At 50.3% G+C, this 101873-nt stretch overlaps 8 protein-coding genes across 12 annotated transcripts; 4 read left to right on the top strand and 4 right to left on the bottom strand.

Moving 5' to 3' along the window:
- Window positions 1–7402: 7402 nt before the first annotated feature.
- On the top strand, window positions 7403–19885 carry IMPDH2 (inosine monophosphate dehydrogenase 2; the record flags this gene model as incomplete). 4 transcript variants are annotated; one of them, XM_082004487.1, is made up of 15 exons in its annotated part: window positions 7403–7500; window positions 7594–7642; window positions 7733–7834; window positions 8206–8280; window positions 8735–8941; window positions 11632–11719; window positions 12337–12536; window positions 13608–13698; window positions 14412–14507; window positions 15888–15959; window positions 18213–18356; window positions 18573–18717; window positions 18803–18946; window positions 19316–19399; window positions 19726–19885. In XM_082004487.1, the coding sequence occupies 15 exons, from the start codon at window positions 7403–7405 to the stop codon at window positions 19745–19747; spliced, it is 1617 nt and encodes a 538-aa protein (XP_081860613.1). In that variant the 3' UTR covers window positions 19748–19885. The 4 variants fall into 4 exon arrangements, with proteins under 4 accessions (XP_081860613.1, XP_081860615.1, XP_081860614.1 ...); XM_082004489.1 differs by lacking the exon at window positions 8206–8280; XM_082004488.1 differs by lacking the exon at window positions 15888–15959.
- A 1911-nt stretch (window positions 19886–21796) lies between these two features.
- Window positions 21797–23229, bottom strand: NDUFAF3 (NADH:ubiquinone oxidoreductase complex assembly factor 3; the record flags this gene model as incomplete). Its single annotated transcript, XM_082004432.1, has 5 exons — window positions 21797–21892; window positions 22077–22177; window positions 22535–22601; window positions 22704–22896; window positions 23174–23229. 5 exons carry the CDS (start codon window positions 23227–23229, stop codon window positions 21797–21799), a joined length of 513 nt encoding a protein of 170 aa, XP_081860558.1.
- A 4067-nt stretch (window positions 23230–27296) lies between these two features.
- Window positions 27297–31817, top strand: DALRD3 (DALR anticodon binding domain containing 3; the record flags this gene model as incomplete). The annotated part of the gene is made up of 13 exons (XM_082004383.1): window positions 27297–27678; window positions 27752–28038; window positions 28108–28388; window positions 28638–28696; window positions 28790–28912; window positions 29221–29291; window positions 29924–29982; window positions 30286–30368; window positions 30685–30808; window positions 30919–30977; window positions 31088–31201; window positions 31408–31476; window positions 31698–31817. The coding sequence occupies exons 1-13, from the start codon at window positions 27421–27423 to the stop codon at window positions 31815–31817; spliced, it is 1707 nt and encodes a 568-aa protein (XP_081860509.1). The 5' UTR covers window positions 27297–27420.
- A 1117-nt stretch (window positions 31818–32934) lies between these two features.
- On the bottom strand, window positions 32935–37154 carry WDR6 (WD repeat domain 6; the record flags this gene model as incomplete). The annotated part of the gene is made up of 6 exons (XM_082004855.1): window positions 32935–33425; window positions 33543–33661; window positions 33854–33970; window positions 34146–34241; window positions 34589–37019; window positions 37088–37154. 6 exons carry the CDS (start codon window positions 37152–37154, stop codon window positions 32935–32937), a joined length of 3321 nt encoding a protein of 1106 aa, XP_081860981.1.
- A 209-nt stretch (window positions 37155–37363) lies between these two features.
- On the bottom strand, window positions 37364–56492 carry P4HTM (prolyl 4-hydroxylase, transmembrane; the record flags this gene model as incomplete). The annotated part of the gene is made up of 10 exons (XM_082004582.1): window positions 37364–37575; window positions 38834–38957; window positions 39520–39610; window positions 40035–40220; window positions 41834–41996; window positions 44082–44178; window positions 45195–45385; window positions 55202–55283; window positions 55355–55991; window positions 56479–56492. The coding sequence occupies 10 exons, from the start codon at window positions 56490–56492 to the stop codon at window positions 37364–37366; spliced, it is 1797 nt and encodes a 598-aa protein (XP_081860708.1).
- LOC309408870 (secreted frizzled-related protein 2-like) lies at window positions 47554–51033 on the top strand (the record flags this gene model as incomplete). The annotated part of the gene is made up of 4 exons (XM_082004853.1): window positions 47554–47879; window positions 48658–48830; window positions 49741–49830; window positions 50699–51033. 4 exons carry the CDS (start codon window positions 47554–47556, stop codon window positions 51031–51033), a joined length of 924 nt encoding a protein of 307 aa, XP_081860979.1.
- Window positions 56493–59544: 3052 nt separating the features above from the next.
- Window positions 59545–86578, bottom strand: ARIH2 (ariadne RBR E3 ubiquitin protein ligase 2; the record flags this gene model as incomplete). Of its 2 annotated transcripts, none has more annotated exons than XM_082004542.1 (14): window positions 59545–59616; window positions 60073–60156; window positions 61100–61168; window positions 61520–61663; window positions 62733–62928; window positions 64411–64436; window positions 64536–64586; window positions 66085–66202; window positions 67254–67363; window positions 68270–68391; window positions 69114–69261; window positions 71606–71669; window positions 73373–73440; window positions 86330–86578. In XM_082004542.1, 14 exons carry the CDS (start codon window positions 86576–86578, stop codon window positions 59545–59547), a joined length of 1521 nt encoding a protein of 506 aa, XP_081860668.1. The 2 variants fall into 2 exon arrangements, with proteins under 2 accessions (XP_081860668.1, XP_081860669.1); XM_082004543.1 differs by having other exon boundaries at window positions 62733–62884; window positions 64415–64436.
- Window positions 86579–91165: 4587 nt separating this feature from the next.
- On the top strand, window positions 91166–101643 carry SLC25A20 (solute carrier family 25 member 20; the record flags this gene model as incomplete). Its single annotated transcript, XM_082004823.1, has 9 exons — window positions 91166–91270; window positions 92030–92122; window positions 94084–94211; window positions 96367–96457; window positions 97433–97550; window positions 98718–98790; window positions 99370–99479; window positions 100929–101053; window positions 101581–101643. The coding sequence occupies 9 exons, from the start codon at window positions 91166–91168 to the stop codon at window positions 101641–101643; spliced, it is 906 nt and encodes a 301-aa protein (XP_081860949.1).
- Between the last annotated feature and the right edge of the window lie 230 nt (window positions 101644–101873).

Raw genomic sequence — 101873 nt, 5'->3', positions numbered from 1 at the left:
GCTGCTGGTTGACTCTGGTTTTTTTTATGATGTAGAAAACATGAACTACAGGATTGGCCTGGATGGCTGGGGCCTCCGTCTCCTTGGAGCACGTGCAGCCTAGAGGGCACAGAATGATGGATGGACCTGCTCAGCCAGTGGAGGAGAGGCAGGCATCTTCTTTTCTTGTGCTTGGACGTTAATTTGCTGTTATCTTGGAAGGAAGAGGAGAGAGTGAACTGCAATTGTGATTTATACAAAAAAAAAAAACCCCAAACCAACGATTTCTATTCAGACCTTTAAGTGACATTTTTAGATGTTAAAAGTACAAACTTTACCACACTCTTCTTTTTTTGGCCTAACATTGAGGCCTTAAACCTTGAGGCTCCTGTGCCTGATGGAATTCTTGTAACATACACTTGTGTATCATATAAAGATACCACCCTGTTTCTCTTATGTATTCTTACTCTAGTTGTTTATTAAGAATGACGAGCACGTCTTTTCAACATGCCATTGAACAATGTGTCTTTATTTGGGGAAGAGTGAGCTGTGAGGGTGGGGGGGATCATTATACAAGGATCAGCATGCAAACTGGTTGTTTTCATCCCTGTTTGTGCTTTCCAGCTTGATTCAGCTGGACTTCTTTCACCCCTACAAATTAGGAAGGTGGAAGGGGATTAACTCCTGTTGAAGGACCTGAATGTCTGCTTGCTGATGGAAGCTCAGTATCAGGCTAGGAATGTGGGATCTGTAAGACCAGATCAGGCTGTCAGTCTGTCCTAATGTTCTGTGGCCAGCCTGTGAGGCTTCACCCCTAGGCAAATCCCCCTCCCCACCTTTACGAAGGCGTCTCACCAACAGCATGATGGAGGGGTGTTGGAGGGAAAAGGCCTTCCAGGAGCAGCACATGGCTTACTCCTGCCTTTTCACAGATTTTAACACATCTGTGTAGCTTCTGGCATCTTTCATGATCATAAACCCCAGCCCTGTAGCCTTGCCTTGCTGCATCTTAAATGGTTGCTGTATTTTATATCATTAACAAGTAGTCTGCTCTTTTGAAGTCAGTGGGTAGCCAACCGTGCTTGAAATGGGAGATCACTCTAGCCAGGCTTGTTATCTGTGCCACCAGCTTCTTGGATGCGGAGAGATGACTCTTCTTCTTGAACTTGTCTTCCCTGCTTCTCCATCTTGTGTCCCTTCCCTGTTCCAAAATATATATATATTTAAATATATATATTCCAGTAAAAGAACTTAAACTTGTGTACAGGCAAGCAATTTTTCTGAAGCTTCTGTTGACCAGCACCTGTCTGTATTGAGAAGGAAGGTCTACTCTCTCGGTTGTGCACTATAAATCTGCACATAGGATGAGAGTAGCCATAATGTTCCCTGCCTTTGTGCTCTTGATCAGTGTTGAGGTGTGCGGGCTTAGAGAGACTTCAAGCTTCTGATGCTTCATATTGATGTTGGTGTTCATGAGAAAGCAGATGTGCTTGAGTCAGTTGTCAGTATGAGGAGTTTGTTCCCTGTATACGACCCTGTGCTTGAATAAGTGTAGAGACATAAGTAGCAACATGCTGTTGTTTACCAATACCTGTACTCTAAAGTAAACTCTTAGCTCAGTGCCTGCCCTCAGAGTTATGCCGGGGTAAATAGCTTGGCATTGGTGCCCAGATCCCAGTTGGGTAAGTTGGGAAGATGGTGCTTGGGTGGTGTGTAGTGCTGGCAATACATACCCTCAGCTCAATTCAGCTGTTGGGAGCCAGCAGTTGCCTCCTGGTTAGGGTGGCTGTCGGGGTCACTAATACTGCTTCAGCTGTCAGAAGCCTGTAATCCCTTCACGATATCTTAGTGACTGGAATGTCCACCTCTGGCCCTAATTTAAGTATTTAAGGACATTGTTAGGGGCAAACTCCCACTGTTTCAAGCAGCTGGGTGTGCTTGTTGCTCAGGATGCCCAACAGGCCTGCACAGAATGGATTTCCCATTCTCTTGGGCAGTTTGTCCTGTCTTCTGAACAGAGTTGCAAAGATGTGAGAGAAACTGCAGACAGCTGTGCTGAAGTCCCAGTGTGTGCCCTGCAATACTGCATGGGAAGCTAGCTCCAGCATGCCTGCACCTCAGCATGAGCCTGCTGCTTTGTCTGTCTCCATGAGAAATACAGTGAGTGTTGAAATCATCTGCCAGATACCCAGTGTACAAGTTGCTTCATTAGGTGCCCTTCAGAGTCGCCTCTTGCCCTAAAAATTGCCAGAAGCTGGAATAACTTGATGGAATATTAGGGCAGTTCCACGTTAGGGGTGAACAGATACTTCAGCTGAGCTTTCTGGGGAAACAGAATTCTGTATTACCTTAAAATTTTAGATTGTGCACTTCCCTTACTACCCTTAACTGTAGGGTGATCTGAAATCTTTATAGGGGAAGAATTCTCCTTGATCTTGAAGTATACCATTTAAGAGCAGGGAACTTGGCACATGGTGGGCTGTGGAGATCTCCTGATGGTTGGTTTTGTCCTGACAGACAACAATGTTTCCATTATTTTCTCATTGTTCAGACGTACATAGGAGAGGGATTTGCTGATGTGGAGGTGGACTGCTGTAATGTTCTGTACTGTCTCATCAGAATGTCCACTGTGTTAACTTCATTCCCTATTTTTAGAGACAATCGATATACTGTGACTTAAGGATTGTTCTTCTGGATCTGGCTTCTAGTCTGGCTCTCTGGAGCTAGTTTAAAAGGTACAGTATTTCTAGAATAGAAATACTATGTTCTTTGATAGTGAAGAACATGATCTGCTCCCTTTTAGGGGCTCGTAGGAAGATGTGCACAGAGCAGCACAGACAAGTGCTGTGGCTTAGGGTTGCTATCCAAGTTCTGGGCAATGTTCCCAGTCAAACATGTAAAATAGCTTTTTAACACTTTCCTATAACCAGCTTGACTGCTGCTTAAAGGGCATTCCCCCTTGGCTCCAAGAGTGCCAAACTGCTAGCTCCTGTATGTGTGTATATATTAAACAAGAACTCTCCATGCCCTATGCCTTGTATGAGACAGGCTGAAAATGCATCAATCTCTAAATAAAGCTGAGAAATCGAGCTAGAGACCCTGCGTTGTTGGTTTCGAACCGTGCTCATCTTGTCTCTGTGGTATGAAAGGAACCATAGAAAGCAGAGCATGATTGGCTTGTAAAGCACCTCCTGTTCTGACATGAGACTTGTGTATTGTCCTATCTCTTGACACTAATAGTATTGCTTTCCTAAGGAAACTTGTAGCCTCTTACACACTTGTCCACAGCACCATTAGATTTTTTTTTTTTCATTTACTTTCAAGAGTTCAAGCATTTCCTCTGAGTGGTCATGGCTGAAGCAGTGGAGAGCAGACTAGGAAGTGGTTCTTCACTCCTGTCTGGAATGCTGAGTAAAGGGAACAGTCTAAGTAACTTTACAGGGTTCTCATCTGTTGGCTGCTTCACCCCTAGAGATCTCCTGGATTTTAGGTGGGAGACAAGGTCTGAAGTAGTTCCTGAACTGTTCTGCCTTGGACCAATGAGAAAAGACTTTATCTGATCCCTAAATAAGAATCCTCTTCTGCACTGCTGCTCCTAGGGCAGAAATTAAGACAGTCTTGTTCTCAGCTGCATCAGAGCTACTGTCTGCCTTGCTGTACGCAGAATGGAGTAGGCCATCTTCAAGCCTCCTACGCTGTCATAAGAACAGATCCAAAAGTGGTAGAAGATAGCCCTCTGAGCGTACGTGGGGTGGAGGACTTGCTGATACTGTAGTTGCTCATCCTCTTGCTGGTCTGAATGCTGCTAGACACTGACTGAGTCTGCATAGTCCAACCAAAGTGCATTCTCATTCAAGTTTAATAGTGACTTACTTGCAATTAGTGTTTAGACTCTTAAATCACTGTTCAATTGGGATATAAACTGTCTTCCACCCTATATGGGGCTTTTCTCACCATCTTGCTGGAGCTGCTTCTCTCAAATACTACAGGGAACTGTACCTTATCCTGGTGTTTCAGCCTGTTCTGTTTCACTGGTGCCAATGCATGGGAAAGCCCTTCTCAGCTCGAGCATCTTCTTACCTTAAAGGAGCATCTCAAATCATCTTCCAGAAGTCTCACTGACATGCTGCCCTAAAATCTCTGATTGCAATTGCTATGTCCCTTACTTGTCAGTCCCCTTTGTTGTGTGGCTGAAGCTCAGCTCTTGGCACTGCAGTCACTTTCCCTGTATAACCTTGTGCATGGCAGCCACATTTGCCTGCTTCTCCGTTCTTGTTTGAGCCCATCAGAAGGGGGAGGCAGATGGAACCCACCTACAGCAGCAATAAACCACGTCTAGAACTTGAGAGGGAACTGCAGGAGAGAATGAGGTGGAGGGGATGTCTCAGAAAGGCAGGGTCCTGTCGCAGCCCAGAGCCTCGCTTGATAGTGAGTGTGCAGCCTATATGCAAAATACGTCTTGTTTGTCCCTCCCGTGTTGACCCTGGTCTAAACAGCACATGTGATTGGCATCCTGCAAAGTGACCTTCAGAACTCTCCAGTAGCTTTGCCCCGTGAGTAACTCACACTACAAATCATTTTAAAGAGATGCACTCAACTATTTTTTTAATTTAATTTTACTCTTATATTCTCTGCTCTTTGTAATCTGCTTGGAAATAAAATGTTTTTCCCTGCAGCCTTTGTTGTAGTCTGTTTGAGAATCATTAAACTTTGTCTGGTGTTTCTATTGGAACAGAAGCCAACGTGCCTGTTTACCGCTGTGCCCATGCTGTAGCGCAACAGCTGAGATCGGTGTGTGCCTCCCAGATAGGCTTAGAAAACCTTTGTTAGCCCTGTCCTTGTTTAAAATAAAGGGTAGAGAGACCTGTTAAACTGATCTTGGTCTGGCATGATGCCTCCCCTTCTGCTGAACCTGTGGCAGGTAACGCTGACTTGAGAGTGCATGTCCTTGGCAGGCGGTGTTTTCCTTTGGAAGGCGGCATTTTCCTTTGGAAGGCTGCATTTCTGAACTCAGCCTCCTCCATGAGTATCTCGGTGCTTTCACTGGTTACTGCTTTCTGTGGTGTGAGCCTAGACACTTTCTTTACTGCAAAGGACAGTGCTTTTCTTCCAGCTCCATAGCCCAAGCAAACTGCCAACAACAGGAAAATCAGTGTCTGGATAGGTGAAATCAGCTCTTTGCTGAGAATCAACCCAGGAATTATGTAGAGAAGTAAAACCAGGGTGAAATGCAATCTTTTATAGCAGACTGTCGGGTAACAAGAATTGAAACCCTGTGAAGTTCAGAGCATGGCATAATGATAAGCACTGTTAACACGCGGCTGTAGGAAGATGGTGTTGGTGTTGCCATTCACAGTAGGAACAGGATCACTACCGCTCTCTTGGCTTGAAGTTTTAAGCGGTGTTGCGGATCCTGGTTGCTGGCTCTTAACTATTACGTGAGGGCCCCTGGAAGCCCCAAATCCCCTTCCTCACAGCACAGTGAACATCCCTGCACTGAGGCATGCGCCTTCCTTTCCTGCTAGAAACAAAACCACAATCTGCTGGGAAACAACCATGACTTCTAGAAGCTGCTGCGTCTGTTCTGTGCAGATTACTGCTGTCGAGACCAAACAAGCCACCTGAGGGTCCTGTTTCTGTCTATGGTATGGTTCACTTGTTTGGGGTTCCCCCCCACCGTGTAAATGTCAACATTAGCATCTAACAAAGCCTAGATGAACAGGTCTCTCTCTAAATGCTGTGTTGTCTTTTGGAGAACCTTACTCAGACCAAAACACGTTCATCCAAGCATCAGGACTGAACCTGACCAGCGAACCTCACAGCATACAAGGGCCGTTTGCTTCCAAGTGTTTCAGGAGACCTGAACAGACATCTCTGTTGGCATTTCCTGTGTCTTATAGCTGGGTAACACAAGTAACACTTAGTTTTCTTAAAGCTACTTGCTGATCTTTGGATAAGGATTTAATCTACTGCAGTAAGATAGCTGGAGGTATAGGAGCACCATTCTTTAGTTTCCTGAACTTGTTAAATACTGGGTTGTCTTGGAGAGTCTGTCATACATGAACAGGATGAGAAGGGGTCTGGTTGTCTCATTTCCCTGGTGCTCTGAGGCCAGATTGGGTGTATCGCAACAAGCAAATCAGCTGTCAGAGGAGGGGATGGTTCTGTAGGCTGTAGTACAGTAACTTTTCTGATACACAGAGGGGTCTGCAGGGAGGGGAACATCTTCATCCAGGAAACAGCCGAACACTGGTTCCTGCAACTCTCCTCCAAGGCAGATCCGTGTTTGTGCCTGTTCCTCTCCCACAGGTGCAGTCCTCCCTGTTCCTGCTTGCCTCTGAAATCCTGCCTCCAGCCACCCTCTATGGCACAGGAAGGAAGGTGCTACACCCAGACCTCCCGTGTGCGGGATGGTGCAGCCATCCTCTTCACAGCATTTGTGTGTATGGCCTGGCCTAGTGGCTTTGGGAAGAGGGGGCTCACGTGAGGCTCACACCCAGCTGGGATCTCCTCAGATCCTCCCCTGCGAGACTACTGTGCGATTCCCTCTCTTGCCTGTGCCTTGCATTCCCCTCCTGTGGCTAGGCCATTACCTTGCTCCTGCCTCTTGACTTCTGCCCTTCTTGCAGATCGCTTCTGACTTCGAGAGTGCTTTGGGTTCTGCTGGTGTTCGAGCTCTGCATCTACACAGATCTGGCAAGCACATTTCGTCTGTCTTCTGAAGCTGCTGGAGTATTTAGTGTTGGACTCAACACCCAACCTGCTGGGCCCCACGGGCAGTGTCTTTCTGTGCAATTCATCCATGGCTAGTCTTTTTTAGGTTATTTTCTAAGCATGTGTCACACCATGTGCTTGTGTAAGCAAAGCTGGGGAGTGTCATACAGGAGTGCATTGGGCCGTACCTGGGGTTCAGCTCACTCTGTAGTGCTTCCTTCCTATACATTGAACTAGCTGCTTGGCTTGAACAAGAAAAGGCCCGTTGTGGCTAGTGACGTCCGTGCTGACCCTATTTCACCATGTTGGACATTTACGGTTCTGGTGTTGCAAAGTGCCTTCTGTGACTGGGCCGCAGGCAGGGGCTGCTGCGGGTGGCTGAGCCCGGCCTCGGTGTGTCCCCCTGCCCTGCCCCGTCTCCTCTGGCGTGGGCGACAGCAGCCAGCGGGGCAGCGCCGGGCTGGGCTCCGGGTCGCCCCGCAACCCTCTGCCTAGGCAGGCCCGACCCGGGCAGGGAGACCCGCGCGGCCGGGGGCGCCCAGTGCCCTCCCGGGCGGCAGGGGGCGCGGTCAGCAGCCGGCCCCTTCCGGCGGCCGCTCTGGACCAGAGCTCTCGCTGGGCGGGTACCGCCTGACCCCTCGCGGCCACCGTCGGGGCGCGCGTGCGCTCGGGGGCGCGCGGGGCGACGGGCACGCGGCGGGCCGGCGCCATGGCGGACTACCTCATCAGCGGCGGCACCGGCTACGTGCCCGACGACGGGCTGACGGCGCAGCAACTCTTCAGCTGCGGTGATGGGCTCACCTACAAGTGAGTGGGGCCGGGACTGGGGCCGGGGCCGGGGCCGCCGAGCGGGGCCGGTGCGGGGCGGTCGCTGACCTGTCTCTCCCCGTTACCTCCCAGTGACTTCCTCATCCTCCCGGGGTACATCGACTTCACGGCGGACCAGGTGGTGAGTGGCCAGGGCGGGGGAGCGGGCCGGGGGCCGGGCCGGGGCTGGGGCCGCCGCTCACCCCCCGCCCGCCGCCTGCCTCCCCGCCAGGACCTGACCTCGGCGCTGACCAAGAGAATCACCCTGAAAACCCCGCTGGTCTCCTCCCCCATGGACACGGTCACCGAGGCCGGTATGGCCATCGCTATGGCGGTGAGTGCGGCCCCGCGGGGCGCGCATGACCTGCCGTCGCCCCGGGCGGGTCCCTGCTGCCGCCGTTAACAGGGATGGCGGGGTGCTGGGCGGGGCGGGAAATGCTGTGTGAGGCACACGCGTGTCTGCTCTGGGGTCCCCTAAACACTACAGAGAGCCTCCCACAGCCTCCTCGGGTGAAGCCGTGCCCCATGCCTCTCCCTCGCAACCCCTAAGCCTGCGGGCAGGCACCCTGCTTGTCGCCTGCCTTGCTGCACTGGCTCCCCGAGGGCAGCCTGAGTGGTCTGTCTGTCCGTGCCCAGCTGCTGGATCCCTCCGGTGAAGGGCTGGGCAGGTTTTGCAGTGACTTACAGCTGCCTTTGTGTTACCAGCTGACGGGTGGAATCGGGTTCATCCACCACAACTGCACCCCGGAGTTCCAGGCCAATGAAGTGCGGAAGGTGAAGGTGAGTGGCTGGAATGTCAGTGCTGAACTGCACTCACAGGGTGCTTTGTGGAGGTGGGCAGTGGGGTCTGGCCCTGCTGAAGGGCTGTGAGAGAAGACTGTTAAAGTGTGCCAGATCTTGGTGTTTCAGAACAGTAGCGCTGCTGTGGTTGCCTGCACAAACCTCTTGTGCGGTAGGTGCTGTCCCATGCACAGTCTGGAATTTGAGAGCTGCCAGGTGCCCTGGTATGGGAATATTTCCCATAATTTCAGGAAGGAGGTTAGCCTGGGAACTTTTGGGAATCTAATGTTACTTGGGTGAGCCTTAGTGCTGGGTTGGGAGTCATCCTGTTGGTGAGCATGTGGCCAGGTTGCAGACCTTTGTTAGAAGCTGCAGTAACCACCAGGCACGTGCCCCGCTTCTGCTCGGTCTGGCAGTGCCGCTTAGCCTGGCTGCTGAATCTGCTTCTTTTCAGAAATACGAGCAAGGATTCATCACAGACCCTGTGGTGCTGAGCCCCAATGACCGAGTGCGAGATGTATTTGAAGCAAAAGCTCGTCACGGATTCTGTGGAATTCCCATCACGGACAATGGGAAGATGGGGGGAAAGCTGGTTGGCATCATTTCATCTCGAGATATTGATTTCCTGAAAGAGTCGGAGCATGACTTGCCGCTCGGCGAGGTGAGAAGGGCTTGTGAGCAGCTGATGGATGTGAGCATTGCATTAGGAAGCAGTGTGGCTTGTGATGAGGAGAAGGGTGAGCGCGTGGCTGAGGATGCTGTGCCAGCAGGAGGTAGCAGCTTCATGTTAGCTCTGCGGATCCATCTTCAACTGTATTTCTAGGGGAGAGCATCTTGTTCATTTACACTCTCTGTGCAACTCCTGCAGTGCAGATAGAAGAGAGTAGCTGTGCCATTAGCATTCGCATGACGACTCCTGTGAGGTTATCTTTCTTTTTTGTCGAAGCCATCCTCTCTACAGCTGGTGCTCTCACCTGGTTTGGTCACTAATTCCTGGTGTTCCTGGCTGCTGGCACTGGCCAGGGCTGTAGCAGCTGTGGTGTGCCCAGCAAGCCCTCTGAGTTGTGGTCTTCCTTTTCTGGACTGCCCTTCCCTGTGTGTCTCATCTAGGCCACTTGCTCTTTCAAATAACCCCCTGAACTTGGAGGCTGCCAGTTTAGCGTTTATAATGCTACACTGTCAAACTCCCCTCATACAGGAGAACATTCTCTGCGATGCCAATGTCGATTCCTGTTAGTTCTGCCATTCCTGTTACACGAGCTGTGTAACTGTAGATCTGCGGTGCTGTCAAGTTACACTACCAGTGCCTCAGCCAGCCTCTGTTCTTGACTCATGACTATTTTTAGCTCTTGCTGACCAAACCTGGTGTCACATGCTTATTCCTGTTTGGTTTGAAATCGCCTATAAATACCTGTAACAAGAATCTTAAACCAGGAGTAGGTTATAAAAGTGCACATGGCCTTTTGAAGTGATGCTGGCCCATTCAGAGGAGCCAGATAAGAATCTCCTTTCATCCTTTACGTGGATCTTTCAGCGCTGCAAAGTTGGAAGCTGGCTGCATTTGGTGCTTGCCTCTGTCACTACGCAAGGCTAGGGAAATAAATGGTCTCCTAGATCTCTCCCCACTAGCCGTCCAGCAGTCATCTTGCTGAACCATTCATTGCCATCCAGCTAAACACACAGGTTTCCTGTAGCTCAGGAAGCTCACAGATCCCAGAGACTTAGGGAGTGTGTTGGGATGTGCCTGTGATTCCTCAGGCTTTTCCTGACATGTGCGTTCTGTCACAGACAGGATTTTGGGTCGATGGAGGTGGGGTGAACCTCTTTCCTGATGGAAAATGTCTGTTTTTATGGTATAACTAAAACATTCCTTTTTTTCTTTGTTGTGTGCAACTAATTTACCTTCCTTGAGGGTTAGAGTGTTCCCTTTTAGCTTTGCCTGGCCTTCTCGAGTAACCTTTTATGAAAACGTCCCATGTGAAGTTTGTGATCACAGAATGCTGTGGGTGGGAAGAGACCTCGAGCTCTCTTGTCAAGCCCTCCGCTTGAGGCGCTTTCAGCTGGAGCAGGTTGCGTGGGGCTGTGTCTGCGTCACCAAGGATGGAGAGATTTTGCTGCCTCTGGACTGTTATTCCAGTGTTTGACCATTGACATTGGTGAAGCTTTTTTCTGTATATGATGTCAGATGTTCCTGTGTTCCAGCTTGTGTCCATTGCCCCTTGCCTTTCCACTGTGTTTTGGTGCTTGTTTGGCCAGAGTGAGCGTGTTTCACACTCTATAGAATAGTACTAGTGATTCTGTGATTCTGTGAATCATTAAGGTTAGAAAAGATCTTTAAGATCACCAAGTCCAACCATCAACCCAACACCACCATGTACACGAAACCATATCCTGAAGCGCCACGTCTACACATTTTTTGAACACTTCCAGTGATGGTGACTCCACCACCTCCCTGGGCAGCCTGTTTCAATGCTTGACCACCCTCTCAGTAAAGAATTTTTCCTAATATCGAGTCTAAACCTCCCTTAGCACAACTTGAGGCCGTTTCCTCTTGTTCTATTGTTAGTTACTTGGGAGAAGAGACCAACACCCACCTCACCACAATCCCCTTTCAGGTAGTTGTAGAGAGCGATGAGGTCTCCCCTCAGCCTCCTCTTCTCCAGACTGAACAACCCCAGTTCCTTCAGCTGCTCCTTATAAGACTTGTGCTCCAGCCCCCTCACCAGCTTTGTTGCCCTTCTCTGGACATGCTCCAGCACCTCAATGCCCTTGTAGTGAGGGGCTCAGAGGGGTTTGTTTGGATTGAAGCGACTCGTTTGCCCCCTTGACCTTGCCAGCAGCAACGGTGGGTTATTCTGAGCAGAGCCCTTCCAGAGCCTGTGAGCTGGGGATTGCTGCCTGGAAAGGAACTTGGGGGTGGCGTTTCTGCCAGAACAGCATGCGACTCTGGAGGTGTCTCCAGCCCTTATTTGCCTGCGCCCTATTAACAGAGAGGGCTGTTTGGGTGATGTCCCAAACAAGGGTCATCTGAGTCATCCCTTGCTTCTAGATGCTCTCCCTCAGCTTGCTGAGGCCCTCTGCCATCTCCTGTTTTCACTGCAGTGATGAGTTTGGGGGCTGATGGCCACTGCTTGCATGAGGACAGCACATTGGAGGCTGTTCCTGTGTGTTTCTGGAGGTGTGTTGCTGTGCTGTGGGCTCCTTTGTCTGTAGCACACTCCCACACAGCTGCTGTGGAGCATTTCACGTGGGCAGAGCGGTTCACTATTTTCAGATCAGTGCGAGGGAGTTCTTGTGATTTTTTTTTTTTCTCTCTCTCTCTCTCTCTCTGTCTCCCCCCTCCCCGACTAGATTATGACAAAGCGGGAGGATCTTGTTGTGGCCCCGGCTGGTGTAATGCTGAAAGAAGCGAATGAGATTCTGCAAAGGAGTAAAAAAGGTACCTGTGAATGTCTGCGACGTGAGGGAGAGCCATGGAAGCGCTGGGCTGGGAGCAGTAGTGGGTGAATGTGGGCACGTGTCCGTGTGTGGGTGGAACATGGGAGGGCTGCGTTCCAGCACAAGGAAAGGACAGTGAAGAGAGAGTGCCCACAGCCCTCTGCCAGGGTACAGAGTTCACATGTGTTCATCTCAAATCTGTTTGAAGTTGAGGGATTCTTGGCAGCCCAGCAGCTGAAGAGCGCCTGGCTGTCCAGTCACACGTCTTCAGTGTTCTGTCCTGGCCTTCACATTTTGGCACTCAGTTCAGCTGTGTTAGGGTTTGGTAGTTTGACTTTTAGCACAGTGTCACGGGTCTAATTATTAAAAAAGATACACTTTTTCTATGGTGAATGTGAAAATACAGAATCCTCCTCTAGTCCTGCAAAGTCCTTGCTCTGTTTCACGAGCCAGGGCTACTGGCGTCCATGGCCAAGCAAGATTTGATAACACACTTCTCTGAGTCTCCACCTTGTACCAGTTGCTGCCTGCCCAATGCTCCTGGTCTGCCGCATGGCTCCAGACTAACGTCCCTTTCCTGCAGAAATCTGCAGTGATGTTCCTTCTGTTTGTTTCAAGGCAAGCTGCCAATTGTTAATGAAGATGACGAGCTGGTGGCTATAATTGCACGCACCGATCTCAAGAAGAACCGGGACTACCCTCTGGCTTCTAAGGATTCCAAGAAGCAGCTGCTCTGTGGTGCTGCTATTGGGACCCACGAAGATGACAAGTATCGGCTGGACCTCCTGGTGCAGGCTGGCGTGGATGCAGTAGTGCTGGTGAGCCACCCGCAGGCGTCACATTGGCCTGGGGGGTTTGGGCGGGCTGAGGATGCAGATTGAGTGAATCTCTCTGACAGTGGGGCAGCAGCATGGCACTTACTGTCATTGTTACAGACCCCTTTGTGTTAGAATATGGCAGTTTGTTGACCTCTCAGTTTTGTTCAGGTTGGAGTCCTCGAGGGATTCCTCTTGCTTGGGAGCTTATTTGACCTCGAGGGAGTAGGTGGGGTGCATTGAAGCCCTGAAGGCTGAGAAGAGAAACATTGTCGGTTAATACAGAATCTTCTACAAATGCTTCTTGCAGCCTGCTGCCATCATCTCTGATGTTCCCAACTAGTTTTGAATATTTGGCTATTTACAGTTTCCCTTCAGCTCTGTGGTGTTTGTTACTGTGTTACTCTCTTAACTGCCTGTTGTTCAGGAGTGGTCAGCTCAGAGCTGCTCTGCTAGTCTCCCTTTCTGGCCCGTAAGCTTTTGGGCACAGCCGTCACTGCCTGTATTTGCACATTGTTTTCTCATCGATTGTTAGCTTGTGAGTCCACCATGCTCTGAGGGCATGGCTGTTGCAGCTGGAAATGTTTAACAGAAAGAGTTGGCCGGATCATGGAGATTGGCAGGGCCTGAGTGCTCGGTGGTCGACATCTGGTATTTCAGCTGCCCTGCTGTGCAGCAGGGAGAGATGCATGCCCCCGCCAGCCCTTCTGGGTTTCACAAGGAACATTTACCATTTCACCTGTAGTTTGAGACAGGACTGATGGTGTCCTGGTGGTAGAGCCAGACGTTTCTTACCTGCAGCCAGATGTGCTGCTTGTTGCCTACTGCAGAAGCCACAGGATTTAAACGTGAAGGATATTACTGAAGTCTTTATCATAAACTGCCTTCCACAGGGAAGGTATGTTGTTGTCTTGGCAGCAGCTTCTCCTCTGGTTCTGTGCTCGATTTGGGGAGTTCTTTTGCCTGCGTAGCGGAGACCTCAGTACACAGAGTGAAGATCTGAGGCTCTTCAGGAGCTCCATTTGTAATCTTTTGCAGAAATTCTGGTTGAAATTGGTTTTATTTCTGTTGCAGGATTCCTCTCAGGGGAACTCCATCTTCCAGATCAATATGATAAAATATATTAAGGAGAAATATCCCAACCTACAAGTTATTGGAGGAAATGGTAGGCATGTGTTGAAGACTGTCCTTGTCTTTAAATTACCTTTGTTTCTTAGACATAGAGGGAGCTGCTGGGACGTCAGTGAGACGGTCATCTTGGTAAATGTCTGTGAACTTAAGATGGTGGAACAGAGCAAGACCACTCTGCAGACACAGGGCAGTACCCTGCTGCTGCCAGAGCTGCAAATATTTTGAAACCTTTGTTCTGCAGCACAGTCTTCTGTAGCCTATTACACATTAGCTTCTCTTGCGCACCAGTTTAAAATTTTGGGTAATAATAATGAATATTGCTTAATGTGGAAGTCTATTGGAAATTTTTCCTGCCTCTTGACAGCAGAGTTCAGCAGTCCTTGTCTTTACCTGGCTGGTTTGTTACTGGTGCTGCTGTTAGCCTGTGCTCTGCCCTCCCTACCTGGTGTGGCCCAAAGGGTCCTTGGCACCATGCAGTGACCTCTGCTACCTCAGCCTTTGGGTGTAAGCATGTTGCAGAGTAGCCTAAAGGGCCACTGTCACCTCGCCCACTGGAGGCAGCTGGGACAGAAACTCGCTGCTGCTTTTGCAGACAGGCTCAGTAGCAGTGGACAGCCAGGCCTGGCTCTGACAGGGGCTGGTGCCCTGGGTAGGGGGTGTTTGCAGCCACAGGGGAAGCACCAGGGCAGAGCACTGTCGCCTGCAAATCTGTTTGTCTCTCTTCAAACCAGTTTCTGCTCCCCACAGTTGTGACTGCTGCTCAGGCCAAGAACCTCATTGACGCAGGGGTTGATGCCCTGAGAGTCGGGATGGGCAGTGGCTCCATCTGCATCACGCAGGAAGGTGAGAGAGATCAGCTATCTCCTAACTAGGCTGAAGACATCTGTTTAATAGAGATTCCATGCTGAAAAGCAGCATAGCTGTGATGGACTTCTCCTGTTGTAAGGGCAGTGTCCCAACAACAAGCCATCTCTCACCCCCTTCATCCAGGATGTTCTCATCACCTGGATCAAACCTTTGGGGTGGCAGCAGCAGCAAAGGCATTTCCCAGTATTGACTGAGACTGAGTAGACCAGGTGTGGCATGCGCGGCTTTGCCCGAGAGGAGCCACTGGCTTGGTGTGGGATGGGGCTGGTGGGCAGCTCTGCAGGGAGAGGGGCTTACTGGGTCCCCAGTGCTGGCGGGTGAAGTGCACCAGGCTGTCTGTGCTCCCCTTCCCTCTGGCAGCAGTGTGCGTGATGCTTGAGTATTGGTCTGCTGGGTTCAATGCCTTTCTGCAATTTCCAGGCCAAAATGGGATTTCTGGCCATTTTCTCTGCAGTTAGCTGGAGCTTGTGTGGGGCAGAGGTCATGTCACCCTTAGCTAAAAGGTGGAATGGGGTGTCCCCAGGGCCTGGAGAAAGGCTGCCTTGAGGACAGGCTCAGTCCTCGTGTTTTGAAGCTGGCAAGTGAGATGCAGAGAGGTGGTGCACTGCAGCCCACGAACACAGCCGGTTTCTGCTTTGGTCCTTGCCACGGGAGGCAGCAAGGTGGTAGCTGATGGCTGAAGGTGCTGCCTTAGCTCTGCCGATTCCAGCGTGGAGCCTTTGAGCAGCCCTGGACATAGGCTGCGTTCCTGCTTTGCCTGCCATGGGAATGCTGGCTGCGGGGGGTTTCCTAGTCAGGGCAATCTGTCTTGGGTGACCTTTCTAGGGAGGCTGTGGTGTCCTTAGGCTGATGCTTCCATAAGCCAGTGCAGAACCAGGATGTGCCTGTCTTACTCTGGCTCTGAGGCAGAGGACCCACTGAGGCATGCTCCATTCTGCAGTGTGGTGAACATCTCCAGAGGGTGCTTCTCCCAGTTGCCGCGGGAGGTGGGTTGGGTGCTGGTTTTGGGGAAGGAACAGAGCAGAGGCAGATTGTGGCGCTTCACAGGAGATGTGTTTGCAAAACTTTTAACTGCAGCTCTGCAGGTTTTTGGCCCTTTCAAGGCAAGAACTCTGTTTCTTTGGGTTGGGAGGGGTCTTCTCTCTGGATGGCTGCTGGTGTAGGACAGCATGCGCTGTGCACAGCTGGGCCTGGCTGGCTTGGATCTGGCCTCTGGCTTGGATCTGGCTAGGAAGGTTTTGCAAGGTCAGCTCTATCCCACACCGTATGCTCTGCCTAGTAGCAGGTCACTGCTGGGGTCCTTTGTTCTGCTGCTGTTCTTCTGTCTCTAAAATGTGTGTGTTTGTTTTTGTTTAGCTGCTCCAAAGATCCCTCCAGACCTAAAGTCCCACAGCCCCAAATGCCCTTCTACTGTCACGGGCACCTATAGTAAGTCACTTGCCCTGTTCCCAACCCTAATTACGTGTCTTGAAGCAGGACCCTGATTTGGCTGCACATGGCCCTACTGCTTGTTTGAGAATAATTTAGCTGTAGATGCACTTGGGGTTTTGTGGCTTTGGATACTGGTTTTGAATCTGAAATGGAAGCTGAGAAGTCTTTCTGAATTCCTAAAGCAGGGTCTGAATTGTCAAAGCTGAGGGCACTCAGGCTAGTCCACCGTCCACTCCAAAATCCAGTTCAGGAGCCTGTCTGAGCTTTCTGGCTACGTCTTCTGGATCTCTAGCTGGGCAGACCCTGCTGATCCAGTGCTGGGAGGTGATCCCTGAGCAGTCCTTGATCCTGCTCTAAATCTGGCCCCAGTTGTGGGGAAGTTGTGCGCTGGCTAAGCGTCACTTGGAGCTAGCTCCCCTGGGGCTACAGAGGACTTGACTGCGTATGGCCACCGTGGCAGCTGCCGTACCAGAACCATGTCTTTCCCCTCTGACGCCTGATCTTCGTGTGGAGAGAAAGGGCTCTTCCCCTGGCCAGCACAGGGTGCAGCTTTGTCTGCTCTGTACTTCTCTGATGCTGCCAGATCAAGCAGCCACCCGAGGTGAGACTTGGGTTTTGCCCCTTCTCCTAGTTTTGACACATCTCAAAGGGAAAGAGGTTTCTGTTGAAGATCCTGGAAGGTTTTCTCTAGCAGATGATCTTGTAGGGCCACACTTTGCCGATACACTAAAAAAGACAAACCCTCACCCCGACCACTCAGCGTGCGTGTGCTCTGAACCCTGCTTTGGAAGCCTCTGCTCTGAAGGGGCACTGCCCCTGCTGGGCACTGGGACAGTTGGAACGGTACGACTCTCCCAGGGGCCCTGAGCCAAGCTGTTCCTTAAAGGGCTGGTCTCTGTGGTCACTGTTGTGAGGTTTCTGCAGGCTCTGCACTCTCTACACACAATCCCGTAGACACCGGGCTCTAGACCTTCCAAAATCAGGTGCTTCTCTCCATAGAGCTCTTCCTTGCAGTGTTTTGCAGCCATAATGCGGCCTTTAGCAGTGCGGTACCGAGCGAGACCACCTCTTTAAGACTAATGGCGTTCATGTTGTAGCTGGCAGACTCTCCCTGGCTGGGTAAGCCCTACCTTAACGCTGAGTTTTGTTTGATTAAAATCAGTTCTTTCACAATCTCAGCCTGGAGTCTGGCTTCCCTCTCTCAGCAGCTCCTGCTGAGCACTGGAGCGGAGCAACTGCAGACTCCCAGCCTCGGCAAACGTCTGCCAGGGATGTGTGCTGCCAGTGCTGCTGCCAGACAGGCTAAACCACACCTCGACTCCATGCTCCGAAGTACTAATCCTGCATGGCCATAATCTTACCTGGTGTATTGGACTAACTGTGACTGAAGAAAAGGCTTCCAGTTAATTGCGGGAAGTCTTCCTGAGAGAAGCTTATCTCGGCATACTTGCATGCCTGTGGCTGACAAATGTGTTACAAGATGTGCCCTGTGCTGGTTTTCCCCTCGCACAGGGGGAAGCCTCTAACTGCTAGCGACTGGGAAGAGCAGGTAAATCCAAAGCGAATAACTCCCTTCCCATGGGGCAGCTAAACTTGACAGAACCATTGCTACATTGCAGGGCAGGAACATAAATTATTTCTTGTAAGCCATCAAGTCATCCTGCCTGTTTCCTTTTCCACTGCTGCAAGTGTGTTTGTGTGTGTGTGCAGATGCATATGTATAGATACACATATACATAAAAGTATATCTATACATATATATATACACACATACCAGCTCTATCCCAGCCAGCTGCCTTTCCACGCGAGAAGCACATCATACAGCTGCTGGATATATAGAGAAGGGGTCTGGTGCTGCTAGGAGGGGGCGAGTGGTGGGAGATGGCTACGTGCTGGGGATGCTGTGGAGAGAGGCTTTTGGAATCTGCTCCGCTTCCTTCCCAAGCTCCCACACGTCTGTTGTGCACCAGGACAAGCCGTGAGTCTCGGCTGATCCCAGGCATTTGGTCAAAGACCCCAGTCCCAAGGTCACACACAGCTTTTTGGAGTCGAGGGATGTGAGGATGTCCCAGCAGCCATTTCCTGGGCATCCGCTTCCCTTGCAACTCGTCCTAGGGAAGGAGCATCCAGGGATTTGTGTGTTCCTGAGTGCTGGAGCATGTGTGTGCTGGAAGCCTAAAGGGCCTGCTAGGGAGGGAATGTGCTGCTGCATGGGAGCTGACCCTTTCTCTGCTCTCTCCCCACCTGTAGTGCTGGCGTGCGGCCGCCCCCAGGCCACGGCAGTATACAAGGTGTCCGAATACGCCAGGAGATTTGGCGTCCCTGTGATTGCAGATGGAGGGATCCAGACGGTTGGGCACATTGCAAAGGCCCTTGCACTGGGGGCCTCCACGGGTGAGCAGCACATCGGGTGGGCTGGTTGTGTGCGTTGTAGGGAGTCTCCTGGGAAGGGTTTCCATATGGCATCGATTCTGGGCGCAAGGGAGTATACCTGCAGGTGGTTGGGAGCATGGGCGGTCCAGCACAGTGCTGTGCCCGGGGACCCTGAGGGGTTTGCAGCCACAGCCTTCCTGCTGCTGACGTGCTGTTCTTGGTGATCTCCTGTGCTAGTGATGATGGGCTCTCTCCTGGCTGCCACCACAGAGGCCCCAGGCGAGTACTTCTTCTCGGATGGAATTAGGCTGAAGAAATACCGTGGCATGGGCTCACTAGATGCCATGGACAAAAACTTGGGCAGCCAGAACCGGTATTTCAGGTAAGGGATGGTGCTTTGGGGCAGCAGGTCAAGCTTTTGGGGCTTCTCTGCTTCACAAACTTCCTTGATTTGTGCTCCCATGCAGTGAGACAGATAAAATCAAAGTGGCCCAGGGGGTCTCCGGTGCAGTGCAGGACAAGGGCTCTATCCACAAGTTCATTCCGTACCTGATTGCTGGGATCCAGCATTCCTGCCAGGATATTGGTGCCAAGAGCCTGACCCAAGTCCGGTGAGTGCTTCCCCTTGCTTGTGCTCTGGTTCAGTCTCAGTGCTGCCATTTGGGGTCCCTGGGCAGGCTGTAGCCAAGCTGTAGCATGTTCTGTGTGGTCTGACCTCGCTGTAGCCCTCTTCCCTCATGCTAGCCCCAGGGATGCAGGAGCATGGTCTCTTGTGGCATATTCAGCTGGCTGGGCTTGAAATGTTGGGGTTACCTTACTCTGCCTGGCTCCTGGCTCTTAGCAGCACAGCAAAGACCATTCTGGCTGCATCTGGAGAAACCACCGTCCCTTGCCCCACCTGCTCCAGCTGAACATGTGCCAGAGCGCTGTCTTCCCTGGACTCTGTCTGGCACGTGACAGGCATCCTTCTTCCCCCTCAGAGCCATGATGTACTCTGGAGAACTGAAGTTTGAGAAGAGGACGACATCTGCCCAGGTGGAAGGAGGGGTGCATGGCCTCCACTCGTAAGTGCTGCTGGCAGGACCCCTGTTTCTCGGGGGTGGAGATGTGGCAGTTAAGTGTGGCCATCCTGTGCCTCAGCTGGCAAGCCACCACGGTGCTGGCATCACCTGCTGCGTGGCTGGGCTGAGCTGCAGCCTGTCAGCTGGCCCGGGCCAGTGCTCCTCTCGCAGCAGGGCATGAGCAGATGAGCCGCTCGCTGCCAGTGTGCCGGGGCTCTTTTCCTCATTGTGGGCCAGCAGGCCAGGAGCCATTCCTAACTGCGCCTTTGGTCCTTGCTGTGGTCAGGCAGGTCAGTAAAAGGGCTCTTGGCTTGTTGCTCCCCTCACAGGTATGAGAAGCGCCTCTTCTGAAGGAGGTCTGTCTGTGTCCGTCATCGTGCCACTCAGCCCTGTGCTACCCCGCGCGGGAGCTGCTCTTGCTGCAGAAGTGCCATTACGCTGTGGGCTGCCTGGAGCTCCCTCTGTCCCTTGGCTGCTTCATCCCCACCCGAGAGGGCCTACCTACCACCCAGGTGCAGTGATCCTGGCTGGCACCTGGAGCCTTGCACGCATTGGTCGTGTTTTACAATAAAAGAGGAAAAGATGTGCAACTGGTATCAGCCCCGAGCCCCTCTTCCTTGTACTGCCCTTGTTCTCCTCCCCTGGCGCTCTCGTTCGCTTCCTGCACCCACTCTGGAGCAGCTGATGCCCCCAGGAGCGACCCTGGGTGTGAGGGGCAATGGGGAGGGGACAGCCCCTTGACAGGGCTGACTAGGTGTTTAATAAAAACCTTTCTGAGAACAAAAAACAAGTGGTTGCTGGGCAAGAAAGCAAATGGATTTTACAGGGTTGTTAGCTACTGCCGGGTGCTGTCCAACCCAGCAGCAGCCCGGCTGCCCCTGGGCCTGCTTCAGCTGCTGCAATGCTAACCATGTAGGTGTGTGCACAGTCCCACAGAGGCACCCCCACACGCCCCTGGAAATGCTCCATGCTGCAGCTGCTTAGACACAGCAGGCCCTTGTACCTATACCTTCCCATGCTTGGCCCTCACCAATCCCCCTTTCTCCTTCCCTTTGTTTCTACCCCTAAATGTCCCATACTGACCCCACAACCCCCAGATGCTCGTCCCTGCACCTGCACCCCCTGGGGCTGGTGGGTGTGGGTGGTACAGATGACTTGCAGAGGCTTTGTGTACCGTTTGTTTGCCAGGAGGGCTGTGGACAGTGAACTTGGAAGGGCACAAAAGAGCTCGGGGGCTGCCAAAGGAGCCAGGGTTTGCGTTTCTGCACGCCTGACCTGTGCAATTGTCCCCTGCGTGGCTGGGTTACCTGTGCTTGCAACACCAGGTGCCAAAGGTGTTTTACACGTGTACCAGCTGCCCCAGCATGTGCAAATGTCACTCCTGTTTACCATCAGCGTTTTGTGTCTCTAATGTTGTTGACAGAAAAAAATTGCTCTGCAGCATGGCAATGTCAAGTTAGATTTACACATGCTAAAGCCAGAGCCTTGAACTACATCATGGTGTCAGTGTCAAACATTCATTAATGCAGCTGGCTCATTAAGCAAAGCTGGCCCACGGTCTGCCCGAAGGCTGGGGACCGCAGCCACATACCCCTCCTTGGGCCCACAGAGCTGGTAGGGTTTGGAGCATGAGGCTGCCATTAGGTACATGTACTCCCCTACCCCATCCCGGGGGGTGGCATCCACAGCCATGAGCCAGGGCAAGATGAGGGGGACACGACAGCGACCCTCTCCGTATCCCCTGCTTCAGTTGTGAGCCTGTGGGGAGATGAGGTGCAGCACCTATCACTGAGCCAGGGCCAACTGCAGCTGGAGGCTTCACAAGGGACATGGGCACTGTGGGGGGTACATAACTCCGCAGGAGAGCCCGGGCAGGCCAGCGCCAGCTGGGACGCACCAGTTGCTGGTGGTGGCTGTGCCCAGGGAGCTGTGGTGACAGACCCACAGCCCCCCCCAGCCTGGGCAGCTCTGCAAGGGCAGTGAGCACCCGCAGCCCCATGGTGCGTTACAGCCTCGCTCTGCTGTGTGTTAACCAACACGCAATTGCCTTGTGCTTCCAATTTACATATATTTCCCTTCTGCAACCCCAAACATGCTGAGGGGTGATGGCTTCCTGCTGCCAAGGCAGAGCAGCAGCGCTGCAGGTGCAGTGCTGCTGGCAGCGCTCGGGCCTCGTACCATGCCCCGCAGCCAGCACTGGGCAAAGCAGCCGAGAAGCCAGGGACTTCAGGGCAAAGCCAAGCCCACACAGTTCACAACACCCTCCTGTGTGCAGAGCCACCACCCAGCCGCAGCCGGGCTCCGACAGTTCAGTCCAAAGCGTTTCTCTGCCTGGAGAGTGACAGCTGGGGACTCCAGGCGGGAAAGCGGAAGAGCTGCTCAGCCCATGGCAGGCAACACCTACATCCCCACGTAGGTGCCCCGCGGTGGGATGAGCCCAGCAGCTGCCATGCGCTTCTCACTTGTCAGGAAGTTGAAGGTTGCGCACGCATTTGGCTGTGAAACAGAAAAGGGAGGGAGAGAAGCCCCAGGCCTCAGGCAGGAGATGCAGCCCTTCCCCATGGGCCACACAACCCCCTCCCTCCTGCCTGTTCTGGGGCAGGCAGAGCCCCAGGGAGGACTCCCAGTGGCCACCGCCCTCCCCTTCACTGGGGTGCTGCCTGTGCACATCCCTCCTCACCGTGTCCTGCACCTCCACAGCGATCCCGCACTCCCGCATCTGCTTCAGCATGGCAGGGTGGAGCCGCTCCACCCTGTCTCCTGTGCCCAGCACCAGGATCTCTGCAACCAGAACATGACTGCAGGCAAGGGTGGGCCGGGCTGCACTTGGGCTGCCTCGGCCCAGGCCTGCCCTCCCTGCTGGGACCAACAGCTCCCCCAGAGCCGCCCCTATAGGAGCCCAAATGAGGGAGAAGTCTGGCTTGCTGCACCCCTCCTGCCCCGCTGCACCTCTCCTGCTGCTGCTGCAGAGCAGAAGAATGCCAGAGAGCAGCTCCTTCCCCCAGAACGCCAGCAGGGCACTGCGGGGTGGGCTGGGGCAGAGCTGTGCTGGCCCTGAGGGGCAACCGGGCCCCTGCACAGCTCAGGAGCCAGCTTGGGCAGGCTGTGACAGCATAGGACCCCGGCCGCACCACGTACCTATTTGGGGCTCCAGCAGCCAGAACAACGACAGACTCTCATGCGAGATGTCCCTGTAGGAGCCAACCTGTGGGGAACCAAGGGCACTGAGCAGGGGCAGACCCCCGGAGCACTCGCCCACAGCGTGGGTGGGGGCCGAGCAGCCCCTGGCCCACCGCCGGGCACTCACATTCCACTGGAGGATGGTGCGGGGCAGGATGGCACAGGGCCCCACCACCAGGTCCCCGCTGATGGTGAAGCCGCGGCTGCTGTATCCCTCGATGAACATGATGTTGGGGGACTCTGGCTCCAGCACCGTCACCCGCGTCCGCTGGTAGAGCTCATCGTCCGCTGGTGTGAGGCGGTGAGCCCGGGACGGTGCCCTGCAGGGACGGGGAGCGGCTTGGACATATGGGGCCCACGACCGGCCCCGCAGACACCCCATAGCAGTCCCACAGCGAGCCCCATGGACACCCCACTGCTACCCGCCAGCTGCCTCAGAGATTCCCACACGCAGTCCACAGCGATACCCACAGCCGCCCCACGGACGCCCCACAGCCATCCCCCGTCAGCGCCGCGGCCACCGCCCCTGGGGCCCCACGGGGATCCCCCCGCCCAGCCCGAGGGTGACAGCCACGGCCGCCGTGCCGGGGCCCATACCAGCCTGCCGCCCGCCGTGCCGCCGGGCCCAGCCGCCGCAGCGCCACCGCCGCCATGGCTGTCCCGCCGCCGCCGCCGGAAGCACAGAACGTCCCCAGCCCCCTCCCCCACCCCCCGCGCCCCGCGCGCGCCCCCTGGCTGTGGCCGCCGGCGCCGCGGGCAGCCCCGGCCTGCCCGGGCTGGGACAGCGGCACAGGCGGCGGGAGCGAGGCTGGCCCGGGGCCCCCCCGGCTACCACCTCCTGCCGCGGGGCGGGGCGGAGGGACACACACACCCTCCCGCCCGCCCCGCCACCCTCCCCCGGGCCCGCCCCCGGCCTGCTGCACCCGGGGCGGGCTGCGGCCGGCGCCGGAGCGAAACCGAAAGCGGCGGCGGGGCGGAGAGCGGCACGGCGAGTCCGGGGCGCCGCGGGGCTACGCTGCCCCGGTCCCGGCCCTGCCCCGGTGTTGCCGGGGGTCCCGCCCGGGGGACCCCCGATCCCCGCCGCCGGGAGGGCCGCGGACCGGTGCGGGCTGCTGCGCCGGAGGCTGCGGGGCCGGAGGTGAGAGGGGAGCGGGCGGCGCCCGGTCCCGGGTCCCCGCCACCCCGCGGGCGGCCGGGCTGGGCGGCGGGAGGGAGCGGGACCGGGGCTCGGCTGCGCTCCCGTCCCGCAGCCGCGCGGCACCCGCCGGTCCCCGCGCCCGGCCCCGGGGTACAGGGGACGCCCGGGGGTCCCCTCCGCCCTCCTGGCCCCGGGGCTTCCCCGGGCTCAGCACGGCTCTGCCCCGGTCCTGTGCCCGGGTCCCAGCGTGTCCTCGCCGTGGGGCGGCTGCTGCCTCGGTAGCCACTGCCGTGACCTCCCTGCCCCGAACCCGCGGGCTGTCGGGTGCCGGTTCCCCTCCCTGCGTGCCATGCTCGATGGGGCTGCTGGCCGCGGGTGGCAAGGGACCGGGGGCTCGGGGGCGAGCCACATCCCCCACCCCGGGCCACCCACCCGGGGTAGCCGGAGTCTGGGCAGCCCTGACACCGCGGGGGTTACCAGGCAGCTCCCCAGCGTCGCCAGTGGGACTTGTCCAACTACCACGCCATGCTGGGGTGGAGAGGTGTCGGGAATCCCCAGCACCCCATGGATGGGCACCCTCAACGGCAGGGTCCCAGGCTCCCCGTGTCAAACACCGCGTGAGCACCACGTGGAGCTGGTGGGGTTCCCCACACGGTTTCGCTTCCCCCCACAGTGGGTGCCCGAGGGCTGCCTCGCTGGCAGCTGGGCGGCAGAGGGCTGGAGGTGCTGGCAGCAGTGGGGGCCATGTTGTGCTGCCGTCGGGCGCAGGTGCCAGGCGCAGGTGCCGGGGCGGGTGCCCTCCCTCAGGGACAGCTCGGGTTTCGGGGCCCCGCCGGGGGCTGCTGGGCTGGCACCAGATGCTCCAGCCCCACCGGGGCTTTGTTCGGAGCCGTTTCCTTTTGGCTCGGCTGCACTGCCCTCCCCTTGGCACCCAGCCCGCGCCACAACCTCAGCCTCTGACAGCACCCCCAGCCACAACCAGCCTGCCTGTGGCCCCCACGCAGCTCCTCCGCCCCGGTCCCCGGTGGTAAGTCGCCCTCTCCCCTCTTGGCCCATCAGCCGCCCCAGGGTTGGGGTGGTGTGGCGGCAGCCCCTGTGCCCGTCCCTCTGCAGCGCTGGCGCGGGCAACGGAATCCCAAAAGCAGCTGTCCCCGCTGTGCCCAGCTGCCCTGGGGTTTCGTTACCCGTGCTCCCGCCCCTGCCTCATCCCACGCACCCTCCTCCTCACTGCCTGTCGCCGCCCCACACCAGGCCAGGCAAGGCACGGGGCAAGAGCCACTTGCTGCACTCCAACCCCTCCATGGGGCCGGGATAGTGCATGGTGGCCATGCTGGGAGAAGGGTGGTGTGGGGATGGGGGATCAAAGGTGGCCAGCCTCACAGCTCAGCCCCCCAGCCAGGGCTGGGGGCTCTCTGGTGCTCTTATGCCGCCAACAGCTAAAAATAGTAGCTTGCTTCTTGGAGACTAACTGCTGGGGCGAGCGTGCCGAGCGGCGGCCCCAGCTGCTGGCTGCAGTGTGGATGTGGCCACCCATGCCAGAGCAGCACAAGTCACGAGATGCTGCATGAGCTTCTTGCCACTGCTGGCCTGTGCTGGGCTCTCCCTGGCCCCCCAGTGCCAGCAGGGGCATGCGATGGGATCCATCCCCCAGAGAGAGGGAGAGAGCTTTGGAATGACACGATCACTCCCGCTGAGCGGGCAGCCAGAGAGCCATCGGGGATGTCGTGTCTGTCCAAAGCTCTTTCGGCACCGCCGGGAGCCCTGCCCCGGGCCACCATGCTGCTGGGCCTCATGTGGGTGCCTACAGGGACCTCTGGAGCTCTAGGGTTGGGGATGGATCTAGCCTGGACCCCTCTAAGCAGCAAGGGGTCCGAGTGTGCTCACAGCCCATGCTGGTGCGTCCCGCCCCAGCCAGCCAGGCAGGGGTCTCAGGCAGCTCCTGCCCTGCGGACAGTCAGCAGTTGGTCTGGTGTGAGCAGCAATTCTCAGATCACCTCTTGGCTGTGAGTGGTGCAGGGAGCACCCCACCGCAGCAGAGCCCTGCACTGCCTGGAGGGATGCAGCCACCCCCCAGCTGGGGGACATGTCCCAACTCCTGCCCCAGGGCTGCAGGTTCACACTGGCTGCGGGCTGCAGCTCCAGGGCTTCAGAGCTGCCCGCGGAGCCCCAAAACGACTTGCTGCATTCCGGGCAGAGCCCACGCAATGGGCCATGCAGTGCGCACACAAGCCCCGGAGGAACCGGTTTGGGCCCTGCAGGCAGAGCAGCCCCACTGGCCCGCAGGGAGGGCAGGAAGGGCAGGGGAGGAAGAGAGCTCTCCAGCTCCCCGGGGACACGTGCTCCCCACTGCCGTGGGGGGTTTGGCGCTTCCTGGATACCCGCTCCCCACCAAGCAGGCTGGTGGCATGGGCCTGGGGGCATGCTAGGCCCTTGCCCCCATCCCCAGGTTGGAGCTGGCTTTGACTCTGGAGGGGAGTGGCAGCTGCCACTGCCTGCCTGCCTGCCTGCACCGTGCAGGGACCCAGGCAGCAGTGTGGGCCCCCTCTCTGTAAATCTGCTCTTGAGATGCCACTGCTACAGATGAGCTCAGTTCTGCAGATGTAATCAAGACCATGATGGTGCGATCTAATTGTTTCCACCTCCTTCCTCCCGGGGCTGATGAGCGGGACACTTTGGTAATGGGCTGCATACAAGGGCAGATCCTTGCAGCTGTCCTTCTCACTGCGTCCAGCAGAGCAGCCAGATCTGGGCAGCGAGCAGGCTCGGAGAGAGCACGGTGGGGCATGAACCCATGGCCACCCATTGTCCTTTGCTGTGCAGAGCTCAGCTGCGGTGGCACGTTGCACCTTGCAAGTGCTTGCTGGTTTTCCTCAACCAGCCTGTCGCCCCTCCCCACCAAGCCCTGGGGGCCTTGAGGCCGAGCTGCTGAGCCTGAGCTAGCTCTGTGCTTGCAGACAGGGTCTGCGTTATGCCCTCTGGTCCATCCAAAACCACCTGCCTGGGGTTGCCAAGCCCACTCCCAGAGTCCCTTGCTGCCCTACGGCCCCCAGCAGCCTGGGGGTGGTGGCCTGGGCCTTGCAGCTGGGCTGTGCCATGCCAGCGGCTCAGCTGTGCTTATCGCCCGGGCGGCCCCATTTCCTCTGCAGCGGTGGCAGCCGCATGGGTCTGTCCAACTCCGGTGCAGCCTCTGGTGTTCCTGCTTCCACTCAGTCACCAGCGGTTTCGGTTCTGGGTCCCCTAGCACCCAGGGACAGGCAGGAGCAGCCCTGAGGGGGCTGAGGAGTGCTGCCCCCTCCTCTCCGGGCCTAGGGGTGTGGGGGGAGCCCCCGCAGCCTGTGCTTGCTCCTGCTGGTGATCACCCCTGTGGCTTCCTCTCAGGGTGCCACTGCTGGGCCCTGCCATGACCACACCATGTTGGGATGACATCATGCCGGGGCCTGTAAGAAGCTGAGGCCCCCCCAGAGGCCTCTGTGGAGGCTGGCTGTACCTGGGCACACACCGACGCCGGGCGCACACAGTCGCCGGCCCCACCGCGCTCCCCAGGTGCCGTGCACTCCGGCCCGCCACGCCCATCATGGCGGCCCCGGCCTGCCCGCCACGCACATCATGGCGGCTCCGCGCCCACTACCTCCAAGATGGCCACCTGCCCCGTCAACCCCCCAGCGCCCAAGATGGCCGCCCGGGAGCGCTGCGCGCCGCTCCCAACATGGCAGCCCCCTGTGAGCGGGAGGGTGTGAGCAGGTTGGTGACGTCACTTCCGTCCTGCCGCGACGGAAGCGGCGGCCGGGCTCCCATGGAGACGGGCGAGGGTCGGCCGGAGGTGGCGGCGATGCTGCGGGCGTTGAACGGGGCGCTGGGGCGGCCCGCAGCGCTCTGGGTGAAGGAGAGCGGCGCCCGCAACCTGCGGCACCGGGACTTCCTGGCGCCGCGGGCCGCGCTGAACGCTGCCTTCTCCGGGGGACAGGTAGGCTGCGGGCCGGGCCTGCGCCGGGCCACGTGCGGGCAAGGGACTGACTCCTCGCCTTCTCGCCCGGCAGGTGCCCGCTGACGTCATGGCGGGCGTGACGTCATTGGGAGGCCCGGGGGTGCTGGCGGTGCAGAGCTGCCAGGAGACGCCGGCCGGCCTGGCCGTGCAGGTGCAGCGCCCCGAGGCCTTCCGACGCCTGCTGGGGCCCCCGCCCGATCCGGCCCTTGCGGCGGGGCCGCAGGCGGGCTGGGTGGTGCTGCACTGCCCGGCCTTGCGCGGCCCCGCTGCCCTGCGGCCGCGCCACCTCCGCCCCCTCCTCCTGGCCGACCACCTGGCCCAGCTGCTGCGCGCCCAGGGGTGAGTGCCTCGCCCCTGCCCCGCTACCCAGCCCTGTGCTGCTGGTGCCCACCTTTCCCTCTCTTGCAGGGTCGGTGTCCGCCTGGTCCCGGCCCTCGCCGAGGAGGGGAGCCGGAAGGTCCTGCAGCAGCTCCGTGTAGATTGGCCCTCTGGCTCCGGCGGCTCAGCCCTCCCTGACACTGTTTCAGCCTTGAAGCAAGCGCTGGGCCAGTCACCCTGTGCTGCAGCTTGGGAGCAGGGGCCAGGCACAGGCGTGCTGCCTGAGGATGTCATCTGTACAGTGCACTTAAAGAGCTTCGTGGAGCAGCAGGGCTTGGTGGGCTATGACCCCAATATAGATGTCCTTCTTGGTGAGCCTCACATGTACACTGTCTCTAGTGTGACAGCAGGGAGGTGGCCGGCTGCAAACAGGCCGGTTTCCTTTTTCCCAATTATTTTTACATAAGGGGCATTCAGATCCAAACTGCCTTCTCCTTTTATTCCTCTTCAGTCTGGTTTCAGCCAGAAATGCAGACAGCCTGGGGGAGCCCTGATGGGGTGGGATGGCGGAGGGGTGGCAAGCCCTCATGTCCTGCTCTGAATGTCCTTCCTCTTTTCAGTGACAGAGGGGAAGCTGCGGTCCCTGGCTGAGCTGCAGCAAGCCATCCTGCAGTGCACAGTGAGTAACCTTGCCGGCACTGCCTGCCTCTCGCTTTCCCAGTGTTGTTTCTTTCTGTCTGACATGTGAGCTCCCTGCTGTGCTCCGCTGCAGGCTGGAGGCCAGGGGAGCTGCTGCAACATAGTGCATGTGGTGAGCTGCGAGGAGGAATTCCAGCAGCAGCAGCTGGATCTGCTCTGGAGGATTTTGGATCCAGGGGCCCACACAGCTTTGCAGGTGAGGAACCTCCCACCCTCCTCACTGTGGCCCCCAGCATCTTTGCACTCAGCCAGCCTCCTTCAATCCTGCAGCGAATGCTGAGGCCCAGCCTTGCCCCCTTGTGAGGTTTCCTTTTCCCTTTTCCCCTCCACACTCTTGCCCAGGTGGTGGAGCAGCTTCTCTGTCCTTGGGATTTCAGTGCTAAAGAAGCAGGGGCAGGAGAAGGCTGGGGGGACGCAGCTAGAACAGGGCTGTTTTTAGTCCAGTTCTCCTGCAATGTGTTTTGGTGGAGCTTCTTTGACCCCAGCCTCACCTCTCCCTTTCAGAAACATCTTGTCTGTGGGCCAGTGAAGGTGACAAACCCCTCATCACCCATCGGGGCAGACCAGTACTTCCAGTAAGTTGGTGTGCAGCAGGGTGCCTGCTGTACTGCTCACCTGCAAAGGCTCCCTGTGCCCTGCTGGGTCCCATGGGCACCCAGGCAGCCACGCTGCAGCGCTGAGCGAGCTGCTGGCACATGGAGAGTTTTGTAAAGTTCCTGCATTCTGCTCTTCCATGGCCTCAGGGCTGTTTTCAGAGGACTGGAGGTGCGGAACAGAGGTGCCCTCCCCACTACCAGTGGCCTCCTCCAGCAGTGCTGCTTCTGGCCCTCTTAGTGCTGCCAGGGGGCTGCTGGGAGGAGAGGCAGTAGCAGGAGCTGGGCGCTGCAGTGGTGCAGGGTGGTATCTTTCTGCCTTCCCATGTTAGAGCACGGCCTTGGCGCGGGGACAGCCCTTTCGCAGCCAAGAGGCAGAGCCTGTGCCTGGCACTGGGGCTTCCTCGTGGCCCTCTCCAGGCAGCGGCACAAGGGGCTAGCCACAGTGTGGCTGTCCCTGCCCGGCTTCTCGAGGTTGGGTACTGCTTTTGCTTGGCTGGGTCACTGCTGCAGCTGGGATGCCCCAAGAAGCCTGAAGGCTAGTGGAGCCCTGGGACGCTCTCTGGGGCCAGTTCAACCCAGGGGTGGTGGCTGTGAGTGTCTATTCCTCCCAGGCTCCGAAAGCGCCAGATGTATGAAGCCTCTGTGATGAAGTACGGGGAGCTTGCACAAGGTGAGAGTTTGCTTTGTGGCTCTATGTGGATGCTGCTCTATCTCCATCTCTGCTGCTCCCATGAGTCTCCCATCTGTGTCTGCAGCCAGTGGGGCTCTCACCTGCATGGTGCTCCCTCTCCCCTCTGCCATGAAGCCAGGTGCTGACCTTACTTGGGTGAAGGCGTCTAAACCACCATGCAGGGCACCAGCACAGAGCAGCACCTGCAGATGGGGGCCAGTGGGCGTTCCTCCCTGGATGCTGGGGGTAATGTTATCCAGGAATGGAGCGAGCTGTGCCTAATGCCACCTGTGCTCTCCACAGATCAGGCCTGGACTGAGGTGATTGATACACTCACTGTGGCTGCCATCAGGTTTGAGATGCTGAGCACTGCCCACCAGAGTCAGGTAGGACAGTGGTTCGTGCAGAGTGGGGGTACGCGAGCTGTGGGAACATCAGAGCGGCCTGGACTGTGACTGCGCCAGGGGAGGTTTAGATTGGATATTAGGAAAAATTTCTTCACCGGGAGGGTGGTCAAGCATTGGAACAGGCTGCCGAGGGAGGTGGTGGAGTCACCATCTCTGGAAGTGTTCAAAAAACGTGTAGATGTGGCGCTTCAGGACATGGTTTAGGGGGCATGGTGGCGCTGGATTAATGGTTGGACTTGATGATCTTGAAGGTCGTTTCCAACCTTAGTGATTCTGTGATTCTTCCTGCCCTCAGATCACCCTGGACCTGGAGGACAGCAGCATCTCCACAAAGGGAACCAAAAGTGGTGCCTTTGTGATGTACAACTGTGCCCGGTTGGCCACGCTCTTTGACACCTACCAGCGGGCTGTGGAGCGGGGTGAGCATCAGCCCCATGACCCTCCTCGAACAGCCACTCCTGGGCTGTTCCTCACGCCTGCAGCCACAGGGGCTTCTCTGGGCACAAGAAGTCTCCCACCTCCTTTCCAGGCACATACCCTCCTCTGCCACCAGCATCAGAACTGAACTTCTCCTGCCTCCGGGAGGAGGTGAGTGCTGAGAAAGTGAATATGGGGACCTGTGTGCCCTTAGCTCCAGTGATGGATGCTGCTTGCCCAGGAGGGTCCGTCCCTCTCCAACACACGTAACCCTTTCACAGGGTGAGTGGCTCCTGCTCTTCAACTATCTCCTTCCCTTCCCCGAAGTCCTGCAGCAGGCAGCACAGCTTCCCCCATCCCGCAAGGGGATTCGCATCACAGCCAACACAGAGACAGTAAGTGCCACGTGCCAGAGCACTCATGGGTGCTGCTTCACCAGTGCCAGCCCCAGGGCAAAGCTATGTGCCACTGGTGAGTGACGCAGGGGTGGTGCTGAGGGAAGAGACCGCAACACCCCTGGGGCTGCTTCTGCTGTGCTTGGGGTGGAGAAGGGCCCAAGATCAGCCAGACCCCCCTGTCAGCAGAAGCTCTCTGTCTGCAGGTGTGCAAGTTCCTGATCCAGCTCAGCATGGATTTCAGCTCCTACTACAACCGGGTCCACATCCTGGGGGTGAGTCAGATGTCCCAGGCCATTTGCTGGAGGGTTGCAGCCCTGCAGTCCTCCCTGGAGCTGGACTGCAATTGTGGGGCTTTGCAGTGCCAGGGCTGTGATGCAGCCTTGCACCAGGTCCCTCGTGGATGTGTCTGCAGGGTGCAGAGGCAGCAGTGCCTCTAGGGCCAGCCCAGCCAGGGGATGCCACCAGCCCCAAGTTGCTGCCTTTCTCCCTGCAGGAGCCATTCCCTCACCTCTTCGACCAGATGTTTGCACGCCTCCAGCTGCTGGGAGCAGTGAGGGATGTGTTCCACAGTGCCCTGGCAACTCTGCACCTCCCTCCTCTCAGCCAGATCTGAGTCACCACTGAAGAGACGTGCCACAATGTGACAGGGATGAGGACCATGTGCCATGAGGGGAAGGAAGGGGCACATCCTCCCTGGCAGGGTGACAGACTGCCCTACAGTCAGGCAGGGAGCCAGTGGACATGTCAGCCCCATGCATTCTGAGGATTTGGCTATGCACACCCCATAGCTATGCCCAGCATGGGAGATGGGTATATATGCCACATCCACACCAGCAGAAGGGAGGAGGCGTGCAGCACCCTCCAAGCAAGGCTGGGGAGTACCAGGGGAGGCAGCGCCAGGGACCACAGCACCTCAAAACCAGGCACCAACCTTGCTTCCCTCAAAGTTGTTTATTGAAGGTTGCTCCATGCTGGCAGGGAGCTCCTGAGGCTCAAGGCTCCCACACTGGGCCCTGGACCAGGCCCTGATACCGGAGTCCAATACACTTGTTGCTGGACAAATACTGTGTGTGTCTGACCCCAGCAGAGCACCTTGCCCCATGCAGGGCCACATGCAGCTTCTTGCCCTTCCCTGTGCTCTGACCGTGCTGGGACCTGCTGCCGTGCAGAGCAACCTGCTCAGCTTGAGGCAGGACTGAAAGAGTGGGTAGAGATGTGGTTCAGGCTAGCACAGCACACCTTGGGCTGTAGCCCCTCACCCTGCAGGGTGCTGCCTGTGGAGGATCAGTGTCCCCACTCGTTTCAGCACAGTCCCCAGCACTGCAGGGACAGGGCAGGCACACAGGGCCCTGTCCCAGGGAGCATGATGCTGGACCCTGCTACACCAGCACCTGACTGGTCTTGGCCTCAAGCTCCCAGGGCCAGGCACATCACTCGGCCCCCTCCTGCACAGGAGGAACTTGTGCGCAGGGTGGGCCGTGACAACCCCATTCCTTTATTGCCTAGAGAGCCACAGGCTGGTGCAGGATGGGCCACACCTGCCTTCTCCCCCCGAATCCACCAGCCTCAAGCACCCCAGATGATGCTTTGCTGTCCCCAAGGGCCCAAGCACAGCCATCTCAAGAGGCAACACATCAGCACACAGGCTGGGATGGGCTGGGGTCATGGGCAGGGTGCCCACCCCAGGCCCCAGGCAGGCAGGGAGCGGGATGTGTTGCTTGCCTGCCCTGTTACTGGGGAGCCTCTGGTGGCAGGGGCTCAGTGGGGGCCATCCCGCACAGCATCTCCAGGCCTTGCCCGCAGAGTATGCAGTAGTAGCGCAGCTCCCCCCCGGCCTCTGCCACCCCCCAGCAGTCCAACTCTGCCAGGTCAGGCACATGGAAGAAGGTGGTGCTGAGCGCGTCCAGCCTGCCCGGGCCTCGGCGCCACAGCGTCAGGCGCTGGTCTACTGAGGCAGAGAGCAGCAGGTCCAGACGCAGCACCCGGATCCCTGTCACGTGGGCAGCATGGGCGCAGGGCCTGGCCACCTGCTCCAGGACATGCAGGTAGGTCCCTGCTGTGCCCTTATCCCTGTCCAGGGCCACCTCCAGCAGGCAAACGTGGATGGAGCCATCATCGCTGCCACTGGCCACCAGGTACTGTCCCTCTGGTGTCTCGCAGACATGGAGGCTGTTCACACCACAGCTGTGGGCCATGATGATGAGCAGCGGGGGGCCCAGGGCTGGGAAAAACAGGCTTAGTCAGGCGAGTGACCCTTCCCTCAGCCAGAGGGAACAGAGGAGTCACCAGTATGGCCTCCCTTGGGAGGCAGGGCAGAGCTGCCAGCAGCTGCACCCACCCAGGGGCTGCATCTCTCCCTCTGCTCGGTGCAGGGCATCCACTGCGTCTGCAATGGGGCTGGTGATGTCCCAGAAGGCGATGCTGCCGTCGGTGGCCGCACTGCACAGGAGGTGCCTCCTAGAAGGGAGGCATTGGGGAGGCCTCCAGCTGCAGCCCTGCGACAGGCGGCCCTGAGGGTCCCCACCAATACTCGGGGAAGCGGCAGAACAGTTCCCACAGACTGATTTCTCCCCTCCACCTGCTGAACTGCCATCCCTGCGAGGACAAACTCTTCTCCCCAGAGCCCCATTGGCTGCAGCACAGGCTCACCTCTCCCCTCCTGCCCGTGCATGCAGGAATGCCTGCACCTTCAGCACACAGCGTTGGTGGTGAAATGACTCCGCGACTAGTACCAGCTTCCGGGCGGCCTCCAGCAGCCCAAAGACCCTGCATTGGAGGAGAGGGCAGTTGGCCATGTGAGAAGGGGGCTTCTGGTGCCTCTGCTCCCACTTCCCACCGTGTGCCGTCCTGCTCCAGGCTTGGAGACAGCCACGTCCACAGCAGTAGCCTCCCCAGTAAGCCTGCTCTGTTCCCGTCACCAAGCCCCATGATGGCTCCTCACCGGACTGATCCGTCGCTGCATGCGGCCGAGAGAAACTTCCAGGGCGTTGGCAGCTGCTCTGTGGTGGTCCCAGGCACGACCGAGAGGGACATGTACCTGCAGCAAACACATGATGTTCACCAATGCCACAGTGATACCTGTGGCCCCAGGGAGATGGGTGGCCCAGCAGAGCACCCTAAACCCAGTGTTGGACACAGCTCTGAGTACTCAGTAAAGGCAGGAGGGTAAGGCCGAGCCTTTTCTATACCCCAAAAAGTCCCTCAAGACCCAGCCAGTGGGCACAGAACACCAGGGATGTGCCTAAAGCCAAAATGCCTCCCTCTGCCTCGGCTGAGCCCACAGCCATGTGGAGTGGGTATCCCTGTGGAGGCCAGCATGATTGCCAGTGCCCTCTCAGACTGCAATCATTGCTAATCCTGCCTCAGGCAGTCCCCGAGCATCACCTTGTTTCCGGGTCCATCTTGACAAGCCTATGCCTGTTCTTCTTCCGCTCCCAGTGCTCGTCCAGCCGGTGGGAGGCCACATGGATGACCTGGCAGGCCACAGCACTGTCAGAGGTTGTGTCCCTGGCACACAGCAGCCGGTAGCACTCAATCTGCGCCCGGCCGCCTGCAGAGAAGAGCAGGGTGGACAAGCCCTCGTCACCCAAGTCCTCGTCGCTGGGTCCTGTGGGGCTGGCCACTGCCAGTGCCCTCACACTGGAGATGTGGTCGCTGAGCCGGGCAAGGGGCACAGCCGTCCGGGAGCACTCACTAAGCACCAGGACGCATGCCGTGGTGTCCTCGCTGCCGGTGACAAAGACATTAAGGGTCGTGTGGCCAGGCACCTCCACTGCCCCCAGGCGTCGCACGCAGGCTATCTCCCGCCCGTGCAGGGACGCCAGGAGCACCTGCTGCTCACAGCGCTTGGCCTCGTGGTGGTACAGCATCACATCCCCGCACTTGACGAAGGCAAAGGCCTCGGCTGAGGGGCTGCTGCAGTAGCTCCAGGAACGGTGCCCCCCGCCGCAGGGGATGCAGTGGAGGTTGTCGCCAGTCCTGCTGCTCCACACCACAAAATTGTCAGCGTGAAAGCCCAGCACGAGCAAGTCCCCGTCCTGGGTAAAGCGCAGCTCCTCGATCCACTGCAGCCCTTTGCAGGGCCTGTGCTTCTGCAGGACCTCCAGCTGCTGGCCCTCCACGCGGAGCTGGCGGTAGACACCATCCCGGCCGGTGCTGTAAATGTAGTCCCCGTGGCAGGTCACTGACGTAACCCCTGTCTTCCCGTGGAGTCCAAAGAGCATGGACAGTGGGCTCTCAAGGGGAAGAGCCCCTTTGTGCAACAACCAAGAGAGCGGCGACTCACTGCCGGAGTCCTTGGTGACCAGGTTGGTGCCACCATCAGCAATGCTGATGTTTTCTGCAGCCTGCCCTGAGTTGCTGCTGCAGGGGAAGAGGAGGAGGGAGCCCCGGCGGTCCCCGCAGACCAGGAGCCCTCCCTGGGGCAGGAAGGCCGCACAGGTGTGCCAGCGCTGCTTGCAGGGAGGCAGCAGGTAGCGTCCCATGAGCCGCACCGAGGGTGCCTGCCTGGGGCGGTGGGTAACATCCAGCCAGAGCATCTCTCCGTCGGGCCCGGAGGCCAGGAGGGCGGCGGCAGCGGCGGGGGACAGCCCGGGGCGGGGGGCCCAGCCCAGCCCGCGCACGGCCCCCTCGAACAGTCTCAGCTCGCGCACGGCCCCAGGGTGGCCCAGGGCGAAGAGAAAGAGGCGCCCGTCGCCGCTGGCCAGGGCGCAGAGCGTCTCGGCCCCATCGGCCAGGGGGGCGGCTGCTAGCACACCGCGGGGCCCGCCGGCGGCGGGGGGCAGCACCGGCCCCCAGCGCCCTGCCGCCGCCTCGTACGCCGCCAGCTCGCCCGCCTCGCCCAGCGCCAGCACCCGCCGCGGCCCCGCCAGGAGCACGGCCCGCGGCCGCCCCGGGGCCCCCAGCGCCGCCGGGGCCGCGCCCGGAGCCGCCCGCCGGGGCCGCCAGAGCCGGACGCCGCCGTCGTCGCCTCCCGTGGCGAGGCAGCCGCCAGCGGTGCGCAGGGCTAGGGCGCGCAGGGCCCCACGGTGCCCCCGCCGCTCCCGCCGCACGCCGCCGCGGCTGTCCCACTCGAGGCAGGTACCGTCCTCCCCGGCGCTGACCGGGCGCGGCCCCCGCAGCGCCACGGCGGCCACCCGCGCCCCGTGTCCGTAGCACACCAGCAGGCAGGAGCCGTCCCCTTCTCCGTCCCCGTCCCCGCCGCCCAGCTCACCCACGGCCCAGAGCCGCACGCTGCGGTCCTCGGAGGCTGAGGCGAGCAGCCCCCGCGGCGCCGAGTAGCAGAGCGCCAGCACCGCGCCCCGGTGCCCGCGCAGCCGCCGCCGCGGGGTGGCCGCCGCCGCCGCCTGCCAGACCACCACGGCCCCCGCTGCCGTGCCGGCCGCCAGCGCCAGCCGCGCCCAGCCCGTCCCCGCCAGCGCGGCGCAGCGCAGCGCCCCGGCCCCGCCGCAGCTCGCCCGCCGCAGCCAGCACCCACCGCCCCGCCACTCGTAGAGCGCCACGGCCCCGCCGCCCAGTGCCAGCGCCAGCCGCCCGCCCGCCGCCCACCGCGCCTCCCACACCCGCGCCCCTAGTCCCCGCGCCGCCCCGCCGCCGCACGCCGCCAGCCGCGTCCCACCGCCCGGCCCGCCACGCCGCACCGCCAGCACCGCCAGCCAGCGCCCGCCGAACGCCGCCACCCGCACCACCGCCCCACTGGGGCCGGGCTCGGCCCGCAGCCCCTGCACGCTGGCCTCACGCAGCACGCTCCGCCGCCCGGCCGCCGCCGCCAGCCCGCCGCCGCTCAGCCGGAACGCCGCCACCTCCGGGCCCGTGCCTGCGGGACACCTCGTCAGCCGCCGCTGCCGCCGGCGGCCCCGTCGCCCGCCCCGGACCCGGGCTCACCCGCCAGCAGCACGTCCCCCGCGAACTCCAGCGCCGTCACCGGCGCCACCAGCGCCACGGACTCCATCTTGGCGGGGCCGCCACTTCAGCCGCTCGTCCCGCCGCTCATTGGCCGGGCCCCGCCGCCCCGCCCCTACAGTACGGGGAGTCCGCGCCTGTCTCTCCACGCTTTATTGGCGCGCGACGCGGCCCCGCCACGCACGTGGTCCGCGACCCCGCCCAGCGCGGGAAAAGGCCGCGTGAGCGCAGCCGGGCTCTCCGCCGGCCGGCCCGGCCCTACAGCTCCAGGTGCATCCCGCTGTAGGCTTTGTCCACCGTCCACTCTCCCGGGGCGCCGGCCCCCGCGTAACGCTCCATCTCCTGCTGGAACTGCAGCTGCCGCCGCCGGTTGGGGTCCACATTGATCCAGTTGTTGGCAATCCACTTGGTGCCTTGGGTGACGAGGCAGCCCCCGTGCAGGGCGAAGTCGTCCAGCTCCCCGACCCAGCCTGTGGAGCAAAAAGCCCTGTTGGGAGGGGGTGAGGAATGCTGCAGCACAGGCAGGCACAGCCGGGACTGCAAGGGAAGGCACCAGCTCTCCTGCCTGCAGTGATTTTAGCTCAGATACATCTTAGAGGAGCTGGCTCCTCCTGGCACCCCTCCATCTTAACACCACCCACTCCTAGCACGTACCAGGAGTTTGCCAGGGCAGGCTCCGCAAGCACAAAACGCTTGTTGCCTCTCCACTCGGCACAAGGGGCTCTCATATTCTGATCATGGTTGCTGGGTTTCTCAGCTCCTCCCAAAAGGGGAGGCTGGCATGGAAGAGATGGGTGCTGCCACTGGAAGGCCCATGGAAGTCAGAGGCTCATGGCCATAGCAGAGATCACAGTTCTGAATGGCCCTCTCTTTACAGAGGTCCCATGGATTTTCTGTGGTATACTTGCATCAGCAGCTGCCTTCCATTTAGGAACAATTTTCTCATAAAAATGTAACAGGGCTCTTCTTAAAGGAGAGTGATGGCCTTGATATTATCCAACAGCCCAAACGCTGGTCTTGTGACCTCCTCTGTGGATTTTCTAGAGATGAAAACATGGGCTGCTCCCAGGGGAGCTGGGATGCTCCTTCCTCCCACCATTGCTCAAAATCTGCCACTAAAACACTTCTGGAGTCATACTGACCAGCAGCCTGGAAGATTCATGTCAATCCCCCAGCCTGGCTGTCAGGGAAAACTGCACTGCACTTCATGAGAAAAACGTTCCCAAGGACACGTATCATCAGGCTGTGGCTGAGCTATAAAGCAGGAGTGGGCCCCAAGCGTGGCAGAGCCTTGTGTGGGGTGGGCCATGCCTCCCTGTGCTGCAGAGCTGATGGCCATGCCTTTGTCTACCTCCCCTCCCCACCCCTTTGGGCAACACCACATCAGTGAAACATTTTGAATTGCAGACCAAGTTCCAGCAGGAGTTTCAGCTCGCACAGCGGGATGGAAAGCAGCTGGCAATGGCTAGTGCAGCCAAGGTCTTTGTTTGCTAGCTAGTCCCGGCCCCCAAAGACTTCAGGAGCCACTGACCTACTGCCTGTAAACAAAGGCCTTTCAGCGTCAGGAAGCTGCTACCCAGCTGGTGACAAGTAGACTCCACAGTTCCCACTAGCAGGCAGCTACCACCCTTTGGCTCTCTTCTGAGCTCCCAGCCGCTGCAAGAAGACAGCTGTCACCTCCTGCAGTCCTACCCCTCTCAAGAGCTGAATCTTGAAACGAGCCCGTACCTTCTCCATCTGACAGGTAGTTGTACCAGAAGACAGCAGTGCCTTGCTGAGGTTTCACTCGCAAATTGCCCTTGTCGCAGTTTTTCCGAGTATCTCGCAGGTCAATGTCATTCTGGATCAAAGACTGGCAAGAAACCACAAAGAAGGTGTCGCAAAAGGGGCTGGAACAAAGCAAATGCACTGGGCTGCCTCCGCTGCCAGCTGCCATCCTGCCCTTTGCCTGAATGCCCCACAGGGACAGCTCAAAGCTGACGCTGGGCAGGACAGGGCTTTCACAACCCACCCAGAGTGACCAGTTTCAGCCCTGCTGGAGGTCCATGACCTGTTTCTGAGCAGCAGCCCATTCCTTAACATGTTGCCTGAAAGGAGCACAACATACCTGCCAAGACTTAGTCTGTGGAAACCTGCCCAGACAGAAGCAAGACCTGTGTTAGGGCAGCAAGGCCAACAGACCGCCCCTCACACCTCTGAGCGAGAAGAGCTGCAGCTGTCAAAGCCCTGCACCTCTTCCCTTGGCCTCAGGGTGAAAAGACCGTAAGCGGAGCACAGCTTCCCCACACTTTAGCTACAAAGGCTAACATCCACCAACCTCACACACCAAACTCCTTCTGCAATCACAGCGAATAAAGACATTCAAAGAGGGACTCAAAATCCACAGGGGTAATATCTAGGCGAGATTCATTTACCATCTCTTCATACGTCCTGTTATCAGCTATAGGAAAGACTGTTTCACCTCCCGCAGTCACATTGTTCAGGTAGAACAGCACCGTCACATACCTGCAAGACAGAGTGGCTATCAGGGGACAAAACTGGAACAGGAGGAGACGCACAGGGGCTGTCTATACCCTGCCCCTCCACCGTACATACAGCGGTTCCTCCAAGACATCACAAGATATGCAATTTACATCATCAGCTTTTCTCCAAGGACAAGACAAGGACAACAAAGAAAATCCCCACCTGCAATGGTGAGGGTGCGTTTCTAGCCTCTGGGGATGGCCCAGCAGCTCTGCAGAACCACTCTGCCCTCCTTGCGTGGACCCATAGTATTCACCTACCTTCCCCGTCAAACCCTTTCATTCCAGCGATCTCCAGAGCTGGTTTGCGAGCCCACAACCTGAGCACTGAGTCGCACCCGAGGTGAGGTGAAACTGCTCTCTACACTTCTCTAGCACATTCCATATTGTGACAAGGCAAACCTTACCGGCAGGAGGTCTCAAAGGGAGCACTTTCATTGGCGACCAGCTTGGTGTGGCTGCAGGCAGTCTCAGGGAACACTGGGCCACTGTCCATGTGGGCATGGTAGTGCCCTCCTTGGTCATACCGCACAACCTGGAGGGGCTCGCTGTGCTCCACAATCTCGGGGGGCAAGCGAGTCAGGCGCATTACCCTGGGAAGAGGAGAGTAGAGCAGGTGAGGGGAAAGCGCCATCACCTGGTTGGCCGCTACTCCCAAGCACCAAATAAATCCAGAGAAAGATAACCCCCTTCCCCAACAGACCGGAGAGACAGATGGCCTGCAGCAAGCATACCAAGAGATAACTAGGTCCTTACAGATCTGTTGGACCATCAGCATCAGCTCAGAAAGTCCTCGTCAAGGTTAATAAAAAAACCCCAAACCGAAGGGTGCACCTCCAGCAGGACTGCTCTCAGGAAGACTTTGCTTGCTCAGCAAGATCCCTTCTGTGTGTGTCCCTGGAGCCTTCATGTGCCATCTCACCGCTGCTCTGGACTCCTGCACACCACCTACAGACCTCGGGGACAGTTAGCAAAGCACAGGGCCCCTGCTGAGAGTGAACGAGAGACTAACTCTAGGAATATTCTTGTCACCTAACTCACCTTTCCCTGTTGCCTTTTCAGCAGCCTCCCCCCAGGGCAGAGGGGCACAGGAAGTGATCAAGGAGACCGGAGCCCTCCTGCTCTGGGATTTTTCCGCTGCTACATCTGAGATCATCCCCAAGGCAAGCAGGTACCTCTCGAGACCTGCCAAAGAACACTCAGAGCTCTGAGAATTCGGACCAGTGAAGCCCTCGGGGCAGGCACGAGGGGAACCCGGCAGCCAGGCAGCAAAGCCCCTCCAGGCACTGCATGGTCCCAGGGAGGACTGTAACAGCCTCCTTCAGCGCTGTCTTCATGTCCTCCTAACAGTGGCCAACAGAAGAGCGTAAAAGCAGTATGCGGATGCCTGTATGCGCTGGCTAGCTGGCATGGAGAAGGTGGCAGCCACAGTCTGCTCTAATCAAGGCAATATGTGACCCCATTCTCCCGCTGGAATGCACTGAAGAAAGGGAGTGGCCAACAGCCGTTTTCAAGCCTTGGGACAGATTTTACCCACCCATGTCCTGGGCGAGGACCAGCACCACAAGAACAAGAGAGTCTCCAGCCAATTATCTGAAACTCACCACGGCTAAATGATTTGGCCCATGTGCTGGGTTTCAACGCTTCCCAGTACCAAATCTGAGATGAAGGGAAAGGTAAGAGGTTCTCCTGTCTGCCGTGAGCTGCCCTGCAAGCAATACATGTGCTCGGAGCATTAAACTAACTCGGATTACTTGAGATGAACTCATGCTTGTTAAAAAGCTCTGACCAGCTAAGACAGATTTCAGTGAAATGCATGAGTAACTAAAGCAAATGACAGTAACTACTGGCACCTAGACAGCATTGGAAATGGGCAGTTTCTCCCAGTAAGCTCATTTACTAATTAGAATGAATTATTTCATATAATGCCAAGTCTTCTTGGGTTTATAGGGCTGTTCTCAAAAGTGAATGGAGATGCTGAAAAGTCTGATTTTTCTTTTTCCTTTTCCTCAGGACAATACAAATTCTTGTTCTAATGAAAACCTCCTCTCCCCATTTTGTGTCTGTGGTCATTGCTCTTTATACTCCAAAGACTTTCACACAATTAGGAAGTGTGAATATTAGCAAGTCTGCCACTGCCTCTCCCAGCACAGGTGGTCCTTGTGCCTACACAAACCCAACCGCCCCTTGGCTGCCTGGTCTTTACCTTTGCCGTATGGCTCTCATGACCTGGTGTGCCCCCTCGCCCTGGTACAGCCAGGTGTGCTGGCTGTTGCGCACCAAGTCACTCATCTTCACTTTCTGGCTCCCCATGTACTTGTGGAAATCACGGATATTCAGCTGTTTGAACTCCTCCAAACTCAGTACACCTATGGGAAGAGAGGAAAAGCTGGCTGACCGGTGTAGGTAACAGGTCTTGGCATCCTGTACTCGGAGAAACCACCAGCTGAGGGCACTGCAGAAATTGCCTTCCTCAAACAAACCCCATCCAGGGTCCACCACCATACCCACCCCAGGGTGCACCCCATATGCGCAGGAGTACAGACCCCAGAAATGCTCTCACCTTTAGCTGAGTAGAGGGCAGACAGCAACCTGCAAAAGTTAACCGTTAGATGCTGTGCAGGGTCAGAACTGGGACAGGCAAAGTATAATTTTGAACTTTAAAAAGCTCCTAAACCACATAAACCAATCCATCAAAAGAGAGAAATAGCCACTACAGTTCTAACATATGCAATGCCACAGCTAAAAAGCCTGTGCCACCTGATGCCCTGGGGCTTGTTACTTAGATATTTAGACACATTTAAGAGCAGAGTGGGACACCTCAGACCACATTTTCTACAAGTCCTTGCATGGTAATTTAAAAAAGACAAACCCCAAACAAGTAGTACATTCTTTTGCATTTGTGTAATTGCAAAACATGAGCAAGAAATACAACACAGTATGATCTTGCATAAGTAGCAATAACAGCAGAGAGGTAAAAAGTGGTTTCTACTAAAACAGGCATTTCCTGTTTGCACTCATCTGGACTCAGCAAGGAATGGACTTTTGCCTTTGTCAATTTCGGAAAAATCCTTGCATTTGTTGTTTCCCCTTCCTGGAGAAGAAGGAAGCCCCGTGCTGGGGACCAGGTCCCTGGGACCAGAGCGTGTGGAGCACTGCACTGGGCTGCCCGGCAGCCAGCGCACATCGCAGGCTGTGAGCTGAGCTCACTCAGGCAGCAAACCCAGTGTTGCTGTGGTGCCAGCTCTGCTCCCTCGGCATGCAGCACCCTCCAGCAGGAGGAAGGACCAGCCACAAGGGTCAGCCTGGGACAGTTCCTCAGGTGCCAGTGGTCATGACCAAATTATCCACCATTATTATTTCTAGTGTCTCCCTGTCCCCACTTCCCCTTATTCCACACGGTCTTCACTGACACAGTACCACATCCAGGTTGTGACCTGGTCTCTTGGTGTCACGTACCAACCTAGCAACAGAAGAAAGCAGCACTCTGGAAGCCAGGTCCTGCCAAGAGCACTTTAACAGGACCTTTCATTTGTCAATGTCCGGAATGGTGGAAAAGCCACTGAGGACTCACTCATTTGCTCCTACGCCTGCCAAGAATGCCACCGGCTGAAGGAGCGGGGCACGGGCTGCCCTCCGGATATTTAGGCATTCACACGGGTACTGCTTCAACTCCAAAGCAGCTCCTCCTGGACAGCTCTAATGCCAGGTCACTGGAAGAGAGCGTGCAGAGGCTGTGCATTCACTTAATTTGATTAGGAAATGGGGAGTTGCTTAATTGAGGCCACTCTAATTAGAGCAGCAGAGGTTACAGTGCATGTCCGGACCAGCGGGAGCCCTGGTCCCGCTGAGGAGAGGCAAAAGTGGCCTCATGGAATACAGTGTTTGCAGCAGCAGAGAGGGGGTCAGCAACAATGGCTCACCGACAAGACCACAACAACTCCCACCTCCACTTATCCCATCCTCCCCTGCCAGTCATGCAGCGGTCCCAGCCTGCTGCAGAAGTCTCCCTGAAAACAGGGGGGGAGTGGAGGGTGCACCTTAACACCTGCAGCACAGGTAACAAGAGCTACGTAGTCAGAGCCAGAGCGGTCTCTCAGACCACAGGAGCAGAAGTGCACCCTGAAGGTCCTGTTACAGTGGGGCATGAACCAAGGCAGGTCTGACAAGGAAAAGGGAGTTGAATTCTGGTCCTGCTTCTGCAAGATCCAAGCTCAGGCAGTTAGAACTAGCCTGCTGCTAGGCTGGTGATGAAGGGGCAGGAATGCTGCGATGTGAGGTTTACACTAATTTTACTTTTCTGTGAAGGTCTTTAAAGCAGTGTTATTTTCCTTTGAAGAACACATCTAGAGAAACAGGCCTGGGCAGGGACATGGCTCTTGCTCTGCCCCGCATGGCTGTGCATGGCATCCAGCGTGCTGAGGGCAAAGGGATTCCCATGGAGCTGCTCTTACCGTTCCCATCAGGATCAGCCTTGACTGCAGTGTACATCTCCCGGATGTTTTCGGGGGTCATCCACCTGCCGTTCCCAAGCCGGGTGTGGGTCAACACCTGAAATTTAGAAATGGATCAACACCGGGCACTGGTTTCTTGTACTAATGAAACCCTACAGATTCCCTGCTTGAGGCCTGGCGGGCTCTTCTCTGCAGAGCGTCGGTCAGCCAGGTGTCAGCACGTCTCTGCTGGATTGGAGTGGGAATCATCTGGCAGCCACACACACTGTGTGGCTGATGTGTGCTGTTATTTCCACTTTAGGTCATGGCAAATGGCTGCTGGGACTCAGTTAACCAGTCATGAGACGGAAGGGGCACAGCTCTTTCTCTTGAAGGGAAAGTAAAGCTATTGATGATAAAAGTGAATGCTTTTACTTGTCCAAGGTAAGGGCTTGGAACAAAATGCCTCCTTTCCACATGGACAGAGAAATGCAGTATCTTGGAGAGGTCTCAGCAGGCTCTGACCTCCAGGGAAAGGAGCCACATGCTGGGTTGTCACTGGTGCGGTTTCCCATACTCCACGCTTGCTGCCCACAGGACAGTACACATCCCTAGCCCCACCTGAAACGGGAGCTTGGGGAAGGACATCCCTGAACTGCCCTGATGCACCCTGACATAGAGGGCAAGAGTGATGAAGAGCTGTGGACAAGGCACTCATTATCACCCTCCAGGGTTATTAATAGGGGTGGCTTTGCTGGTGTCTGGTCAGCTGAGCACAGTCAGCTCCCCACAGGCTGCACAAAGCAGTGCCTACACTACAAACTTACCTCCCCGGGACACCCAGCAAGAGGAAATGCACAGAGCAAGGAACACTTTACCCAGAATATTTAAAACACATATCTCCTGCCAAGGACTGTTGCTACCTCCCAATAGCATGACAACTGCTGCACACTCCCCCAGAAACCTCCATGCTGAAGGCATGAGTCTTGAGACATAAAATTAAGCAAATACTGATCAGTATATACTGGGGTCTGGCCCTATGCAAGCACATGAGTAATCAAGAGACCATCTGAGGAAGGGACCTGCCAGAGTGTCCCCCCAGCAAACCTTCCCCAAGTCTGTCCTGCATTCTACCTCTTTGAGCTGCAGTTGCCCATCCTGATTGTGGTCCAGCAGATTGAAAATGTCCATCTGGCTGATTTCTATCATTTCCATGGCTTCTTCATAGTCATCCGTTGGAAGGATCTGGCTCTTCTGCAGCCCCTTCAGCTGTGCCAGATGGACGATGAGCTTGCACTCTTCCTCTGTCAGGAAGTCAGGAATTTCTGCAGCAAAAGTGGGAGCAGCAACAGAGACTGAGGAACTGTTACAGGTGGGACCCCATACCAATGGCAGGCCACTCAGAAGGAGGGGAAAAAAAAGGGGGGGGGCGGAAGAGGTGTGTGTGTGAAATTTAGAAACTGCCTAAATTTGTGACATTCAAACACATCCACCCTTCTACCAGAAGAGCATACACCACACACCTGAGCTGCTGGAGGCGGGCATTTTTACAGCAGCAGTTCCTAAATGTTTGGGTCCAGGGGTCAAGCCCTTAAACTCTCTCACAGATACAACAATGGACAAAGGAGTGAACAAACACATGCATATCACCGCATATTATCACTTCAAAGGTGACATATGGCTCACAGTCTGGGAACTGCTTCTCTACAGGAAGGCATGCCGAAATCTCTACAGTGAGCAGTGGTGATGGCCAGGGTTTCAGGCGTCCTTGCTCTCACATGGAGACGATAGCACTTCGCACAAAATCAAACGCCCTTCAGGGGAACCTGGCACAGTGCTCTACTGTGAAACTCAAACATCAAGGAGACAACTTCCAAACTTATTCCCACTCATTCCCTTGATCTCCCACTAAAAACGGTCTTCAAATGCAGCATTAAAGGGGAAGACCCTGCACACGGCATATGCCACACTCCATACCCAGGTAGCATCTCGCTATCACCAGCTCTCCTTTGCAGCACAACACCAGCAGCAATCAGGCAATACTGGGATCCCGAGCAAATTCAAATGCAGAGAAATCCAGTGATGACTATGAGCCTAAGAGATTTCTAGCTGCATGGTGCACTGGTCATGCACTTGCAAAGCGCTGGCAAGGTCCTGTTCCACAGCACAGTTACACTGTGGCCCAGGAGGTTGAGAAGATCCTTCTGGCTGATGTCTGTCACTGCTACAGCGATCTTGTTACCAGCCGCTGAGACTTTCAAAGGGGGAAAGAAAACCCACCAAAGCAGGACAGATTTAAGTGCTCCTAGGCCCAAGGTCCTGCTCTCCAAATTGCAGCTCTCTAGAGCTCCTGCGGGTATGTCCCACAGACACATTCTATCTCAACTGCAGCAGCAATCGTCAAAGGAGGGGGAAAAAAAAGTTAATTACTTCCATGACCTTACATCAACCCTATCAGCCCAAACCATCAATAAGCAGTTGGCTTCTTGCTAAGTACAGACCAGAACTAGCCCTGTAGAAAATGAGATGTTCCTGGGAAGTCCCAGAAACACAATGCAGCCGGCTGTATCCGTAACACCCACCGAGGAAACAATTTCCGCCACAGGCAGCGCAGGGTCCTTGTGCCAGAGGATGCTTCAGAGCTGGAGCTTCCGCTGGCCGGTTTGAACCTCATGGCATGGCACCAGGTCCGAATGAACCATGTGCGCTGGCAAGCGCTGCCCCCAGTATTTCCAGTTCCCCAAACTGGGCTACAATAATGACAGCTTCTGGAATCTTAATTATGTGCTGGAGGAAGGACAATCCTGCTCTTCAGCGGTAGTAACGGGATTTTGTAATGAAGTAAAGATATGTTAAGCTGAAAGCATGCTCTGTCACGCAGGTTGCAAGGTGAGGGGGTTTCCAGCTAAGTGCTGCCAATCCCATCTGCAAACAACCTGGCTCCACAGCTGCAAATTAGTTCCTCTCTACCCTCAGCTCTCTGAAACGGTTAACTTCTGGCTGTGAGACCATCCTATCTCCCTGCCTGCTCAACAATAGATCCAGCTAAACAAATGCCTCTTAATTGACTTTGAGCAACACTTGATTGCTTTTACAAAAAACAAAAGAGAGGAAAACATTGGGGTTTATGAAATAATGACTAATCCTGGAGCAAGAGAAAGGGGATGGGTTGGAGCACTGGTGTCAAACAGAGATTCAATCTCGGCTGAAAGAGCCCCAAGACACATGGGCCAAGACATTCATCCCTCCCCAACTGCCCTCATTTCCACACCTGCTGATCTAAGCCAAACCCCTGCTAAAATTCAAACAATCAGGGCCGCTGGCAAATGAAAATTGGAGCATTGTCTTCCCCATGAGGGCTCTGAAAGGGCCGCACTTAATGAGGATGGATTGAGAGAGAGGTGGCTCATAGGCTATAAAAGGCGTCCCGCGGTCGGGAGCAGCTCAGTCCGGGGCACGCCGCCTGTTTGCCCGCTCTCAGCTCACTCCGAGCATGGTCGTGGCCCACCGCAGGCACCCCTCGAGGTCAGGTGGCCCATGGCTGCTGGGTCTCCTGGCACGCCTGCTGCTCTGGGGCTCTCCAGGAGCCTGGGCGAGCTACCTGAGGAGATCCTCCAGCTGCACGCCCATTCCACACCGCATGGCCTTGTGCTACGATATTGGCTACTCTGAGATGAGGATTCCCAACCTGCTGGAGCACGAGACCATGCCAGAAGTGATCCAGCAGTCTTCCAGCTGGCTGCCCTTGCTGGCCAGGGAGTGCCACCCAGATGCTAGGATTTTCCTCTGCTCTCTCTTTGCACCAATCTGCTTGGACAGGTAAGATGTTTTTACAAGTTATTTCAGCTGTAGCAAGTAACAGTCCCCAAGCGCGCAACTGCATTTGCCTCCCGAGAGAAAACGCATGCAATGGGATCACTGCAAGTCCCCAAGAAGATGTGCTGCCCCTCTCGGCGAGGGGCAATTGGATTACCCAGCAGTGTCCTTCTCTCTGAAAGGGAAACACGAGCATTTCATCTCGCAGGAGCAGAAACATTATGTTCCCTCCTCTGGATTTTCTTGGTCTCCCAGCCCAGGCACCGCTGCCACCTCCCCTGGCCGCCCCCCTCGCACACCACAGTAGCTGCTGACACCCACCGGCTTCACCTCCCACCTCCCCTGCATCCCCCTTCCCAGCTCCTGCCCTGACCACGCAGGGGCTTCCTCAGCCCAACAGTGCCAGCATCAGAGAGAAATCCTCAGTTTTGAGGTGCAGCCATCGAAGTACAGAGCTGCTAAGGAAATTGGGTATTTAATTAGGCACCTGTAAAGGTAAGCAGCCCTTGCACAACTAGAGAAGATCCTTGAAAGGGGAGGAAGGGCTTCTGGCAGCACCTTGTGTCGAAGAGCCTCATCCCTCATCCCTCCTGTCCTCAGAAATTCATTGTTTGCTTCCTGGGCATGAATGTTCAAAACACACCAAAGACCCCCAAATAGCTTCGCTAGCACTACAGTGTGCAACGCAGCCCTGTGCGGCAGCAGCACGGTGCCAGGGCTCGACCCTCAGCCTGCTGCTGGAAGGACTCCAGAGGTGCTGCAATCTCCATCCCCTCCCCAGGCTCATCTACCCCTGCCGCAGCCTGTGCGAAGCCGTCAAGAGAAGCTGTGCCCCCGTCATGGCTTGTTACGGCTACCCCTGGCCCGAAATCCTGAACTGCAACAAATTTCCTGCAGATCATGAACTGTGCATTGCAGCAGTCTCCACGGATGAAAATTCCTCGAGCAGGAGAAGTAAGTTTTTTTTCCTCATATGTTTGCCCGATATGTAACACTGAAAGCTCAAAAGGATGGACCTATGCCTTGTTTCTATTCCCAATATTTCTGATTTTAAGCTATATTTAAATAAAGAAATTATAAATTCTAGTTTTATTCTTTCTAGCAACTCCACCACGTCTAGAAAATTAGCGTAAAGTTGACTACAGCTTGTTCCCCTCTCTGCTGTATTCATTAGCTCCCCGGGTGCCATCAGACCAGGCAGGGTTTGAGGCCAGGGGAAGGAATCGCTGTAAAAGCCTGACCCTCAGGCACAGTATGAGAGCTCGTGGTGGCTCCAGGCAGTGAGATGAGCTTCCAGCAGAGCTAAGGAGCTGATCTTTCAGATGTGTCCAGGGTTTAAAAACATGCAAAAAGAAATGTTTTGCAAGCCTTCTCTTTAAACGTTAGGAAAAATCACAAAGGGGCATGAGCCTCTGCAGACATGAGTTACACAAGAAAAAAATCTTTATGACTGAAAGACTAAATTAACTCCCAGATACTCAGGAACACTGGGGGAGATTCAAGAGCAGTTAAGGGGAGAACAGATGCCTCATTTCAGCATCACTGGATGGAGTCTGGCCATACCAATGTCTTTACTGTTTCATCCAAACTAGGAGATATTTATTAAGCATTTTCATTGCTGCTTTAACATGCAGCAACACACACAAGCCTAAACAAAGCACGACAAGCAGCATCTGCCCCAGCCACAGAAAAGAGAGCTTAACATTTCCCACCCTGGCCGTCTGAGCTGCCTCTCCAGGGACTGGGTAGCTCAGGAGGAAGCACTGCTCGGAAACAGCAAGTCACCACTCGCAGATCTCAAAATTGCATTATGCCTTTTCCAGTGAAGCCTGACAAGGGTGTTATAACCAAATTTCTGTTGCAGCAGTGCCCCGAGCCAGCTGCAAGGACTGTGAGCTTGAGGAGGCCAGCACTGCCAGGGAGATCCTGGAAAACCTCTGCACCAACGATTTTGGTGAGTCACCCCCCTCCTCCTCTCAGCTGCTGCCATTCCCTCCAGCAGCCAAGCAGTGGCATGGACAGAAAATGGCTTTGCCACAATAAACTGACTTGGAGGAACTGCAGTGTTTACAGCAGATCCTAGGTATTGTCAGGTCCCAACTTACCTGTTAGGTAACAGGAGGTGCCAGCTCCAGGCAGCACCAAAAGTGAAGACCTGCTTTATTTCTGGGGGCTCTGATTTGGTTTTGGTCTGGGGCTGATAAATACAAGCACTACTGGTTTTGCCTTGGAGACGAACATTCCAATCAATGTCAATAAAAAACCTTTAGCAAGCTCCACGTTAGCTGTTTCAGACTTTAATACTGTTGTTCTAGTACTGCGACTCTCCCTCTCCCAGCCCAAGCACGTGGCAGCACTGGATCTGCTCAATCAGCTGGCAGGAAGTTTTCAAGATACTGTCCTGAATTCAGGCACACAACCATGGGAGAAAAAATACCCTAAAGTTAAAAATCCTAGGCAGCTGGCAGTCATGTCACCTCCTGAAATGCCAGCTCAGAGAAAAGTGAAGTAATTTGCATAAGACCAGGACTTTGATGCATCCACTTGCTCGTGCCCCTTCTTCCTACGGGGTTTCTGCCCATGCAGTGGTGCTGATACACCTTTGCCACTCTCATGAGGAAAGCAGAGTGAGAACGGTGTTCAGCACTGGAAACTAACCTCAAATGAGAACTTCTACAAGTTCACTGCAATTACAAGAGCTTGGATGGATGCGTCACCATATTACAGAGACAGCAAGAAAGCCTTGCATTGGCTGCATGTTTAAGTAGGTAAGAGCTATGAAAAGTAAACAGAACTAACAGCTCTTTTTCCAATCCCTGCAGCAGTGAAAATCCGAATCCTGAGGAAGAACACAACCACCACCATCTCGGACTTCGACCTGGACCCCTCCAGGGTGGAGGTCCTGAAGCACGGACCGCTCCTCAGAACCGAAATCCCCACCAGGCTCCAGCAGTGGCTGGACATAGACGCTACCTGCGTCCACAACATCATGAGAGGCACTCACACAGGGGTCTTCGTTGTAAGCGGCGAAGTACAGAGTGACAAAGTGGTGGTGAACAAGGCCTATGCCTGGCAGAAGAAGAACAGGAACCTACACCAGGCGGTGCGGAGGTGGAAACATCACCGCTGTCCTGAACAGGCTGGCCGGAAGATCTGAAAAATCTCAATTCCAACAAGAAGAAACTGCTCCCTTGCCTATGGCTAGAAAACTCCTTTCCCTGGCAGTTGGTGTTTTGGAGATGTACAGTCAATATTTTAGGTGATTCAAAGCAGTCATAGTCCACAGATAGGGCCTTACTCCAGATCCCTGATCTACTGAGACAGAGCTTAAGGGTGCAGATTTAACATATTCCTCTTGCAAGGCTCTGCAGATTCAGGACTTGGAATGGACAGCTTTGTGTAGGATCCAATGTCACAACAAAACTGAACTGAACTCTGCAGGCGAGCACCAGTTAGTCTCATCATCAAAGCTTCATTATGTGACCCTGAGACATTGATGAGTTGGGGTTGTTCAGCCTGGAGAAGGCTCCACGGAGACCTTATTGCAGCTTTTCGGTACTTAAAGGGGGCTTATAAGAAAGATGGGGACAGACTTTTTAGCAGGGCCTGTAGCAATAGGACAAGGGGTAACGGTTTTAAACTAAAAGAGGGTAGATTTAGACTAGATACAAGGAAGAAATGTTTCACAATGAGGGTGGTGAAACCCCGGCACAGGTTGCCCAGAGAGGTGGTAGATGCCCCATCCCTGGAAACATTCAAGGTCAGGTTCGGTGGGGCTCTGAGCAACCTGATCTGGTTGAAGATGTCCCTGCTCACTGCAGGGGGGTTGGACTAGATGACCTTTGAAGGTCCCTTCCAACCCAAACTGTTCCATGATTCTACGCTGTCCAAGTGCCTGCTTGCCTTTTGTCCAGAGAGATGACGTGAAAATCTCCCTGACTGCGAAGAGATGCTTTTTTATGTAATGGAACAAATACTTTACTTTTGAATAATCCAAGGTAAATTAAGGGGGAGAGGAACTTGCCCAGGCAATGCTTGGCCCCTTAAAAAATGAACGCTAAACTCTGCTGTGGAGCCAGTCACTCAGGCTGTCCCTTCAGCTTGCTGCACTGAGAGCTGACAAGCATCTGCACAGGTAAAAGGAAACAGCCGTTCTTGAGCAGGAAAGGCACAGAGCAAAGATAGCTGAGGGTTTCTGCTTAACAGGGAAAAGCCATTTTTTAACATCAGAAATTCAGTTTGGATCAGAAGATTCTGGTAACTGGGGAACTACTAAAGATATCACTACAGTCTTGAGAAAGCAGAGCGGGAGTGGGATATCAGCTGTTTAAACCTCTGCTTTGGTGTGCAACAGCAGCTCTTTTGGGACTTGGAGGTGAGCCCCAACCACAGCACAGCAGGAGATACTTGCAGTTCTGATGTGGGCGGAAGAAGCGTTACATATCTGTCTGGCCTTCCCCTTGCATGCAAAGAAGAGAGAAAAGATGGCAAAACTCAGTCTCAACAAGTTCTCTGCAGCTCATTCTCTCACCCAAATAATAGAGACTGTAATTCCCTCTGGGGTAAACACAGCAATGGCTCTACACTCCAGACCACAGAGCAGAAAACAGCAAATCTCCAAATGAGAAAACAAGTTGGATTTCTACTGCCTAACCGTCCATGGAAAGTATTCCATACTGGATTAAATTTTGGACTGAAATGAGAAAATAAGCGGAAAAATGGCTTTTGGGAGAAACACGTTCTGCCTTGTTCATGACGCCTGCAGTCTCAGTTGTGGAGACAGACACTCAGTTTGATGGAGACACATTGCCTCCCTGTGCTCGTAAAGCACACCAACCCATGACGAGATCTCTTCAGATTTAGTGTGGACTGCGACGAGCACTCAGACACTCACTCTGAAATTCAGCTGTGCCCTGACATTTATGCAGTGATTACTTCTATTCCCTGAGGCTCCAAAGAAAACCACAGCGAGATTTCCTATTTTTATTCCTCTCTACTGCCTTGTCTTGCAAACTGATGCCCAATCCACAGAATCTGCTGCCAGGTGGTCCCTGCAATGGCAGCATCTTCTGAACAGACTGCATTTGGAAAACACAACACAACACATAAAAGCTCTGAAGGTTCAAAAGGCTTTGTCTGATATTTGTTTTCCATTAATAGGATTATTTGATTACTAGTGTTTCCTAACTAAAGAGTGCACAGATGGTCTGACTTACAAGCTTTAGAAATGACGTCTCATAGCCAGAGGGGGAAAAAATAGGGCAGGGACTTTTTCATAGCTCCATGAAATATGCTTGGGTTCAATGCAGATGTCTTACCCACATTTAAAAAACAAACCACAAGTTCCCCTATGGCACCCAGTGCCATGCTCCAAAGCACAGAGCTCACATTAAATCATAACGAGCCGTCCACTGCTGTAGTCTCACTACAGCCTGCTCTGCAGAAAGCAAAGATCACAGACCAGCCACTTATTTCCTTAAATTAGCTCTTGCATGCCACAACACTTTGTGTTAAGTAAAATCCCCAGAAATTCAAGAGTCCTTCTTTGCTAGCAAATTCTGGTTTTGCCTAACACAGCCCGGTTAAACACACACTTCCACTAACTCAAACAACAGAGATGCAATAAATTAGGGTGTTTTTTTTTAAACCAGCTGATTTAGATTGGTACTGTTTGCATAGATAGAGAAGTCTCTGGAAGACTTTTAAAGTCAGAGCTGGCTCCTGGCAGGTTCATCCGGGAGATAAGAGCTGTCTTGCGAGTTGCAGTTTCTAAATAAGGGACTCCCGAATCGGAGGACAAAGGAGAACAGACTCGTGTGGCATCTCAAATGTTGAATGTTTGTCGCTGTCTGTGATACCATCCTCAGGGAGAAAAGCTTCCCCCAGAACTGATGGAGGTGCCGGAGCGACAAGTTAAAAGTTGTGGGATTACTGCTGCCAGGACCAACCTGCCTCTTTTCAACTTCAGGACCTTCCTTGCAGGCCAGGATCAACTCTTTTACTTAGGCAGTACCAGCAGGGCAGAGAAAGTGGAAACAGGAGTTTTCCTGAGCAAAAACCAGAGCAATTTCCCCAGACCATGGCTCTGGTAATGATGGCAGTTTTGTGATAGCTGTGGGGTATCACTTCCAGGTTGGTGTGTCTGTTACTGCACGTCGGACTGAAATCACTTAGAAATTTGCAAACCAGAAGTACCACATACGTAGAAGTAACAAAAGAACTTTGTATATTTCTTCCAGATATGTATTGCATTAAAGGAATTTAACAAGAAACCGATCTGATTTATGGCCAGGCTTTCAGTGTGTATAATCTATGTGGAATCAGAAAAAACCCGCTCTCTTTTTATACTATTGAGAAAGTACCTAAAAGACTCTCAATGCTATCTTTTCAGAGACAACAAGTTTTTTCTGACATTGCAGTAGTAGGAATTTTGTAATCATCTGTCCCAAAAAATTAATTTGTATATTCTCAGTGGATTTCCAGAACACATAGTTCAATGAATGAGACTTTACCCGTCACAGCAAAAATCACAGGAAGTTAAAGAAGGTTTTAAAATATCTGAAAGAAGGATGTCGTGCGGTTGAGTGTCAGAGCAGACAGAAATAAAGATAAATCTAGAACAGGACGCAAAATGGTGGAAGACATTAAATCTATCAATTCTCCTGTTAGTCATTTCCTCAGCACTGAAGCACCAACACTAAATTGCTTTATCATCATTTATTACCAGAAGTTTGGGGATCTCTTGTCCCCTTCTAATACTTAGTAGTTTCTTCGAGGTCCTCTTCAGCGATCTTCTGTCTATTCAGGGTATTTTAAAGGGAATCTGAAACACCTGCAAAGGTTAATCTTCCAAATTCTCCTAAGTGGGCCACCCAGAACAAGTAACCTCTGCAAATACTGTATCAAAATGCCTTAAACAAAACCACGCTCCTTTCAGCGCAGCCCCAAGGAAAAGTGGCACAGGGAGGAGAATCGAACGTGCCAGAAGCCCTTCTCCCCCGAGTGGGTGTAAGGCAGCGGCGGGTGTGAGACAGACCCCCCGCCCGCTGTCAGACGGTGCCCCCCCCGCCGGCAGAGGCGGTGGAAGCCAGCCGGGCAGCGCGGGCTAGGAAACCACCCAGGCCTGCCTGCCGGCACCCACCGGCACCGCTCCTGCAGCCCCGGCACCGGGGGACGGCCAGGCTATCACCCCACGAGCCAACCCAGGGGGAGGCTGCGAGCCGCCTGCCCGCACCCGGCGGGCCCAGGGGCCGGTGCCGGCCTCCGCCGCTGCCCTACCGGCGGGGAGGAGGCCGGGGGTGGTGGGCAGCGGGGCCCGTACTCACCGAAGAGGAGCGGCTTGAGGCTAAGGGTGCGCACGGCGTGGGCCCTGCCGGGCACTAGCTCCACCCGCTGCGTGTGGCCCACCTGCGGGGAGAGCAGCGGTGAGCGGCGGCGCGGCGCCGGCCCCGGCCCCAGCCCCCCCGGCGCGGCCTTGCCTTGATGCCCTCGAGGCGCGGGAGGGCGCGGGCGGGAGGCGGCGGCGGCGGCGGCAGGGGGGCGGCGGGCGGCCCGCCGGCCTCGCCGGCGCTGAGGTGCACGAAGAGCAGCAGCCCCAGCACGTTGAGGACGTAGAGGTGGGCGAAGACCATGAGAACGAGGAAGTAGGGCCGCGAGCAGACAGGCCGCGGGCGGCCCCCCGGCGGGCCGGGCAGCGGGGGACCCTCAGCCCGCGCCGCCGCCGCCGCCGCCATCGCGCCCCCGGCCCGCCAGGCCTCGCGCGTCACCCCGGCAACCACCCGGCGCGTCGCGTCACCGCGCTGCGGGGCGGGGCCAGCGCGCGGCGGGGGGCGGGGCCAGGGCAGCGGGCACGGCGGTGGCGGGAAGGGGCGCAGCGTGGTGGCGGGCGGTGCCCTCTCCCGCCCCCCCAAGAAGAGCCAGGACACCTCCGAAGGTAGAAAGTCACAATTTATTTCAAATAAGCCAAGGGCACACCTCTGGCAACCGTCTCCCGGGCGGTTTCCACCGCCCCTGCCCTTCTCCAGCACCTGCGAAGAAAAGTGCGGGGCGGCAGCAGCTTTGTGACCCGCCCGCGTCGGGGTCACACCGTAGCGCCCGCCGACACTGTCCCCCAGCCTGCAGCGGACCGGGGCAAGGAAAGGAATTCCCAGAACACGTGCCTCATTTAAAAATAAAGTCCTATTTTTCACCCGCTTAAAAAGTCTAAAATTTAGAGTGCAAGACTACAGTACAGAAACCTCCTGCTGCCTGTCCCCGCGCAGGCACAGCGCATCTGCCAGTGCGCAGAGCAGCAGTCATGCAGTTCATGTCATCAGTAGAAATTATTTTGTTACAGTCTGGGAAGCCTGAGGACTATGAGAGATGAGGCAGCCAATGCACTAACACAAGCAAAGCTGAAATAAGAGTATTGGGTGCAAGGATGGTGAGGTGTCAGGCTGGTGCAGGAACTGGAAATGAGTGCAAAAAAAAGGGGAGGGGGGTGGAAAAAGAGCGCCAACATTTCAGATCTGTAGCAGTAATGCACCAAAAGGAAACTTGTACCTCAGAATTAACAGCTCGTGAACCACTTTCTATTCACCTACATTCACATAGCCTTGCTGACTTCAACTGGGCCATGGACCTATTAGAAGGGAAAAAACTGGCCTTGTCTTTTGGCATTGAGAACTCCTGTTCCCTTCCCGTCACCTGCCTCTCAAACAGTATCAGTCACTTTACACAAAGAGCCAATAGTCCCTGTGCTCTGCAGGTTTTGTCTTGTGACTATGACTTTCTGTCTGACAGCAATACAGGAGTCACCCTGCCTGGGCTGCAAAAGCAAGTCTGTCCTGTTGTTTTCCCAGAGAGTATAGAAATAGGATCTCTGCATGCAAACCAGGACTTTCACCATCTTCAGAAAGGGTGTTTTGTTTTCATTTAAAACAAACAGAACTGCTGAGAAAGCTCTAGTTTCAGAAAATGTCAAAGAATTAGGGGGTACACTGTGCAATATGTACTACTGTTCCTCAGCCAAGCATCTCAGCAGCCTGTTCAGTAAATTTGGCCACAGCTATATGATCTAACTCGGCTACAAACAAAGATTCACAGCAAAGCATTTTGTGGGGGCATGGGAGAGGGAGGGAGGGGAGGAGGCAGGGAGGGAGAAAGAGACAATACCCCATTCTCATCTAGCTCAAAGCTGGACAATTATGTAACAGAAGTGAGAGCTCTTTGGGATTAGGAAACTCCACATACCTGTTCTGCAAAGAGATTAGGTGTGATGCTAGTTATATTTAGACAACAAGAACACCAGCTTTTATCCTAATTAGTACTTTGCACATTAAATTTTTAAAGAACAGTTTAAACACTGATTCTACTCACTGCAAACTGCTGGGTCTCAGCAAGCCTTCCCCCGCGCTATCCCTTCCCGTGGGTCCAGAGGGCCCAGACTTTGACAATCATTTGGGAAGGGGAGAGGAAGGAAGAGACAGACCTCTAGACTATATTATGAGGGGGACACAAAGAGGCTGCTGCTGGGAGCAGAGGAGGGAGTGAAGTCAGGAGATAGTGGCTGGAGTGAGGATGTATCTACCCCTACTGCTCCAGCCTAGAGGAGAGCCAGAACAGTACAGAGCAGGCACACAAGGAGCCATGGTTATGGAGATCTCTTGTGCAGCAAGCAGTACCACTCCCAGAAACCATGGGCTCCCTCCCTGCCCCAGTCTCTGGCTCCAGTCACCTCTCTGCAACCCTGTTCTACCCTCAGCCACTTCTGTTTGTAACCCCTACTCCACTGCCAGCAGCTCCTCGGCAGTACGTTTCCCCCATTCCCTGAGGATGCATCCCACGCCAGGGAAGGGAGGGAAGAAAGAAAAGGCCTCAGTTTGAAAATTTCCGCTGTGTACCACAAGCACAGCCACAGGATTAGCTCCTATGACGGCTATTCCTCTTTTAAACTGATGCATCTCTTGTTAAAAATCCATCTGCCCATTTATACGTGCTGCAAATACTTGGCTCACGTATCTCATGTTCATGAAAAAGGCCCCAACAGCGGTTAGCTTATTCTGACATGCAGGAATTTAGCACTTTTCCCCCACTCCAGTTTAATCTTTGTCAAGTAACATTATATAAGAGCAATACAGGGATGCACCAAAGGCAACACTTCCACATACAGCATGGAAGAGAATCCTATGAGTTCCCCACAGAGGTGAAGATTTCCTCAGATCAGAGACTCCAGCTCCACTTTACTGGCTGCAAACAACATGTTCCTTGTGCAGATAACATACATGCCTGTGCAATCTTAACAATCTTAATGTGGCCTGCTTCCTGTAGCAAAGAGGCAAGCATTAACATTTAAGTAACCTTTTTCATGTTAACCCCTACTAAGATGAACTAGGCTTTCATATTTTTATTTTAGTGTATATTTTACATTAGAAAAAAGAATGTTAATAAAAAAGCTCCACATGCTCCTAACAATCAACCTTCTGATAAGTCCCCACCAGTATCAATACTAATATACAAATAAATTAATTTGGCTAGTTAATTTTCTGCCTGGCTTGGTGCAGGCTCTGCATAAGCACTGCACCTGTATTCAAGTGCCTGTCCACATTGCTGACATGTGCCAGGGAGCATGTTGTACATAATCTTTCCTCCTCATAATGTAGTGGTGTTTACTCTCACCTTGACAAATGGGATCAAATTTTCTCAGCCATGTTACCCAGCACACACAAATAATCTTTATCAGGCTGTATGGCACTGTTATAACATGGATTGTTTCACTCTGCAAAAGCCCCAAGCCTTGATTAACAACTGTATGCTACTATTCCCTCATCACTCACTTTGGCAATACAACACCCTCCCCACAAAAACAAGTAAAGCAAAAATCTACACGGAAGACCTAAAATTCATCAAATGCAGAATCTGACCTGACTCAAGGTATATCCCCTTGTATTAACCTGGTGTCTCTCCTATAATTCCTCTGTTTGCTTTTGTTTGTGTAGCAGGATTTTGCACAGCTGATTTACAAGAAAAGAGATGTCACATGTAATCATACTAAATCACGGCCACTGCCGGTAGTGTCGGGTCAGACACAGCAGCAGCCGCTCTTACCACCAGCCACTCTCCTCGTGCAATGCCCATGCGACAATGCCCTGGTTAAAGGAGCACCAGGAAATCTAGCCGAGATATTTTGTAACCTCCTTCAGTGCCTAGGAGGATTTTTGGGTCAGAGGAAGGGAGAGGGGGAAAAGCCCATTAAATTTACAAGCAGATTAAGGAAAAACACTCCACTGCCAATTTATTTTTAAAAAGGGTTGTGTGTTATTCTAAGGTTTGTCTGTATAATTGTACAACCGTTGAAAATTACATAAATTGTAATGATCTAATACTATTAACAGCCATTCAGAGAAAAACTCCCTCCCCTTCTGAAACCATCAAGGGCAGGAGGGAAATGTCCCAGGAAATATATGCCCATCTGAACTCTGGCCTCTAGCCTGGCAGAAACAGAAACAGAAAGATAAAGAGAACAAACTGGACTAAGATGTGTGGTGTTTGCATGTGTCTGACTTGCAAGGGGAGGGGTGGCTTTGTCCTTGGCCGTGTTCTCCCAGAGGCAGTGCCTGCTTATCCTGGTGAAGTTGCCATCACTTCACTCGCTGCTCTCACCCCTGCACTTTGTCACTCCCTCTCTGTCTTATGTGTCATGGAAGTCTTTCAGCAGGGTCCTCCGTCTCTGCTCTGCTATGTGCATCTGATTCTCTAAGTCCTGGTAAAACAGAAGGTAGAAACTGTTAGCAGGAATTCCCTAGAGAAGAGCTCATTTTCTTTAGGGAGAGACTAAGCTCCAGCCTGAGAAGCACCAACCTTCACACACACTCTGGATCACAAGAGCACAGATCATTTTCCTTTTGATGTAGGCTCCCTCCCAGCAGTTACCTGGCTCCTGCTCTGTCTAAAAAGCTACAGGCTCTTCACCAGAGGGCTACATGCAGCTTCCTCCAGAGCTTTGCTGGTCCCGTTTCAGTTTGCAGAACTCACTGCAGCCCTCCCTCCTCTCCCCTAAGGCAGTGAGCACTCTGCTCCTACAACATCTGCTGGCTGAAGGTGAGTTTCTGGATCTAGTTTCTCAGAACCCTCACTTGACTACCTTAGCACTCCTGCAGAAGTCTTAACCCCAACAGACAAAATCTGGCCAGCAGGCTCAAGCAAGCAGAACACTCACCCCTCTGTCATAGCTGTCTGCTCGCTCCACCTTCCATGAGAGATTCTCAATTTCAGCTTCCAGCTGGGCCTGCTGGTACTCAAACTGCAAAGAGCAAAATCATAGACAGCAACAGGAAACTAGTTTAGTGGAACAGTTTCATACCACACACTACACTTGAGGAGCAGACAAATGTGTTCTGCTGACAGCTGTGCTGGCAGAGCAGGTTTGTGCCTCCTCTTTATCCACCTTCAGCTAACAGCATCACACCTTCCAGGAGCACTTCCAGTGTAAGCACTCCCCAACCTGCATCACTCAAAATTAACCCAGTCAGCCTAAAAATGCTGCAAGTGACAAATATCTCCTAACTCAACTCATTTTACCATAAACAGGTCACAAAATGCTCCCGTGAGCAGCTCTGCAGGCAAAGTAGAGGGATCGTTAACCATTGCTGGGAGCAGTAACTTGTTCCACTCACACAGTCAGATCTGGAAGAGAACATCTGTCCACAGCCTCAGAGAATACATATGATGATGGGGAGAGACCGAGTAACAGGTTTTACTGGACAACTGAGTCAAAGAAACAACCTCTTCAGTGAGTTCAGGGATATTTTTGGACATGTCCAGCCCACGGGATGCACCAAGCCAAGAAAGAACTTAAAGCAGAAATAAAAAGCAAAGCACCCTGATTCAAGGCTGGAAAGGCTATCCTCCAGCAGCTCTCCACATGAAATATAGCTCACAGCACTGTGGTAAGTCTTACCAAGGAATAAACGCACACTTCCAGCCTCAAAACATTCTGCATAAATTGCTTGTTAGTGAAAGTGCAGTGAAGTGCCCTGGGAAAATAATGTAATGTATCAGAGGACTGAGCTGCTGGTCAACTCAAAGTGAAAAGGAAAGGTGCAAACCCACGTATTATTTGTCCTGTGCTTACCTCAAACTCAGGACTAATATTTCAGACATTGCCAAGCTCTGGAATTCAGCCCAGTATGCTGCCAACTACACCCCAAAAAGCTATCAGGAAAAAAAAGAGCAAAAGATCTTACCAGTTTCTTTCTGGGACCAGACTCCATGTAGTAGGCATACGGATATGTGTACTGCAGGGTGTAACGACACTGTCGGGGAGTGGGAGGAAGAGAGAGAAAAGAAGGACAAAGAGTCTCAGATTTGGAATTCAGCACAGTTACATTTGTGTGACCACTACAGGCAAAGATGCTACCTTCTGACAAGCATGACCGGACACTTCATGGTGGAATTTCCTACACCTTCCTTGGAAGAACTTGTGCAGTTAAGTATAACTTCACAGAGGTCACTTCCAGATGACTTTTGGCTAGTTCATGTCTTAGACCCAGAGGTACTGTCCCACATACCTACAACCCCTAAATTCCCTTCCTCACTTGGTGTTGTGAATTTAGCATTCTGGTGTGTATTCTCTTCTCTGTGCCAAACAAGACACAACTACCCACCTTTGCAAGTAGTTTTGCAGCATTTTGTAGGTATTGCCAGTCTATCCATGTTCCCAAGTTGTTCATAACTCTTTCTTGGATTTTCTCCTGGATTCGTTGGTATGTCTGTGCCTCCAGCTGTAGACTTTTATTGTGATTCTCCCACTGCAAGGGGTGGGAAGATAGGGAAAGAAAAAATGGCATGAGACTGGAGTACTGCTGCCGTAAAAGCACAAGCTCTAGCAAGCAGGAATTGAAGTGGGGCAGAAGTCCAGCAAGGCAAGACATGCTGTGGGAAAGAACAGCAAGGCAGCATTTCCAGTAGCAAGTGGTGGAGGCTGTATACAACAGATTGACAGTAGCGAAGAGCATGGAGCAAATGCAGCTCCTTGGAGTGGGAGTGCCCTCTGGTCGCACAATGACTTTTGTGTCTACCATGATGGAAAGTAATGGCGATTCCCCTACTTAAAGGATTTCTATAGAAAGATCAAGAGTTTAAATTAACATTTAAAACACGCTCAGTGAACTCCAACATCCACATGCACATTTGTAAACACGGCCATTTCTCAAAGCCTGTTGGTCTGGAGAGCCACGAATGAACACATTTATCACAGGACTTGGCTCATGGGGTGAAGAATAAACTCATTTTAATGGGGAAACTGAAATGCAGCAGCATGGAACCTCTACCACGTTCTCTTCTCGAGATGCTGCTTTAGAATTGCACTGTATGGCCAGGTGCATCGAGCCTGCTGTGTGAACAGAGATGCTCTGACTGCAACTTTTAAAAGAAGTGTGATTACATGAAATTTTAGGAAAACTTTGCTACAGCCAATGGAGCTTTGAACATATCATAGTTTATTTAGTCTTTGTCTCTATAAAGACATACAGCAAGGAAGTGAAGTTCCACAATCCTGGGAGGAAATGATTGGAGCAATATCTATCTACTGCAGCAGCACTCAGCCTGCAGGAAAACGGTACAGTGGCACATAGGTGATACTAATTTTCTCTATGACAAGGAATTATAGGAGCAAATATGATTTGTTTTGGGTACGACATTGCTGGTTTGTATGGGACTCACAGGGCAGGATTTTGAGTGAAAAACAACAGGGCCTGAAAATTCTGCACAGATTCTCTTTGGGCAGTTTCTTGCACGGAGGTTGCTGGCAATGACCTTTGCACCAGGCAGGGAGCATTAAAAGGCTACAGCAGCTCTGGCCAAGGAGATGTCTCCTACCCTCTCAAAATAGAACAAGTACTTCTTAAGGGCCTCCCTGGCCTGTGCTTGCTGACTCTGGTTTACAATATCAGGATTCTCTTTGTACCGACTGCATTCGTAGTACTCGCTGCCGTGAGTCTTCCAGTCTCCCAGACACATCCAGCAGAAGTCTGCAGAAAACAGTGAAAAACCCACTGTGATGCACAGAAGAAAACTCCAAGAAAGAAAAGCTTCAGGAGATACAGCTCATCTGTTTTCAGATATTTCTGCTAAGCCAAGAAACATATACATTCTGTATCACCTTGCATAATGGAACACAATAGTGAGCCAAAAATACCAGCCTGTCTTGAAGATTTTCATTGTACCGCCTCCAGTGCAATTATGGAAAGTAAACTCTGAAGTGCTGCATTCTGTACACCAAGACCAACGCACAGAACCGTGCTTGCACTCTGCACAGGCTGTCACTCTAGATTAAAGCAGAGGCAGGCTGCAGTCTTATTTGCGAGTTGCATCCTCCCCACCACTGGCATACTGGCCCATGAGGTCCTCTGGCTGAATAAAATATGAACAATCAAATCCAAAAGTGAACTAACTCATGAAAAAGAAAGTCTACCCTCAGTTCTCTCGAGGAGGGAACTACCCATGTAACTTCAGATATCAGTGGTTTATGACACTTCAAGTTAGGAGCCACTGAATTGGGAAGAAAGTGGAGGAAAGAAAGCAATAGCAAAATCCATGTGACAGTTCTCTGATTTCAGAGCGAGGCTGTGAGTGTTCTGCTGGGAAGGAAAAAAGATGGAGATTAAGTTCCTACAATAGGAGTCACTTCAGTATTACTCATAATAAGAGACTGAAATTTGTATTTCCAGAGTTCACCACTCTTCTTAAGTGCTATTCACCATGGTACCTTGGCACTCGCTTGCTCACCCTTGTCACAAAGCTCCATCAAATTACATCCAGTGCTGCTGAGGACCCCAAAGCAAAGGAAATGTGAGAAGACAGTAATCTTTAATCATCCTCCAAATAAGGTTCTGATATTATAATATTTCCTAGTGGCACACTTAACTTAGAGGGCTGAATACAAACTATCTCGCTCCAAGGCAACAGAAATTAATTCTGCCATGAAAAGGTAAGTGCAAGAACAGGCTGTCATTTTGTAGGACCACACAAAGGGCCAAAGACACTCAGGCTGCTAATTGCACGGGGGTGGACTGGGAAGTCCAACAGATACTGTTACGCAGAACAATTCACAGCTCCTTGCAGTTTCATCTGGGTTGAAGCTCATTATTTCCATCACTAAGCAGAAGGACTTAAGCTGATCTGAGTAAATGGCTCAGTCCTCATCAGTATTTTCAGCTGACGACAAATACAATTACATGGAAAGCATTTAATACTCTCCTCTGAGATGGACTCCACTGTTAATATTACAGCAGAGATAGAGACTTCTCTATACAATGGACATGTCAGGGAGAGGGAGCCAAACCAGCACTGAATCAGAACCCAGCCAAGATCACAGCCAGTAAAAAAAAATAACAGCTATCAGACACAAATCTGTAATTAATATCCTGTTCACCTTTTACTAGGGGAAAAAAATATTTCAGTCAATGTTCACAATTTGTCTTCATATCGCCCCCCAAAATAAAAAAGAACATCACCACTAACAAACACTGCAGAGAAAACGGTTTCCAAATCCTACTTACCATGCTTGCATTTGGAGCATTGCTGAAAAAGAAGAGATAGGAGGCACTGGTTAGTGGAAAGTGGGGAAAAAATTTTCTGCATAGCACAAGGAAGGTCTGATGTGTTTAGGGAATTGCTCACCATGTGATTGCAGCCACCATTCTTTTCAATACAGATATTGCACTTGGGACACTGGGGAAACAGAAGCATTTGTTAGATCCAACTCTGTCTCTAGCAGCCTTCTGGAGAGTGACAACACTTGCATGATTATACCCAATCCCTGGAAACATTCTAAGATCCTGTGATTCCCCTCCTGCCTTTTTTTTTTTTAAATATGCATACACATATGTGAGAATATTAACAGACATACACCCTGCCTCCCACCAGTTCCTGACAGCTCCATTTAAAAAGGAGGCAGAAAGACAAAGCTAGGGAAGTTACACTGCAGCACTGGACTGCTTGCTCAAGAAAACAAATTTGCTGTTGTTACTCCTTGTAAAACCGAAGGTCTCACTGAGTTACCATTTAAGCAATTGCTCAGGCATAGGGACGTAATTAGTTCATGTATGACAGTAGCTTCCACAGCTACTTAGACTACAAGATAATCAGCTCTATATCCTGCTTTCAGCAGCCATTAACAGATGACAACTTAGCTAGCTGCAGAGAATCTGTCTGACCACAGTGAGAGCTGCACATTTCTTCACTTCATCAGCAGTCCTCTGATGCCCTGGAGTGTGAAGTTCAGTTACATTTTTTTGATTGCATAGGTACAAAGAAGGAAGTGAGTTTTGCTGCTTTTTATAAAGTTTAATGGCAGGCAAAATATATGCCAGGACCATGCTCAGTATAACAGAACCTTATTTCTACAAAAGAGCATAGCAGAAACAATGCCATCACATGTTGACACCTTTTCCAGAGAAAGAAGGAAATTTAAGATCTCTAAGTACCCACTTTCCTAACACAGCTGAAGCTTACTGCTAATTAGCACTGTCACAGTTGTTGTTGGCTATGGTAGAACAAATGCCAGCTAGGAACTGTTTTGAAGTCAGGCCACAAAATCCCCAAAAGACATTAAAAGTTCCAATCTGCAGACAGCTAATCTAGAGGATAAGGGTAGTATATCTATAACTTTTCAAGACAATTCTATAGGCAGACTAGAGTGCACAACATGTAATACTATTTCTTTTTCTTGGGTCTAAATCTACTAGAAGTACCTCAATGTCTAATTTACAGACTTTATCTACCCCATTTTGCTGTCCTTGCCAGATCAATACTTTATCTCCCTCACCTTCCAGTTCACAGTACTCTAGAGAGTTATTCAGGTTTAAACACCACTAGTGCCTTATTTGATACTGACTCCGCACTTAGTACACACTTTCCTTCCATTTTAAATACATCTCCACTGATAGTTTCAAAGTAGCCACAGGAGGGCAGCACACTTGGGTGCCAAAGACATTCACACCAGGTCTGGAATAAGGACCACCAGGTCCTTACTGCAGGAGGGCAGCTGGACTTCCTGCACAAAGCATTCCCAAGGCATTCAGTTGTGTTCTGTCACAGTCCTAAGGGAGCTGTGAGAAATTGCAGTCTGCGAAAAAGCAGCACGCAATGCTACTTGTGTATAGAATTGTAGCTTGCTTCCCAGGCAGGACTAGAGGACAAGAAAAAACATGCAGGTGCTTGTCCTTACGTCTTTAGTGTGAGCGCTGATGTAGTTGGCTGTTTCGGAGTCATCTGCACATTTGGTGAGCCATTTCCGAATGGTAGCACAGTCTGTGGGTGCATGGTACATCTGCCGACACTTAAAGCTTAATGGGGAGGGGGGGAAGAAAAAAAAAAAAAAAAGACATATTGATTTCCAAGGAAGTGACTCAAGAATTGAGGTTTTCCTGATGACCAAAATCTGGGAGGCCAAGTGAGCGTAAGAGATTCAAATGCACTTGTGTATTGCTAGAGTGCAAAGACCAAGGCTGAACTCCAATAAACCCCCACCCTCTTGTGCAGAAGCTGGAGTCAGGATGAGAGTGAACTGAGGCCTTCTCCAAACAATTCATGTGTCTGAGGGCTGACACATCCCTCCCTAGAGTCTACCTATGTCTGCTCTAACGTGACTGCAGAGGCCTGGGGCATACCAGTGGCTTTACAAGTAGGCTGACTCCAGTGGTAGATACCAGGCACCTGCATTAGCATGACCTTACCAGCCACAGGTGAGTAAGGGCCATTTGCATGGAGATATCAGTAAGCTGGGTCTCTAAACCAGTTGTACTACAGATGTGTAGTACACATCTGTACCACAGACATTCTCCACAGCAGTGATTCTGGAGATCCAGGAGAAGACAACAATTCAGCAGCCCTGCAAGCTACCTTTTTTGCTGTGGTCCCCCACATACATATGAGGTCAGACAAGGAACATTACCATTCCTATTCAGCAGAAATGTATTCTCGCATGAGCCTCAAAACACACCAGACACTCTGGGAGTCAAATACTTGTAATAAACTTAAAAACTCAATACCAGCAGGTAGTGGTGAGGCCTCCACATCCATTACCAAAATCTTTACCAGTCACTATGCACCAAAATATAAGAACAGCAGATATGTAACCCCTTCATTACTCAAGCCTGGCATTCCCTGATTGTCAAAACACCCAACTCCCAAGGACTTTAGGGAGGGAGGGGACAGCTGACCACCTGCAGAAGTCAGACCCCAAGTGTTCAATTACTCCAGCTAACTCAAGTTACAAACAACTCTAGCAAAGCATTTGAGATGTTTCTACACACTGAACCTGTTGGCAAGCAAAAAGAGTAGCTCTGAGGACAGCATACACTTTCCCTGCGATCTTTAACCCTCTCTGTTTCTTACCAGAAGACCTCATTGCAACGATTGCACTGCACTCGTCGGGCTTTTGGCTCTTGTACCTGTATGACCATAGGGCAATCTGCACCAGGACACAGCTGCAGCTGATAATGGCTCTGTGAACATACCAAGGTGGTAAGATCAGCAATGGGTGCAGAAGAGCATTATCTATTCAAGTTTAACCTCAAAAACATACAAGTCAGTTATTTCTTGTTGAAAAAGAGTGAAAACTGTCACCAGGTCTTGGCTAACAGAGCAGACAAACTTCTTCCACATTAGGAAAGGGAATATTAGTTAATTACAGCTTCTCCAGAACAGGGAATTCGAATGAAGGTTACAGACCAAGTAAGCACAGTAACACAACCATAAGACATCACCAAGACACTGAACAAACAGTTTTACTCCGTTTCAGTTCTTTCCCCATCCTCTCTTTATGCCCCAGAATGTATTCAGCTGCTCTCCTATGGTAACTGTTCCCCCCTCAAAGGGTCTCTTACTGAAGAGAGGTGACACCACTCTTTCATACCACTTCACTGCTTCTTGAGTGTTCCCAGTCCGTTCTCAGTTACCAGAATACTCCTGCACATATAACCGTAACAATTGCTGCTTTAATTTCAAAAAACCTCACATAAAATGTTACTGAACAAGCTAATTCAGATGGGTTACACTAAGATGAGGGACTTATTTTTCAGAACCTAAAACATCTAGGCAAGAGCAAGAAGGACTTTAAAACTCAGATTGAAGTTCTCAGCTGCAACATTCTGAGAATTCTGCTTCAGGAAAAGCACCAAGCACCAGCCAAGGAGTTACTGGGTGACCTTACAGCAGAATTTATTCTGGCAACTTGCTAGAGCATTTTGTCAGTGAGGCTGTCCTACAGGAACAGCCACATCACGTTTCCCAGGGACAGTTTTGCTGCAGTTACTGCATTTCTAATCAAAGATGCATGACACTTAAAACAAAATTTCTGCAAGTCATTGGTGAATTAACCCAGGGTATTTTAAAACTGAAAGACACAATACCTCCACATAGTCCCTGAAGAGGTAGCGCCTGTATTTGTCTTTCAGCTCTTCACTAGGCAGCAATGGAAACACAAAGTCTTCTGGTGTCCGAAGTAGGCAGTCCTGAGCCATGCAGGAGACCCCTGAGAAGAAAAAGCAACATTTTAGCACAGTGCAACTTATGCTAAGGAGTGAATGCACAGAAAGCATTCAACACACTTTCCTAGGTGCCATCTGTTGTTGTGGCAAGAGGGACACAACCGTGAAACAAATCTACCAGGGCTGCTGAAAAAAGCTGAAGCCCAACTGTTTTCACTGAAAGATGACAGGGCACATGTGCATCCAGGACCAATAAGTGCTTCAACCAGTATTCACAAGGGCAGATACTTAAAGTAAAAAATTGCATGTTACTGCCATGCCAGCATGAAGGACAGGCTAGGAAAAGCCCAAAGCAACTCTGGCAACTACTGGCTTTCACCCAACACAAAGGGAAGAGATGTTTGCATCCACAAGAACTCCAGAGTCAGTGCAACAATACATGATGAGAGATGCAAACTCAAAATGCAGCAGATTTGCAGCTTCTAACTTGTTACAGTCATGCTCTTGAAATCACAAGGGGAGAAAAGCAGCAAATGGATCTATGAACTTGCATGTTTTGTTAGGCAAGGAGTAGCACTCTTCTGGTGGTATGCCAACACTAAACAGGGGTTCAGGTAAGACCAATAGTTCAAGTTAAGTTTCTCACAGGTACTCATTCCATGCTCCATTTTCTCATTACTGAGATGTTTTAGACCAATTCAGTCAGTCATCATCAGAACAGCCAACATGGCAAATACAGACCCAGCACCATATCCGCCGAACTCACCGACTCCAACACCATCCTTGACGAGCACTGTACAATGCTGCTCCCAACAGCTGCGACAGAACTGGTGCTGACAAGCCAGAGAGAGCAAGTTCTCCTTCCGGACAAACTGCATGCATACTGCGCAGTGATGGGAGGAATGTACCATTGCCTGGGAGAGAGACAGATCAGCATTACGGTGAAAGCATCCCAGCTCTCCCAGAGTATTCTCACCTCATCCACAGGCACCTGTATCACCTTCATTGTGACAATGGTCTCAGGTGAGCTCCAAGCAGAACAGCTGGTGTATTGGAGTGCTGCCCTGCCCCGACAGTCAGTCCCTCTCATGAACCTCTTTAACCTCATGGAGCACAACAGATTGACAGTCACTGAACAGCTCCTGCCTCTAATCTAGTGCTACCCAGGACTCACCTTTACTTTTCTGTTTCTTACTCTCGCCTTGTTTGAAAAATGAGGAAATACATCATTGTGTTAGTCCTTCCCTGAAGTTACTGATACTCTTTGTTAGCTGGGTCAGACTCTATCAGTGTTCCACAGGCCCTGGAGAGCAGCTATAGCTGGAAGCAGGCTTAGCAGTGCCCTTTTACTGGACAACGATTTTGGGCAAGCGGAGAGACAACTGAAGGTGCAGTGTGTACAGTGTTTATACAGACAGGAAAGGGAGTTCACAGACCGTCAATCTCACATCTCTTATCTCCTGCCTACGCTACATTTGGCAAAGCAGGCAACATTCCTTCAGCTGAAAAGGAGTAGATGGTTTGTTTCAAGTCAGGCATAATTCTGCTACTGCTTCAACAAACCACCGGGAAGCAGTCTGGATTTCCCCTTGGCTAGTGCAGAACTAATCCCTAGACAACAGATTTAGCCTCCAACATATCTCAGCTCACCCTTGGGACCTGAAGAACTAGGTCTAGCACAGCATCATCAAAAGCAAGGCTCTACAAAGCTGTTAGCAGGATTTTATGTTCCTATTTCTCCTTTCACAGCGAAGTCATATAATCAGTTTTCATCTACTTAAACCTTTGCTGCTCTTTGAGAAGCTTGTGTGAGACAGCTGTCAGCTTCCATGCCTAACTCTGGATTCCAGAGACACAGAGGAGCAGCAGCATCATATGCAGTCACATGACAAGCAGAGCTTGTTTTATAGCACGACCACATGAAAAAGGAAATAATGCAACTTTGTTCTAAGCAGCCTCACTTATGGACCAGAACAAGATTCACCAAGTCTGCAACTGTGTTCATTGCGTACATCAACTGCTCAATTTGAACAGCAAGCGCACTATGTCAAACCTTTGCAAGCTGTCCCTCTGAGCTCAGCACTGTAGCTTCTCTCTATAGGGTCCATTGCTCTGCAGACTCTCAGGATGACCATCTGCCCCCAAAATATCATAATTCTGCATTAGGAGCCGAAGCACAGAGCAACTTGCCCTAGCACATACAAAAAGACTGTAATGAATTGCCTACCAAACCAAGTTTGTCAAGACTTAAACTAACGTTTTAATTGTAATATCTTTCTTCCCAAAATGAAATCACCATTGCAGTGGAGAGTACTTAAGTGAAAGCTGATACAAGATTCAGGCAAATCTCAAAATACATGGACTAATTTGCAGGTATGTCAAATAACAAAGATTTTTTTCTTGGACTCTAGGCAGATAATTTATTTTGAGTCCATGAAGCTTACTCCGGTCAGCTGTTTTAGCTTTTTCACTCTCTGCTAGTTACAGTCAGCTCAGATGCCAAATTAGGCTTTTAAAATCTCCCCTGCCCCCCAACCCAAAGAGTGTTTCTCAGATGTAATATTTTATCACTCAAAATCTGACACATGGCAATGTGTTCCTGGGGTATCTGTGGATTGTACCAAGACACCCCCTGTGAATGAAACCTGTAAACATGCAACAGGAAGTTTCTATTTGGGGGGTGGGTGGTATCTAAAGACCTGTGTAGCCCTGGTTGCAAAACACAAACTGTTGGTTCAAATATCACTACTGACTGGCTCAGCAGCAACACCACTGGGAGATTTGGCTTAAGCATCCCTGAGCAGAGCAGTGCAGCAACCAATCATCTGAGGTAAAAAAAATTAAAACCAAAAATCTCTGTTCCAGCCACAGACAAGCTCTGTTCATTCCGTGCAGCCAGAGCTTCCCTTGAGTGTCTTTTACAGAGAGAGCAGAATTGGAAGAGGTGGCCAAGCCCATGCACTCTGCTCCTTCCATTGTGTACCATCACTCATGCCAAAAAAATGAGCTTAGTTTTCTTGAGGCAAGTAATTCTTGAACACTACCTGCAAGACAATAGCAAAGCTGCTATTTAAATGTTAGACACCCCTTGAATGCATCCTCATTTAATGAGTAAATCCAGCATTGAGTTAGGGTGTTGGACCTGAGTTTGCAAAGGGTTAATATGGGACAGACTATGCCATTAGTAATGCAATCCTCCGGTGAGGTGGGTCAGAGGTGTCTGCCAAGGGAACAGGCCAAAATAGTTAACATACTTACATGTTTGGATGAGGTGGGCTGAACTCGTGCTTCTACTAGCAATTGGGCAGCATTAGACTTGTGCCTGAAAAGGCAATTGAAGATGATCAAATAAATTTTTTAATACATTTTGCTTTGTTAAATTGATCCTTCTCATCTGAATAAGCAATAGGCTCTGTGCAAATGGTAGGGTAGGTTTCAACAAGGAAAGTGGACATGTGTCCTGTGTGAGACTCCTTCACATAGTGAGCTGAACTCTCATTAACAAAACTTTATGTGAGTTTCTTCAAAATCAGAAATAGGAACAATACTTCTCACAGTAATGGATTAACATTTCCCTCATACTCCTTGAATAATATTCTTCTACAACTCTCTCCCTCCCCCTGAAAAATTATTTTTGAAGCTAAGATTTTCTGTCCACCCTCCTAGAGGAGTCCTAAGCCACTGCCCACAATAACACACTCTAGTGAGGCTCCTGTCTGTCTCCCACTCCTTTGTAAAATCAAGCTATCCTGGTTAGGTCTCACTTTGAGTCCAGTCTATTATCTAGTTAAGTATTTACTCTGTAACAGATTATGACCCCTTAGGCATACGAAGCTTTCTCTCAGCAGCCTTAGAATTAAAAATGTTTTGCTGTTTGTGATTTCCACTACAGAGGAATGTTTATATCTCAATGAATTCAGAAATAGCAGCATCACTGTTGTGACCATGCTGTAAATCCTCCTTTCTCACTAGCACTTTTTATTTGTACTAGGAAGCTTTCCTTTGATTATGTCACTTCGTACGAAGACAGAAGTCTGAGGACCAGATCAACGGGAGAACAACTTGCAAAGTCATAGCTTTAGATGTAAACCCTTCCCCAAACTTTCTCTTGTTTAAATCTCAATAGTTAACCTGCAGAATCTATGCAGGAATCTCATCCTCCACACTCCCCAGAGAAAAGCTTTCACAGGATGCATGGTAACCACCAACTCAGTTACCAAAGATGCTGCAACAATATCCATACATGAGATGCATTTCCCATATGTTCTCTGGATGAAGCTGCTGGCTACAGGGCCAAAAATGGCATGGCAGAATGAGTCAGACTGATGTGCTCTCTATTTTCAGACAATGTTCAGTTCTGAGCCAGTATTTTCTGGAGTGGCTGCCAGACAGCAGTGCCTCCTGACACACTTCCCGTATATGTTTGGGCAGAGTCTGAACCCTCCTTTTTGAATTCAGCTGGAAGACTTTGTTACAGTGACATTGACCAAGTAACAAAGGGGCTGCACTTCTCATTTCTCTCACACCATCTTATCCTGCTCTCCAAATGCTAGTCAGCTTGGAAAATAGTCACTTATGTTCAGAAGGAGCAAAAGCTTCAACGTGCATGTAATACTAAAGAAAACATCAGCATAGGTTCAGTGCTCCTTTATGATTTATGGCTCATATATTCAAAACACAACATATGTTATCTCTATATTTGTTAAATAAATATAGATGCAGCACTCTCAATCTGTTATCTCAAAGTTTAAGCTAAATGCATTTACAGGGATACCAGCATGACAATAATTCCTCAGACTGAAAGGCATTCGCCACCATTACCCTCTCCCTGTTTACAAATTCCTTACAGGCAATGCAGCCTCAACAAAACAGTGTTTCTCCTCTGCTCCCTGGAATGGACTGTGTGGCCTGCTTTCATGTTCAAAGATGCCTGTCAAAAAGACACCTATGGACCACTCTGAGCAACCTTGCAAAGCAAGGGGGAAAAGCACTGAGCACAGAAGAGATAAGACTATTTACACTTACCTTTCCAAAATCTCTGAGATTTGCCAGTGGAAACTAACTAATACTAGCTTTGCAACGGCATGTGATACCTAGGTGGAAAATAAAAGAAAAAAAGTCAAATTAGGCATATTTTGAGGCTACACGTCTGCCTTAGGACAATGATCTTCTTACAAGACTGTACAAACTCAGTACAATAGTCCAGTCATACTCAATTCCCATTAAACTACCAGACATAATTTTCACAGCCAATGCACCTGCAACACACAGGTTGGAATGAAGCATGGATGCACTCAAACTCACATACTTAGTCACAACAGCACAGAGGGGAAGGAATCAAGAATTCACTGGATTGGCTTAACTGCTCATGGAAGCCCCACATCCAGTCCTGACTACAGGCACCACTTGAGAGGCCCAGACCAGACTGGGATTAGGGTCCTCGCTAAGTGTGTGCAGTAGGAACCACAGGATAGACAGATACCACTTACTAAGCCAGAGCAGCAGTAACAAGCTGCAAATGCAGACGTGCCCCGACAGCAAAGGGTAGGGGGAAAAACAAAACATTTTCACAAGCCTTCACTGTAGACAAGAAAGTTATACACTGGACTAGAATAGGAAGATGAAAAGCTACTGTGACAGGGACTATTTCCATGCAGAGCTGCTTGCATTATGTGGACTCCTGGCAAGCACTAGCACAGCCTGTGCTAGCCCGAGCACTCTCTAGAATACTGCAACATAACATTTAAAGTCATGTTACAAGGGTAGAAGCAAACAAGTTCTCCTTTGCTTCTATGTATTAGTTTATTTCAGAAGAAAACAGACTGGTCTGATAGCACAAAAAGGCTCGTACCCACCAAGACCACAGGCATCTGCTGGACCTTCAACCTGCCTCTTGACCCCTTCATGCACTTATCAGGCCCACGGAGTTCAAACAAAGCAGGTCGCCTGCAAACAAGACAGCTCTCCCCAGGGGAATTCAGAAAGCTCATGACTGCTGCCTCCTTGCTCCTCTCTGGGCTGGGAAGCACCTGGACAAGCCCAATGCGTTCAAACAGCCTCTGACATTAAAGGGCTCTATTGCCCCCATTCCAAGACAAGCTATCACCACAGCACCTGTCTCTCTCTACTATACATATAGAAAAGACAACTCCTTCCATCCCGGTTCAGAAAGAGCTCCTTTTTTTCCTAGAGAAGCTGTCAGTCCCAATCATCAGCTGAAAAGCCAAAAGCTACAGGTGAATCACAGGATTTGATGTACCGGTCATAGAGATACACAGCAACCCCAGCACAACCCTGGAAAGAAAAACAAGCAACGGTTGCTCCTTCTACAAAACAGACAGGCTCTGCACACCTAGGGGCAGCATATTCATTACTCTTCTAAATCTACCTCACTGAGGAGGTGCAGTTTCACAACACAACGTAACTGACCTATTCCTGCCACATGATACTGCCCTGGTCCTGCACTGGCATTTGTCAGAGCTGGATGGTTGGTTCAGCGAGCTAAACCCCTGTAGTACCAATACACAATGCAGCTGGGGCTTTTAAACAGCTCTTATCCACCTCTATTTTCTGATTTGCCCACTTTGCTGGCCACTAAGAAATCCCAGTAATAAAAGAGTAATATTCAATGTTCAAATAATCTTGTTTCTATAAGCATTAGCTCACACAGCGTGACATGTGGTACGTCACCTTCCTCAGCTTTACCAGCGATGTGACCCTCACAAAACAAAGGCTGCCCCGGCGGCGCTGCCCTCCCTCCCAGTGCAGAAGCCTGTGATTAGATGGAGCGTGGCACATAGGGCTGCTGCTGACAACTCATACAGTGCTGCAGTTTGTACGGATGAAGTGCCACTGCCAGCCTTGGATGGGTTGTTATCTGAAGCCCCCAGCCTGGCAGACCCAGACAGACACCTCTGACTTGCTTGCACAAGGAAGACATCTGCATTTCGTGTTTGTAAAACAAACAAGCATCAGGAATGTGGTCTCTACAAGACTGGCTTCCTGAAAATGCAAACCACATGTTAATGAATCATTCCCTAACAGCAATGAAATTATTTCTCAGTAGCAGTAAGGAAGAACTACCATCCTGGCAGAAAAAAAAAAAAAACCCACCAGACTTAAACGGGAAGTTCATCTGTAACATGTGAAAATTGAGTATTTTTCAGTTGGATTTTCAGAGCCTGAGGTGTAACATCCATTGCAGCATCATGACTCCATGAAGCTCATGAAGTTACTTGTTCCCAGAGGAGGAACCAAGTACATTCAAGAAGGAAGATGTACAGAAAGAGAAATACAAATACTAGCATACACATTTCTGAAATCTAACAAACTACCCTAACAGAATCAAATGCTTTTGAGCCAAATTATTTGTCAGGCAAAAAGTGAAATTAATGCTCCAGAAAGATGCCAAATCAACAGATTTAGAAGAATAATAAAGCTTCTGTGACCATTCCTATTTTGCTCCAACTGCAAGCACTGACTGGATCAGCTGTAGTGCTAATTTTATTACTTTTGTCATAAAAGCACCCAAGAATAACACATTTTCAATTCATAAAGCCAAGTTCATGACACGAGTCCACTTTCATAAAAGCCCTGAAGCAGAAAAATTTTTGATACTACCTGATTGGAGTGCATGCGATCTTGTGAAAAAGAAACCCCAGAGTCGGCCAGTTACAGTTAAAGATAGATAACACTCAAACTGTAAGAAAGAGGGAAGGGAGAGGAACAGATAACTGATGAGGCTGGGGCTATGCCTGCTGAGTGGAGTCTCACCACATTACAATCTATGTCCTGCTCACCAACAGCAAGCCTGGTAATTCAGAAGGCAAACGTGAATACCATCAGGGGTCAACATTACTGGAAAGATTCAAGAAAACAAGCATGAGAAGAAAAACAAGTGTTTAACAAAAGCCTGCTTCTACTGAACAGCAGCACTCCCCAGTCTCTTCAATGACTGTACATTCACAATGTGTGAATGATTGTACCAAGTCAGCCAGTTCTTCCACAATAACATCCCAGAATAATTGAAGTATTTCTTTGTAAGCAGGAGCCAAAACATGCTAAACACAGAAAAATACCACCGCAATCAGAAGTTGGGTCCATATGTACACAATTCATTACCTTACAGTAGTGGAGAAGCAATGTACAGAAGCTGATACTGCTGGCTGAACTGTTCAGTTAGAAGACATCGATGCCTCCCTCCGTACGCACCCACTGCAGCCTCATAGCTTAGGAAATAAGCCTTGGTTGCTGTTCAGGCACATCGTCCAATACAGCATATCCTGGACTGTCAGAGTTTCACACAATGAAAGATCTCAAACTTAAAAAAACATTTCAGAAAGAGCCATGATTCAGTCCCCTGTCAATCACTGGGTGCCACAAGAATCTCAGGTTATCCAGGAACAATAATGCTTTCTCTCAGGCATAGAACAAATAAAAAGAGATGCCTTTGATAAACTGTCAGCGTTGTTTAGTTGCCTATTCTCATTTCAGAATACTAACACCCAAAAGAGACAGTGAGCTAGCCCACTCGGTGTCTTGCGGGCAGCAGGCCATTTCAGTAAAATACTTCTACAGACCACAGTGCAGCAGGAAATGCATATTCTAGATGCTGCACTTCTACTTTAGTTTTTGTCTGCAACTGATAAATGGTGCCCAATGCCTCTACATAACTTGACTTCTCCAGAACTCTTCTAGCTTTGATTAAATATATTAAAGTTTAGAAGATGAAAGCTGAAAGCAGTAGTCATGATAAAAAAAAGCCTGCTTTTCCCTCATTCTCATTTCCCCATTTTTTCAGCATCAGCTTAAATTTTTAAGATCAAAGATCAGCTCAGTCCAAATCTGAACCTGGAAAATTTCTGACTGAAGACCATGCTTCTTTCTTCACGATGGAGCAGCAAAGCTAAAGAGACAGGATATCATTCAATCTGCAACTTCCAGCTTCACCTTAAAGCGGGAATTTGGAAGTTTCTTCCAAACCTCCATTGGCTTAACTCTGACTTACCAGTGATAGAAGGCTGCAGATCGCCAGAAATGGGCACCAAACGCTCATGTTTATCACTGCACTGGAAAAGAGGCACAGTGTCTATGCACACAGGAAGGGTGCCAAGAGGAAGCTGCTCTGCATAAGGGAAAGACTCTACAGGAGTTGTAAAAAAGTCTGAAAAACTTACATAGTGCTGGACAAAATTAGATTCTGAAAGTAGAAGGAAGAAGTAATGCCATTGCATTAAACATACATCTATTCATTTTCTGGAAGAGAGCACCATATTTTTTTCTCTATTTAGTTTATCTCTATTTATCTCCTGGATTCTTTACTCTCCAAAATATGCAAAATTCTCACACTTCTGACGCGCTAGAGTCTGGCACTCTCTAGGACAAGACAGTATCAAAAGAATTTGTAAGAAGCTCTGCAGGTACCTCGCTGGATTTGGAGAGCTCTAAGACAACTATGTCTCAGCTTGCTTCCCTAGATAAGCTATGTTTGAAGAGCTGAAGTTTCATCTCTCTACAGCAGAAAATCTTTTCAGCCATGCCACTTTGACAGTTGCTAATTCAGACAGAAATGTTTCCTAAAAGCTAAAAAACCACAGTCTTTTGTAGAGGTTATATTCTACAGAAATTGCTCATGCATATTTATGTCACATGCATATCTCATGAGTTCATTTCACTTTTCTCCAAGGGATGGCCTATTTTTTGGTGGTGTGTTTCAATCCTCACTTTTTTAGGGATATGGTATCAGGAATATAAACCAAGAATCATCACATGATTCTCAAAGAGATTCAATTCAGAATGAGTTGGAGATACTATAATCTGGTTGGAGCCGACATCCTGTGGCTTTGCACCAAGGTGACAATTCATCTTAGATCAAGGTTGCACTGAAATGTCTGGCTGAGATGAACACAAACCTGGCATAAAGAAATACAGCTTCCATTTCTTGTGTTCTCCTCAAAGTTTTTTTTATAAAAACAGATTTAAGCAAATAGGATTAATCTTGAGAAGCACTTCTTTTAATCCACAAATAGTTTTTGTTAGTTTTACAAGGAAAGGATGAACTTGGGAAGATACTAGTTTGTGTGTTGCATGAAAGCTTCTAAAAACACACTCTTCAATTCTCTGTAACAGTAAAAACACACAGAGCAAGAGCCTCTGAAATTGTTGCTATTGGTGAAGAGCGATGGGCAAAATAGAGACTGTACTGAGTTCACACCAGAGAACAGTAATGCCTTAGGAAGAAACCATACTTTGTATCAAGTAATTTTGCTGAAGAAAAAAATACCTTCAGACATGCTTTACTTAACGATACTGCTGTGAAGAAAGCAACCCACAAATGGAAAAAAAATACTGTTTTACCCTCATTTCTCTTGTGGAAAGTAGATCTGACTCCCTGTATGCCCCACTGGAAAAACTATCTGACTGTCCTGTTTTTACTGGAGGATTTCTCAGAAAACTGCCGAAATATTAGGAATTAAGAAATAAAAGGGCAATAAAAAAGCTTTTTTTGGACCACATTTTCTCCTTTTCTTTAATCTTTTATAAGCAGACTTCCAATATGCAATCCTGGTAGAACATTCATGAGGCTGCAGGGGCTTGAGCTGTGATTAACATCACCTGCCATAAACATCCAAAGTGTTCAAAGTCTTGTAGCAAAGTCCTCCGTATCTGTTACAGGTTTCTGAGCCTTAGAATGCTGTTTTCAAAACTGAACTCAAATTAATTCCACTTACCAGAAGAAAAAAAGACAAAGTTACAACAAAATCAGACACCCTGGTTTTTTTTTCTGGGTTCAGTCAAGCTTAAAAAAAAAAAAGTGAGAAAAAGCCGTCCATCTTCAGGTTTCACTCACAGTTGACATTTCTGTCCCTCTCCTGATTACAGAGTGAAGGCTGCGCTGAGGAAAGAAATGCAATATACAGTCTGTAGCTGGTCTCGGTACCATGGAAAGGTCTTTGCAAAGAGCACTACATGGGCTTTGCTTCATCACAGGGTTTTAAAATGCAGCGGGTCACCTACCCTCTGGCATGCAGAGATCTGGTGATCCGCAAGATTAGAAGCATATTTAGGAGGCAGAGTGCAGTTTCGGAATGACAAATTCTGCTGCTGTTACACACACGATTTGTGAAGCTATCGATGTACAACTTAGTTGGCTACATACTGAAGAAAGGGGATCTCAGGTTAAATTCTAACTCCTTCTCCACACTTACATATTGCTTTAATCCATCCGCTCTCCCACACAGGACAGCAACAACTTCAGCTGCAGCTGCCAGCAAACAGGATCAGTAGGACTCAGCTAGGAAATCTCAACATATGTATTTCTCAAGCTGTTAGTCTATTCTTCCTGAGGAGATTCAGAAATAAATTAAAAAAAAAGACTTAAGCAAGATGGTATGCCAGAAGGCATTATTACAAAATAGCTATCAGATTCCTTCTTTGAAAGATTTAAAGAAACGCAGCACGAAAGCTGTAAGACAGCACATGGCTAGAAGATTGACATGAGGCTCCTCAACTGTACTCACTGGAGTTACTCTTTCCAACATAACAGTGTTCTGACAGCGTCAGCACCCAGCGCACGCTGCACAGCATTCCCTGCTCGCTGCCAAAACCCCCAGCAACACACCCCGCTGCCGCACTCCGCTCCGCTCCTGCCCAGGTGCCTTCCCAGCAAACGGCAGAAGTGGACAATTCCTTCTGGTTGACAGAAAGGAGGACGCGGAGGACGCACAGGGCTGAAGCGAAGTGCAGCTAATAACCTGAATCCACACAATCGTGACCAGTGGCTCAGGACGCAGGGCAGCCAACTTGAACTGGTTCACAGCACTGGTGCGTGCACACAGCCACAGCAGCACGCACACGCAGAGCGCAGGTCTTAGGTAACTTTGCAGTGAGTAATCCCTGTTCAGTCCCAAATAAAACAGTCCTTTACTTGACAATCCCAGATTGTCAAGTAAAATGCCTTCTAGAGGCATTTTTCTTTTGTCATAAAAAGATGAAGAGGAGGAACATCTGCTTTGTAAAACAGTGTTTCATTGTACACAACACAGCTCATTTCTGCTGTGCCATCCTTAACAGGCACTGCACACAAATTTGGCAATGTGCTTCAGCTGCTTCATGCCACTCCTGTGATCATGTTGTCCAGCTGTAAGCTTGCAACATGAAACAGTTACTGAAAGATTGTTTCGGCATTTTTAATGACTTGTGTCTTGCCTCTACCTCCCAGCAAGATCATACTCATCAACAGCTGTGAACAGATTTTTTTTTTTTTTGCTCACTGTAGAGTTATACTGGCTGTAAGATACACTTAAGGCATGAATCACAAAGAAATGTGTGGGCTGTAATCACCCTCCACATTTGTGGCTCATTTTTCCAATCAAGTTGAGAATTTTGGCAGTTCTGGGCAATAAGGAACAAAACTGATTTTGCTCCTCAAATGACTTCATGAAGTTGGCACAAGGCTGCAAGGTTTGGGCTCTTCAGCCGGCTCTCTTTATCTTGCTGAACAGAAGTCTACGAAAACTTACTATGCTTAAGAAAAAAAAAAAAAAAAGAGCCAAAATAAAACACACGCTGAAGACAGTTGAAGACTTAAAGACTTACTTGTGTCCTCTTGATGTTTAACATACTACTAAAACACAGGCATCGTGAATCTGGTAGGCAACAACACAGCTTTTGTACAGCAGAACTTTCAGAATCTTTCCGTTTGGGAACAAAAAGTGGGTAAAGGACAAAGGTACACCTCCAAAGTGTGTGCTCCTAAGGGTTACAACTTCAGACTGGATGCCCCACATAATGTTGGCTTGATATTAAAACGCAGAACATGGTACAGATATAAACCTGCAAGTCCTGACTAATCTAGGATTTACAGGTACCTCAAAATAGTGTGTAATCATTGCCCAACAGGGGTTCTGTGGAGAAGTCAAATTTGCCTATCAGGGTCTACCATTTAGAATAAATGGTATTTAGATATTTACTGTTTACTAATATATACTAACATTTACCAATGTTGGTTCTTATGGTCACCAACTTTGAATATAAGTTTTTCAAACTCTGTTCTTATATATGTGCATTTTAATATTTCAAAGGGCTTTAATACTTCTTGTGTACTTAAGGTACTTAGGTGCAGCTAGTCTTTTATATGCAACGTAAAATGGCGGTCATAAGTTTCATTTAGTCATTATGGCATCAAAAAGGATGACTATGCAACACTGCATGTTTGTTCAGATAAGCACCCCATATCACACATTTGGTCGCAGTTTGCACAGCGATACAGGAAGGCACACACGCCAGTGTCTCGAGATCTGGCTCTTGATGGACTTTTTGCGATCACATTGAACAGGCATTCTGTGAGCACCAGCTCCTTCGGGTAGAGCTGCTCATACAGGCTGCCAATCTCCACGCACGTGACTCTGGATCTGCTAAAGATGGTGTTTGAAAAGGACCGCTGCCAGCATTCACCAAGCAGCTCTACAAACTAACTGTTCTGTGTCAGCGCAATTTGAGTGTGTGGAACAGTTTCAGAGGGCTGTGTTTTTATGAGCAAATGCTAATTTGGTCACATTAAAAGACGTGACATCAATAAGGGCAGCAAGAATATACAAAAAACTGGTTTATCACCTCTCACAGATCAGTAGTGATAATATGGATTAATAGATTCAGTATATGTCATGACATAAATACTTTTTGCATCTACCAAGTTTTATTCTTCATGGTACAGGGCTAAAAAAAAAAAAAAAACCAAAAAAAACCACATTACAAGCTGTTATTTCAAGGAGTAAGGCAAGCAAGCTTTTTGCTGTCTGATAAATATTAGCAGATTGGTTTTGTGGAAAGACTTGCATCAGTATCAATGGCCTGTAAAACAACACAACTATCTTTCATTGTTACCTTATATGTGCAGAAATACCTAAGCTTCCTCATGAGTGACAATCAGCTTCTGAAAAGACCTAAAGTCAAGGTAACATTTTTTTCATAAATTGTAATTGTACTTGTTTTATCTGGTGGTTTATCTCACCACTTTAAAACAAATTTGGTTAAAACTAGAAAGATCCATCTCATCACTGAAACAGAGAAATTACTGACAGTTATTTGGAGCATCACAGGTATTCCAGACTTGTACGGAGACCCTCAGCAGAGCCAGGAAGTGTCATTCACAAACAAAAACAATATGACATCACCACACGCTTAATTGCTTGCCAGTGCCAGGGTCAACTTTGTACAACTGTTGAGTATCATACTGTTTGTGTGCATGTACTGATACTGCCACTCCAGGACCTACAACCACTCGATGATTTGACAGAGGTATTTTGAAAACAAACTTATTACTATACAATTTGAATTCACTAGTTTTGAAAGATATTGTATTTTATAGTTACATCTACTTTTCAGAAAGAACTGTTGTAAATTCTTTTGCTAGTCTGCAGGCAATAGATGCCATTCTGCTTTCAAGAGTACTGTCCTTAACAAGTGTTGAGTGTTGGTGAAGTGACCTCTTGGGGAATTAAAAGCGATCTGCTTCAATTCACAGGCCTTTTGGTCAGTGAATCACAGTTTTGGATAATATTTGTTTGAGGTTTTCTTCTGGCATGTTTCAACAGAGGTAGCCTGTCCTAATTTTAGTCAGAGTATTAACTGAACCCTCCACAAATGGACCTCCAGATTAATAGCACTAAGGAGCAAACATTTCTTCTTCTTTTTCCTGGAAAGCAAGGATCCACTCACATTTCATTCTTACTAAAATCAAAATGAGGAGAAACTTTCAGAGTACTACTTACAAAGTCCCTCTAGCTTTAGTAAGGTTCTGGGACAACCACTACTGTAGCTGCAGGCCTGGCAAACAGCACAGCTGGTTGTATCTACCACTACCTTGTTTGTACTAAAGTTACTATTCAGAATTCCCCACTTGATGAAACACACCTCAGACAAATTCAAGGTACAAGTTTCCTATAACAGTAAAGGATATAAGGGCAGATATCTACCTACATGCTGGACTTCATGCTTTTATCAGACTTAAGTTTTTAACTATTCTTGTCTCTAACTGGTATAGATGAAAAACCAAGTGTTTTGTTGAAGAGGCTGTCTCTTTTGATGTTGCATTCAAACTTTTAGACATATGCAGGGTGCTTACACCTGACCTGAAGTTAGCCAGCCAATGCACGGTTTGTTCAGTGGTCTGCTTAGCTTCACCAGGAGTGAGAACAAGGTCAGCTGTATCTCATGAGGAATGAGAAAGGCTAGCCAAGAGTTTCTGGGGAAGATCACTCTTTACCTTGATGCTTTTAAGAAAACAGGAATTCAATAATCAGCCTGAAATCGCTGAAAAAACAGTTTTTAAAAAAATCTTGAGGGTTAATGAGCAGAGCAAATGAAATACTATTTATTTAGCTTCTTATTAGCTAATAACAGCACAGATTGCAAGTATGAAGATGTAAGGCTCTGAACACACCTGTTTCTGGTCTTAAAAGTTTGTCGACAATATGTCACCGAGAAAAAACACACTCAGTACACACCCCTCCCAATTTAACCTTCAGAAAGTGAACCACCTAATGACAATGTACAGTGGCAGAACATTCAAACATGGCTTTGAGACCACTTATTGCATTCATTTTTGCTTTAGGGAACTGTATTAGTCTATCCCTTTCTTGTGATAGCAAATTGCTCAGATACCATGTCATGCATTGCCTTCAACATTGTACCTCACGAAGACAGTCTTAAATTTACCACCTTCTTTCCCTGTCAGGGGCAACCACTCTGCCTTAAATACAAGCTAATGCTGAAAAGCACTACATAACCACCAGCTATCACAAGGGAAAGAAGGGAAATCAACAAAATGAACTAGCATGCTCCAAAAGAACTATCACCACTACTATTCAAAAAACCCAAGACAGTATAAAAAGGAGTCTTCAAAAGAAAAAAAAAATTTTTTTAGAGCTCAAGCAAATTAGAGGAAAGAAGTTAACACAGTTCTTAGAAAAGTCTGTCTCTGCTTATTCATATCCATTAAGTCAATGGAAATAATGATAACAAATAGTTGAACATTCAATTTCCTTCTTCTCTATGCTCACTAATGCAATGCAAATTCTTTCCACTCCAGTTTGCCTCAGAAAACTAACAAAATGACAAGTTTCCTTGGGGGAAGAGAGGAGAAGGAAGAAACAAGGTTGTTGAAGTATTGTAAGAAAGGATGCCAAGAAACAAAAAGCACATGCTGCAGATACCCAACAGATTTCCAAGAAAAGTGCAATTCTTGCACCACCATTGCTAGTGAACAGAGAGTTAACTAAGCTAAACACTTAGTGTATGGCTTACAAGATCACAGTTTTTCAGGTTTCTACCCAGATTTATTTTTATCTTCTCCTGCACAAAAATGTGTAGCACTTCATTTTTAAGCAAATACACAGACATATTCTTGACATAAAAGGAATCTAAAATGTTCCCCCCCTCACTATTTGGGGCCAGATTTGAGTTAGCAGGTTGGTATTATCTGGTCAACTACAATAGTTGCTCAATGTTACCTTCATAATTCTTGGTAAACTTATTTTAACTTTGTAAGCCTGATTTTAAAGACTAAATAAAGTATTGGCCTTGTTAATTTAAATCAAGAGAACAATATGGCAGGGGTCACATTTTTGAAGTGTGCTCTATTTGAAGGCAAACAGTAAGGAGCAGAAAAGCCGTGCTAAATCTTTACTTAATCACTAAGAACCAAGAGCAACTGGCAGCTGGATCAAAAGTGCTGACCAACTATTCTCATTTTTTCTTTTCTTTTGCCTCCCATTTCTTACAATCTGTAGGGAACAGCGAGCATTCAGAGCTCATCGAAGAAATCAGACATGAGTCTGACAGCCAAGAAAGAGTAAAGCTTCATTTTCTAAGGTGGTGAATGCTGCAAACAAGCACAATAGACAGCACAATCAGCTAAAGATGCAGCAAAAAGTATGAGTGTACTTTAGAGCCTATTGTTTATTAGGCTTTATAGTCCTCAGGCTTTATGGTTACACTATTTCTATAGGACATTCTGGTGTGCAAATAAGTAGAGAGATCCCTCTCACTTTTTAAAACCAGGTTTGATTCAAAATGAACTGAATAGGAATCAAAACCTATCCCACATGGCTTTTTTTATATGCTGTGGTCACCTGTCCTGCTTTCAGGGCTTGTTCCAGAGAACAACAAGCACTAGGAGACCTGTTAAAAGAGTAGGTGCATTGGTAATTTCAACCCAGTGTCAACACCTAGAGCTTAAGAAACGACTTTCCTTCTGACCTACACATTGGGACCAAAGCACACTGGCAAGGCAGAGATGGAACCTCTTTTTATTACTAGTCTGTACTACAGTAATCAGTTGCACAGAGAAAGAAAATTTCACAAAAGCCTTATTGAGAATAATACCATGGAGCTGACTTGGAGTGGGCCTCTTCTGTGATGAATTAGTCACTACAAGAGCTGGCAAGTTCATTGTACTTTAATTGCTGTCACTGCAACAGTAGGGTTAATACCTGGCATGACAGCTGTTCTGTCTTTTTGCAAGTCTATGATTATTCTCTCAGAACCAACAAAGAAAGGTGTTTTTGTTAAAATTACAGAATTTTAGCACATCTTCCTCTCTGTCAGTTATCTTCTCAAACACAGGTGTACCAATCTGTACCATTTATGATTTGGTTTGTTTCTTTTCTATGTACCCTCTTTGCATTGTGCCAATGCAAAGAGTTATAACTCAGGAATTTTGTTCATGAACCTCAGCTCTGTAAAAAAAAAAAATCATAAGAATCAACACTCAGTAAGGAACAGTTTTCAGGCCCCAGAACCAGTTTGCAATAATTTTAAACACTTGAGTCAGTTCTGAACCAGGGACCTTCACTAATGCTCCTCCAACCCCCCGTAACAGTAATATCACCACAGCTTTTATTTCAAACTGTATGCTAAGCATTTGCCTTTTCAGTCACAGACTTATTTTACACCTGTGTTAATGCAGAAACCTTTCCTCACCTTTAACGTGGCAGCCAAGCTGGCCATGTGTTCATTCAGAGTGCTCTCCGACTCCTTGTAAGTCAGGCAGGTGAACTGATATTCCTCTGGATCAAAGGCATCTGCTCCCTGCTGCTCCACGTCGTTAGCTACCCCATCATAATAATCCTCAATATCCCCAGGATCCTCATCCTCTTCCTCCTCCTCGCAATTAGGGTCATAATCCTCTTCATTGCTGTCAGAGCCCTGGCTGTTCATGTCCACGGACATCTTAATGCCCTGTCAAATTGCAGACCAGGAAAGCAATTGCAGCTTCTTTTTCTCCTCCAAACTTTATCGTTCTTTTGATTTCATCTGAGCTCTGTCTCCTAAGGGGGGAAAAACAATTTTTTCTGTTGCCTAAGAAACTGTAAGAGAGGCCACGTCAACATCATACAGGTGATCAAGCAGCCAAGAATGGACCGACCCAATGGCCCAGCTAAAGAAGATTTTGCTGTGCAGCTCCCTGGCTTGGATCCACTGTGACTCTTATACCTGCAAAGCCAAGTCTGCTCGTACAGGCGAGGTCCAAAACCTTGGAGATTGGCTTATTACATTGCATCCTAGCTCCCAGCGCAGCGCCCGAGACTTTTGACATTCGGAAAGTGGCTCCATAAGCTTCACTACAGATCTTTTCAGAGATACAACTAGATTTTTGACATTAAGTTTTTACCAACAGCCTGAAGTGCTGCAGAAAAGCATCATATCTGTTTCACCAACAGGAAAAAACACAAACCCCTTAGCTATGACCACAATAGCTAGAAAGGCAACCTGGGATACCCTGTAAAAGTCCATATTGCTTCAGAACCATGGCCATTAAGTTGGACTTTGGAAAATAAGACAAGCAAATAGATCTCTCACATACACCCAATTTAACAGTCTTCAATTCCATCTCAAAAGAAATGGTGAAATTAGTTAATCCCTTTAAGTAGGTTCTGCTGGATGTGATATGGCTTAGGCCTTACATCTGAGGGAGGAAAAAAGAAATTCTCTCATTTTATTACCTTCTCAATAGACACTTACTACCTTCTGAATGTAGAAATTTATGCTCAAGTGCTGACAGCTGCTATTCAAGAAGAATCAGAACAGCCAATTTTTAATTTTTTTTTCTTTTAGATTCTCACTGTATTGGAGAATTCACATATTTGACTTTACTTATCAGAATTACAAACCTTCTGCTTGTGTAACTAAACCAGCATGAATTCGAGTTCTAAGAGAGCAGTAGAGCATGTATCAACCTTGAATTATGGTCATCTCATATTTAGTCACAAATTTCCATTTAACCAAATAATCCAGTTTCAAGAGAGAATACATTAAATAAAATAGACTTAATGCCACAACCAAATTTTACATATAAAAATATATACATAAAATCAAAGCTATATACACAAGCAGTATGTATTGGGTTTCTTACATGTTTGCATTTTGCATTACTATGTTGTTAGCTCTGTTACTCAAATACATTCCCACAGTATCACAATTTGTAGCTGCTGGGGAAACCATGATCACGCTTTGAGGATCCTGACTTTAGAGCACGGGAAATCTCAACCACAAATTTTCATTATTCTTCCTCAAGCCGTTTTTTTTCTGTTTCCAATAACCTGATCAGGCAGCACAGAATAACCAGGAAAAGATGTGGTGTACAATTAGTTTGAGGGGCAGCAGTGATTTCAGCAGATACAAGCCTCCAGAAAGAGAGAATGAAGGCTAGGAGCTAATTATATTATCCCCTGAATTCTGGTCTCCATTCCTTTCATTTGCCTTTTGATTTCTCAGCTGTCCACAACATAAGTAGCACACAAATATTTTACAGCACTGCTTCCCATAGAACTTCAGTGGAACAAAGGCACCACCTCTCCATATTGGAAGAAGACAGATGCAAAATCTGATTTGACAGACACAAGGTAAACCTATATTGTCCCTCCCTCTACCCTGCTTAGAGTTAATGATTCAGTTCTGGGCTTAATCTGTACCGACACTGACCTCTTGCATACAGGAAGTAATGGATCTTTACCTGTTAAACCTTTTGCTAAAGGAATAACTTATTTGATGATCTAAACCCACTGTGAGCATTCCTACAGAGATACCAGGGCCCAGTGTGCAACAGCTTTGTTCAGCCAACCTCAGAGCATCACAAAGCCCGAGCAAGTTTCACCAGTCAGGAAACTTCTCAAACTCACTCAGATCATCCCACACTCTACAGACAGAAAAACAAAACAAAACACTGTGTCCATTTGCTATCTCAACACATAGTGAGCCTAGTCCAAGCAATGAGATGTTTTGAGATATCTAAGTAGACTAATGGCCCTACCTGGTACATACCAGTTGCTGGGGAGGAGGCTCAGAAGAGTGCAGAGATGTTTCTCTGTGCCACTAACACACTTATTTGAACAGAGGAACTGTTTGCGTGGGCAAATGGGATATACCAAGCAGAAAACAGTTGACAGACTGGATGACTTTTGTGACTCCTGTCACAACATTCTAGGAAGGAGCTCACTTTCAGCATAATTGAATGTCACATAGACATGCATGAGGACAGAAGGCGGCTAAGGCACAAGCTCTGTGGACAAAGCAAAACATGGTACTAGGAAAACGAGGAACAGAACTCATCTCACCTAATGCTCAGCCTAATGCCCTTATTCATGACCAAATCACAAGCTCTCTGAATACAAACTATGACAAGACACACCTAATACTTGATAGCACTAGTTTTTAAGACAATAAAGATGTTAAGACCAAAAAAGAGGGTCAAAAATACCAGAGTATTTAGATTAAATAAATACTACAACCCCAAAAAATCAGATTATAAAATTTTAAACCATATTTAGATCACTTTCCTACCCAAGGGAGGATGAGGTCCTTTACCACCTTCATCCAAGATACTCCCTCATCTTCACTAACACCGATACAATTTAACCCCCCCTCTTCCTCCAGCCTCCTTGCAGGAACTCATAAACACACCCACCCCTATGCTCTGCCATACATCGGCTCCAATGGAGATGGCCTTTTGCTGACTCCTGCTTTACAACACAATTCTTAACAAGGTCCTTCAAAACAAAATGCCTTCAAATATGCCACCGTTAGTCTCTCTCTGACCTCACTACCGTCAGACAGTAAATTACGTGATCCCACCTCACATCTTGTCCCACTACATTTTTGTTTTCTGATTTCTTACCCTCTCTGTGCCTACCTCTGTGGTATTTCGCTAATAAGCCTTTCGGAGGGCTCTCCCCTTCTTTTTCTGTTGATGCTTTACAGCCATTTGAAATGGCTTTTTCTTTTTTCACCTCTTTATTGATAATTCCAGAACAGAGAAAGTACAACTCAAGTCTTCCTCATGAACTACTTTAAAGTGTAAACTTTAAATGGGCTGACACTCTCTCTTTTCTCTGAAACCATCTACAAGCCCAACTCCACACCAGCTATCAGTGTTAATCGCATCTTTGCCTATGTCACTCAAACCTGTAATCCATGGATCACCCTCAATTGCTTCTTCAGACACGCAGCATGCATACCTTGCCCTTTCCTTCTCGACTGAGTTTTTAGATTGGATTTTTTCAACCCAAGAGTGAGAAACGTGCAACATCCCCCACCCTTTTCACCACAGATGACTCTGCAGAGACCTCCTTGCAGCCATATCACACATCCCCCGCGAATCTGCATGCTCTCCTCCCACTTCCCAGTCTTTGTTCAGACTATCATGACTGCCTTGTCCTCCCCAACTCATCTAATCCATTTCATTCCTGTCCTTTCTAATTTAGCATCACTTTTAACAAGTTATTTCACGCATACAAGCCTTCCTTCCATGGTAACTCTGGGCTTGAGCAGAAAGACACCCAGTTCATTTAAATTACCTCAGGTCCGTTTCCTTTGTAACGCGTGCGAGACTAAATCCTCGCACGGCCAGAAGGCTGCGTACATGTAGGAGGAGAGCCCAGGGAAGCTGGGGGAGAGACGGGGGCTGTGGAGGAAGAGCCCGAACGGTGGCGCGGCGAGGAGGCAGCCCCAGCACAGCCCGCTCGCAGCCCGTGCCGAGAGCTGCCGGGGCAGCGGCTTCTCCCCCGGGCAGCCCGGCACCGGCTCCGGGCCAGAGCGCTGCCGGGCACTAAACCGAGCAGAAGCTCCCGAGCAGCGGCACCGCGTCCCTCACGCCGGGCTCGCCCCGCCCCAGGACCTGCCGCCCCGCCCGGGCCCCCGCCGCCTCCCGCTGAGGTACACGGGCCCGGCAGGCGGCGGCGTTCACTGGGCGCTCCTGGCTCCCCACCACCGCAGGACGGCGCGGCACAGGCCGCCCCGCCGGGAGCTCCCCGCCGCCTCACCTCCCCCATCCCCCCGCACTTACCGGGCGGGGGAGGCAGGGAGCGGCGCCCCGGGCTCCTCCTGCCGGGCCGCCACTGCCTGCACGCCGGAAGCACCGGCCTCCGTGTGGCGTCACTTCCGCCAGGCGGAGCCGCAGCCACCGCTAGGGCGGGGGAGTGAAACAACGGAACCACTTTGGGGGGGTGCCGGGCGGGCAGCGTGGGACGGCTCCAAGGTGCCGGCTCGGCACCCTCACGAGACGCTGGCGGCCCGGCCTCGGCCGGTGCCAGCGCTCGATGACAGCGCTCGGCACCGCGGCGGGGGAAGGGCCCGCCGTCGCCCCCGCACCGCCGCGGGCAGGTGCCGCCACAGTCCCGGCCTGCCCCGCGCTCACCTCCCCCGGTATCCCAGCGTGCCGCGCGGCCCGGCACTGGGGTAAAGGTCGCGGGGCGGAGGGGGCGGCACTGGCTCGGCGGGGACGCAGCGCCCCGGCCCCGTTCTCCACCTGCCACTACCGCCATGGCGGAGCAGCCGCAGCCCATCAGCCCTGTGAAGAACTTCTTCGCTGGCGGCTTCGGGGGTGTCTGCCTGGTGTTCGTGGGGCACCCGCTGGACACCATCAAGGTGAGGTAGCAGCGCATCGCGGGGCGATGGCGTATAAGGAGGCGGCTGGGGCCCGGTGCCGTGCGGTCCCGGGGCAGCTGGCAGAGGGACTACGCTTCCCGGCGGGCACTGCGCGGGGACTGCAAGGCTTCCCGGTGGGGAGGCAAACGGGGGGGCGGGACTACACATCCTGGCGGGCGCCGCGGTGGATCCAGGAGAAGACAACATTTCCCGGCGTGCCTCGCGGGGGAGGCGGGACTTAGCAGCGGCGGGGCGCCCCCTGCTGGAGCGGCGGCTGTCGGGTCCTGTCAGTGGCCGGTTTCTATTAAAAATAAGAAAAAGAGCCGCGGTGTTCCTGGCGTCGACAGGAGCGCGGAGCCTGAGGCACTGCCGCCAGCCCCGTGCAGCGGCGGCGCCCCCAGCGCCCCCGGGAGGCCGGGAGTAGCCTCCCGGAGTAGCCGGGGTGTGGAGCAAATCGGGGTCCAGAAGGAGAGCACGCCCACGCACTAAGTACGTGAGGAAGCTGAGCAGTGCCACGGCATTAGTGCTCAAGTGTTCAGGTGGGGTTATTATTCTGATGTCATCCCAGGGATAAATTAGTTAAATACATTAAAATTTAATCTCTTCTCTTCTGCAAGGACTAAAGTGATGTCACTCTCTACCAATATCGTAAAGTCCAGTCACAAAACTTACTCCATAATAGTCATATAGAGCTGTTCTCTGAACCAAAGTTGAGACAGTTGATACTTAATAAAAGGATGTTTTCCTATCCTCTACCAGGTCAGACTGCAAACCCAGCCTAAGCCGCAGCCTGGTCAGCCTCCGCTCTATTCTGGGACCTTTGACTGCTTCAGAAAGACTCTTGTTGGAGAGGTACTGTGTTAGCGTGTCGTCTGCGATGCCTGCCAAAAATATCAGTTGTTCCTGTACGTTGCAGGAACGGAATTGTGTGGGAATGTTGTCCCTTGGAGGCGATACAATTCTTTGGTTATCAGTTGAATCGATTCTAACTAAAATTTTTGCAAAACTTGGGGAATACTTAGCATCCATGTGCTCCAGGTACACATCTCTCTGTTTTGTTAAGAAATGCTTTTAGTTGAAAATAGCGTGCTATTAATATCTGACGTTAAAGACTAGAGTGAATATTGGCAGTTGTTTGCTGGCTTTGTTGTTGTAGTTGGTGGAATCTTGCTGTCTTTGGTATTTGTCTCTTGAAGTTCTAAAATAGGCAATGACTTTTGTTGATACACGCAGTACTTTTACTTTCTTCTGTAACGTATTATGCCATCTATAAGAAGGCAGAGGAGTGTTAGTTTGAGTTAATAGATTTTTCTTTCTTTTTTTTTTTTTGATAACAAAAGGTCAACTATAGTAGTTTTGCTCAGTTCAGTGGATAGCAGTTTTCACTCCTGAATCAGCCATATCATGTGATTGAACTGTAGTCTATTTTGTTTTTAGAAAGGCATGCGGCCTTGGTTTAAAGACTTTAAGTGATATAGAATTGTCTTTGCTGCTTCATAATTTTACCAGCAGCTATTTACCATTTGGAAACAATGGCTATAAAGCCCAGCTGTTTGTTTACTAGTATGGAGTCTAATTTGAAAGCACTGGATCTTGTTAAGTAACTCTCTGTTAAATGAAAGATCTGTCTCATACCTGAAATCTGTTTTCATTACGGTATTAAAAGGTTGTTATATAACCAGAGTAAATCTTGCTTCCCTAGTCTCTCCCACAAAGCACTGAAATGCTTTGCTAGCTCTGAATCCCTTGTGGTTTTTAACACCCCTGCTGAAACACGGACGTCAGAGCCAAACCATAATAACAGCCTTGTGATGTGAAGTTCGAAAGTAATGCTGCCTCTCTACTCCTACTCAATACTCATCAGTTTCTATAGGGAAAACTATTAAATGTCTCTGCCAAGGCCTTTTGTTTCCCACTGCTCATGGGAAGATTGAGCAGGAGTGTCTCACCTTTCTCAGCCAGATACAATTTCATTATGGAGTTGGTTGTGCCTGTAGGTATACAGACACGTACTGGGATACACTGATTTACTTGTGGGGGGAAGGAAGGGGTGGAAAGACCAGCAAATATTTAATTTGTTCATCTAGTCTTTTTCTAGAAAGATCACTCTCCTTTTTATTAGCAAATGTTCCGTTCAATGGCAAGATAAATGAAATAAATACTACTGCTGGGGTCTGCATTAGAATTTTTCCATGTGTGTAGTCTGATGAAGGGAAACATCAGGAATGTAAAGTTGTATGGTAAAAAAGTTTTGATTTAGGGAAGGAAAGAAAAAATAACTTGCTCTTGAACTCGTTCCAAATTGAGTTTGTGTGGGGAATAAAGTAATTCAGGTTAGTCTCCCTGGCTCTTCTGTTATCTAAAGAGTGAATTTGATTCAGTGTTCTCAGGCTCTTTTAGGATTTTACAAGGATTTTACACTACTGCATCTGATGACTTAATAATAAATAATGTGTACTTTTTTGTATGTATCCGAGAGAGAAGACTTTTGACATAATCTGTTAGGAGCATTCTTCAAGTGACTTTTAACTTCATCATACTTGAGATGTAAGTACAGGACGAACAGCGTTGGAGCAGAAGGGTATAAGTGGTACCTGTGTTTTCCAGAAAGGATAGCTTTCTTCTCCAACAGGCCCTGTGCCTCAGCTAAAAATGTGTAATTGCAGATGAACAGTAGATCCTATTATTCCTCTGATTAATTCAACTGACTGACTTGCAGTATCCTGTATCGTAGCGTTTTGCTTCTCAGTAGGTTGAAATGTGTGCAAAGTCTATGCAAAACCAAGTAATTCTTGTGATAATGTTTCTTGCAGGGAGTCCGAGGCTTATATAGAGGAATGGCAGCTCCTATTATTGGAGTGACACCCATGTTTGCTGTGTGCTTCTTTGGATTTGGCTTGGGAAAAAGACTCCAACAGAGAAAACCTGATGATGTTTTGACGTGAGTTTCTGAGTTAATCAGACAATTGGGAAGACTCTTGCAGCCTGCTGTATTGTCGAACATTGAGTTGTGGTGTAAATTTGTCTCTTCTCCTAGGTTATAAATATAGTTAAAAAATAAAACACTCATGTGCTTTAATGCTTCTGGAAGCGTGGGTCTGATAGCACAGGCTAAAAACAGGCAGCATGTGGGCAGGTGCTATGCAATTCCCTTTCTACGCAAGAGAGAGCCATTAAGGAACAATTCTATTTTAGATGAGTACAGTGTGAGTTATAAATGATTGCCTGCCAACAGTCTCGCTATTAACAGAAACTATGGGAGAAATAAATTCATGGTCAAGCAGTCTTGACAACATTCACAGTCCTGATTCTCTTTTCTCTGTTAGTTGTGACTCTTGCTGTGTCCTTACGTTAGGATATAATAATAACCATAGAAATATTTTATTATTAATTTCTGAAAAGTGGTGTTCATCAGCAGCCCTCCTGTCAGGCATGTCCAACCTTCTGGAAAAGAGATGGCAAGCTAAGAAAACTTTGTGTGGCTTTCTCCGAGCTAACTTATGCATTAAGAAAGTCCCCATAAAATACTCCCTTAACTTCTTTGCTGAATTGTGATTTATAGCTCTACAGGAACAGAACTGTAGCTTAGCAACATTTATTCTATTATACATAGGAGCTGTGTCAGAAAGCAGGAGTCCATTGTGTTGAGCCAAGCGTGGCGGGGTGGGGAGATGCGGTTTCTGTTGGAGCCTTGCCTGCGCACGGGCCTGCCGGTCGTATGAGTGCACCTGGCTCTACAGCACTAGCCACTGCCCTGGCACAAAGCACTGAGATGCTGGGACATTGCTAGCTTACCCTCCCGTTTACCACAGCAGTGTCCTCATGCAGACAAGGCTGAAGAGTAAGACCAGGGCAACAGTAAGCAGTGGACAATACGAGGTAACAAATGGACTGTGGGCTTACTTCCAGCAGCCAAATCAGCTCAGGCCTTGTGTTTTATATGCATCATACCAAAGGGAAGTTTTAAGGAACAAGCTGGAGAGGGGCAGCGTAATCTTTTGAGTCTTTATGCAGAACTTTTCCCAAGCAGAGCCGTGGGAGAGAAAGAACAAAGGTCAACAAATAAATAGTGAAACTATCATTGTGCCCAACTGTGCTGTACCTTAGGTGCAGACTTTACACAGTAAGACACAGTGTGCCTGGGACATATGGCCCAAAAAGAAAGGTCGGACTCTTAGCACCATGGTTATAAGTCTAGAGGCGGGCATAATGGCAGTGGTTCCCCATGTTGATTTTAAAGGGAAGTTTTGGAATGAAGGACATGGAGAGAAACCTGAGGAGCCAATTCTATCTTTTCTGGGGCTGAATAATCCCAAAGTGAGTTAGAAAACTCAAAGCTTAGTTTGAGCAGGAGGTGCATGTGGAGTGGTGAGGGAAGTCTGAATGGTCTGGCAGATATAATGGGAATTTAAGAGTAAAGTTGTAGGAATTGGAAAACCTGAACACAATGCCACCTCTTGGGCAAGTGGAGAGAAGTGGGAGGTGTTGAATTTAATTAAACTGAGATATTAGGTCATATTCCTAGAGAATATAGCAGGATGTTGGATGTACGAATAAGTTTGTGATGGAGAAACTCAGTCTGTTAAAGGGATTTCTGTCATGGAGACTTTGTCACATGAAAGCAGTTGCAGAATGTGTGGGACGATGGCAGGTTGGTAAGACAAACTAGACAATGGCAGAGACTGAAGGAGTGAGGGACTGAGAGATTACAGAAAGGAGGCTCTTGGCTGCACTAGAAGGAAGCTGGGGTCACTGAGAAATGTGGAAGACTGGAGGAAGAAGAGACTGTTGAGTATAAAAATCAATGGGGAATGCTGTAGCAATAAACGCAAGTACAGGGAAAATTAGCAAATACAGTGGATGTGAAGAGTGGTTGCTGTGGGAACCAGGGCTTTGAGTCTTAGAGACCTTAAATATTTAGCTCTTATTATGCATTGATAACACACTTCTGCACCTATCAAAAAGCAGGGGATGCATTTCTAGTTCCACTGCCACCCTCGTGCAGAACAGCATAATCTGGAGATACAGGGGTCTTTCAGCCCTTCATTTCCGATGTACTGTGTTGTGTTAGGGTCTCTTCTGTTTCCTCGGGGCAGATATCCTCAGCTGTTTGCTGCTGGCATGTTGTCGGGAGTGTTCACAACAGTAATCATGGCTCCGGGAGAGAGAATCAAGTGCCTTTTACAGGTAAGGCGTTGGATGGTGGTGATGGGAATTTAATTTTAGGGGTCTTGTCTTTCCATACCAGGAACTTCTTTGGTTAGTGTATTTACTCTGTTCTGTTTTTTGACAGGACTGAAACAACTGTCATATAATGCAACTGTGTCACGAAGAAGCATTATACAAACTCACCATGACAGTATAAGTACATACAGCATTCATTGCTCTATTCATTTTACAGACCACAAGCCTTACACTATGTGGCATTATATGAGGCATCGGTGGATGCCTCAGTCCACTTCAAAGTATAGAAAAGTCCAGTTGTTCAGAAGGAAACTTTTTTTGAAAAAATGCAAAGCTCACAGATCATAAGACTCTTTCTAGTGTAAAGATTTTTCTGTTACCTTGACGGGTTCCCAGTACGTAACTGATGAATGCTTTTGAAATAGTTTTCTAATGTTTGGGTGACTGTTAGCTCTACACGTCCTCCAGGTTTTTTAAAGCATTGTTGGAAAATGTAAACCTCAACAAATGAAAATACCATCTTTAGCAGAGAAGGGAAGTGTTGCTTATTTCAGACTATGCTGAGCTCCGTTAGTATAGTGATAGGTGGTCACATGTTAGTTCTGACAGACATGATACTGTCATGGAAGCTTTCATACACATACACATTATTTGAATTTCAATAACTTATTGGACGGCTACTTTTTATCAGTGCAAGTGTAGAATTACATAACTGACTTCAGTCATTTCAAAGTTACACTGAGGAAAAGGAAGGGAGAATCTAGTGACTGCATGGAACAGTAAACGTATCCTCAGCTTGAACGTGAGAGAGCTGTTTGAGGAAGTGACGCAGAGGTGTCATATGCAGGAGTGCCTGTGGAATGAGTACGTGCTTTTTCCTCTCTGGAAACATGCACGTGACTTTCTGACTATTAGCTGAATGATTGTTCACCAGCCAGAAACCTTCACTAGTCAGAAACTATCACTTTAATCCTTCAGATCCAGGCAGCTACAGGTGAAACTAAATACAGTGGCTCTTTGGACTGTGCAAAGCAGCTGTACCGCGAGGCTGGGATTCGTGGCGTGTACAAGGGGACGGTGCTCACCCTCATGAGAGGTAACTGATGGAGATGTTCTGATGCTTCTTCCATGTGGGGTACTTGAAGATGACAAGCCTGACATAGTTGCTGTCCCTTTAGCCAATTGGACATGCTGTGTCACCCTTTTTTCATTTTTTGCAGTCTGCAGAGCTACTCCAATGCCTCAAAGGGACTAAGAAATAAATATGAGATTCTCAGTGAGTGAGGAAGAGGTTAGATAGCAGGGATCAGAGGGAGGAAGTAATTAAGATGTCAGAAGCCAAGAGGAATGAGAGACTTCAGGAGAGGAGCAGAGAACATAAAGAGAAAAGAAAAATACAGAAGTGGGCTGCTTTTTTTTCTCCGCTCTGCCCCCACTCCCCCCCCCCTCCCCCGCCCCCCGGGACAAGGATTGTGACTGTCTATGACTGTTGTCATATAATGCTGACTGCTTTAAAAGATGTGATTGCAGCAGTTATGCTTTCTGCCCTCTTGAGTGTGGGTTATTTTGGACTGGGATGTCATGACCCCTCTCACAACAACAGCAAAGTAATTGTGCCAGATGCTGAATCCTTTACACGTTTCAGTACTTTCTCCTTTGAAAGGCAATTGGATTGTTGCTGTACTGGGGCAATGTTTTCCAAGGATAAGCTGAAATTTCTGTATTTTGATACCTCAGTTTAGGAATTTGTTGTATCCTCTGCTTCTCATCAAAGTGTAGCAGCTAGCAATGTACCTCCGTCAGTGTCCCTAGCCTGAGGCTGGTTCTCCAGTTTAGGCCTGAGCTGAGAACAGGCTGTGGGAGTACCTTAAAAAAACCCAAAATAGAATCATTAGAATAGTGTGCAAAACTCTTGCCGTTCCTGAACTGTTCTGATGTGCTGTGCAGCAATTAAGAAAGCTTAGAGCTAGCTCATCATTAGCTTAATGGCCAGCAGGCAGTTTACAGTATGATTTGAAAGCTTGCTGACAGAAGTGCTTGAAAACAGATATTTTCCCAGTTCTTGCCTTTAGCACCTGCTCTCTCTGGGAAACTTCAGGCTCCTCTGTCTAGAGCAACAGAAGATTTTATTTTGTTTGTAGAGCAGGTTCAGAAAAGGAATCTGGATGTACTTAGTGGTGTTGCTGAGCTGGCATGGGGCTGCTCTGCCTCTAGGCTTCATTTTGTTTCCCACTACTCACAGTCTTTGTTGTTTACCCACTAGATGTCCCAGCCAGCGGGATGTACTTCATGACGTACGAATGGCTGAAGAACATTCTGACCCCTGAGGGAAAGAGGTTAGTGAAATGTCACAGTCATCATTTTCTGGACTTCTCAGACACTGCTGATTGATTTCCCCAGTTATGAGGAGATTTAGAGCAGTATGATCAAAACAAATGTTTAAAAAAAAAAAAAAAAAAGTCTGCTTGTCTTGTGAGTTGAGCTGTTTTGATCTGGGGTTAACTGACAATTAAAATAGTACTTTGAGATTCTCTCAGATTCTAGCCTTGGATCTTATTAGCCACATAAGGAATACTTAAAGTAGGTCCCTTCACTTTCACCCCTGTGTGTGCACAGAGGTGGGGTTTTTTGGTTTTGTTTTTTACACCCCTCCCCCCCCAAGCATTCTTGTGTGTGCTGCTGAATGAAAAGATTTGAACCTTTAGGGTGGAGTTAGCACATTTTGCCCACAGGGATCTGAATCTTATAAGTCTTGCTCAGATACTGCACTCTGTCTATGTCTGCAGCCTTGTGCTGTCTTCTGGCTGTCAGCCAGGCTGCCTCTTTGATTGTCACCTAGTCAAAACAAATGAGTTTTTACGTTTTTTCTTTCTCTCTTAATTTTTCCTCTCACCCCCACCCCAATTCTGCCACAGTGTGAGTGACCTCAGTGCACCTAGGATCCTCTTTGCTGGGGGCCTGGCTGGGATCTTCAACTGGGCAGTTGCCATTCCACCAGATGTGCTGAAATCCCGTTTCCAGACTGGTGAGTTTCATGCTAGCTTGTCACAGTCATGCTCAGTGCAGTGCTCCTGGGAATGGGCTGGGCAGCGATGGAAGATGCTATCTGAGCATGGCACCCAGGAGGTAGCATGTCTTGAGCACTGCTTGAGACAAGTACAAGAAATACCCGTGCGTTCCTAGCTTTTTAATTGGTTTCCTCGCAAATTTTTGGCGAAGCAGGCTGCACTTCTCTGTTTCTGCCTCCCTGCTAATATAATGATCCCGATTCAAAATACCTGTTTGGAAACCTAAGCACAGAAGTCATAGTAATAGAACTGCTTGTCATGGCTGTTATATTACAAATGTAATTCTTTGAGAGGTTTTGTTATTTCACTTCAGACATAGTTGTATAAATTGTAGCCTGTGCTATCTGAAATGTACAGTAACTGGGTGTGCCTGGTGGAGAGCATTTCTTTTAGACTAGCAGATCTGCTCTTAAGTATCTGTGGCCTAGTTATAGTGAGGGTGGCCCCAGGCCTTGAGCTTCAACGACATTTGACAGGTTTTTCCTTGGTTTCTCTGGGAGTACTAGTCAACGAATATTTTTGTTAAGGCTCCTCATGTTCTCTGTGTGTGGACTCAGCTCTCCATGGGCCAGGCAGTAACCATTTTTCTTGAGTTGTGGATCATGATAATCCAGCAGAGGAAACTTACTTTCTTTTTCTCTGAATAATGGCTGCTGTGGTTGTTTGAAATCATACCAAGGGCTGAGTGTGAAATACTTTACAACTTTGCATCCTTGTTCCACTGCGGCAGTTGCCAATGCTGCTGTATAGATGATGTTTAACTGGGTTGGTTTGTGGAGTACTCATTCAGAGGGCTGGAAGACGCAGTACTGTTCAGACTAGTGTCAGGAGAAGGAAGACCTCGTTCTTTAAACAGAATAACTTTTTAGAAACACCTCAGAAAATCTGTGTAACATCAGCATTAAAACAGCCTGTGCTTTTCACTTTAAGTTTGTTGCTATTCTTGGCTGCAGTATGTGATAGGATCATTTTCTGTTCCTTACAAACAAAATTCGTCATTTTTTATATCTGACCTCGCTATCTCCTAATTACAGCTCTTGGGGGAGCTGTGATCAGCGGCACAAGTAACAGCTCAGATATCCAACCCTGACAAAAGTTATTCTTCTTTCTTCCCTGCCCCTATGACTCAATTAGGTAAATTCTCTGTGGTGATGGTGAGCACCTACCTTCTGTGTAATGAGTTGTTAGCAAGGTGCCTTTTTTGTTTGCTTGCTTTTGATTGAAATAGGTAACTTTCCCAAGCAGATGTTTTCACAACATAGCTTTGGCAGTGCTTGGATTCTGGTGCCACTTAGGCGTTATAGCAATGTGATCCTGTTGAAAATCCTGGGCTGTCACATATGCCACATTCTTCAGCATTTGTTGGTGCCACACATCTTAGCTAATGTGTTTTGTATCCCTTTCAGCTCCTCCAGGAAAATACCCAAATGGCTTTAGAGATGTGCTGAGAGAACTTATCAGAGAGGAAGGAGTTGCATCTCTGTATAAGGGCTTCACAGCTGTAATGATCAGGGCATTTCCCGCTAACGCGGTAAGTAAATTGTGATTCTGGATGGGTTTTGGGGACCTGTCTGCTCACAGTGAACACTTGCAGTCTGCAGAGGAGATGACTGACTGCTTATTGTTGTACCATTTCGGTAAGATTCTTGTCACTGCAGGTACTTTTGGCTGTTGATGTCCAGGTTCTACAAATGTACCCCAATCTAGGGGGAACATAAAGTAAACCCTCCTTCAAAGCTTTTCATGAAAGCCCTTTTTTGACTTGTTCTGATAGTATTTCTTGTCTGATTGTACATCTACCAGTGGAATACAGAAATGGGTGGATAAGTTTGGACTGGCTTCCCCTTCAATAAATAACAACCCTAACAGAGTAGAAGGTCCTTTGTGTGCAGGGATATAATAGAATTCTTCCCTCCGGTCCAAGACTTCCCCCCCCGCCTCTCTCTTCCTCCTTCCACATCAGCCATGGTCAGGCGTTTATAGTGCTGCATTTCAAAAACCTTGTTTGGAATAGGTTTTTAGAATCCTCATTTGTTCTGTATGTTCTGTCTTTTCCAGGCATGTTTTCTTGGTTTTGAAGTTGCTATGAAGTTTCTTAACTGGATTGCACCGGGTCTATGAAGACTAGGAATTCTTTGGAAATTAGAGAGGAGAAGGAAGAGAGTGCAAGTCTGCCTCAAAGGAATAAATGAATGATCACTTGAAGTTTCAGGAATGATTGCCTGCCTAATATCTTTTTGCCTTCCTCACATTCTTTAGGTGGTGCTATGTGCCGTTCAGAAACGTAAGCCGTAGCTCTGAAACAGAGTTGATGAGGAGTTAGAGGTGATACACCTGTCTTCTGAGCCAGT

This window comes from Phaethon aethereus (assembly GCF_964289735.1).
Source record: "Phaethon aethereus genome assembly, chromosome: 11".
NCBI classification, from domain to species: domain Eukaryota; kingdom Metazoa; phylum Chordata; class Aves; order Phaethontiformes; family Phaethontidae; genus Phaethon; species Phaethon aethereus.
This window is presented reverse-complemented; position numbering and strand designations above follow the sequence as displayed.